Here is a 144179-nt window from a genome sequence, read left to right on the forward strand (position 1 = left end):
CGGAATTAAATAGAAAAGGCAAAATGCCGACTTAAGTACAAGAAAACTGACTCTTCTCACTCTCTTTGATTTGAACCATTCCTGTGACACTAGTTATGGATTTCGATGCTTCACTTAAGGTTTACTGTATCCCTCTGACCATCTTATTGACGATGAAACACAGAAATTGCATCAACATTAAATACAAAAGGCACAATGCCGAATTAAGTACAAGAAGACTGACTCCTCTTACTGTCTATGTTCTGAACCATTCCTGTGACACTAATTATAGATTCCGATGTTTTACTTCATGTTTACTGTATCGCTCTGACTATCTTATTGACGATGAAACACAGAAATTGCATCGGAAATAAATACAAAAGGCACAATGCCGACTTAAATACAATAAATCGAACTCTTCTTACAGTCTGTGTTTTGAACTGTCCCTGTGACATTAGTTATCGATTCCGATGCTTCACTTCAGGTTTACTGTATCTCTCTGACCATCGTATTGACGATGAAACACAGAAATTGCTTCGGAATTAAATACAAAAGGCACAATGCCGAATTAAGTACAAGAAGACTGACTCTTCTTACTGTCTATATTTTGAACCATTCCTGTGACACTAATTATAGATTCCGATGCTTTACTTCTGGTTTACTGTATCCCTCTGACCTTCTTATTGACGACGAAACAGAGAAATTGCATCGGAATTAAATACAAAAGGCACAATGCCGACTTAAGTACAATACGACTTACTCTTCTTACTGTCTATGTTTTGAACCTTTTCTGAGACACTAGTTATAGATTCCGATGCTTTACTTCAGGTTTACTGTAACCCTTGGACCTTCTCATTGACGACGAAACACAGAAATTGCATCGGAATTAAATAGAAAAGGCACAATGCCGACTTAAGTACAAGAAGACTGACTCTTACGTGTCTATGTTTTAAACCATTCCTGTGACACTAGATACAGATTCCGATGCTTCACTTCAGGTTTACTGTATCCCTCTGACCTTGTTATTGACGATGAAGCACAGTAATTGCATCGGAATTAAATACAAAAGGCACAATGCCGACTTAAATACAATAAATCGAACTCTTTTTACAGTCTGTGTTTTGAACCATCCCTGTGACATTAGTTATCGATTCCGATGCTTCACTTCAGGTTTACTGTATCGCTCTGACCTTCTTATTGACGATGAAACACAGAAATTGCATCGGAATTAAATACAAAAGGCACAATGCCGAATTAAGTACAAGAAAACTGACTCTTCTTACAGTCTATGTTTTGAACCATTCCTGTGACACTAGTTATAGATTCCGATGCTTCACTTCAGGTTTGCTGTATCTCTCTGACCATCGTATTGACGAAGAAACACAGAAATTGCTTCGGAATTAAATAGAAAAGGCACAATGCCGACTTAAGTACAAGAAGACTGACTCTTCCTACTGTCTATGTTTTGAACCATTCCTGTGACTCTAGTTATAGATTCCGATGCTTCGCTTCAGGTTTACTGTATCCCTTGGACTTTCTTATTGACGATGAAACACAGAAAATGGATCGGAATTAAATAGGAAAGGCACAATGCCGACTTAAGTACAATACGACTTACTCTTCTTACTGTCTATGTTTTGAACCTTTTCTGAGACACTAGTTATAGATTCCGATGCTTCACTTCAGGTTTACTGTAACCCTTGGACCTTCTCATTGACGACGAAGCACAGAAATTGCATCGGAATTAAATAGAAAAAGCACAATGCCGACTTAAGTACAAGAAGACTGACTCTTCCGTGTCTATGTTTTAAACCATTCCTGTGACACTAGATACAGATTCCGATGCTTCACTTCAGGTTTACTGTATCCCTCGGACCTTCTTATTGACGATGAAGCACAGTAATTGCATCGGAATTAAATACAAATGGCACAATGCCGACTCATGTCCAAGAAGACTGACTCTTTTACTGTCTATGTTTTGAACCTTTCCTGTGACACTAGATATAGATTCCGATGCTTCACTTCAGGTTTACTGTATCCCTCTGACCTTCGTATTGACGACGAAACACATAAATTGCAGTTGAATTAAACAGAGAAGGCACAATGCCGACTTAAGTACAAGAAGACTGAATCTTCCTGCTGTCTATGTTTTGATCCATTCCTGTGACACTTGTTATAGATTCCGATGCTTCGCTTCAGGTTTACTGTATCCCTCTGACATTCTTATTGACGATGAAACACAGAAACTGCATCGGAATTAAGTACAAACGGCACAATGCCGACTTAAGTACATGAAGACTGACTCTTCTTACTGACTATGTTGTGAACATTTCCTGTGAGACCAGTTTTAGATTCCGATGCTTCACTATATGTTTACTGTATCCCTTGGACCTTCTTATTGACGATGAAACACAGAAATTGCATCGGAATTAAATAAAAAAGGCACAATGCCGACTTAAGTACAAGAAGACTGACTCTTCCTACTGTCTATGTTTTGAACCATTCCTGTGACTCTAGTTATAGATTGCGATGCTTCACTTCAGGTTTACTGTATCCCTTGGACCTTCTTATTGACGAAGAAAGACAGAAATTGCATCGGAATTAAATAGAAAAGTCACAATGCCTACTCAAGTACAAGTGGACTGTCTCTTCTTGCTGTCTAGGTTATAAAGCTTTCCTGTGAGACCGGTTTCAGATTCCGATGCTTCACATTAGGTTTACTGTATCCCTTGGATCTTCTTACTGACGACGAAACACAGAAATTGAATCAGAATTAAATAGAAAATACACAATGCTGACTTAAGTACAAGGATCCTAACTCTTCTTACTCTCTATGTTTTGAACCTTTCCTGTGAGACCAGTTTTACATTCCGATGCTTCATTTCAGTTTTACTGTATCCCGTGGACCTTCCATATTGACGATGAAACACAGAAATTGCATCGGAATTAAATATAAAAGGCACAATGCCGACTTAAGTACAAGAAGACTGACTCTTCTTACTGACTATGTTTTGAACATTTCCTGTGTGACCAGTTTTAGATTCTGATGCTCCACTATATGTTCACTGTATCCCTTGGACCTTCTTATTGACGATGAAACACAGAAATTGCATCGGAATTAAATACAAAAGGCACAATGCCGACTTAAGTACAATACGACTGACTCTTCTTACTGTCTATGTTTTGAACCTTTTCTGAGACACTAGTTATAGATTCCGATGCTTCACTTCAGGTTTACTGTAACTCTTGGACCTTCTCATTGACGACGAAACACAGAAATTGCATCGGAATTAAATAGAAAAGGCAAAATGCCGACTTAAGTACAAGAAGACTGACTCTCCCGTGTCTATGTTTTAAACCATTCCTGTGACACTAGATACAGATTCCGATGTTTCACTTCAGGTTTACTGTATCCCTCTGACCTTCTTATTGAGGATGAAGCACAGTAATTGCATCGGAATTAAATACAAATGGCACAATGCCGACTCATGTCCAAGAAGACTGACTCTTCTTTCTGTCTATGTTTTGAACCTTTCCTGTGACACTAGAAATAGATTCCGATGCTTCACTTCAGGTTTACTATATCCCTCTGACCTTCGTATTGACGACGAAACACAGAAATTGCATTTGAATTGAATAGAAAAGGCACAATGCCGACTTAAGTACAAGAAGACTGAATCTTCCTACTGTCTATGTCTTGAACCATTCCTGTGACACTTGTTATAGATTCCGATGCTTCGCTTCAGGTTTACTGTATCCCTCTGACATTCTTATTAACGATGAAACACAGAAACTGCATCGGAATTAAGTACAAACGGCACAATGCCGACTTAAGTGCATGAAGACTGACTCTTCTTACTGACTATGTTGTGAACATTTCCTGTGAGACCAGATTTAGATTCCGATGCTTCACTATATGTTTACTGTATCCCTTGGACCGTCTTATTGACGATGAAACACAGATATTGCATCGGAATTAAATAGAAAAGGCACAATGCCGACTTAAGTACAAGAAAACTGACTCTTCTTACTGACTATGTTTTGAACCTTTCCTGTGAGACCGGTTTTAGATTCCGATGCTTCACTTCAGGTTTACTGTATTCCATGGACCTTCTTATTGACGATGAAACACAGAAATTGCATCGGAATTAAATACAAAAGGCACAATGCCGACTTAAGTACAACAAGACCGACTCTTCTTACTGACCATCTTTTGAACACTTCCTGTGAGACCAGTTTTAGATTCCGATGCTTCACTATATGCTTACTGTATACCTTGGAGCTTCTCATTGACGATGAAACACAGATATTGCATCGGAATTAAATACAAAACGCACAATGCCGACTTAAGCACAAGAAGACTGAGTCTTCTTACTGATTATGTTTTGAACATTTTCTGTGAGACCAGTTTTAGATTCCGATGCTTCACTATATGTTTGCTGTATCCCTTGGACCTTCTTATTGAAGATGAAACACAGAAATTGCATCAGAACTAAATACAAAAGGAACAATGTCGACTTAAGTACATGAAGACTGACTCCTCCTACTGACTATGATTTCAACATTTCCTGTGAGACCAGTTTTACATTCCGATGCTTCACTATATGTTTACTGTATACCTTGGACCTTCTTATCGACGATGAAACACAGAAATTGCATCGGAATTAAATAGAAAAGGCACATGCCGACTTAAGTACAAGAAAACTGACTCTTCTTACTGTCTATGTTTTGAACCATTCCTGAGATACTAGTTACACATTCCGATGCTTCACTTCAGGTTTACTGTATCCCTCTGACCATCGTATTGACGATGAAACACAGAAATTGTATCGGAATTAAATACAAAAGGCAAAATGCCGACTTAAGTACAAGAAAACTGACTCTTCTTACTCTTTTTGATTTGAACCATTCCTGTGACACTGGTTAAGGATTTCGATGCTTCACTTAAGGTTTACTGTATCCCTCTGACCATCTTATCGACGATGAAACACAGAAATTGCATCGGAATTAAATACAAAAGGCACAATGCTGACTTAAATACAAGATATCGAACTCTTCTTACAGTCTGTGTTTTGAACCATTCCTGTGACATTAGTTATCGATTCCGATGCTTCACTTCAGGTTTACTGTATCGCTCTGACCTTCTTTTTGACGATGAAACACAGAAATTGCATCGGAAATAAATACAAAAGGCACAATGCCGACTCAAATACAAGATGACTGACTCTTCTTACTCTCTATGTTTTGAACCTTTCCTGTGAGTCCGGTTTTAGATTCCGATGCTTCACTACAGGTTTACTCTATCCCTTGGGCCTTCTTATTGACGACGAAACACATAAATTGCATCGAAATTAAATAGAAAAGGCACAATGCCGACTTAAGTACAATACGACTGACTCTTCTTACTGTCTATGTTCTGAACCTTTTCTGAGACACTAGATATAGATTACGATGCTTCACTTCAGGTTTACTGTATCCCTTGGCCTTCTCATTGACGACGAAACACAGAAATTGCATCGGAATTAAATAGAAAATGCAAAATGAAGACTTAAGTACAAGAAGACTGACTCTTCTCACTGACTATGTTTTGAACATTTCCTGTGAGACCAGTTTTAGATTCTGATGCTTCACTATATGTTTACTGTATCCCTTGGACCTTCTTATTGACGATGAAACACAGAAATTGCATCGGAATTAAATACAAAAGGCAGAATGCCGACTTAAGTACAACAAGACTGACTCTTCTTACAGACCATCTTTTGAACACTTCCTGTGAGACCAGTTTTAGATTCCGATGCTTCATTATATGTTTACTGTATACCTTTGAGCTTCTTATTGACGATGAAACACAGAAATTGCATCGGAATTAAATACAAAACGCACAATGCTGACTTAAGTAAGGGAAGACTGAGTCTTCTTACTGATTATGATTTGAACAATTTCTGTGAGACCAGTTTTAGATTGCGATACTTCACTATATGTTTACTGTATCCCTTGGACCTTCTTATTGACGATGAAAAACAGTAATTGCATCAGAAATAAATACAAAAGGCACAATGCCGACTTAAGTACATGAAGACTGACTCCTCCAACTGACTATGATTTCAACATTTCCTGTGAGTCCAGTTTTACATTCCGATGCTTCACTATATGTTTACTGTATCCCTTGGACCTTCTTATCGACGATGAAACACAGAAATTGCATCGGAATTAAATAGAAAAGGCACAATGCCGACTTAAGTACAAGAAAACTGACTCTTCTTACTGTCTATGTTTTGAACCATTCCTGAGATACTAGTTACACATTCCGATACTTCACTTCAGGTTTACTGTATCCCTCTGACCTTCATATTGACGATGAAACACAGAAATTGCATCGGAATTTAATACAAAAGGCAAAATGCCGACTTAAGTACAAGAAAATTAACTCTTCTCACTGTCTTTGTTTTGAACCATTCCTGTGACACTAGTTATGGATTTCGAAGCTTCACTTAAGGTTTACTGTATCCCTCTGACCATCTTATTGACGATGAAACACAGAAATTGCATCAAAATTAAATACAAAAGGCACATTGCCGACTTAAGTACAATACGACTGACTCTTCTTACTGTCTATGTTTTGCACCTTTTCTGAGACACTAGTTATAGTTTCCGATGCTTCACTTCAGGTTTACTGTATCCCTTGGACCTTCTTATTGACGACGCTACACAGAAATAGCATCGGAATTAAATAGAAAAGGCAAAATGCCGACTTAAGTACAAGAAGACTGACTCTTCCGTGTCTATGTTTTATACCATTCCTGTGACACTAGATATAGATTCCGATGCTTCACTTTAGGTTTACTGTATCCCTTTGACCTTCTTGTTGACGACGAAACACTGAAATTGCATCGGGATTAAATACAAAAGACACAATGCCGACTTAAGTACAAAACGACTGACTCTTCCGACTGTCTATGTTTTAACCATTCCTGTGACACTAGTTATAAATTCTTATGCTTCACTTCAGGTTTACTCTATCCCTCTGACCTTCTTTTTGACGATGAAACACAGAAATTGCACCGGAATTAAATACAAAAGGCACAATGCCGACATAAGTACAAGAAGACTGACTCTTCTTACTGACTATGATTTGAACATTTCCTGTGAGACCAGTTTTAGATTCTGATGCTTCACTATATGTTTACTGTATCCCTTGGACCTTCTTGTTGACGATGAAACACAGAAATTGCATCGGAATTAAATACAAAAGGCACAATGCCGACTTAAGTACAAGAAGACTGACTCTTCATGCTGTGTATGATTTGAACCATTCCTGTGACACTAGTTATAGATTCCGATGCTTCACTTTAGGTTTACTGTATCCCTCTGTCCTTCTTATTGACGATGAAGCACAGTAGTTGCATCGGAGCTAAATACAAATAGCACAATGCTGACTCATGTCCAAGAAGTCAGACTCTTCTTACTGTCCATGTTTTGAACCTTTCCTGTGACACTAGATATAGATTCCGAAGCTTCACTTCAGGTTTACTGTATCCCTCTGACCTTCTTATTGACGACGAAACACAGAAATTGCATTTGAATTAATTAGAAAAGGCAGAATGCCGACTTAAGTACAAGATGACTGAATCTTCCTACTGTCTATGTTTTGAACCATTCCTGTGACACTAGTTATAGATTCCGATGCTTCACTTCAGGTTTACTGAAACCCTCTGACATTCTTATTGACGATGAAACACAGAAATTGCATCGGAATTAAATACAAACGGCAGAATGCCGACTTAAGTAAAAGAAGACTGACTCTTCTTACTGACTATGTTGTGAACATTTCCTGTGAGACCAGTTTTAGATTCCGATGCTGCACTATATGTTTACTGTATCTCTTGGACCTTCTTATTGACGATGAAACACAGAAACTGCATCGGAATTAAATACAAAAGGCATAATGCTGACTTAAGTACAAGAAGACTGACTCTTCCTACTGTCTATGTTTTAACCATTCCAGTGAAACTGGTTATAGACTCCGAAGCTTCACTTCAGGTTTACTGTATCCCTGTAAACTTCTTATTGCCGATTAAACACAGAAATTGCATCGGAATTAAATACAAAATCGCAATGCCGACTCAAATACAAGATGACTCTCTCTTCTTACTCTCTATGTTTTGAGCTTTTCCTGTGAGACCGGTTTTGGATTCCGATGCTTCACTATATGTTTACTGTATCCCTTGGACCTTCTTATTGACGATGAAACACAGAAATTGCATCGGAATTAAATACAAAAGGCACAATGCTGACTTAAGCACAAGATGACTGAATCTTCCTACTGTCTATGTTTTGAACCATTCCTGTGACACTAGTTATAGATTCCGATGCTTCACTTCAGGTTTACTGAAACCCTCTGACATTCTTATTGACGATGAAACACAGAAATTGCATCGGAATTAAATACAAACGGCAGAATGCCGACTTAAGTACAAGAAGACTGACTCTTCTTACTGACTATGTTGTGAACATTTCCTGTGAGACCAGTTTTAGATTCCGATGCTGCACTATATGTTTACTGTATCTCTTGGACCTTCTTATTGACGATGAAACACAGAAATTGCATCGGAATTAAATACATAAGGCACAATGCCGACTTAAGTACAATTAGACTGACTGTTCTTACTGTCTATGTTTTGAACCTTTTCTGTGACACTTCTTATAGATTCCGATGCTTCACTTCAGGTTTAGTGTATCCCTTGGACCTTCTTATTGACGACGATACACAGAAATAGCATCGGAATTAAAAAGAAAAGCGAAAAGGCCGACTTAAGTACAAGAAGACTGACTCTTCCGTGTCTATGTTTTATACCATTCCTGTGACATTAGATATAGATTCAGATGCTTCACTTCAGGTTTACTGTATCCCTTAGACCTTCTTATTGACGACGAAACACAGAAATTGCATCGGGATTAAATACAAAAGACACAATGCCGACTTAAGTACAAAACGACTGACTCTTCCTACTGTCTATGTTTTAACCATTCCTGTGACACTAGTTATAGATTCTGATGCTTCACTTCAGGTTTACTGTATCCCTCTGACCTTCTTTTTGACGATGAAACACAGAAATTGCATCGGAATTAAATACAAAAGGCACAATGCCGACTCAAATACAAGATGACTGACTCTTCTTACTCTCTATGTTTTGAACCTTTCCTGTGAGTCCGGTTTTAGATTCCGATGCTTCACTTCAGGTTTACTCTATCCCTTGGACCTTCTTATTGACGACGAAACACAGAAATTGCATCGGAATTAAATAGAAAAGGCACAATGCCGACATAAGTACAAGAAGATTGACTCTTCTTACTCACTATGATTTGAACATTTCCTGTGAGACCAGTTTTAGATTCTGATGCTTCACTATATGTTTACTGTATCCCTTGGACCTTCTTGTTGACTATGAAACACAGAAATTGCATCGGAATTAAATACAAAAGGCACAATGCCGACTTAAGTACAAGAACACTGACTCTTCTTACTGTCTGTAAATTGAACTTTTCCTGTGACACTAGCTATAGATTCCGAACCTTCAATTCAGATTTACTGCATCCCTTGGACCTTCTTATTGACGACGAAACACAGAAATTGCATCGGAATTAAATAGAAAAGGCACAATGCCCACTTACGTAAAGAAGACTGACTCTTTCTACTGTATATGTTTTGAACCACTCCTGAGGCACTAGTTATAGATTCCGATGCTTCACTTCAGGTTTACTGTACCCCTCTGACATTCTTATTGACGATGAAACACAGAAATTACATCGGAATTAAATAGAAAAGGCACATTTTCGACTTAAGTACAAGAAGACTGACTCTTCTTACTGTCTATGTTTTGAACCATTCCTGTGACACTAGTTATAGATTCCGATGCTTCACTTCATGTTTACTGTATCCCCTGGACCTTCTTATTGACGTTGAAACACAGAAATTGCATCGGAATTAAATAGAAAAGGCACAATGCCGACTTAAGTACAAGAAGACTGACTCTTCTTACTGACTATGATTTGAACATTTCCTGTGAGAGCAGTTTTAGATTCCGATGCTTCACTTCAGGTTTACTCTATCCCTTGGACCTTCTTATTGACGACGAAACACAGAAATTGCATCGGGATTAAATACAAAAGACAGAATGCCGATTTAAGTACAAAACGACTGACTCTTCCTACTGTCTATGTTTTAACCATTCCTGTGACAGTAGTTATACATTCCGATGCTTCACTTCAGGTTTACTGTATCCCTCTGACCTTCTTATTGCCGATGAAACACAGAAATTGCATCGGAATTAAATACAAAAGGCACAATGCCGACTGTAATACAAGATGACTGACTCTTCTTACTCTCTATGTTTTGAGCCTTTCCTGTGAGACCGGTTTTAGGTTCCGTTGCCTCACTTCAGGTTTACTGTAGCCCTTGGACCTTCTTGGTGACGACGAAACACAGAAATTGCACCGGAATTAAATAGAAAAGGCACATTGCCGACTTAAGTACAAGAAGACTGTCTCTTCTTACTGACTATGATTTGAACATTTCCTGTGAGACCAGTTTTAGATTCCGATGCTTCACTATATGTTTACTGTATCCCTTGGACCTTCTTATTGACGATGAAACAAAGAAATTGCATCGGAATTAAATACAAAAGGCACAATGCCGACTTAAGTACAAGAAGACTGACTCTTCTTACTGCCTATGTTTTGAACCATTCCTGTGACACTAGTTATAGATTTCGATGCTTCACTTCAGGTTTACTGTATCCCTCTGACCCTCTTATTGACGACGAAACACGGAAATAGCATCGGAATTAAACAGAAAAGGCACAATGCAAATTAAGTACAATAAGACTGACTCTTCCTCCTGTCTATGTTTTGAACCATTCCTGTGACACTAGTTGTAAATTCCGATGTTACACTTCAGGTTTACTGTATCCCTCTGACCATCTTACTGACGATGAAACACATATATTGCATCGGAATGCAATACAAAAGGCACAATGCAGACTTAAGTACAAGAAGACTGACTCTTCTTACTGTCTGTGTTTTGAACTTTTCCTGTGACACTAGCTATGGATTCCGATGCTTCAATTCAGATTTACTGCATCCCTTGGACCTTCTTAATGACGACGAAACACAGAAATTGCATCGGAATTAAATAGAAAGGGCACAATGCCGACTTAAGTAAAGAAGACTGACTCTTCCTACTGTATATGTTTTGAACCATTCCTGAGACACTAGTTATAGGTTCCGATGCTTCACTTCAGGTTCACTGTATCCCTCTGACATTCTTATTGACGATGAAACACAGAAGTTGCATCGGAATTAAATATAAAAGGTACAATGCCGACTTAAGATCAAGAAAAATAACTCATCCTACTCTCTACGTTTTGAACCATTCCTGTGACACTAGTTATGGATTCCGATGCTTCACTTCAGGTTTACTGTATCCCTTGGACCTTCTTATTGACGACGAAACACAGAAATTGCATCGGAATTAAATAGAAAAAGCACAATGCCGACTTAAGTACATGAAGACTGACTCATCTTACAGACTGTGTTTTGAACAATTCCTGTGACACTAGTTATAGATTCCGATGTTACACTTTAGGTTTACTGTATCCCCCTGACCTTCTTATCCACGATGTAACGCTGAAATTGCATCGGAATTAAATAGAAAAGGCACAATGCCCACTTAAGTACAAGAAGACTGACTCTTCCGTGTCTATGTTTTAAATCATTCCTGTGACACTAGATACAGATTCCGATGCTTCACTTCAGGTTTACTGTATCCCTCTGACCTTCTTATTGACGATGAAGCACAGTAATTGCATCGGAATTGAATACAAAAGGCAAAATGCCGACTTAAGTACAAGAAAACTGACTCTTCTCACTCTCTTTGATTTGAACCATTCCTGTGACACTAGTTATGGATTTCGATGCTTCACTTAAGGTTTACTGTATCCCTCTGACCATCTTATTGACGATGAAACACAGAAATTGCATCAACATTAAATACAAAAGGCACAATGCCGAATTAAGTACAAGAAGACTGACTCCTCTTACTGTCTATGTTCTGAACCATTCCTGTGACACTAATTATAGATTCCGATGTTTTACTTCAGGTTTACCGTATCGCTCTGACTTTCTTATTGACGATGAAACACAGAAATTGCATCGGAATTAAATACAAAAGGCACAATGCCGACTTAAATACAATAAATCGAACTCTTCTTACAGTCTGTGTTTTGAAACATCCCTGTGACATTAGTTATCGATTCCGATGCTTCACTTCAGGTTTACTGTATCGCTCTGACCTTCTTATTGACGATGAAACACAGAAATTGCATCGGAATTAAATACAAAAGGCATAATGCCGAATTAAGTACAAGAAAACTGACTCTTCTTACAGTCTATGTTTTGAACCATTCCTGTGACACTAGTTATAGATTCCGATGCTTTACTTCAGGTTTACTGTATCTCTCTGACCATCGTATTGACGATAAAACACAGAAATTGCTTCGGAATTAAATAGAAAAGACACAATGCCGACTTAAGTACAAGAAGACTGACTCTTCCTACTGTCTATGTTTTGAACCATTCCTGTGACTCTAGTTATAGATTCCGATGCTTCGCTTCAGGTTTACTGTATCCCTTGGACATTCTTATTGACGATGAAACACAGAAATTGGATCGGAATTAAATACAAAAGGCACAATGTCGACTTAAGTACAATACGACTTACTCTTCTTACTGTCTATGTTTTGAACCTTTTCTGAGACACTAGTTATAGATTCCGATGCTTCACTTCAGGTTTACTGTAACCCTTGGACCTTCTCATTGACGACGAAACACAGAAATTGCATCGGAATTAAATCGAAAAGGCACAATGCCGACTTCAGTACAAGAAGACTGACTCTTCCGTGTCTATGTTTTAAACCATTCCTGTGACACTAGATACAGATTCCGATGCTTCACTTCAGGTTTACTGTATCCCTCTGACCTTCTTATTGACGATGAAGCACAGTAATTCCATCGGAATTAAATACAAGTGGCACAATGCCGACTCATGTCCAAGAAGACTGACTCTTCTTACTGTCTATGTTTTGAACCTTTCCTGTGACACTAGATATAGATTCCGATGCTTCACTTCAGGTTTACTGTATCCCTCTGACCTTCGTATTGACGACGAAACACAGAAATTGCATTTGAATTAAACAGAAAAGGCACAATGCCGACTTAAGTACAAGAAGACTGAATCTTCCTACTGTCTATGTTTTGATCCATTCCTGTGACACTTGTTATAGATTCCGATGCTTCACTTCAGGTTTACTGTATCCCTTGGACCTTCTTATTGATGACGACACACAGAAATTGCATCGGGATAAATACAAAAGACACAACGCCGACTTAAGTACAAAACGACCGACTCTTCCTACTGTCTATGTTTTAACCATTCCTGTGACACTAGTTATAGATTCTGATGCTTCACTTCAGGTTTACTGTATCCCTCTGACCTTCTTTTTGACGATGAAACACAGAAATTGCATCGGAAATAAATACAAAAGGCACAATGCCGACTCAAATACAAGATGACTGATTCTTCTTACTCTCTATGTTTTGAACCTTTCCTGAGAGTCCGGTTTGAGATTCCGATGCATCACTTCAGGTTTACTCTATCCCTTGGACCTTCTTATTGACGACGAAACACATAAATTGCATCGAAATTAAATAGAAAAGGCACAATGCCGACTTAAGTACAATACGACTGACTCTTCTTACTGTCTATGTTTTGAACCTTTTCTGAGACACTAGTTATAGATTCCGATGCTTCACTTCAGGTTTACTGTATCCCCTGGCCTTCTCATTGACGACGAAACACAGAAATTCCATCGGAATTAAATAGAAAATGCAAAATGAAAACTTAAGTACAAGAAGACTGACTCTTCTCACTGACTATCTTTTGAACAATTCCTGTGAGACCAGTTTTAGATTCTGATGCTTCACTATATGTTTACTGTATCCCTTGGACCTTCTTATTGACGATGAAACACAGAAATTGCATCGGAATTAAATACAAAAGGCACAATGCCGACTTAAGTACATGAAGACTGACTCCTCCAACTGACTATGAGTTCAACATTTCCTGTGATACCAGTTTTACATTCCGATGCTTCACTATATGTTTACTGTATCCCTTGGACCTTCTTATCGACGATGAAACACAGAAATTGCATCGGAATTAAATAGAAAAGGCACAATGCCGACTTAAGTACAAGAAAACTGACTCTTCTTACTGTCTATGTTTTGAACCATTCCTGAGATACTAGTCACACATTCCGATACTTCACTTCAGGTTTACTGTATCCCTCTGACCTTCATATTGACGATGAAACACAGAAATTGCATCGGAATTTAATACAAAAGGCAAAATGCCGACTTAAGTACAAGAAAACTAACTCTTCTCAATGTCTTTGTTTTGAACCATTCCTGTGACACTAGTTATGGATTTCGATGCTTCACTTAAGGTTTACTGTATCCCTCTGACCATCTTATTGACGATGAAACACAGAAATTGCATCAAAATTAAATACAAAAGGCACAATGCCGAATTAAGTACAAGAAGACTGACTCTTCTTACTGTCTATGTTTTGAACTATTCCTGTGACACTAATTATAGATTCCGATGCTTTACTTCAGGTTTACTGTATCGCTCTGACCTTCTTATTGACGATGAAACACAGAAATTGCATCGGAATTAAATACAAAAGGCACAATGCCGACTTAAGTACAAGAAATCGAACTCTTCTTACTGTCTGTGTTTTGAACTATTCCTGTGACATTAGTTATCGATTCCGATGCTTCACTTCAGGTTTACTGTATCGCTCTGACCTTCTTATTGACGATGAAATACAGAAATTGCATCGGATTTAATACAAAAGGCAAAATGCCGAATTAAGTACAAGAAAACTCACTCTTCTTACAGTCTATGTTTTGAACCATTCCTGTGACACTAGTTATAGACTCCGATGCTTCACTTCAGGTTTACTGTATCTCTCTGACCATCGTATTGACGATGAAACACAGAAATTGCTTCGGAATTAAATACAAAAGGCACAATGCCGAATTAAGTACAAGAAGACTGACTCTTCTTACTGTCTATGTTTTGAACCATTCCTGTGACACTAATTATAGATTCCGATGCTTTACTTCAGGTTTACTGTATCCCTCTGACCTTCTTATTGACGACGAAACACAGAAATTGCATCGGAATTAAATAGAAAAGGCACAATGCCGACTTAAGTACAAGAAGACTGACTCTGCCTACTGTCTATGTTTTGAACCATTCCTGTGACTCTAGTTATAGATTCCGATGGTTCACTTCAGGTTTACTGTATCCCTTGGACCTTATTATTGACGACGAAACACAGAAATTCCATCGGAATTAAATAGAAAAGGCACAATGCCAACTTAAGTACAAGAAGACTGACTCTTCTTACTGACAATGTTTTGAACCTTTCCTGTGAGACCGATTTTAGATTCCGATGCTTCACTTCAGTTTTTCTGTATCCCATGGACCTTCTTTTTGACGTCGAAGCAAAGAAATTGCATCGGAATTAAATAGAAAATTCACAATGCCGACTTAAGTACAAGAAGACTGACTCTTCTTACTGTCTATGTTTTGAACCATTCCTGTGACACCAGTTATAGATTCCGGTGCTTCACTTCGGGTTTTCTGTATCCCTCTGACCTTCTTATTGACGAAGAAAGACAGAAATTGCATCGGAATTAAATAGAAAAGTCACAATGCCTACTCAAGTACAAGTAGACTGTCTCTTCTTACTGTCTATGTTATAAAGCTTTCCTGTGAGACCGGTTTCAGATTCCGATGCTTCACATTAGGTTTACTGTATCCCTTGGATCTTCTTACTGACGACGAAACACAGAAATTGAATCAGAATTAAATAGAAAATACACAATGCTGACTTAAGTACAAGAAACCTAACTCTTCTTACTCTCTATGTTTTGAACCTTTCCTGTGAGACCAGTTTTACATTCCGATGCTTGATTTCAGTTTTACTGTATCCCGTGGACCTTCCATATTGACGATGAAACACAGAAATTGCTTCGGAATTAAATACAAAAGGCACAATGCCGAATTAAGTACAAGAAGACTGACTCTTCTTACTGTCTATGTTTTGAACCATTCCTGTGACACTAATTATAGATTCCGATGCTTTACTTCAGGTTTACTGTATCCCTCTGACCTTCTTATTGACGACGAAACACAGAAATTGCATCGGAATTAAATAGAAAAGGCACAATGCCGACTTAAGTACAAGAAGACTGACTCTTCTTACTGACTATGTTTTAACATTTCCTGTGTGACCAGTTTTAGATTCTGATGCTCCACTATATGTTCACTGTATCCCTTGGACCTTCTTATTGACGATGAAACACAGAAATTGCATCGGAATTAAATACAAAAGGCACAATGCCGACTTAAGTACAACAAGACCGACTCGTCTTACTGACCATCTTTTGAACACTTCCTGTGAGACCAGTTTTAGATTCCGATGCTTCACTATATGTTTACTGTATACCTTGGAGCTTCTTATTGACGATGAAACACATAAAGTGCATCGGAATTAAATACAAAACGCACAATGCCGACTTAAGTACAAGGAGACTGAGTCTTCTTACTGATTATGTTTTGAACATTTTCTGTGAGACCAGTTTTAGATTCCGATGCTTCGCTATATGTTTACTGTATCCCTTGGACCTTCTTATTGACGATGAAACACAGAAATTGCATCAGAATTAAATACAAAAGGAACAATGTCGACTTAAGTACATGAAGACTGACTCCTCCTACTGACTATGATTTAAACATTTCCTGTGAGACCAGTTTTCCATTCCGATGCTTCACTATATGTTTACTGTATCCCTTGGACCTTCTTATCGACGATGAAACACAGAAATTGCACCGGAATTAAATACAAAAGGCAAAATGCCGACTTAAGTACAAGAAAACTGACTCTTCTCACCCTCTTTGTTTTTAACCATTCCTGTGACACTAGTTATGGCTTTCGATGCTTCACTTAAGGTTTACTGTATCCCTCTGACCATCTTATTGACGATGAAACACAGAAATTGCATCAACATTAAATACAAAAGGCACAATGCCGAATTAAGTACAAGAAGACTGACTCCTCTTACTGTCTATGTTTTGAACCATTCCTGTGACACTAATTATAGATTCCGATGTTTTACTTCAGGTTTACTGTATCGCTCTGACCTTCTTATTGACGATGAAACACAGAAATTGCATCGGAATTAAATACAAAAGGCACAATGCCGACTTAAATACAAGAAATCGAACTCTTCTTACAGTCTGTGTTTTGAACCATTCCTGTGACATTAGTTATCGATTCCGATGCTTCACTTCAGGTTTACTGTATCGCTCTGACCTTCTTATTGACGATGAAACACAGAAATTGCTTCGGAATTAAATACAAAAGGCACAATGCCGAATTAAGTACAAGAAGACTGACTCTTCTTACTGTCTACGTTTTGAACCATTCCTGTGACACTAATTATAGATTCCGATGCTTTACTTCAGGTTTACTGTATCCCTCTGACGTTCTTATTGACGACGAAACAGAGAAATTGCATCGGAATTAAGTAGAAAAGGCACAATGCCGATTTAAGTACAAGAAGACTGACTCTTCCTACTGTCTATGTTTTGAACCATTCCTGTGACTCTAGTTATAGATTCCGATGCTTCACTTCAGGTTTACTGTAGCCCTTGGACATTCTTATTCACGATGAAACACAGAAATTGGATCGGAATTAAATACAAAAGGCACAATGCCGACTTAATTACAATACGACTGACTCTTCTTACTGTCTATGTTTTGAACCTTTTCTGAGACACTAGTTATAGATTCCGATGCTTCACTTCAGGTTTACTGTAACCCTTGGACCTTCTCATTGACGACGAAACACAGAAATTGCATCGGAATTAAATAGAAAAGGCAAAATGCCGACTTAAGTACAAGAAGACTGACTCTCCCGTGTCTATGTTTTAAACCATTCCTGTGACACTAGATACAGATTCCGATGGTTCACTTCACGTTTACTGTATCCCTCTGACCTTCTTATTGACGATGAAGCACTGTAATTGCATCGGAATTAAATACAAATGGCACAATGCCGACAAATGTCCAAGAAGACTGACTCTTCTTACTGTCTATGTTTTGAACCTTTCCTGTGACACTAGATATAGATTCCGATGCTTCACTTCAGGTTTACTATATCCCTCTGACCTTCGTATTGACGACGAAACACAGAAATTGCATTTGAATTGAATAGAAAAGGCACAATGCCGACTTAAGTACAAGAAGACTGAATCTTCCTACTGTCTATATTTTGAACCATTCCTGTGACACTTGTTATAGATTCCGATGCTTCGCTTCAGGTTTACTGTATCCCTCTGACATTCTTATTGACGATGAAACACAGAAACTGCATCGGAATTAAGTACAAACGGCACAATGCCGACTTACGTACATGAAGACTGACTCTTCTTACTGACTATGTTGTGAACATTTCCTGTGAGACCAGTTTTAGATTCCGATGCTTCACTATATGTTTACTGTATCCCTTGGACCGTCTTATTGACGATGAAACACAGAAATTGCATCGGAATTAAATAGAAAAGGCACAATGCCGACTTAAGTACAAGAAAACTGACTCTTCTTACTGACTATGGTTTGAACCTTTCCTGTGAGACCGGTTTAGATTCCGATGCTTCACTTCAGGTTAACTGTATTCCATGGACCTTCTTTTTGACGTCTAAACAAAGAAATTGCATCGGTATTAAATAGAAAATTCACAATGCCGACTTAAGTACAAGAAGACTGACTCTTCTTACTGTCTATGTTTTGAACCATTCCTGTGACACTAGTTATAGATTCCGGTGCTTCACTTCAGGTTTTCTGTACCCCTCTGACCTTCTTATTGACGAAGAAAGACAGAAATTGCATCGGAATTAAATGGAAAAGTCACAATGCCTACTCAAGTACAATTATACTGTCTCTTCTTACTGTCTATGTTATAAAGCTTTCCTGTGAGACCGGTTTCAGATTCCGATGCTTCACATTAGGTTTACTGTATCCCTTGGACCTTCTTACTGACGACGAAACACAGAAATTGAATCAGAATTAAATAGAAAATACACAATGCTGACTTAAGTACAAGAAACCTAACTCTTCTTACTCTCTATGTTTTGAACCTTTCCTGTGAGACCAGTTTTACATTCCGATGCTTGATTTCAGTTTTACTGTATCCCGTGGACCTTCCATATTGACGATGAAACACAGAAATTGCATCGGAATTAAATATAAAAGGCACAATGCCGACGTAAGTACAAGAAGACTGACTCTTCTTACTGACTATGTTTTAACATTTCCTGTGTGACCAGTTTTAGATTCTGATGCTCCACTATATGTTCACTGTATCCCTTGGACCTTCTTATCGACGATGAAACACAGAAATTGCACCGGAATTAAATACAAAAGGCAAAATGCCGACTTAAGTACAAGAAAACTAACTCTTCTCACCCTCTTTGTTTTGAACCATTCCTGTGACACTAGTTATGGCTTTCGATGCTTCACTTAAGGTTAACTGTATCCCTCTGACCATCTTATTGACGATGAAACACAGAAATTGCATCAACATTAAATACAAAAGGCACAATGCCGAATTAAGTACAAGAAGACTGACTCCTCTTACTGTCTATGTTTTGAACCATTCCTGTGACACTAATTATAGATTCCGATGTTTTACTTCAGGTTTACTGTATCGCTCTGACCTTCTTATTGACGATGAAACACAGAAATTGCTTCGGAATTAAATACAAAAGGCACAATGCCGACTTAAGTACAACAAGACCGACTCTTCTTACTGACCATCTTTTGAACACTTCCAGTGAGACCAGTTTTAGATTCCGATGCTTCACTATATGCTTACTGTATACCTTGGAGCTTCTCATTGACGATGAAACACAGAAATTGCATCGGAATTAAATACAAAAGGCAGAATGCCGACTTAAGTACAACAAGACTGCCTCTTCTTACTGACCATCTTTTGAACACTTCCTGTAAGACCAGTTTTAGATTCCGATGCTTCATTATATGTTTACTGTATACCTTTGAGCTTCTTATTGACGATGAAACACAGAAATTGCATCGGAACTAAATACAAAACGCACAATGCTGACTTAAGTACAAGAAGACTAAGTCTTCTTACTGATTATGATTAGAACATTTTCTGTGAGACCAGTTTTAGATTGCGATACTTCACTATATGTTTACTGTATCCCTTGGACCTTCTTATTGACGATGAAACACAGTAATTGCATCAGAATTAAATACAAAAGGCACAATGCCGACTTAAGTACATGAAGACTGACTCCTCCAACTGACTATGATTTCAACATTTCCTGTGAGTCCAGTTTCACATTCCGATGCTTCACTATATGTTTAGTGTATCCCTTGGACCTTCTTATCGACGATGAAACACAGAAATTGCATCGGAATTAAAGAGAAAAGGCACAATGCCGACTTAAGTACAGAAAAACTGACTCTTCTTACTGTCTATGTTTTGAACCATTCCTGAGATACTAGTTACACATTCCGATACTTCACTTCAGGTTTACTGTATCCCTCTGACCTTCATATTGTTGATGAAACACAGAAATTGCATCGGAATTTAATACAATAGGCAAAATGCCGACTTAAGTACAAGAAAATTAACTCTTCTCACTGTCTTTGTTTTGAACCATTCCTGTGATACTAGTTATGGATTTCGATGCTTCACTTAAGGTTTACTGTATCCCTCTGACCATCTTATTGACGATGAAACACAGAAATTGCATCAAAATTAAATACAAAAGGCACAATGCCGACTTAAGTACAATACGACTGACTCATCTTACTGTCCATGTTTTGCACCTTTTCTGAGACACTAGTTATAGTTTCCGATGCTTCACTTCAGTTTTACTGTATCCCTTGGACCTTCTTATTGACGACGCTACACAGAAATAGCATCGGAATTAAATAGAAAAGGCAAAATGCCGACTTAAGTACAAGAAGACTGACTCTTCCGTGTCTATGTTTTATACCATTCCTGTGACACTAGATATAGATTCCGATGCTTCACTTCAGGTTCACTCTATCCCATGGACCTTCTTATTGACGACGAAACACAGAAATTACATCGGAATTAAATAGAAAAGGCACAATGCCGACATAAGTACAAGAAGACTGACTCTTCTTACTGACTATGATTTGAACATTTCCTGTGAGACCAGTTTTAGATTCTGATGCTTCACTATATGTTTACTGTATCCCTTGGACCTTCTTGTTGACGATTAAACACAGAAATTGCATCGGAATTAAATACAAAAGGCACAATACCGACTTAAGTACAAGAAGACTGACTCTTCATGCTGTGTATGATTTGAACCATTCCTGTGACACTAGTTATAGATTCCGATGCTTCACTTCAGGTTTACTGTATCCCTCTGACCTTCTTATTGACGATGAAGCACAGTAATTGCATCGGAGCTAAATACAAATAGCACAATGCTGACTCATGTCCAAGAAGTCAGACTCTTCTTACTGTCTATGTTTTAAACCTTTCCTGTGACACTAGATATAGATTCCGATGCTTCACTTCAGGTTTACTGTATCCCTCTGACCTTCTTATTGACGACGAAACACAGAAATTGCATTTGAATTAATTAGAAAAGGCAGAATGCCGACTTAAGTACAAGATGACTGAATCTTCCTACTGTCTATGTTTTGAACCATTCCTGTGACACTAGTTATAGATTCCGATGCTTCACTTCAGGTTTACTGAAACCCTCTGACATTCTTATTGACGATGAAACACAGAAATTGCATCGGAATTAAATACAAACGGCAGAATGCCGACTTAAGTACAAGAAGACTGACTCTTCTTACTGACTATGTTGTGAACATTTCCTGTGAGACCAGTTTTAGATTCCGATGCTGCACTATATGTTTACTGTATCTCTTGCACCTTCTTATTGACGATGAAACACAGAAATTGCATCGGAATTAAATACAAAAGGCACAATGCCGACTGAAGTACAGGAAGACTGACTCTTCCTACTGTCTATGTTTTAACCATTCCAGTGAAACTGGTTATAGACTCCGAAGCTTCACTTCAGGTTTACTGTATCCCTGTAAACTTCTTATTGCCGATTAAACACAGAAATTGCATCGGAATTAAATACAAAATCACAATGCCGACTCAAATACAAGATGACTCTCTCTTCTTACTCTCTATGTTTTGAGCTTTTCCTGTGAGACCGGTTTTGGATTCCGTTGCTTGACTTCAGGTTTACTGTATCCCTTGGACCTTCTTATTGACGACGAAACACAGAAATTGCAACGGAATTAAATACAAAAGGCACATTGCCGACTTAAGTACAAGAAGACTGACTCTTCTTACTGACTATGTTTTGAACATTTCCTGTGAGACCAGTTTAGATTCCGATGCTTCACTATATGTTTACTGTATCCCTTGGACCTTCTTATTGACGATGAAACACAGAAATTGCATCGGAATTAAATACGTAAGGCACAATGCCGACTTAAGTTCAATAAGACTGACTCTTCTTACTGTCTATGTTTTGAACCTTTTCTGTGACACTTCTTATAGATTCCGATGCTTCACATTAGGTATCCCTTGGATCTTCTTACTGACGACGAAACACAGAAATTGAATCAGAATTAAATAGAAAATACACAATGCTGACTTAAGTACAAGAAACCTAACTCTTCTTACTCTCTATGTTTTGAACCTTTCCTGTGAGACCAGTTTTACATTCCGATGCTTGATTTCAGTTTTACTGTATCCCGTGGACCTTCCATATTGACGATGAAACACAGAAATTGCATCGGAATTAAATATAAAAGGCACAATGCCGACTTAAGTACAAAAAGACTGACTCTTCTTACTGACTATGTTTGAACATTTCCTGTGTGACCAGTTTTAGATTCTGATGCTCCACTATATGTTCACTGTATCCCTTGGACCTTCTTATTGACGATGAAACACAGAAATTGCATCGGAATTAAATACAAAAGGCACAATGCCGACTTAAGTACAACAAGACCGACTCTTCTTACTGACCATCTTTTGAACACTTCCTGTGAGACCAGTTTTAGATTCCGATGCTTCACTATATGTTTACTGTATACCTTGGAGCTTCTTATTGACGATGAAACACATTAAGTGCATCGGAATTAAATACAAAACGCACAATGCCGACTTAAGTACAAGAAGACTGAGTCTTCTTACTGATTATGTTTTGAACATTTTCTGTGAGACCAGTTTTAGATTCCGATGCTTCACTATATGTTTACTGTATCCCTTGGACTTTCTTATTGACGATGAAACACAGAAATTGCATCAGAATTAAATACAAAAGGAACAATGTCGACTTAAGTACATGAAGACTGACTCCTCCTACTGACTATGATTTCAACATTTCCTGTGAGACCAGTTTTCCATTCCGATGCTTCACTATATGTTTACTGTATCCCTTGGACCTTCTTATCGACGATGAAACACAGAAATTCCATCGGAATTAAATACAAAAGGCACAATGCCGACTTAAGTACAAGAAAACTGACTCTTCTTACTGTCTATGTTTTGAACCATTCCTGAGAGACTAGTTACACATTCCGATGCTTCACTTCACGTTTACTGTATCCCTCTGACCTTCTTATTGACGATGAAACACAGAAATTGCACCGGAATTAAATACAAAAGGCAAAATGCCGACTTAAGTACAAGAAAACTGACTCTTCTCACCCTCTTTGTTTTGAACCATTCCTGTGACACTAGTTATGGCTTTCGATGCTTCACTTAAGGTTTACTGTATCCCTCTGACCATCTTATTGACGATGAAACACAGAAATTGCATCAACATTAAATACAAAAGGCACAATGCCGAATTAAGTACAAGAAGACTGACTCCTCTTACTGTCTATGTTTTGAACCATTCCTGTGACACTAATTATAGATTCCGATGTTTTACTTCAGGTTTACTGTATCGCTCTGACCTTCTTATTGACGATGAAACACAGAAATTGCATCGGAATTAAATACAAAAGGCACAATGCCGACTTAAATACAAGAAATCGAACTCTTCTTACAGTCTGTGTTTTGAACCATTCCTGTGACATTAGTTATCGATTCCGATGCTTCACTTCAGGTTTACTGTATCGCTCTGACCTTCTTATTGACGATGAAACACAGAAATTGCTTCGGATTTAAATACAAAAGGCACAATGCCGAATTAAGTACAAGAAGACTGACTCTTCTTACTGTCTATGTTATGAACCATTCCTGTGACACTAATTATAGATTCCGATGCTTTACTTCAGGTTTACTGTATCTCTCTGACGTTCTTATTGACGACGAAACAGAGAAATTGCATCGGAATTAAGTAGAAAAGGCACAATGCCGACTTAAGTACAAGAAGACTGACTCTTCCTACTGTCTATGTTTTGAACCATTCCTGTGACTCTAGTTATAGATTCCGATGCTTCACTTCAGGTTTACTGTAGCCCTTGGACATTCTTATTCACGATGAAACACAGAAATTGGATCGGAATTAAATACAAAAAGCACAATGCCGACTTAAGTACAAGAAGACTGACTCTTCCTACTGTCTATGTTTTGAACCTTTTCTGAGACACTAGTTATAGATTCCGATGCTTCACTTCAGGTTTACTATATCCCTCTGACCTTCGTATTGACGACGAAACACAGAAATTGCATTTGAATTGAATAGAAAAGGCACAATGCCGACTTAAGTACAAGAAGACTGAATCTTCCTACTGTCTATATTTTGAACCACTCCTGTGACACTTGTTATAGATTCCGATTCTTCGCTTCAGGTTTACTGTATCCCTCTGACATTCTTATTGACGATGAAACACAGAAACTGCATCGGAATTAAGTACAAACGGCACAATGCCGACTTACGTACATGAAGACTGACTCTTCTTACTGACTATGTTGTGAACATTTCCTGTGAGACCAGTTTTAGATTCCGATGCTTCACTATATGTTTACTGTATCCCTTGGACCGTCTTATTGACGATGAAACACAGAAATTGCATCGGAATTAAATAGAAAAGGCACAATGCCGACTTAAGTACAAGAAAACTGACTCTTCTTACTGACTATGGTTTGAACCTTTCCTGTGAGACCGGTTTAGATTCCGATGCTTCACTTCAGGTTTACTGTATTCCATGGACCTTCTTTTTGACGTCTAAACAAAGAAATTGCATCGGTATTAAATAGAAAATTCACAATGCCGACTTAAGTACAAGAAGACTGACTCTTCTTACTGTCTATGTTTTGAACCATTCCTGTGACACTAGTTATAGATTCCGGTGCTTCACTTCAGGTTTTCTGTATCCCTCTGACCTTCTTATTGACGAAGAAAGACAGAAATTGCATCGGAATTAAATAGAAAAGTCACAATGCCTACTCAAGTACAAGTATACTGTCTCTTCTTACTGTCTATGTTATAAAGCTTTCCTGTGAGACCGGTTTCAGATTCCGATGCTTCACATTAGGTTTACTGTATCCCTTGGACCTTCTTACTGACGACGAAACACAGAAATTGAATCAGAATTAATTAGAAAATACACAATGCTGACATAAGTACAAGAAACCTAACTCTTCTTACTCTCTATGTTTTGAACCTTTCCTGTGAGACCAGTTTTACATTCTGATGCTTCATTTCAGATTTACTGTATCCCGTGGACCTTCCATATTGACGATGCAACACAGAAATTGCATCGGAATTAAATATAAGAGGCACAATGCCGACTTAAGTACAAGAAGACTGACTCTTCTTACTGACTATGTTTTGAAAATTTCCTGTGTGACCTGTTAAAGATTCTGATGCTTCACTATATGTTCACTGCATCCCTTGGACCTTCTTATTCACGATGAAACAGAGAAATTGCATCGGAATTAAATACAAAAGGCACAATGCCGACTTAAGTACAACAAGACCGACTCTTCTTACTGACCATCTTTTGAACACTTCCAGTGAGACCAGTTTTAGATTCCGATGCTTCACTATATGCTTACTGTATACCTTGGAGCTTCTTATTGGCGATGAAACACAGAAATTGCATCGGAATTAAATACAAAACGCACAATGCCGACTTAAGCACAAGAAGACTGAGTCTTCTTACTGATTATGTTTTGAACATTTTCTGTGAGACCAGTTTTAGATTCCGATGCTTCACTATATGTTTGCTGTATCCCTTGGACCTTCTTATTGACGATGAAACACAGAAATTGCATCAGAACTAAATACAAAAAGAACAATGTCGACTTAAGTACATGAAGACTGACTCCTCCTACTGACTATGATTTCAACATTTCCTGTGAGACCAGTTTTACATTCCGATGCTTCACTATATGTTTACTGTATACCTTGGACCTTCTTATCGACGATGAAACACAGAAATTGCATCGGAAATAAATACAAAAGGCACAATGCCGACTCAAATTTAAGATGACTGACTCTTCTTACTCTCTATGTTTTGAACCCTTCCTGTGAGTCCGGTTTTAGATTCCAATGCTTCACTTCAGGTTTACTCTATCCCTTGGACCATCTTATTGACGACGAAACACATAAATTGCATCTAAATTAAATAGAAAAGGCACAATGCCGACTTAAGTACAATACGACTCACTCTTCTTACTGTCTATGTTTTGAACCTTTTCTGAGACACTAGTTATAGATTCCGATGCTTCACTTCAGGTTTACTGTATCCCTTGGCCTTCTCATTGACGACGAAACACAGAAATTGCATCGGAATCAAATAGAAAATGCAAAATGAAGACTTAAGTACAAGAAGACTGACTCTTCTCACTGACTATGTTTTGAACATTTCCTGTGAGACCAGTTTTACATTCCGATGCTTCACTATATGTTTACTGTATACCTTGGACCTTCTTATCGACGATGAAACACAGAAATTGCATCGGAAATAAATACAAAAGGCACAATGCCGACTCAAATACAAGATGACTGACTCTTCTTACTCTCTATGTTTTGAACCCTTCCTGTGAGTCCGGTTTTAGATTCCGATGCTTCACTTCAGGTTTACTCTATCCCTTGGACCTTCTTATTGACGACGAAACACATAAATTGCATCTAAATTAAATAGAAAAGGCACAATGCCGACTTAAGTACAATACGACTCACTCTTCTTACTGTCTATGTTTTGAACCTTTTCTGAGACACTAGTTATAGATTCCGATGCTTCACTTCAGGTTTACTGTATCCCTTGGCCTTCTCATTGACGATGAAACACAGAAATTGCATCGGAATTAAATACAAAAGGCAGAATGCCGACTTAAGTACAACAAGACTGACTCTTCTTACTGACCATCTTTTGAACACTTCCTGTGAGACCAGTTTTAGATTCCGATGCTTCATTATATGTTTACTGTATACCTTTGAGCTTCTTATTGACGATGAAACACAGAAATTGCATCGGAATTAAATACAAAACGCACAATGCTGACTTAAGTACAAGAAGACTAAGTCTTCTTACTGATTATGATTAGAACATTTTCTGTGAGACCAGTTTTAGATTGCGATACTTCACTATATGTTTACTGTATCCCTTGGACCTTCTTATTGACGATGAAACACAGTAATTGCATCAGAATTAAATACAAAAGGCACAATGCCGACTTAAGTACATGAAGACTGACTCCTCCAACTGACTATGATTTCAACATTTCCTGTGAGTCCAGTTTCACATTCCGATGCTTCACTATATGTTTAGTGTATCCCTTGGACCTTCTTATCGACGATGAAACACAGAAATTGCATCGGAATTAAATAGAAAAGGCACAATGCCGACTTAAGTACAAGAAAACTGACTCTTCTTACTGTCTATGTTTTGAACCGTTCCTGAGATACTAGTTACACATTCCGATACTTTACTTCAGGTTTACTGTATCCCTCTGACCTTCATATTGACGATGAAACACAGAAATTGCATCGGAATTTAATACAATAGGCAAAATGCCGACTTAAGTACAAGAAAATTAACTCTTCTCACTGTCTTTGTTTTGAACCATTCCTGTGATACTAGTTATGGATTTCGATGCTTCACTTAAGGTTTACTGTATCCCTCTGACCATCTTATTGACGATGAAACACAGAAATTGCATCAAAATTAAATACAAAAGGCACAATGCCGACTTAAGTACAATACGACTGACTCATCTTACTGTCCATGTTTTGCACCTTTTCTGAGACACTAGTTATAGTTTCCGATGCTTCACTTCAGGTTTACTGTATCCCTTGGACCTTCTTATTGACGACGCTACACAGAAATAGCACCGGAATTAAATAGAAAAGGCAAAATGCCGACTGAAGTACAAGAAGACTGATTCTTCCGTGTCTATGTTTTATACCATTCCTGTGACACTAGATATAGATTCCGATGCTTCACTTCAGGTTCACTCTATCCCATGGACCTTCTTATTGACGACGAAACACAGAAATTACATCGGAATTAAATAGAAAAGGCACAATGCCGACATAAGTACAAGAAGACTGACTCTTCTTACTGACTATGATTTGAACATTTCCTGTGAGACCAGTTTTAGATTCTGATGCTTCACTATATGTTTACTGTATCCCTTGGACCTTCTTGTTGACGATTAAACACAGAAATTGCATCGGAATTAAATACAAAAGGCACAATACCGACTTAAGTACAAGAAGACTGACTCTTCATGCTGTGTATGATTTGAACCATTCCTGTGACACTAGTTATAGATTCCGATGCTTCACTTCAGGTTTACTGTATCCCTCTGACCTTCTTATTGACGATGAAGCACAGTAATTGCATCGGAGCTAAATACAAATAGCACAATGCTGACTCATGTCCAAGAAGTCAGACTCTTCTTACTGTCTATGTTTTAAACCTTCCCTGTGACACTAGATATAGATTCCGATGCTTCACTTCAGGTTTACTGTATCCCGCTGACCTTCTTATTGACGACGAAACACAGAAATTGCATTTGAATTAATTAGAAAAGGCAGAATGCCGACTTAAGTACAAGATGACTGAATCTTCCTACTGTCTATGTTTTGAACCATTCCTGTGACACTAGTTATAGATTCCGATGCTTCACTTCAGGTTTACTGGAACCCTCTGACATTCTTATTGACGATGAAACACAGAAATTGCATCGGAATTAAATACAAACGGCAGAATGCCGACTTAAGTACAAGAAGACTGACTCTTCTTACTGACTATGTTGTGAACATTTCCTGTGAGACCAGTTTTAGATTCCGATGCTGCACTATATGTTTACTGTATCTCTTGGACCTTCTTATTGACGATGAAACACAGAAATTGCATCGGAATTAAATACAAAAGGCACAATGCCGACTGAAGTACAGGAAGACTGACTCTTCCTACTGTCTATGTTTTAACCATTCCAGTGAAACTGGTTATAGACTCCGAAGCTTCACTTCAGGTTTACTGTATCCCTGTAAACTTCTTATTGCCGATTAAACACAGAAATTGCATCGGAATTAAATACAAAATCACAATGCCGACTCAAATACAAGATGACTCTCTCTTCTTACTCTCTATGTTTTGAGCTTTTCCTGTGAGACCGGTTTTGGATTCCGTTGCTTGACTTCAGGTTTACTGTATCCCTTGGACCTTCTTATTGACGACGAAACACAGAAATTGCAACGGAATTAAATACAAAAGGCACATTGCCGACTTAAGTACAAGAAGACTGACTCTTCTTACTGACTATGTTTTGAACATTTCCTGTGAGACCAGTTTAGATTCCGATGCTTCACTATATGTTTACTGTATCCCTTGGACCTTCTTATTGACGATGAAACACAGAAATTGCATCGGAATTAAATACGTAAGGCACAATGCCGACTTAAGTTCAATAAGACTGACTCTTCTTACTGTCTATGTTTTGAACCTTTTCTGTGACACTTCTTATAGATTCCGATGCTTCACTTCAGGTTTAGTGTATCCCTTGGACCTTCTTATTGACGACGATACACAGAAATAGCATCGGAATTAAATAGAAAAGCCAAAAGGCCGACTTAAGTACAAGAAGACTGACTCTTCCGTGTCTATGTTTTATACCGTTCCTGTGACACTAGATATAGATTCCGATGCTTCACTTCAGGTTTACTGTATCCCTTAGACCTTCTTATTGACGACGAAACACAGAAATTGCATCGGGATTAAATACAAAAGACACAATGCCGACATAAGAACAAAACGACTGACTCTTCCTACTGTCTATGTTTTAACCATTCCTGTGACACTAGTTATAGATTCTGATGCTTCACTTCAGGTTTACTGTATCCCTCTGACCTTCTTTTTGACGATGAAACACAGAAATTGCATCGGAATTAAATACAAAAGGCACAATGCCGACTCAAATACAAGATGACTGACTCTTCTTACTCTCTATGTTTTGAACCTTTCCTGTGAGTCCGGTTTTAGATTCCGATGCTTCACTTCAGGTTTACTCTATCCCTTGGACCTTCTTATTGACGACGAAACACAGAAATTGCATCGGAATTAAATAGAAAAGGCACAATGCCGACATAAGTACAAGAAGATTGACTCTTCTTACTCACTATGATTTGAACTTTTCCTGTGAGACCAGTTTTAGATTCTGATGCTTCACTATATGTTTACTGTATCCCTTGGACCTTCTTGTTGACGATGAAACACAGAAATTGCATCGGAATTAAATACAAAAGGCAAAATGCCGACTTAAGTACAAGAAGACTGACTCTTCTTACTGTCTGTAAATTGAACTTTTCCTGTGACACTAGCTATAGATTCCGAACCTTCAATTCAGATTTACTGCATCCCTTGGACCTTCGTATTGACGACGAAACACAGAAATTGCATCGGAATTAAATAGAAAAGGCACAATGCCCACTTACGTAAAGAAGACTGACTCTTTCTACTGAATATGTTTTGTACCATTCCTGAGACACTAGTTATAGATTCCGATGCTTCACTTCAGGTTTACTGTATCCCTCTGACATTCTTATTGACGATGAAACACAGAAATTACATCGGAATTAAATAGAAAAGGCACAATTTCGACTTAAGTACAAGAAGACTGACTCTTCTTACTGTCTATGTTTTGAACAATTCCTGTGACACTAGTTATAGATTCCGATGCTTCACTTCATGTTTACTGTATCCCCTGGACCTTCTTATTGACGTCGAAACACAGAAATTGCATCGGAATCAAATAGAAAAAGCACAATGCCGACTTAAGTACAAGAAGACTGACTCTTCTTAGTGACTATGATTTGAACATTTCCTGTGAGGCCAGTTTTAGATTCCGATGCTTCACTATATGTTTACTGTATCCCTTGGACCTTCTTATTGTCAATGAAAGAAAGAAATTGCATCGGAATTAAATACAAAAGGCACAATGCCGACTTAAGTACAAGAAGACTGACTCTTCTTACTGCCTATGTTTTGAACCATTCCTGTGACACTAGTTATAGATTCCGTTGCTTCACTTCAGGTTCACTGTATCCCTCTGACATTCTTATTGACGATGAAATACAGAAGTTGCATCGGAATTAAATAGAAAAGGCACAATGCCGACTTAAGATCGAGAAAACTAACTCATCCTACTCTCTATGTTTTGAACCATTCCTGTGACACTAGTTATAGATTCCAATGCTTCACTTCAGGTTTACTGTATCCCTTGGACCTTGTTATTGACGACGAAACACAGAAATTGCATCGGAATTAAATAGAAAAAGCACAATGCCGACTTAAGTACATGAAGACTGACTCATCTTACAGACTGTGTTTTGAACCATTCCTGTGACACTAGTTATAGATTCCGATGCTTCACTTTAGGTTTACTGATCCCTCTGACCTTCTTATTGACGATGTAACGCTGAAATTGCATCGGAATTAAATAGAAAAGGCACAATGCCCACTTAAGTAAAGAAGACTGACTCTTCCTACTATATATGTTTTGAACCATTCCTGAGACACTAGTTATAGATTCCGATGCTTCACTTCAGGTTTCCTGTATCCCTCTGACATTCTTATTGACGATGAAACACAGAAATTGCATCGGAATTAAATAGAAAAGGCACAATGCCGACATAAGTACAAGACGACTGACTCTTCTTACTGTCTAAATTTTGAACCTTTCCGGTGACACTAGTTATAGATTCCGATGCTTCACTTCAGGTTTACTGTATCCCCTGGACCTTCTTATGGACGTCGAAACACAGAAATTGCATCGGTATTAAATTGAAAAGACACAATGCCGACTTAAGTACAAGAAGACTGACTCTTCTTACTGACTATGTTTTGAACATATCCTGTGAGACCCGTTTTAGGTTCCCATGCTTCACTATATGTTTACTGTATCCCATGGACCTTCTTATTGACGACGAAACACAGAAATTGCATCTGAATTAAATACAAAAGGCACAATGTCGACTTAAGTACAAGAAAACTGACTCTTCTTACTGTCTATGTTTTGAACCATTCCTGTGACACTAGTTATAGATTCCGATGCTTCAATTCAGGTTCACTGTATCCCTTGGAACTTCTTATTGACGACGAAACACAGAAATTGCATCGGAATTAAATACAAAAGACAGAATGCCGACTTACGTACAATTAGACTGACTCTTCTTACTGTCTATGTTTTGAACCTTTTCTGTGACACTAGTTATAGATTCCGATGCTTCACTTCAGGTTTACTGTATCCCTTGGACCTTCTTATTGACGACGAAACACAGAAATTGCATCGGATTTAATTAAAAAAGGCAAAATGCCGACTTAAGTACAAGAAGACTGACTCTTCCGTGTCGATGTTATAAACCATTCCTGTGACACTAGATATAGATTCCGATGGTTCACTTCAGGTTTACTGTATCCCTTGGACCTTCTTATTGACGATGAAACACAGAAATTGCATCGGAATTAAATACAAAAGGCACAATGCCGACTTAAGTACAAGAAGACTGACTCTTCTTACTGTCTATGTTTTGAACCATTCCTGTGACACTAGTTATAGATTCCGATGCTTCACTTCATGTTTACTGTATCCCCTGGCCCTTCTTATTGACGTCGAAACACAGAAATTGCATCGGAATTAAATAGAAAAGGCACAATACCGACTTAAGTACAAGGAGACTGACTCTTCGGACTGACTATGTTTTGAACATTTCCTGTGAGACCCGTTTTAGGTTCCCATGCTTCACTATATGTTTACTGTATCCCTTGGACCTTCTTATTGACGACGAAACACAGAAATTGCATCTGAATTAAATACAAAAGGCACAATGCCGACTTAATTACAAGAAAACTGGCTCTTCTTACTGTCTATGTTTTGAACCATTCCTGTGACACTAGTTATAGATCCGATGCTTCACTTCAGGTTCACTGTATCCCTTGGAACTTCTTATTGACGACGAAACACAGAAATTGCATCGGAATTAAATACAAAAGACACAATGCCGACTTACGTACAATAAGACTGACTCTTCTTACTGTCTATGTTTTGAACCTTTTCTGTGACACTAGTTATAGAATCCGATGCTTCACTTCAGGTTTACTGTATCCCTTGGACCTTCTTATTGACGGCGAAACACAGAAATTGCATCGGAATTACATAGAAAAGACAAAATTGCCGACTTAAGTTCAAGAAGACTGACTCTTCCGTGTCTAAGTTATAAACCATTCCTGTGACACTAGATATAGATTCCGATGCTTCACTTCAGGTTTACTGTATCCCTTGGACCTCCTTATTGACGACGAAACACAGAAATTGCATCGGGATTAAATACAAAAGACAGAATGCCGATTTAAGTACAATAAGACTGACTCTTCTTACTGTCTATGTTTTGAACCTTTTCTGTGACACTAGTTATAGATACCGATGCTTCACTTCAGGTTTACTGTATCCCTTGGACCTTCTTATTGACGGCGAAACACAGAAATTGCATCGGAATTACATAGAAAAGACAAAATTGCCGACTTAAGTTCAAGAAGACTGACTCTTCCGTGTCTAAGTTATAAACCATTCCTGTGACACTAGATATAGATTCCGATGCTTCACTTCAGGTTTACTGTATCCCTTGGACCTTCTTATTGACGACCAAACACAGAAATTGCATCGGGATTAAATACAAAAGACAGAATGCCGATTTAAGTACAAAACGACTGACTCTTCCTACTGTCTATGTTTTAACCATTCCTGTGACAGTAGTTATACATTCCGATGCTTCACTTCAGGTTTACTGTATCCCTCTGACCTTCTTATTGACGATGAAACACAGAAATTGCATCGGAATTAAATACAAAAGGCACAATGCCGACTGAAATTCAAGATGACTGACTCTTCTTACTCTCTATGTTTTGAGCCTTTCCTGTGAGACCGGTTTTAGGTTCCGTTGCCTCACTTCAGGTTTACTGTAGCCCTTGGACCTTCTTGTTGACGACGAAACACAGAAATTGCATCGGAATTAAATAGAAAAGGCACATTGCCGACTTAAGTACAAGAATACTGACCCTTCTTACTGACTATGATTTGAACATTTCCTGTGAGACCAGTTTTAGATTCCGATGCTTCACTATATGTTTACTGTATCCCTTGGACCTTCTTATTGACGATGAAACAAAGAAATTGCATCGGAATTAAATACAAAAGGCACAATGCCGACTTAAGTACAAGAAGACTGACTCTTCTTACTGCCTATGTATTGATCCATTCCTGTGACACTAGTTATAGATTTCGATGCTTCACTTCAGGTTTACTGTATCCCTCTGACCCTCTTATTGACGACGAAACACAGAAATAGCATCGGAATTAAATAGAAAAGGCACAATGCAAATTAAGTATAATAAGACTGACTCTTCCTCCTGTCTATGATTTGAACCATTCCTGTGACACTAGTTGTAAATTCCGATGTTACACTTCAGGTTTACTGTATCCCTCTGACCATCTTATTGACGATGAAACACATATATTGCATCGAAATGAAATACAAAAGGCACAATGCAGACTTAAGTACAAGAAGACTGACTCTTCTTACTGTCTGTGTTTTGAACTTTTCCTGTGACACTAGCTATAGATTCCGATGCTTCAATTCAGATTTACTGCATCCCTTGGACCGTCTTAATGACGACGAGACACAGATATTGCGTCGGAATTAAATAGAAAAGGCACAATGCCGACTTAAGTAAAGAAGACTGACTCTTCCTACTGTATATGTTTTGAACCATTCCTGAGACACTAGTTATAGGTTCCGATGCTTCACTTCAGGTTCACTGTATCCCTCTGACATTCTTATTGACGATGAAACACAGAAGTTGCATCGGAATTAAATATAAAAGGTACAATGCCGACTTAAGATCAAGAAAAATAACTCATCCTACTCTCTATGTTTTGAACCATTCCTGTGACACTAGTTATAGATTCCGATGCTTCACTTCAGGTTTACTGTATCCCTTGGACCTTCTTATTGACGACGAAACACAGAAATTGCATCGGAATTAAATAGAAAAAGCACAATACCTACTTAAGTACATGAAGACTGACTCATCTTACAGACTGTGTTTTGAACCATTCCTGTGACACTAGTTATAGATTGCGATGCTTCACTTTAGGTTTACTGTATCCCCCTGACCTTCTTATTCACGATGTAACGCAGAAATTGCATCGGAATTAAATAGAAAAGGCACAATGCCCACTTAAGTAAAGAAGACTGACTCTTCCTACTGTATATGTTTTGAACTATTCCTGAGACACTAGTTATAGATTCCGATGCTTCACTTCAGGTTTACTGTATCCCTCTGACATTCTTATTGACGATGAAACACAGAAATTGCATCGGAATTAAATAGAAAAGGCACAATGCCGACTTAAGTACAAGAAGACTGACTCTTCTTACTGTCTAAATTTTGAACCACTCCTGTGACACTAGTTATAGATTCCGATGCTTCACTTCAGGTTTACTGTATCCCCTGGACCTTCTTATTGACGTCGAAACACAGAAATTGCATCGGAATTAAATAGAAAAGGCACAATGCCCACTTAAGTAAAGAAGACTGACTCTTCCTACTGTATATGTTTTGAACCATTCCTGAGACACTAGTTATAGGTTCCGATGCTTCACTTCAGGTTCACTGTATCCCTCTGACATTCTTATTGACGATGAAACACAGAAGTTGCATCGGAATTAAATATAAAAGGTACAATGCCGACTTAAGATCAAGAAAAATAACACATCCTACTCTCTATGTTTTGAACCATTCCTGTGACACTAGTTATAGATTCCGATGCTTCACTTCAGGTTTACTGTATCCCTTGGACCTTCTTATTGACGACGAAACACAGAAATTGCATCGGAATTAAATAGAAAAAGCACAATACCGACTTAAGTACATGAAGACTGACTCATCTTACAGACTGTGTTTTGAACCGTTCCTGTGACACTAGTTATAGATTGCGATGCTTCACTTTAGGTTTACTGTATCCCCCTGACCTTCTTATTCACGATGTAACGCAGAAATTGCATCGGAATTAAATAGAAAAGGCACAATTCCCACTTAAGTAAAGAAGACTGACTCTTCCTACTGTATATGTTTTGAACTATTCCTGAGACACTAGTTATAGATTCCGATGCTTCACTTCAGGTTTACTGTATCCCTCTGACATTCTTATTGACGATGAAACACAGAAATTGCATCGGAATTAAATAGAAAAGGCACAATGCCGACTTAAGTACAAGAAAACTGACTCTTCTTACTGTCTATGTTTTGAACCATTCCTGTGACACTAGTTATAGATTCCGATGCTTCACTTCAGGTTCACTGTATCCCTTGGAACTTCTTATTGACAACGAAACACAGAAATTGCATCGGAATTAAATACAAAAGACAGAATGCCGACTTACGTACAATTAGACTGACTCTTCTTACTGTCTATGTTTTGAACCTTTTCTGTGACACTAGTTAAAGATTCCGATGCTTCACTTAGGGTTTACTGTATCCCTTGGACCTTCTTATTGACGACGAAACACAGAAATTGCATCGGAATTAAATACAAAAGGCAGAATGCCGACTTAAGTACAAGAAGACTGACTCTTCCGTGTCTGTGTTATAAACCATTCCTGTGACACTAGTTATAGATTCCGATGCTTCACTTCAGGTTTACTGTATCCCTTGGACCTTCTTATTGACGACGAAACACAGAAATTGCATCGGGATTAAATACAAAAGACAGAATGCCGATTTAAGTACAAAACGACTGACTCTTCCTACTGTCTATGTTTTAACCATTCCTGTGACAGTAGTTATACATTCCGATGCTTCACTTCAGGTTTACTGTATCCCTCTGACCTTCTTATTGATGATGAAACACAGAAATTGCATCGGAATTAAATACAAAAGGCACAATGCCGACTGAAATACAAGATGACTGACTCTTCTTACTCGCTATGTTTTGAGCCTTTCCTGTGAGACCGGTTTTAGGTTCCGTTGCCTCACTTCAGGTTTACTGTAGCCCTTGGACCTTGTTGTTGACGACGAAACACAGAAATTGCATCGGAATTAAATAGAAAAGGCACATTGCCGACTTAAGTACAAGAAGACTGACTCTTCTTACTGACTATGATTTGAACATTTCCTGTGAGACCAGTTATAGATTCCGATGCTTCACTATATGTTTACTGTATGCCTTGGACCTCCTTATTGACGATGAAACACAGAAATTGCATCGGAATTAAATACAAAAGGCACAATGCCGACTTAAGTACAAGAAGACTGACTCTTCTTACTGCCTATGGTTTGAACCATGCCTGTGACACTAGTTATAGATTTCGATGCTTCACTTCAGGTTTACTGTATCCCTCTGACCCTCTTATTGACGAAGAAACACAGAAATAGCATCGGAATTAAATGGAAAAGGCACAATGCAAATTAAGTACAATAAGACTGACTCTTCCTCCTGTCTATGTTTTGAACCATTTCTGTGACACTAGTTGTAAATTCCGATGCTACACTTCAGGTTTACTGTATCCCTCTTACCATCTTATTGACGATGAAACACATATATTGCATCGGAATGAAATACAAAAGCACAATGCAGACTTAAGTACAAGAAGAATGACTCTTCTTACTGTCTGTGTTTTGAACTTTTCCTGTGACACTAGCTATAGATTCCGATGCTTCAATTCAGATTTACTGCATCCCTTTGACCTTCTTAATGACGACGAAACACAGAAATTGCATCGGAATTAAATAGAAAAGGCACAATGCCGACTTAAGTAAAGAAGACTGACTCTTCCTACTGTATATGTTTTGAACCATTCCTGAGACACTAGTTATAGATTCCGATGCTTCACTTCAGGTTCACTGTATCCCTCTGACCTTCTTATTGATGATGAAACACAGAAATTGCATCGGAATTAAATACAAAAGGCACAATGCCGACTCAAATACAAGATTACTGACTCTTCTTACTCTCTATGTTTTGAACCTTTCCTGTGAGTCCGGTTTTAGATTCCGATGCTTCACTTCAGGTTTACTCTATCCCTTGGACCTTCTTATTGACGACGAAACACAGAAATTGCATCGGAATTAAATAGAAAAGGCACAATGCCGACTTAAGTACAAGAAGACTGACTCTTCTTGCTGTGTATGATTTGAACCATTCCTGTGACACTAGTTATAGATTCCGATGCTTCACTTCAGGTTTACTGTATCCCTCTGACCTTCTTATTGACGATGAAGCACAGTAATTGCATCGGAATTAAATACAAATGGCACAATACTGACTCATGTCCAAGAAGACTGACTCTTCTTACTGTCTATGTTTTGAACCTTTTCTGTGACACTAGTTAAAGATTCCGATGCTTCACTTCAGGTTTACTGTATCCCTTGGACCTTCTTATTGACGACGAAACACAGAAATTGCATCGGAATTAAATACAAAAGGCAGAATGCCGACTTAAGTACAAGAAGACTGACTCTTCCGTGTCTGTGTTATAAACCATTCCTGTGACACTAGTTATAGATTCCGATGCTTCACTTCAGGTTTACTGTATCCCTTGGACCTTCTTATTGACGACGAAACACAGAAATTGCATCGGGATTAAATACAAAAGACAGAATGCCGATTTAAGTACAAAACGACTGACTCTTCCTACTGTCTATGTTTTAACCATTCCTGTGACAGTAGTTATACATTCCGATGCTTCACTTCAGGTTTACTGTATCCCTCTGACCTTCTTATTGATGATGAAACACAGAAATTGCATCGGAATTAAATACAAAAGGCACAATGCCGACTGAAATACAAGATGACTGACTCTTCTTACTCGCTATGTTTTGAGCCTTTCCTGTGAGACCGGTTTTAGGTTCCGTTGCCTCACTTCAGGTTTACTGTAGCCCTTGGACCTTGTTGTTGACGACGAAACACAGAAATTGCATCGGAATTAAATAGAAAAGACACATTGCCGACTTAAGTACAAGAAGACTGACTCTTCTTACTGACTATGATTTGAACATTTCCTGTGAGACCAGTTATAGATTCCGATGCTTCACTATATGTTTACTGTATGCCTTGGACCTCCTTATTGACGATGAAACACAGAAATTGCATCGGAATTAAATACAAAAGGCACAATGCCGACTTAAGTACAAGAAGACTGACTCTTCTTACTGCCTATGGTTTGAACCATTCCTGTGACACTAGTTATAGATTTCGATGCTTCACTTCAGGTTTACTGTATCCCTCTGACCCTCTTATTGACGAAGAAACACAGAAATAGCATCGGAATTAAATGGAAAAGGCACAATGCAAATTAAGTACAATAAGACTGACTCTTCCTCCTGTCTATGTTTTGAACCATTTCTGTGACACTAGTTGTAAATTCCGATGCTACACTTCAGGTTTACTGTATCCCTCTTACCATCTTATTGACGATGAAACACATATATTGCATCGGAATGAAATACAAAAGCACAATGCAGACTTAAGTACAAGAAGACTGACTCTTCTTACTGTCTGTGTTTTGAATTTTTCCTGTGACACTAGCTATAGATTCCGATGCTTTAATTCAGATTTACTGCATCCCTTTGACCTTCTTAATGACGACGAAACACAGAAATTGCATCGGAATTAAATAGAAAAGGCACAATGCCGACTTAAGTAAAGAAGACTGACTCTTCCTACTGTATATGTTTTGAACCATTCCTGAGACACTAGTTATAGATTCCGATGCTTCACTTCAGGTACACTGTATCCCTCTGACATTCTTATTGACGATGAAACACAGAAGTTCCATCGGAATTAAATAGAAAAGGTACAATGCCGACTTAAGATCAAGAAAAATAACTCATCCTACTCTCTATGTTTTGAACCACTCCTGTGACACTAGTTATAGATTCCAATGCTTCACTTCAGGTTTACTGTATCCCTTGGACCTTCTTAGTGACGATGAAACACAGAAATTGCATCGGAATTAAATACAAACGGCACAATGCCGACTTAAGTACAATAAGACTGACTCTTCGTACTGTCTATGTTTTGAACCTTTTCAGTGACACTACTTATAGATTCCGATGCTTCACTTCAGGTTTAATGTATCCCTTGGACCTTCATATTGACGACGAAACACAGAAATAGCATCGGAATTAAATAGCAAAGTCAAAACGCCGACTTATGTACAAGAAGACTGACTCTTCCGTGTCTATTTTTTAAACCATTCCTGTGACACTAGATATAGATTCCGATGCTTCACTTCAGGTTTACTGTATCCCTTGGACCTTCTTATTGACGACGAAACACAGAAATTGCATCGGTATTAAATACAAAAGACACAATGCCGACTTAAGTACAAAACGACTGACTCTTCCTACTGTCTGTGTTTTAACCATTCCTGTGACACTAGTTATAAATTCCGATGCTTCACTTCAGGTTTACTGTATCCCTCTGGCCTTCTTATTGACGATGAAACACAGAAATTGCATCGGAATTAAATACAAAAGGCACAATGCCGACTCAAATACAAGATTACTGACTCTTCTTATTCTCTATGTTTTGAACCTTTCCTGTGAGTCCGGTTTTAGATTCCGATGCTTCACTTCAGGTTTACTCTATCCCTTGGACCTTCTTATTGACGACGAAACACAGAAATTGCATCGGAATTAAATAGAAAAGGCACAATGCCGACTTAAGTACAAGAAGACTGACTCTTCTTGCTGTGTATGATTTGAACCATTCCTGTGACACTAGTTATAGATTCCGATGCTTCACTTCAGGTTTACTGTATCCCTCTGACCTTCTTATTGACGATGAAGCACAGTAATTGCATCGGAATTAAATACAAATGGCACAATACTGACTCATGTCCAAGAAGACTGACTCTTCTTACTGTCTATGTTTTGAACCTTTCCTGTGACACTAGATATAGCTTCCGATGCTTCACTTCAGGTTTACTGTATCCCTTGGACCTTCTTAATGACGACGAAACACAGAAATTGCAACGGAATTAAATAGAAAAGGCACAATGCCGACTTAAGTACAGGAAGACTGACTCTTCTGACTGTCTGTGTTTTGTACTTTTCCTGTGACACTAGCATTAGATTCCGATGCTTCAATTCAGACTTACTGCATCCCTTGGAACTTCTTAATTACGACAAAACACAGAAATTGCATCGGAATTAAATAGAAAAGGCACAATGCCGACTTAAGTAAAGAAGACTGACTCTTCCTAATGTATATGTTTTGAACCATTCCTGAGACACAAGTTATTGATTCCAATGCTTCACTTCAGGTTCACTGTATGCCTCTGACATTCTTATTGACGATGAAAGACAGAAGTTGCATCGGAATTAAAAAGAAAAGGCACAATGCCGACTTAAGATCAAGAAGAATAACTATTCCTACTCTCTATGTTTTGAACCATTCCTGTGACACTAGTTATAGATTCCGATGCTTCACTTCAGGTTTACTGTATCCCTTGGACCTTCGTATTGATGACGAAACACAGAAATTGCATCGGATTTAAATAGAAAAAGCACAATGCCGACTTAAGTACATGAAGACTGACTCATCTTACAGACTGTGCTTTGAACCATTCCTGTGACACTAGTTATAGATTCCGATGCTTCACTTTACGTTTACAGTATCCCTCTGACCTTCTTATTGACGATGTAACGCAGAAATTGCATCGGAATTAAATACAAAAGGCACAATGGCGACTTAAGTACAAGAAGACTGACTCTTCTTACTGTCTATGGTTTGAACCCTTCCTGTGACACTAGTTATATATTCCTATGTTCCACTTCAGGTTTGCTGTATCCCTTGGACCTTCATCTTGGCGACGAAACACAAAAATTGCATCGGAATTAAATAGAGAAGGCACAATGCCAACTTAAGTACAAGAAGACTGACTCTTCTTACTGACTATGTTTTGAACATTTCCTGTGAGACCAGTTTTAGATTCCGATGCTTCAATGTATGTTTACTGTATCCCTTGGACCTCCTTATTGACGACGAAACACAGAAATTGCATCGGATTTTAATAGAAGAGGCACAATGCCGGCTTAAGTTCAAGAAGACTGACTCCTCCTTCTGTCTATGTTTTGAACCCTCCCTTTGACACTACTTATAGATTCCGATGCCTCACTTCAGGTTTACTGTATCCCTTGGACCTTCTTATTGACGACGAAACACAGAAATTGCATCGGAATTAAATAGAAAAGGCACAATGCCGACGTAAGTACAAGAAGACTGACTCTTCTGACTGACTATGATTTGAACATTTCCTGTGAGACCAGTTTTAGATTCCGATGCTTCACTATATGTTTACTGTATCCCTTGGACCTTCTTATTGACGACGAAACACAGAAATTGCATCGGATTTAAATACAAAATGCACAATGCCGACTTAAGTACAAGAAGACTGACTCTTCTTGCTGTGTATGATTTGAACCGTTCCTGTGACACTAGTTATAGATTCCGATGCTTCACTTCAGGTTTACTACATCCCTCTGACCTTCTTATTGACGATGAAGCACAGTATTGCGTCGGAATTAAATACAAATGGCACAATGCTGACTCATGTCCAAGAAGACTGACTCTTCTTACTGTCTATGTTTTGAACCTTTCCTGTGACACTAGATATAGCTTCCGATGCTTCACTTCAGGTTTACTGTATCCCTTGGACCTTATTAATGACGACGAAACACAGAAATTGCATCGGAATTAAATAGAGAAGGCACAATGTCAACTTAAGTACAAGAAGACTTACTCTTCTTACTGACTATGCTTTGAACATTTCCTGTGAGACCAGTTTTAGATTCCGATGCTTCACTGTATGTTTACTGTATCCCTTGGACCTTCTTATTGACGACGAAACACAGAAATTGCATCGGATTTCAATAGAAGAGGCACAATGCCGACTTAAGTTCAAGAAGACTGACCCTTCCTTCTGTCTATGTTTTGAGCCTTTACTTTGACACTAGTTATAGATTCCGATGCCTCACTTCAGGTTTACTGTATCCCTTGGACCTTCTTATTGACGATGAAACCAGAAATTGCATCGGAATTAAGTAGAAAATTCACAATGCCGACTTAAGTACAAGAAGACTGCCTCTTCTTACTGTCTATGTTTTGAACCTTATCTGTGACACTAGATATAGATTCCGATGCTTCACTTCAGGTTTACTGTATCCCTTGGACCTTCTTATTGACGACGAAACACAGAAATTGCATCGGAATTAAATAGAAAAGGCACAATGCCGACTTAAGTACAAGAAGACTGACACTTCCTACTGAATAATGTTTTGAACCATTCCTGTGACACTAGTTATAGATTCCGATGCTTCACTTCAGGTTTACTGTATCCCTCTGACCTTCTTATTGACGATGAAGCACAGTAATTGCATCGGAATTAAATACAAATGGCACAATGCAGACTCATGTCCAAGAAGACTGACTCTTCTTACTGTCTATGTTTTGAACCTTTCCTATGACACTAGATATAGCTTCCGATGCTTCACTTCAGGTTTACTGTATCCCTTGGACCTTCTTAATGACGACGAAACACAGAAATTGCAACGGAATTAAATAGAAAAGGCACAATGCCGACTTAAGTACAGGAAGACTGACTCTTCTTACTGTCTGTGTTTTGAACTTTTCCTGTGACACTAGCTATAGATTCCGATGCTTCAATTCAGACTTACTGCATCCCTTGGACCTTCTTAATGACGACAAAACACAGAAATTTCATCGGAATTAAATAGAAAAGGCACAATGCCGACTTAAGTAAAGAAGACTGACTCTTCCTAATGTATATGTTTTGAACCATTCCTGAGACACAAGTTATAGATTCCAATGTTTCACTTCAGGTTCACTATATCCCTCTGACATTCTTATTGACGATGAAAGACAGAAGTTGCATCGGAATTAAATAGAAAAGGCACAATGCTGACTTAAGATCAAGAAGACTAACTCTTCCTACTCTCTATGTTTTGAACCATTCCTGTGACACTAGTTATAGATTCCGATGCTTCACTTCAGGTTTACTGTATCCCTTGGACCTTCTTAATGACGACAAAACACAGAAATTGCATCGGAATTAAATAGAAAAGGCACAATGCCGACTTAAGTAAAGAAGACTGACTCTTCCTACTGTATATGTTTTGAACCATTCCTGAGGCACTACTTATAGATTCCGATGCTTCACTTCAGGTTCACTGTATCCCTCTGACATTCTTATTGACGATGAAACATAGGAGTTGCATCGGAATTAAATAGAAAAGGCACAATGCCTACTTAAGATCAAGAAGACTAACTCTTCCTACTCTCTATGTTTTGAACCATTCCTGTGACATTAGTTATAGATTCCCATGCTTCACTTCAGGTTTACTGTATCCCTTGGACCTTCATATTGACGACGAAACACAGAAATTGCATCGGAATTAAATAGAAAAATCACAATGCCGACTTAAGTACATGAAGACTGACTCATCTTACAGACTGTGCTTTGAACCATTCCTGTGACACTAGTTATAGATTCCGAAGCTTCACTTTAGCTTTACAGTATCCCTCTGACCTTCTTATTGACGATGTAACGCAGAAATTGCATTGGAATTAAATACAAAAGGCACAATGGGGACTTAAGTACAAGAAGACTGTCTCTTCTTACTGTCTATGTTTTGAACCTTTCCTGTGACACTAGTTATATATTCCTATGTTCCATTTCAGGTTTGCTGTATCCATTGGACCTTCTTATTGGCGACGAAACACAGAAATTGCATCGGAATTAAATAGAGAAGGCACAATGTCAACTTAAGTACAAGAAGACTTACTCTTCTTACTGACTATGCTTTGAACATTTCCTGTGAGACCAGTTTTAGATTCCGATGCTTCACTGTATGTTTACTGTATTCCTTGGAGCTTCTTATTGACGACGAAACACAGAAATTGCATCGGATTTAAATAGAAGAGGCACAATGCCGACTTAAGTTCAAGAAGACTGACCGTTCCTTCTGTCTATGTTTTGAACTTTTCCTTTGACACTAGTTATAGATTCCGATGCTTCACTTCATGTTTACTGTATCCCTTGGACCTTCTTATTGACGATGAAACCAGAAATTGCATCGGAATTAAGTAGAAAAGGCACAATGCCGACTTAAGTACAAGAAGACTGCCACTTCTTACTGTCTATTTTTTGAACCTTATCTGTGACACTAGATATAGATTCCGATGCTTCACTTCAGGTTTACTGTATCCCTTGGACCTTCTTATTGACGACGAAACACAGAAATTGTATCGGAATTAAATAGAAAAGGCACAATGCCGACTTAAGTACAAGAAGACTGACTCTTCCTACTGAATAATGTTTTGAACCATTCCTGTGACACTAGTTATAGATTTCGATGCTTCACTTCAGGTTTACTGTATCCCTTGGACCTTCTTATTGACGATGAAACACAGAAATTGCCTCGGAATTAAATACAAAAGGCACAATGCCGACTTACGTACAATAAGACTGACTCTTCTTACTGTCTATGTTTTGAACCTTTTCAGTGACACTACTTATAGATTCCGATGCTTCACGTCAGGTTTAATGTATCCGTTGGACCTTCTTATTGACGACGAAACACAGAAATAGCATCGGAATTAAATAGCAAAGGCAAAATGCCGACTTAAGTACAAGAAGACTGACTCTTCCGTGTCTATGTTTTAAACCATTCCTGTGACACTAGATATAGATTCCGATGCTTCACTTCAGGTTTACTGTATCCCTTGGACCTTCTTATTGACGACGAAACACAGAAATTGCATCGGTATTAAATGCAAAAGACACAATGCCGACTTAAGAACAAAACGACTGACTCTTCCTACTGTCTATGTTTTAACCATTCCTGTGACACTAGTTATAGATTCCGATGCTTCACTTCAGGTTTACTGTATCCCTCTGGCCTTCTTATTTACGATGAAACACAGAAATTGCATCGGAATTAAATACAAAAGGCACAATGCCGACTCAAATACAAGATGACTGACACTTCTTACTCTCTACGTTTTGAACCTTTCCTGTGAGTCCGGTTTTAGATTCCGATGCTTCACTTCAGGTTTACTCTATCCCTTGGACCTTCTTATTGACGATGAAACACAGAAATTGCATCGGAATTAATTACAAAAGGCACAATGCCGACTTAAGTACAATAGGACTGACTCTTCTTACTGTCTATGTTTTGAACCTTTTCAGTGACACTACTTATAGATTCCGATGCTTCACTTCAGGTTTAATGTATCCCTTGGAACTTCTTATTGACGACGAAACACAGAAATAGCATCGGAATTAAATAGCAAAGGCAAAATGCCGACTTATGTACAAGAAGACTGACTCTTCCGTGTCTTTGCTTTAAACCATTCCTGTGACACTAGATATAGATTCCGATGCTTCACTTCAGGTTTACTGTATCCCTTGGACCTTCTTATTGACGACGAAACACAGAAATTGCATCGGTATTAAATACAAAAGACACAATGCCGACTTACGTACAAAACGACTGACTCTTCCTACTATCTATGTTTTAACCATTCCTGTGACACTAGTTATAGATTCCGATGCTTCACTTCAAGTATACTGTATCCCTCTGGCCTTCTTATTGACGATGAAACACAGAAATTGCATCGGAATTAAATACAAAAGGCACAATGCCGACTCAAATACAAGACTACTGACTCTTCTAAATCTCTATGTTTTGAACCTTTCCTGTGAGTCCGGTTTTAGATTCCGATGCTTCACTTCAGGTTTACTCTATCCCTTGGACCTTCTTATTGACGACGAAACACAGAAATTGCATCGGAATTAAATAGAAAAGGCACAATGCCAACATAAGTACAAGAAGAGTGACTCTTCTTACTGACTATGATTTGAACATTTCCTGTGAGACCAGTTTTAGATTCCGATGCTTCACTATATGTTTACTGTATCCCTTGGACCTTCTTATTGACGATGAAACACAGAAATTGCATCGGAATTAAATACAAAATGCACAATGCCGACTTAAGCACAAGAAGACTGACTCTTCTTGCTGTGTATGATTTGAACCATTCCTGTGACACTAGTTATAGATTCCGATGCTTCACTTCAGGTTTACTGTATCCCTTGGACCTTCTTATTGGCGACGAAACACAGAAATTGCATCGAAATTAAATAGAGAAGGCACAATGCCAACTTAAGTACAAGCAGACTGACTCTTCTTACTGACTATGTTTTGAACATTTCCTGTGAGACCAGTTTTAGATTCCGATGCTTCACTGTATGTTTACTGTATCCCTTGGACCTTCTTATTGACGACGAAACACAGAAATTGCATCGAATTTAAATAGAAGAGGCACAATGCCGGCTTAAGTTCAAGAAGACTGACTCTTCCTTCTGTCTATGTTTTGAACCTTTCCTTTGACACTAGCTATAGATTCCGATGCTTCAATTCAGATTTACTGCATCCCTTGGACCTTCTTAATGACGACAAAACACAGAAATTGCATCGGAATTAAATAGAAAAGGCACAATGCCGACTTAAGTAAAGAAGACTGACTCTTCCTACTGAATATGTTTTGAACCATTCCTGAGGCACTAGTTATAGATTCCGATGCTTCACTTCAGGTTCACTGTATCCCTCTGACATTCTTATTGACGATGAAACACAGGAGTTGCATCGGAATTAAATAGAAAAGGCACAATGCCTACTTAAGATCAAGAAGACTAACTCTTCCTACTCTCTATGTTTTGAACCATTCCTGTGACATTAGTTATAGATTCCCATGCTTCACTTCAGGTTTACTGTATCCCTTGGACCTTCATATTGACGACGAAACACAGAAATTGCATCGGAATTAAATAGAAAAATCACAATGCCGACTTAAGTACATGAAGACTGACTCATCTTACAGACTGTGCTTTGAACCATTCCTGTGACACTAGTTATAGATTCCGAAGCTTCACTTTAGCTTTACAGTATCCCTCTGACCTTCTTATTGACGATGTAACGCAGAAATTGCATCGGAATTAAATACAAAAGGCACAATGGGGACTTAAGTACAAGAAGACTGACTCTTCTTACTGTCTATGTTTTGAACCTTTCCTGTGACACTAGTTATATATTCCTATGTTCCACTTCAGGTTTGCTGTATCCCTTGGACCTTCTTATTGGCGACGAAACACAGAAATTGCATCGGAATTAAATAGAGAAGGCACAATGTCAACTTAAGTACAAGAAGACTTACTCTTCTTACTGACTATGCTTTGAACATTTCCAGTGAGACCAGTTTTAGATTCCGATGCTTCACTGTATGTTTACTGTATTCCTTGGAGCTTCTTATTGACGACGAACCACAGAAATTGCATCGGATTTAAATAGAAGAGGCACAATGCCGACTTAAGTTCAAGAAGACTGACCGTTCCTTCTGTCTATGTTTTGAACTTTTCCTTTGACACTAGTTATAGATTCCGATGCTTCACTTCAGGTTTACTGTATCCCTTGGACCTTCTTATTGACGACGAAACCAGAAATCGCATCGGAATTAAGTAGAAAAGGCACAATGCCGACTTAAGTACAAGAAGACTGCCACTTCTTACTGTCTATGTTTTGAACCTTATCTGTGACACTAGATATAGATTCCGATGCTTCACTTCAGGTTTACTGTATCCCTTGGACCTTCTTATTGACGACGAAACACAGAAATTGTATCGGAATTAAATAGAAAAGTCACAATGCCGACTTAAGTACAAGAAGACTGACTCTTCCTACTGAATAATGTTTTGAACCATTCCTGTGACACTAGTTATAGATTTCGATGCTTCACTTCAGGTTTACTGTATCCCTTGGACCTTCTTATTGACGATGAAACACAGAAATTGCCTCGGGATTAAATACAAATGGCACAATGCCGACTTACGTACAATAAGACTGACTCTTCTTACTGTCTATGTTTTGAACCTTTTCAGTGACACTACTTATAGATTCCGATGCTTCACTTCAGGTTTAATGTATCCGTTGGACCTTCTTATTGACGACGAAACACAGAAATAGCATCGGAATTAAATAGCAAAGGCAAAATGCCGACTTAAGTACAAGAAGACTGTCTCTTTCGTGTCTATGTTTTAAACCATTCCTGTGACACTAGATATAGATTCCGATGCTTCACTTCAGGTTTACTGTATCCCTTGGACCTTCTTATTGACGACGAAACACAGAAATTGCATCGGTATTAAATACAAAAGACACAATGCCGACTTAAGAACAAAACGACTGACTCTTCCTACTGTCTATGTTTTAACCATTCCTGTGACACTAGTTATAGATTCCGATGCTTCACTTCAGGTTTACTGTATCCCTCTGGCCTTCTTATTTACGATGAAACACAGAAATTGCATCGGAATTAAATACAAAAGGCACAATGCCGACTCAAATACAAGATGACTGACACTTCTTACTCTCTACGTTTTGAACCTTTCCTGTGAGTCCGGTTTTAGATTCCGATACTTCACTACAGGTTTACTATATCCCTTGGACCTTCTTATTGACGACGAAACACAGAAATTGCATCGGAATTAAATAGAAAAGGCACAATGCCGACATAAGTACAAGAAGACTGACTCTTCTTACTGACTATGATTTGAACTTTCCTGTGAGACCAGTTTTAGGTTCCGATGCTTCACTATATGTTTTCTGTATCCCTTGGACCTTCTTATTGACGACGAAACACAGAAATTGCATCGGAATTAAATACAAAATGCACAATGCCGACTTAAGTACAAAAAGACTGACTCTTCTTGCTGTGTATGATTTGAACCATTCCTGTGACACTAGTTATAGATTCCGATGCTTCACTTCAGGTTTACTGTATCCCTCTGACCTGCTTATTGACGATGAAGCACAGTAATTGCATCGGAATTAAATACAAATGGCACAATGCTGACTCATGTCCAAGAAGACTGACTCTTCTTACTGTCTATGTTTTGAACCTTTCCTGTGACACTAGATATAGCTTCCGATGCTTCAATTCAGATTTACTGCATCCCTTGGACCTTCTTAATGACGACAAAACACAGAAATTGCATCGGAATTAAATAGCAAAGGCAAAATGTCGACTTAAGTACAAGAAGACTGACTCTTCCGTGTCTATGTTTTAAACCATTCCTGTGACACTAGATATAGATTCCGATGCTTCACTTCAGGTTTACTGTATCCCTTGGACCTTCTTATTGACGACGAAACACAGAAATTGCATCGGTATTAAATACAAAAGACACAATGCCGACTTAAGAACAAAACGACTGACTCTTCCTACTGTCTATGTTTTAACCATTCCTGTGACACTAGTTATAGATTCCGATGCTTCACTTCAGGTTTACTGTATCCCTCTGGCCTTCTTATTTACGATGAAACACAGAAATTGCATCGGAATTAAATACAAAAGGCACAATGCCGACTCAAATACAAGATGACTGACACTTCTTACTCTCTACGTTTTGAACCTTTCCTGTGAGTCCGGTTTTAGATTCCGATGCTTCACTTCAGGTTTACTCTATCCCTTGGACCTTCTTATTGACGACGAAACACAGAAATTGCATCGGAATTAAATAGAAAAGGCACAATGCCGACATAAGTACAAGAAGACTGACTCTTCTTACTGACTATGATTTGAACATTTCCTGTGAGACCAGTTTTAGGTTCCGATGTTTCACTATATGTTTTCTGTATCCCTTGGACCTTCTTATTGACGACGAAACACAGAAATTGCATCGGAATTAAATACAAAATGCACAATGCCGACTTAAGTACAAGAAGACTGACTCTTCCTACTGTCTATGTTTTAACCATTCCTGTGACACTAGTTATAGATTCCGATGCTTCACTTCAGGTTTACTGTATCCCTCTGGCCTTCTTATTTACGATGAAACACAGAAATTGCATAGGAATTAAATACAAAAGGCACAATGCCGACTCAAATACAAGATGACTGACACTTCTTACTCTCTACGTTTTGAACCTTTCCTGTGAGTCCGGTTTTAGATTCCCATGCTTCACTTCAGGTTTACTGTATCCCTAGGACCTTCTTATTGACGACGAAACACAGAAATTGCATCGGAATTAAATAGAAAAAGCACAATGCCGACTTAAGTACATGAAGACTGACTCATCTTACAGACTGTGCTTTGAACCATTCCTGTGACACTAGTTATAGATTCCGATACTTCACTTCAGGTTTACTGTATCCCTCTGACCTTCTTAATGACGATGAAACACAGAAATTGCATCGGAATTAAATAGAAAAGGCACAATGCCGACTCAAATACAAGATGACTGACTCTTCTTACTCTCTATGTTTTGAACCTTTCCTGTGAGTACGGTTTTAGATTCCGATGCTTCACTTCAGGTTTACGCTATCCCTTGGACCTTCTTATTGACGACGAAACACTGAAATTGCATCGGAATTAAATAGAAAAGGCACAATGCCGACATAAGTACAAGAAGGCTGACGCTTCTTACTGACTATGATTTGAACATTTCCTGTGGGACCAGTTTTAGATTCCGATGCTTCACTATATGTTTACTGCATCCCTTGGACCTTCTTAATGACGACAAAACACAGAAATTGCATCGGAATTAAATAGAAAAGGCACAATGCCGACTTAAGTAAAGAAGACTGACTCTTCCTACTGTATATGTTTTGAACCATTCCTGAGACACTAGTTATAGATTCCGATGCTTCACTTCAGGTTCACTGTATCCCTCTGACATTCTTATTGACGATGAAACACAGGAGTTGCATCGGAATTAAATATAAAAGGCACAATGCCGACTTAAGATCAAGAAGACTAACTCTTCCTACTCTCTATATTTTGAACCATTCCTGTGACACTAGTTATAGATTCCCATGCTTCACTTCAGGTTTACTGTATCCCTTGGACCTTCTTATTGACGACGAAACACAGAAATTGCATCGGAATTAAATAGAAAAATCACAATGCCGACTTAAGTACATGAAGACTTACTCATCTTACAGACTGTGCTTTGAACCATTCCTGTGACACTAGTTATAGATTCCGATGCTTCACTTTAGCTTTACAGTATCCCTCTGACCTTCTTATTGACGATGTAACGCAGAAATTGCATCGGAATTAAATAAAAAAGGCACAATGGCGACTTAAGTACAAGAAGACTGACTCTTCTTACTGTCTATGTTTTGAACCTTTCCTGTGACACTAGTTATATATTCCTATGTTCCACTTCAGGTTTTCTGTATCCCTTGGACCTTCTTATTGGCGACGAAACACAGAAATTGCATCGGAATTAAAGAGAGAAGGCACAATGTCAACTTAAGTACAAGAAGACTTACTCTTCTTACTGACTATGCTTTGAACATTTCCTGTGAGACCAGTTTTAGATTCCGATGCTTCACTGTACGTTTACTGTATCCCTTGGACCTTCTTATTGACGACGAAACACAGAAATTGCATCGGATTTAAATAGAAGAGGCACAATGCCGACTTAAGTTCAAGAAGACTGACCCTTCCTTCTGTCTATGTTTTGAACTTTTCCTTTGACACTAGTTATAGATTCCGATGCTTCACTTCAGGTTTACTGTATCCCTTGGACCTTCTTATTGACGATGAAACCAGAAATTGCATCGGAATTAAGTAGAAAAGGCACAATGCCGACTTAAGTACAAGAAGACTGCCACTTCTTACAGTCTATGTTTTTAACCTTATCTGTGACACTAGATATAGATTCCGATGCTTCACTTCAGGTTTACTGTATCCCTTGGACCTTCTTATTGACGACGAAACACAGAAATTGCATCGGAATTAAATAGAAAAGGCACAATGCCGACTTAAGTACAAGAAGACTGACACTTCCTACTGAATACTGTTTTGAACCATTCCTGTGACACTAGTTATAGATTCCGATGCTTCACTTCAGGTTTACTGTATCCCTCTGACCTTCTTATTGACGATGAAACACAGAAATTGCATCGGAATTAAATAAAAAAGGCACAATGCCGACTTAAGTACAAGAAGAATGACTCTTCCCACTGTCTATGTTTTGAACCATTCCTGTGGCTCTAATTATAGATTTCGATGCTTCACTTCAGGTTTACTGTATCCCTTGGACCTTCTTATTGACGATGAAACACAGAAATTGCCTCGGAATTAAATACAAAAGGCACAATGCCGACTTAAGTACAATAAGACTGACTCTTCTTACTGTCTATGTTTTGAACCTTTTCAGTGACACTACTTACAGATTCCGATGCTTCACTTCAGGTTTACTGTATCCCTTGGACCTTCTTATTGACGACGAAACACAGAAATTTCATCGGTATTAAATACAAAAGACACAATGCCGACTTAAGTACAAAACGACTGACTCTTCCTACTGTCTATGTTTTAACCATTCCTGTGACACTAGTTATAGATTCCGATGCTTCACTTCAGGTTTACTGTATCCCTCTGGCCTTCTTATTTACGATGAAACACAGAAATTGCATCGGAATTAAATACAAAAGGCACAATGCCGACTCAAATACAAGATGACTGACACTTCTTACTCTCTACGTTTTGAACCTTTCCTGTGAGTCCGGTTCTAGATTCCGATGCTTTACTTCAGGTTTACTCTATCCCTTGGACCTTCTTATTGACGACGAAACACAGAAATTGCATCGGAATTAAATAGAAAAGGCACAATGCCGACATAAGTACAAGAAGACTGACTCTTCTTACTGACTATGATTTGAACATTTCCTGTGAGACCAGTTTTAGATTCCGATGCTTCACTATATGTTTACTGTATCCCTTGGACCTTCTTATTGACGACGAAACACAGAAATTGCATCGGAATTAAATACAAAATGCACAATGCCGACTTAAGTACAAGAAGACTGACTCTTCTTGCTGTGTATGATTTGAACCATTCCTGTGACACTAGTTATAGATTCCGATGCTTCACTTCAGGTTTACTGTATCCCTCTGACCTGCTTATTGACGATGAAGCACAGTAATTGCATCGGAATTAAATACAAATGGCACAATGCTGACTCATGTCCAAGAAGACTGACTCTTCTTAATGTCTATGTTTTGAACCTTTCCTGTGACACTAGATATAGCTTCCGATGCTTCACTTCAGGTTTACTGTATCCCTTGGACCTTCTTAATGACGACGAAACACAGAAATTGCATCAGAATTAAATAGAAAAGGCACAATGCCGACTTAAGTACAAGAAGACTGACTCTTCTTACTGTCTGTGTTTTGAACTTTTCCTGTGACACTGGCTATAGAATCCGATGCTTCAATTCAGATTTACTGCATCCCTTGGACCTTCTTAATGACGACAAAACACAGAAATTGCATCGGAATTAAATAGAAAAGGCACAATGCCGACATAAGTAAAGAAGACTGACTCTTCCTACTGTATATGTTTTGAACCATTCCTGAGACACTAGTTATAGATTCCGATGCTTCACTTCAGGTTCACTGTATCCCTCTGACATTCTTATTGACGATGAAACACAGGAGATGCATCGGAATTAAATACAAAAGGCACAATGCCGACTTAAGATCAAGAAGACTAACTTTTCCTACTCTCTATGTATTGAACCATTCCTGTGACACTAGTTATAGATTCCCATGCTTCACTTCAGGTTTACTGTATCCCTAGGACCTTCTTATTGACGACGAAACACAGAAATTGCATCGGAATTAAATAGAAAAAGCACAATGCCGACTTAAGTACATGAAGACTGACTCATCTTACAGACTGTGCTTTGAACCATTCGTGTGACACTAGTTATAGATTCCGATGCTTCACTTTAGCTTTACAGTATCCCTCTGACCTTCTTGTTGACGATGTAACGCAGAAATTGCATCGGAATTAAATACAAAAGGCACAATGGCGACTTAAGTACAAGAAGACTGACTCTTCTTACTGTCTATGTTTTGAACCTTATCTGTGACACTAGATATAGATTCCGATGCTTCACTTCAGGTTTACTGTATCCCTTGGACCTTCTTATTGACGACGAAACACAGAAATTGCATCGGAATTAAATACAAAATGCACAATGCCGACTTAAGTACAAGAAGACTGACTCTTCTTGCTGTGTATGATTTGAACCATTCCTGTGACACTAGTTATAGATTCCGATGCTTCACTTCAGGTTTACTGTATCCCTCTGACCTGCTTATTGACGATGAAGCACAGTAATTGCATCGGAATTAAATACAAATGGCACAATGCTGACTCATGTCCAAGAAGACTGACTCTTCTTACTGTCTATGTTTTGAACCTTTCCTGTGACACTAGATATAGCTTCCGATGCTTCAATTCAGATTTACTGCATCCCTTGGACCTTCTTAATGACGACAAAACACAGAAATTGCATCGGAATTAAATAGCAAAGGCAAAATGTCGACTTAAGTACAAGAAGACTGACTCTTCCGTGTCTATGTTTTAAACCATTCCTGTGACACTAGATATAGATTCCGATGCTTCACTTCAGGTTTACTGTATCCCTTGGACCTTCTTATGGACGTCGAAACACAGAAATTGCATCGGTATTAAATACAAAAGACACAATGCGGACTTAAGTACAAAACGACTGACTCTTCCTACTGTCTATGTTTTAACCATTATTGTGACACTAGTTATAGATTCCGATGCTTCACTTCAGGTTTACTGTATCTCTCTGGCCTTCTTATTTACGATGAAACACAGAAATTGCATCGGAATTAAATACAAAAGGCACAATGCCGACTCAAATACAAGATGACTGACACTTCTTACTCTCTACGTTTTGAACCTTTCCTGTGAGTCCGGTTTTAGATTCCGATGCTTCACTTCAGGTTTACTCTATCCCTTGGACCTTCTTATTGACGACGAAACACAGAAATTGCATCGGAATTAAATAGAAAAGGCACAATGCCGACATAAGTACAAGAAGACTGACTCTTCTTACTGACTATGATTTGAACATTTCCTGTGAGGCCAGTTTTAGGTTCCGATGCTTCACTATATGCTTTCTGTATCCCTTGGACCTTCTTATTGACGACGAAACACAGAAATTGCATCGGAATTAAATACAAAATGCACAATGCCGACTTAAGTACAAGAAGACTGACTCTTCCTACTGTATATGTTTTGAACCATTCCTGAGACACTAGTTATAGATTCCGATGCTTCACTTCAGGTTCACTGTATCCCTCTGACATTCGTATTGACGATGAAACACAGGAGATGCATCGGAATTAAATACAAAAGGCACAATGCCGACTTAAGATCAAGAAGACTAACTCTTCCTACTCTCTATGTTTTGAACCATTCCTGTGACACTAGTTATAGATTCCCATGCTTCACGTCAGGTTTACTGTATCCCTAGGACCTTCTTATTGACGACGAAACACAGAAATTGCATCGGAATTAAATACAAAAAGCACAATGCCGACTTAAGTACATGAAGACTGACTCATCTTACAGACTGTGCTTTAAACCATTCCTGTGACACTAGTTATAGATTCCGATGTTTCACTTTAGCTTTACAGTATCCCTCTGACCTTCTTGTTGACGATGTAGCGCAGAAATTGCATCGGAATTAAATACAAAAGGCACAATGGCGACTTAAGTTCAAGAAGACTGACTCTTCTTACTGTCTATGTTTTGAACCTTTCCTGAGGCACTAGTTATATATTCCTATGTTCCACTTCAGGTTTGCTGTATTCCTTGGACCTTCTTATTGGCGACGAAACACAGAAATTGCATCGGAATTAAATAGAGAAGGCACAATGCCAACTTCAGTACAAGAAGACTTACTCTTCTTACTGACTATGTTTTGAACATCTCCTGTGAGACCAGTTTTAGATTCCGATGCTTCACTGTATGTTTACTGTATCCCTTGGACCTTCTTATTGACGACGAAATACAGAAATTGCATCGGATTTAAATAGAAGAGGCACAATGCCGACTTAAGTTCAAGAAGACTGACCCTTCCATCTGTCTATGTTTTGAACCTTTCCTTTGACACTAGTTATAGATTCCGATGCTTCACTTCAGGTTTACTGAATCCCTTGGACCTTCTTATTGACGATGAAACCAGAAATTGCATCGGAATTAAGTAGAAAAGGCACAATGCCGACTTAAGTACAAGAAGACTGCCTCTTCTTACTGTCTATGTTTTGAACCTTATCTGTGACACTAGTTATAGATTCCGATGCTTCACTTCAGGTGTACTGTATCCCTTGGACCTTCTTATTGACGACGAAACACAGAAATTGCATCGGAATTAAATAGAAAAGGCACAATGCCGACTTAAGTACAAGAAGACTGACACTTCCTACTGAATAATGTTTTGAACCATTCCTGTGACACTAGTTATAGATTCCCATGCTTCACTTCAGGATTACTGTATCCCTCTGACCTTCTTATTGACGATGAAACACAGAAATTGCATCGGAATTAAATAAAAAATACACAATGCCGACTTAAGTACAAGAAGACTGACTCTTCCTACTGTCTATGTTTTGAACCATTCCTGTGACTCTAGTTATAGATTCCGATGCTTCACTTCAGTTTTAATGTATCCCTTGGACCTTCTTGTTGACGACGAAACACAGAAATAGCATCGGAATTAAATAGCAAAGGCAAAATGCCGACTTAAGTACAAGAAGACTGACTCTTCCGTGTCTATGTTTTAAACCATTCCTGTGACACCAGATATAGATTCCGATGCTTCACTTCAGGTTTACTGTATCCCTTGGACCTTCTTATTGACGACGAAACACAGAAATTGCATCGGTATTATATACAAAAGACACAATGCCGACTTAAGTACAAAACGACTGACTCTTCCTACTGTCTATGTTTTAACCATTCCTGTGACACTAGTTATAGATTCCGATACTTCACTTCAGGTTTACTGTATCCCTCTGACCTTCTTAATGACGATGAAACACAGAAATTGCATCGGAATTAAATAGAAAAGGCACAATGCCGACTCAAATACAAGATGACTGACTCTTCTTACTCTCTATGTTTTGAACCTTTCCTGTGAGTACGGTTTTAGATTCCGATGCCTCACTTCAGGTTTACGCTATCCCTTGGACCTTCTTATTGACGACGAAACACTGAAATTGCATCGGAATTAAATAGAAAAGGCACAATGCCGACATAAGTACAAGAAGACTGACGCTTCTTACTGACTATGATTTGAACATTTCCTGTGAGACCAGTTTTAGATTCCGATGCTTCACTATATGTTTACTGCATCCCTTGGACCTTCTTAATGACGACAAAACACAGAAATTGCATCGGAATTAAATAGAAAAGGCACAATGCCGACTTAAGTAAAGAAGACTGACTCTTCCTACTGTATATGTTTTGAACCATTCCTGAGACACTAGTTATAGATTCCGATGCTTCACTTCAGGTTCACTGTATCCATCTGACATTCTTATTGACGATGAAACACAGGAGTTGCATCGGAATTAGATATAAAAGGCACAATGCCGACTTAAGATCAAGAAGACTAACTCTTCCTACTCTCTATATTTTGAACCATTCCTGTGACACTAGTTATAGATTCCCATGCTTCACTTCAGGTTTACTGTATCCCTTGGACCTTCTTATTGACGACGAAACACAGAAATTGCATCGGAATTAAATAGAAAAATCACAATGCCGACTTAAGTACATGAAGACTGACTCATCTTACAGACTGTGCTTTGAACCATTCCTGTGACACTAGTTATAGATTCCGATGCTTCACTTTAGCTTTACAGTATCCCTCTGACCTTCTTATTGACGATGTAACGCAGAAATTGCATCGGAATTAAATAAAAAAGGCACAATGGCGACTTAAGTACAAGAAGACTTACTCTTCTTACTGACTATGCTTTGAACATTTCCTGTGAGACCAGTTTTAGATTCCGATGCTTCACTGTATGTTTACTGTATCCCTTGGATCTTCTTATTGACGACGAAACACAGAAATTGCATCGGATATAAATAGAAGAGGCACAATGCCGACTTAAGTTCAAGAAGACTGACCCTTCCTTCTGTCAATGTTTTGAACTTTTCCTTTGACACTAGTTATAGCTTCCGATGCTTCACTTCAGGTTTACTGTATCCCTTGGACCTTCTTATTGACGATGAAACCAGAAATTGCATCGGAATTAAGTAGAAAAGGCACAATGCCGACTTAAGTACAAGAAGACTGCCACTTCTTACTGTCTATGTTTTGAACCTTATCTGTGACACTAGATATAGATTCCGATGCTTCACTTCAGGTTTACTGTATCCCTTGGACCTTCTTATTGACGACGAAACACAGAAATTGCATCGGAATTAAATAGAAAAGGCACAATGCCGACTTAAGTACAAGAAGACTGACACTTCCTACTGAATACTGTTTTGAACCATTCCTGTGACACTAGTTATAGATTCCGATGCTTCACTTCAGGTTTACTGTATCCCTCTGACCTTCTTATTGACGATGAAACACAGAAATTGCATCGGAATTAAATAAAAAAGGCACAATGCCGACTTAAGTACAAGAAGAATGACTCTTCCCACTGTCTATGTTTTGAACCATTCCTGTGACTCTAATTATAGATTTCGATGCTTCACTTCAGGTTTACTGTATCCCTTGGACCTTCTTATTGACGATGAAACACAGAAATTGCCTCGGAATTAAATACAAAAGGCACAATGCCGACTTAAGTACAATAAGACTGACTCTTCTTACTGTCTATCGTTTGTACCTTTTCAGTGACACTACTTACAGATACCGATGCTTCACTTCAGGTTTACTGTATCCCTTGGACCTTCTTATTGACGACGAAACACAGAAATTGCATCGGTATTAAATACAAAAGACACAATGCCGACTTAAGTACAAAACGACTGACTCTTCCTACTGTCTATGTTTTAACCATTCCTGTGACACTAGTTATAGATTCCGATGCTTCACTTCAGGTTTAGTGTATCCCTCTGGCCTTCTTATTTACGATGAAACACAGAAATTGCATCGGAATTAAATACAAAAGCACAATGCCGACTCAAATACAAGATGACTGACACTTCTTACTCTCTACGTTTTGAACCTTTCCTGTGAGTCCGGTTTTAGATTCCGATGCTTCACTTCAGGTTTACTCTATCCCTTGGACCTTCTTATTGACGACGAAACACAGAAATTGCATCGGAATTAAATAGAAAAGGCACAATGCCGACATAAGTACAAGAAGACTGACTCTTCTTACTGACTATGATTTGAACATTTCCTGTGAGACCAGTTTTAGGTTCCGATGCTTCACTATATGTTTACTGTATCCCTTGGACCTTCTTATTGACGACGAAACACAGAAATTGCATCGGAATTAAATACAAAATGAACAATGCCGACTTAAGTACAAGAAGACTGACTCTTCTTGCTGTGTATGATTTGAACCATCCCTGTGACACTAGTTATAGATTCCGATGCTTCACTTCAGGTTTACTGTATCCCTTGACCTTCTTAATGACGACGAAACACAGAAATTGCATCAGAATTAAATAGAAAAGGCACAATGCCGACTTAAGTACAAGAAGACTGACTCTTCTTATTGTCTGTGCTTTGAACTTTTCCTGTGACACTGGCTATAGATTCCGATGCTTCAATTCAGATTTACTGCATCCCTTGGACCTTCTTAATGACGACAAAACACAGAAATTGCATCGGAATTAAATAGAAAAGGCACAATGCCGACTTAAGTAAAGAAGACTGACTCTTCCTACTGTATATGTTTTGAACCATTCCTGAGACACTAGTTATAGATTCCGATGCTTCACTTCAGGTTCACTGTATCCCTCTGACATTCTTATTGACGATGAAACACAGGAGATGCATCGGAATTAAATACAAAAGGCACAATGCCGACTTAAGATCAAGAAGACTAACTCTTCCTACTCTCTACGTATTGAACCATTCCTGTGACACTAGTTATAGATTCCCATGCTTCACTTCAGGTTTACTGTATCCCTAGGACCTTCTTATTGACGACGAAACACAGATATTGCATCGGAATTAAATAGAAAAAGCACAATGCCGACTTAAGTACATGAAGACTGACTCATCTTACAGACTGTGCTTTGAACCATTCCTGTGACACTAGTTATAGATTCCGATGCTTCACTTTAGCTTTACAGTATCCCTCTGACCTTCTTGTTGACGATGTAACGCAGAAATTGCATCGGAATTAAATACAAAAGGCACAATGGCGACTTAAGTACAAGAAGACTGACTCTTCTTACTGTCTATGTTTTGAACCTTTCCTGAGACACTTGTTACATATTCCTATGTTCCACTTCAGGTTTGCTGTATTCCTTGGACCTTCTTATTGGCGACGAAACACAGAAATTGCATCGGAATTAAATAGAGAAGGCACAATGCCAACTTAAGTACAAGAAGACTTACTCTTCTTACTGACTATGTTTTGAACATCTCCTGTGAGACCAGTTTTAGATTCCGATGCTTCACTGTATGTTTACTGTATCCCTTGGACCTTCTTATTGACGACGAAACACAGAAATTGCATCGGATTTAAATAGAAGAGGCACAATGCCGACTTAAGTTCAAGAAGACTGACCCTTCCTTCTGTCTATGTTTTGAACCTTTCCTTTGACACTAGTTATAGATTCCGATGCTTCACTTCAGGTTTACTGTATCCCTTGGACCTTCTTATTGACGATGAAACCAGAAATTGCATCGGAATTAAGTAGAAAAGGCACAATGCCGACTTAAGTACAAGAAGACTGCCTCTTCTTACTGTCTATGTTTTGAACCTTATCTGTGACACTAGTTATAGATTCCGATGCTTCACTTCAGGTGTACTGTATCCCTTGGACCTTCTTATTGACGACGAAACACAGAACTTGCATCGGAATTAAATAGAAAAGGCACAATGCCGACTTAAGTACAAGAAGACTGACACTTCCTACTGAATAATGTTTTGAACCATTCCTGTGACACTAGTTATAGATTCCGATGCTTCACTTCAGGTTTACTGTTTCCGTCTGACCTTCTTATTGACGATGAAACAAAGAAATTGCATCGGAATTATATAAAAAATGCACAATGCCGACTTAAGTACAAGAAGACTGACTCTTCCTACTGTCTATACTTTGAACCATTCCTTTGACTCTAGTTATAGATTCCGATGCTTCACTTCAGGTTTACTGTATCCCTTGGACCTTCTTATTGACGATGAAACACAGAAATTGCATCGGAATTAAATACAAAAGGCACAATGCCGACTTAAGTACAATAAGACTGACTCTTCTTACTGTCTATGTTTTGAACCTTTTCAGTGACACTACTTATAGATTCCGATGCTTCACTTCAGTTTTAATGTATCCCTTGGACCTTCTTGTTGACGACGAAACACAGAAATAGCATCGGAATTAAATAGCAAAGGCAAAATGCCGACTTAAGTACAAGAAGACTGACTCTTCCGTGTCTATGTTTTAAACCATTAATGTGACACTAGATATAGATTCCGATGCTTCACTTCAGGTTTACTGTATCCCTTGGACCTTCTTATCGACGACGAAACACAGAAATTGCATCGGTATTATATACAAAAGACACAATGCCGACTTAAGTACAAAACGACTGACTCTTCCTACTGTCTATGTTTTAACCATTCCTGTGACACTAGTTATAGATTCCGATACTTCACTTCAGGTTTACTGTGTCCCTCTGACCTTCTTAATGACGATGAAACACAGAAATTGCATCGGAATTAAATAGAAAAGGCACAATGCTGACATAAGTACAAGAAGACTGACGCTTCTTACTGACTATGATTTGAACATTTCCTGTGAGTACGGTTTTAGATTCCGATGCTTCACTTCAGGTTTACGCTATCCCTTGGACCTTCTTATTGACGACGAAACACAGAAATTGCATCGGAATTAAATTGAAAAGGCACAATGCCGACATAAGTACAAGAAGACTGACGCTTCTTACTGACTATGATTTGAACATTTCCTGTGAGACCAGTTTTAGATTCCGATGCTTCACTATATGTTTACTGTATCCCTTGGACCTTTTATTGACGACGAAACATAGAAATTGCATCGGAATTTAATACAAAAGGCACAATGCCGACTTAAGTACAAGAAGACTGACTCTTCTTGCTGTGTATGATTTGAACCATTCCTGTGACACTAGTTATAGATTCCGATGCTTCACTTCAGGTTTACTGTATCCCTCTGACCTTCTTATTGACGATGAATCACAGTAATTGCATCGGAATTAAATACAAATGGCACAATGCTGACTCATGTCCAAGATGACTGACTCTTCTTGCTGTCTATGTTTTGAACCTTTCCCGTGACACTAGATATGGCTTCCGATGCTTCACTTCAGGTTTACTGTATCCCTCTGACCTTCTTATTGACGACGAAACACTGAAATTGCATTTGAATTAAATAGAAAAGGCACAATGCCGACATAAATACAAGAAGACTGAATCTTCCTATTGTCTATGTTTTGAACCATTCCTGTGACACTAGTTATAGATTCCGATGCTTCTCTTCAGGTTTACTGTATCCCTCTGACATTCTTATTGACGATGAAACACAGAAATTGCATCGGAATTAAATACACTCCTGGAAATTGAAATAAGAACACCGTGAATTCATTGTCCCAGGAAGGGGAAACTTTATTGACACATTCCTGGGGTCAGATACATCACATGATCACACTGACAGAACCACAGGCACATAGACACAGGCTACAGAGCATGCACAATGTCGGCACTAGTACAGTGTATATCCACCTTTCGCAGCAATGCAGGCTGCTATTCTCCCATGGAGACGATCGTAGAGATGCTGGATGTAGTCCTGTGGAACGGCTAGCCATGCCATTTCCACCTGGCGGCTCATTTGGACCAGCGTTCGTGCTGGACGTGCAGACCGCGTGAGAAGACGCTTCATCCAGTCCCAAACATGCTGAATGGGGGACAGATCCGGAGATCTTGCTGGCCAGGGTAGTTGACTTACACCTTCTAGAGCACGTTGGGTGGCACGGGATACATGCGGACGTGCATTGTCCTGTTGGAACAGCAAGTTCCCTTGCCGGTCGAGGAATGGTAGAACGATGGGTTCGATGACGGTTTAGATGTACCGTGCACTATTCAGTGTCCCCTCGACGATCACGAGTGGTGTACAGCCAGTGTAGGAGATCGCTCCCCACACCATGAAGCCGGGTGTTGGCCCTGTGTGCCTCGGTCGTATCCAGTCCTGATTGTGGCGCTCACCTGCACGGCGCCAAACACGCATACGACCATCATTGGCACCAAGGCAGAAGCGACTCTCATCGCTGAAGACGACACGTCTCCATTCGTCCCTCCATTCACGCCTGTCGCGACACCACTGGAGGCGGGCTGCACGATGTTGGGACGTGAGCGGAAGACGGCCTAACGGTGTGCCGGACCGTAGCCCAGCTTCATGGAGCCGGTTGCGAATGGTCCTCGCCGATACCCCAGGAGCAACAGTGTCCCTAATTTGCTGGGAAGTGGCGGTGCGGTCCCCTACGGCACTGCGTAGGATCCTACGGTCTTGGCGTGCATCCGTGCGTCGCTGCGGTCCGGTCCCAGGTCGACGGGCGCGTGCACCTTCCGCCGACCACTGGCGACAACATCGGTGTACTGTGGAGACCTCACGCCCCACGTGTTGAGCAATTCGCCGGTACGTCCACCCGGCCTCCCGCATGCCCACTATACGCCCTCGCTCAAAGTCCGTCAACTGCACATACGGTTCACGTCCACGCTGTCGCGGCATGCTACCAGTGTTAAAGACTGCGATGGAGCCCCGTATGCCACGGCAAACTGGCTGACACTGACGGCGGCGGTGCACAAATGCTGCGCAGCTAGCGCCATTCGACGGCCAACACCGCGGTTCCTGGTGTGTCCGCTGTGCCGTGCTTGTGATCATTGCTTGTACAGCCCTCTCGCAGTGTCTGGAGCAAGTATGGTGGGTCTGACACACCGGTGTCAATGTGTTCTTTTTTCCATTTCCAGGAGTGTACAAACGGCACAATGCCGACTTAAGTACAAGAAGACTGACTCTTCTTACTGACTATGTTGTGAACATTTCCTGTGAGACCAGTTTTGGTTTCCGATGCTTCACTATATGTTTACTGTATCCCTTGGACCTTCTTATTGGCGATGAAACACAGAAACTGCATCGGAATTAAATACAAGAGGCACAATGCCGACTTAAGTACAAGAAGACTGACACTTCTTACTGCCTATGTTTTGAACCATTCCTGTGACACTAGTTATTCATTTCGATGCTTCACTTCAGGTGTACTGTTTCCCTCTGACCCTCTTATTGACGACGAAACACAGAAATTGCATCGGAATTAAATAGAAAAGGCACAATGCCGAATTAAGTACAATAATACTGACTCTTCCTACTATCTATGTTTTGAACCAATCCTGCGGCACTAGTTATTAATTCCGATGCTACACTTCAGGTTTACTGTATCCCTCTGACCTTCTTATTGACGATGAAACACAGAAATTGCATCGGAATGAAATACATAAGGCACAATGCCGACTTAAGTACAAGAAGACTGACTCTTCTTACTGTCTATGTTTTGAACTTTTCCTGTGACACTAGCTATAGATTCCGATCCTTCAATACAGATTTACTGCATCCCTTGGACCTTCTTATTGACGACGAAACACAGAAATTGCATCGGAATTAAACAGAAAAGGCACAATGCCGACTTACGTAAAGAAGACTGACTCTTACTACTGTATTTGCTTTGAACCATTCCTGAGACACTAGTTATAGATTCCGATGCTTCACTTCAGGTTTACTGTATCCCTCTGACATTCTTATTGACGATGAAACACAGAAATTGCATCGGAAATAAATAGAAAAGGCACTATGCCGACTTAAGTACAAGAAGACTGACTCTTCTTACTGTCTATGTTTTGAACCATTCCTGTGACACTAGTTATAGATTCCGATGCTTCACTTCAGGTTCACTGTATCCCTTGGAACTTCTTATTGACGACGAAACACAGATATTGCATCGGAATTAAATACAAAAAACACAATGCCGACTTAAGTACAATAAGACTGACTCTTCTTACTGTCTATGTTTTGAACCTTTTCTGTGACACTAGTTATAGATTCCGATGCTTCACTTCAGGTTGACTGTATCCCTTGGACCTTCTTATTGACGACGAAACACAGATATTGCATCGGATTTAAATAGAAAATGCACAATGCCGACAAAAGTACAAGAAGACTGACTCTTCTTACTGACTATGATTTGAACATTTCCTGTGAGACCAGTTTTAGATTCCGATGCTTCACTATATGTTTACTGTATCCCTTGGACCTTCTTGTTGACGATGAAACACAGAAATTGCATCGGAAATAAATACAAAAGGCACAATGCCGACTTAAGTACATGAAGACTGACTCTTCTTGCTGTGTATGTTTTGAACCATTCCTGTGACACTAGTTATAGATTCCGATGCTTCACTTCAGGTTTACTGTATCCCTCTGACCTTCGTATTGACGATGAAGCACAGTAATTGCATCGGAATTAAATACAAATGGCACAATGCCGACTCATGTCCAACCAGACTGACTCTTCTTACTGCCTATGTTTTGAACCTTTCATGTGACACTAGATATAGATTCCGATGCTTCACTTCAGGTTTACTGTATCCCTCTGACCTTATTGACGACGAGCACAGAAATTGCATTTGAATTAAATTGAAAAGGCACAATGCCGACTTAAGTACAAGAAGACTGAATCTTCCTACTGTCTATGTTTTGAACCATTCCTGTGACACTAGTTATAGATTCCGATGCTTCACTACAGGATTTCTGTATCCCTCTGACTTTCTTATTGACGATGAAACACAGAAATTGCATCTGAATGAAATACAAACGGCACAATGCCGACTTAAGTACAAGAAGACTGACTCTTCTTACTGTCTATGTTTTGAACTTTTCCTGTGACACAAGCTATAGATTCCGATCCTTCAATTCAGATTTACTGCATCCCTTGGACCTTCTTAATGACGATGAAACACAGAAATTGCATCGGAATTAAATACTAAAGGCACAATGCCGACTCAAATACAAGATGACTGACTCTTCTTACTGTCTATGTTTTGAACCTTTCCTGTGAGTACGGTTTTAGATTCCGATGCTTCACTTCATGTTTACGCTATCCCTTGGACCTTCTTATTGACGACGAAACACAGAAATTGCATCGGAATTAAATAGAAAAGGCACAATGCCGACATAAGTACAAGAAGACTGACGCTTCTTACTGACTATGATTTGAACATTTCCTGTGAGACCAGTTTTAGATTCCGATGCTTCACTATATGTTTACTGTATCCCTAGGACATACTTATTGACGATGAAACACAGAAATTGCATCGGAATTAATTACAAAAGGCACAATGCAGAGTTAAGTACAAGAAGACTGACTCTTCTTGCTGCCTATGTTTTGAACCATTCCTGTGACACTATTTATTGATTTTGATGCTTCACTTCAGGCTTACTGTATCCCTCTGACCCTCTTATTGACGACGAAACACAGAAATAGCATCGGAATTAAATAGAAAAGGCACAATGCAAATGAAGTACAATAAGACTGACTCTTCCTACTGTCTATGTTTTGAATCATTCCTGTGACACTAGTTATAAATTCCGATGCTACACTTCAGGTTAACTGTATCCCTCTGACCTTCTTATTAACGATGAAACACAGATATTGCATCGGAATGAAATACAAAAGGCACAATGCCGACCAAAGTACAAGAAGACTGTATCTTCTTACTGTCTATGTTTTGAACTTTTCCTGTGACACTAGCTATAGATTCCGATGCTTCAATTCAGATTTAATGCATCCCTTGGACCTTCTTATTGACGACGAAACACAGAAATTGCATCGGCATTAAATAGAAAAGGCACAATGCCGACTTAAGTAAAGAAGATTGACTCTTCCTACTGTATATGTTTTGAACCATTCCTGAGACACTAGTTATAGATTCCGATGCTTCACTTCAGGTTCACTGTATCCCTCTGACATTCTTATTGACGAGGAAACACAGAAGTTGCATCGGAATTAAATAGAAAAGGCACAATGCCGACTTAAGTTCAAGAAAACTAACTCTTCCTGCTCTCTATGTTCTGAAACATTCCTGTGACACTAGTTATAGATTCTGATGCTTCACTTCAGGTTTACTGTATCCTTTGGACCTTCTTATTGACGACGAAACACAGAAATTGCATCGGAATTAAATAGAAAAAGCACAATGCCGACTTAAGTACATGAAGACTGACTCATCTTACAGACAGTGTTTTGAACCATTCCTGTGACACTAGTTATAGATTCCGATGCTTCACTTTAGGTTTACTGTATCCCTCTGACCTTCTTATTGACGATGTAACGCAGAAATTGCATCGGAATTAAATTCCAACGGCACAATGGCGACTTAAGTACAAGAAGACCGACTCTTGTTACAGTCTATGTTTTGAACCTTTCCTGTGACACTAGTTATATATTCCTATGTTTCACTTCAGGTTTGCTGTATCCCTTGGACCTTCTTATTGATGACGAAACACAGAAATTGCATCGGAATTAAATAGAAAAGGCACAATGCCAACTTAAGTACAAGAAGACTTGCTCTTCTTCCTGACTATGTTTTGAACATTTCCTGTGACACTAGCTATAGATTCCAATGCTTCAATTCAGATTTACTGCATCCCTTGGACCTTCTTATTGACGACGAAACACAGAACTTGCATCGGATTTAAATAGAAGAGGCACAATGCCGACTTAAGTTCAAGAAGACTGACTCTTCCTTCTGTCTATGTTTTGAACCTTTCCTTTGACACTAGTTATAGATTCCGGTGCTTCACTTCAGGTTTACTGTATCCCTTGGACCTTCTTATTGACGATGAAACACAGAAATTGCATCGGAATTAAGTAGAAAAGGCACAATGCCGAAATAAGTACAATAAGACTGACTCTTATTACGGTCTATGTTTTGAACCGTTCCTGTGACACTAATAATAAATTCCGATGCTACACTTCAGGTTTACTGTATTCCTCTGACCTTATTGACGATGAAACACAGAAATTGCATCGAAATTAAATACAAAAGGCACAATGCCGACTTAAGTACAAGAAGACTGACTCTTCTTACTGTCTATGATTTGAACTTTTCCTGTGACACTAGTTATAGATTCCGATGCTTCAATTCAGTTTTACTGCATCCCTTAGACCTTCTTATTGACGACGAATAACAGAAATTGCATCGGAATTAAATAGAAAAGGCACAATGCCGACTTAAGTAAAGAAGACTGACTCTTCCTACTGTATATGTTTTGATCCATTCCTGAGACACTAGTTATAGATTCCGATGCTTCACTTCAGGTTTACTGTATCCCTCCGACATTCTTATTGACGATGAAACACAGAAATTGAATCGGAATTAAATAGAAAAGGCACAATGCCGACTTAAGTACTAGAAGACAGACTCTTCTTACTGTCTATATTTTGAACCTTTCCTGTGACACCAGTTAGAGATTCCGATGCTTCACTTCAGGTTTACTGTATCCCCTGGTGCTTCTTATTGACGTCAAAACACAGAAATTGCATCGGAATTAAACAGAAAGGCCACAATGCAGACTTAAGTACAAGAAGACTGACTCTTCTCACTGCCTATGTTTTGAACCATTCCTGTGACACTAGTTATAGATTTCGATGCTTCACTTCAGGTTTACTGTATCCCTCTGACATTCTTATTGACGATGAAACACAGAAATTGAATCGGAATGAAATAGAAAAGGCACAATGCCGACTTAAGTACAAGAAGACTGACTCTTCTTACTGTCTATATTTTGAACCATTCCTGTGACACTAGTTATCGATTCCGATGCTTGACTTCATGTTTACTGTATCCCCAGGACCTTCTTATTGACGACGAAACACAGAAATTGCATCGAATTAAATAGAAAAGGCACAATGCCGACTCATGTCCAAGAAGACTGACTCTTCTTATTGACTATGTTTCGAACATTTCCTGTGAGACCAGTTTTAGATTCCGATGCTTCACTATATGTTCACAGTATCCCTTGGACCTTCTTATTGACGATGAAACACAGAAATTGCCTCGAAATTAAATAGAAAAGACACAATGCCGAAATAAGTACAATAAGACTGACTCTTCCTACGGTCTATGTTATGAACCATTCCTGTGACACTAGTAATAAATTCCGATGCTACACTTCAGGTTTACTGTATCCCTCTGATCTTCTTATTGAAGATGAAACACAGAAATTGCATCGAAATTAAATACAAAAGGCACAATGCCGATTTAAGTACAAGAAGACTGACTCTTTTTACTGTCTATGATTTGAACTTTTCCTGTGACACTAGTTATAGATTCCGATGCTTCAATTCAGTTTCACTGCATCCCTTAGACCTTCTTATTGACGACGAAACACAGAAATTGCATTGGAATCAAATAGAAAAGGTTCAATGCCGACTTAAGTAAAGAAGACTGACTCTTCCTACTGTATATGTTTTGAACCATTCCTGAGACACTAGTTATAGATTCCGATGCTTCACTTCAGGTTTACTGTATCCCTCTGACATTCTTATTGACGATGAAACACAGAAATTGAATCGGAATTAAATAGAAAAGGCACAATGCCGACTTAAGTACTAGAAGACTGACTCTTCTTACTGTCTATATTTTGAAAGATTCCTGTGACACCAGTTAGGGATTCCGATGCTTCACTTCAGGTTTACTGTATCTCCTGGACCTTCTTATTGACGTCGAAGCACAGAAATTGCATCGGAATTAAATAGAAAAGGCACAATGCAGACTTAAGTACAAGAAGACTAACTCTTCCTACTCTCTATGTTTTGAAACAATCCTGTGACACTAGTTATAGATTCCGATGCTTCACTTCAGGTTTACTGCATCCCTAGGACCTTGTTATTGACGACGAAACACAGAAATTGCATCGGAATTAAATAGAAAAAGCACAATGCCGACTTAAGTACAAGAAGAATGACTCATCCTACAGACTGTGTATTGAACCATTCCTGTGCCACTAGTTATAGATTCCGATGCTTCACTTTAGGTTTACTGTATCCCTCTGACTTTTTATTGACGATGTAATACTGAAATTGCATCAGAATTAAATACAATAGGCACAATGGCGACTTATGTACAAAAAGACTGACTCTTCTTACTGCCTATGTTTTGAACCTTTCCTGTGACACTGGTTATATATTCCTATGTTTCACTTCCGGTTTGCTGTATCCCTTGGACCTTCTTATTGACGACGAAACACCGAAATTGCATCGGAATTAAATAGAAAAGGCACAATGCCTACTTAAGTCCAAGAAGACTTACTCTTCTTACTGACTATGTTTTGAAAATTTCCTGCGAGACCAGTTTTAGATTCCGATGCTTCACTTTATGTTTAATGTATCCCTCTGACCTTCATATTGACGATGTAACACACAAATTGAAACGGAATTAAATACAATAGGCACAATGGCGACTTAAGTAGAAGAAGACTGACTCTTCTTACTGTCTATGTTTTGAACCTTTCCTTTGACACTAGTTATATTTTCCTATGTTTCACTTCAGGTTTGCTGTATCCCTTGGACCTTTTTATTGACGACGAAACACAAAAATTGCATGGGAATTAAATAGAAAAGGCGGAATGCCAACTTAAGTACAAGAAGACTTACTCTTCTTACTGACTATGCTTTGAACATTTCCTGTGAGACCAGTTTTAGTTTCTGATGTTTCACTATATGTTTACTGTATCACTTGGACCTTCTTATTGACGATGAAACACAGAAATTGCATCGGATTTAAATAGAAGAGGCACAATGCCGACTTAAGTTCAAGAAGACTGACTCTTCCTTCTGTCTATGTTTTGAACCATTCCTTTGATACTAGTTATAGATTCCGATGCTTCACTTCAGGTTTACTGTATCCCTTGGACCTTCTTATTGACGACGAAACACAGAAATTGCATCAGAATTAAATAGAAAAGGCACAATGCCGACTTAAGTACAAGAAGACTGACTCTTCCTACTGTCTTCTGGTTTGAACTATTCCTGTGACACTAGTTATAGGTTTCGATGCTTCACTTCAGGTTTACTGTATCCCGCTGACATTCTTATTCACAATGAAACACAGAAATTGCATCGGAGTTAAATAGAAATGGCACAATGCCGACTTAAGTACAAAAAGACTGACTCTTCTTACTGTCTATATTTTGAACCATTCCTGTGCCACTAGTTATCGATTTCGATACTTGACTTCAGGTTTACCGTATCCCCTGGACCTTCTTATTGACGAGGAAACACAGAAATTGCATCGGAATTAAATAGAAAAGGCACAATGCCGACTTAAGTACAAGAAGACTGGTTCTTCTTACTGTCTATGTTTTGCAGCTTTCCTGTGAGCCCGGTTTTAGATTCCGATGCTTCACTTCAGGTTTACTGTATCCCTTGGATCTTCTTATTGTCGACGAAACACAGAAATTGCACCGGAATTAAATAGAAAAGGCACAATGCCGACTTAAGTACAAGAAGACTGACTCTTCCTACTGTCTTCTGGTTTGAACCATTCCTGTGACACTAGTTATAGGTTTCGATGCTTCACTTCAGGTTTACTGTATCCCGCTGACATTCTTATTCACAATGAAACACAGAAATTGCATCGGAATTAAATAGAAATGGCACAATGCCGACTTAAGTACAAAAAGACTGACTCTTCTTACTGTCTATATTTTGAACCATTCCTGTGACACTAGTTATCGATTTCGATACTTGACTTCAGGTTTACCGTATCCCCTGGACCTTCTTATTGACGAGGAAACACAGAAATTGCATCGGAATTAAATAGAAAAGGCACAATGCCGACTTAAGTACAAGAAGACTGGTTCTTCTTACTGTCTATGTTTTGCAGCTTTCCTGTGAGCCCGGTTTTAGATTCCGATGCTTCACTTCAGGTTTACTGTATCCCTTGGATCTTCTTATTGTCGACGAAACACAGAAATTGCACCGGAATTAAATAGAAAAGGCACAATGCCGACTTAAGTACAAGAAAACTCGCTCTTCTTACTGTCTATGCTTTGAGCCATTCCTGTGTCACTAGTTACACAATCCGATGCTTCACTTCATGTTTACTGTATCCCTCTGACCTTCTTATAGACGATGAAACACAGAGATTGCGATGGAATTAAATACAAAAGGCACAATGCCGACTTAAGTACGAGAAAACTGACTCTTCTGACTGTCTATGTTTTGAACCATTATGTGGCGCTAGTTATAGATTCCGATGCTTCACTTCAGGTTTACTGTATCCCTCTGACCTTCTTATTGACGATGAAACACTGAAATTCCTTCGGAATTAAATACAAAAGGCACAATGCCGACTTAAGTACTAGAAAACTGACTCTTCTTACTGTCCATGTTTTGAACCATTCGTGTGCCACTAGTTATAGATTCCGATGCTTCACTTCAGGTTCACTGTATCCCTCTGACCTTCTTATTGACGATGAAACATTGAAATTCCATCGGAATTAAATACAAAGGCACAATGCCGACTTAAGTACAAGGAAACTGACTCTTCTTACTGTCTATGATTTGAACCATTCCTGTGACACTAGTTATGGATTCCGATGCTTCACTTCAGGGTTACTGTATCCCTCTGACCTTCTTATTAACGATGAAACACAGAAATTGAATCAGAATTAAATAGAAAAGGCACAATGCTGACTTAAGTACAAGAAATCTAACTCTTCTTACTGTCTATTTTTTGAACCTTTCCTGTGAGACCAGTTTTAGGGTCCGATGCTTCACTTCAGGTTTACTGTATCCCTTGGACCTTCTTATTGACGATGAAACACAGAAATTGCACCGGAATTAAATACAAAAGGCACAACGCCGACTTAAGTACAAGAAGACTGACTCTCCTTACTGACAATGTTTTGAACATTTCCTGTGAGACCAGTTTTAGACTCTAATGCTTCACTATATGTTTACTGTATCCCTTGGACCTTCTTGTTGTCGATGAAACACAGAAATTGCATCGGAATTAAATACAAAAGGCACAACGCCGACTTAAGTACAAGAAGACTGACTCTTCTTACTGACTATCTTTGAACATTTCCTCTTGTACCAGTTTTAGATTCCGATGCCTCACTATATGTTTACTGTATCCCTTGGACCTTCTTACTGACGATTAAACACAGAAATTGCATCGGAATTATATACAAAGAACACAATGCCTACTTAAGTACAAGAAGACTGACTCTTCTTACTGACTATCTTTTGAACATTTCCTGTGTGACCAGTTTTAGATTCCGATGCTTCACTACATGTTTACTGTATCCCTTGGACTTTCTTATTGACGATGAAACACAGAAATTGCATCAGAATTATATACAAAAGGCACGATGCTGACTTAAGTACAAGAAGACTGATTATTCCTACTGACTATGATTTCAACATTTCCTGTGAGACCAGTTTTATATTCCGATGCTTCACTATATGTTTAATGTATCCCTTGGACCATCTTATTGACGATGGAACGCAGAAATTGCATAGGAAATAAATAGATAATCCACAATGCGGACATAAGTACAAGAAAACTGACTCTTCGTACTGCGTATGTTTTGAACTATTCCTGTGTCACTAGTTATAGATTCCGATGCTTCACTTCAGGTATACTATATCTCTCTGACCTTCTTATTGACGATGAAACACACAAATTGCATCGGAATTAAAGACAAAAGACACAATGCCGACTCAAGTACAAGAAGACTGGCTCTTCTTACTATCTATGATTTGAAACTTTCCTGTGAGACCGGTTTTAGATTCCGATGCTTCACTTCAGGTTTACTGTATCCCTTGGATCTTCTTATTGACGATGAAACACAGAAACTGCACCGGAATTAAATAGAATAGTCACAATGCCGACTTAAGTACAAGAAAACTGACTCTTCTTACTGTCTATGTTTTGAACCATTCCTGTGACCCTAGTTACACATTCGGATGCTTCACTTCAGTTTTACTGTATCCCTCTGACCTTCTTATTGACGATGAAACACAGAAATTGCAGCGGAATCAAATTAAAAAATGCAAAATGCCGTCTTAAGGACAGGAAATCTTACTCTTCTTACTGTCTTTGTTTTGAACCATTCCTGTGACACTAGTTATAGATTTCGATGCTTCACTTCAGGTTTACTGTATACCTCTGACCTTCTTATTGACGCTGAAACACAGAATTTGCATCGGAATTAAATACAAAAGGCACAATGCCGACTTAAGTACAAGAAATCTGACTCTTCTTACTGTCTATGTTTTGAACATTTCCTGTGACAGTAGTTATCCATGCCGATGCTTCACTTCAGGTTTACTGTATCGCTCTGACCTTCTTATTGACGATGAAAGACAGAATTTGCATCGGAATTAAATACAAAAGGCACAATCCCGACTTAAGTACAAGAAAACTGACTCTTCTTACTGTCTATGCTTTGAACCATTCCTGTGACACTAGTGATAGATTCCGATGCTTCACTTCAGGGTTCCTGTATCCCTCTGACCTTCTTATTGACGATGAAACACAGAAATTGAATCGGAATTAAATAGAAAAGGCACAATGCTCACTTAAGTACAAGTAATCTAACTCTTCTTACTGTCTATGTTTTGAACCTTTCCTGTGACACCAGTTTTAGGGTCCGATGCTTCACTTCAGGTTTACTGTTTCCCTTGGACCTTCTTGCTGACGATGAAACACAGAAATTGCGTCGGAATTAACTACAAAAGGCACAACGCCGACTTAAGTACAAGAAGACAGACTCTTCTTACTGACTATCTTTTGAACATTTCCTGTTGTATCAGTTTTAGATTCCGATGCCTCACTATATGTTTACTGTATCCCTTGGACCTTCTTACTGACGATTAAACACAGAAATTGCATCGGAATTATATACAAAGGGCACAATGCCTACTTAAGTACAAGAAGACTGACTCTTGTTACTGACTATTTTTTGAACATTTCCTGTGAGACCAGTTTTAGATTCCAATGCTTCCCTCTATGTTTACTGTAACCCTTGAACCTTCTTATTGACGATGAAACACAGAAATTGCATCAGAATTATATACAAAAGGCACAATGCTGACTTAAGTACAAGAAGACTGATTATTCCTACTGACTATGATTTCAACATTTCCTGTGAGTCCAGTTTTATATTTTGATGCTTCACTATATGTTTACTGTATCCCTTGGACCATCTGATAGACGATGGAACACAGAAGTTGCATCGGAAATAAATAGATAATATACAATGCGGACATAAGTACAAGAAAACTGACTCTTCTTACTGTCTAAGTTTTGAACCATTCCTGTGACACTAGTTATAGATTCCGATGCTTCACTTCAGGATCACTGTATCCCTCTGACCCTCTTATTGACGATGAAACACTGAAATTCCTTCGGAATTAAATACAAAAGTCACAATGCAGACTTAAGTACTAGAAATTGACTCTTCTTACTGTCTATGTTTTGAACCATTCCTGTGACACTAGTTATAGATTCCGATGGTTCACTTCAGGTTTACTGTATCCCTCTGACCTTCTTATTGACGATGAAACACAGAAATTGCATCGGAATTAAATACAAAAGGCACAATGCCGACTCAAGTACAAGAAGACTGGTTCTTCTTACTGTCTATGTTTTGCAACTTTCCTGTGAGACCGGTTTTAGATTCCGATGCTTCACTTCAGGGTTACTGTATCCCTTGGATCTCCTTATTGACGACGAAACACAGAAATTGCATCGGAATTAAATAGAAAAGGCACAATCCCGACTTAAGTACAAGAAAACTGACTCTTCTTACTGTCTATGCTTTGAACCATTCCTGTGTCACTTGTTACACATTCCGTTGCTTCACTTCAGGTTTACTGTATCCCTCTGACTTTCTTATTGACGATTAAACACAGAAATTGCATCGGAATTAAATAGAAAAGGCACAATGCCGACCTAAGTACAAGAAAACTAACTCTTCTGACTGTCTATGTTTTGAACCATTATGTGGCCCTAGTTATAGTTTCCGATGCTTCAGTTCAGGTTTACTGTATCCCTCTGACCTTCTTATTGACGATGAAACACAGAAATTGCATCGGAGTTAAATACAAAAGGCACAATGCCAACTTAAGTACAAGAAAACTGACTCTTCTTACTGTCTAAGTTTTGAACCATTCCTGTGACACTAGTTGTAGATTCCGATGCTTTACTTCAGGATCACTGTATCCCTCTGACCTTCTTATTGACGATGAAACACTGAAATTCCTTCGGAATTAAATACAAAAGGCACAATGCCGACTTACGTACAAGAAGACTGACTCTTATTACTGTCTATGTTTTGAACCATTCCTGTGACACTAGTTATAGATTCCGATGCTTCACTTCAGATTCATTGTATCCTTCTGACCCTCTTATTGACGATGAAACACAGAAATTGAATCAGAATTAAATAGAAAAGGCACAATGCTGACTTAAGTATAAGAAAACTAACTTATCTCACTGTCTATGCTTTGAACCTTTCCTGTGAGACCAATTTTAGGGTCCGATGCTTCACTTCAGGTTTACTGTATCCCTTGGACCTTCTTATTGACGATGAAACACAGAAATTGCATCGGAATTAAATACAAAAGGCGCAATGCCGACTTAAGTACAAGAAGACTGACTCTCCTTACCTACTATGTTTTGAACATTTCCTGTGAGACCAGTTTTAGATTCTAATGCTTCACTATATATTTACTGTATCCCTCTGACCTTCTTATTGACGATGAAACACAGAAATTGAATCAGAATTAAATAGAAAAGGCACAATGCTGACTTAAGTATAAGAAAACTAACTTATCTCACTGTCTATGTTTTGAACCTTTCCTGTGAGACCAGTTTTAGGGTCCGATGCTTCACTTCAGGTTTACTGTATCCCTCTGACCTTCTTATTGACGATGAAACACAGAAATTGCATCGGAATTCAGTACAAAAAGCACAATGCCGACTTAAGTACAAGAAATCTGACTCTTCCTACTCTCTATGTTTTGAACCATTCCTGTGACACTAGTTATCGATTCCGATGCCTCACTTCAGGTTTACTGTATCGCTCTGACCTTCTTCTTGACGATGAAACACAGAAATTGCATCCGAATTAAATACAAAAGGCAGAATGCCGAATTAAGTACAAGAAAACTGACTCTGCTTACTGTCTATGTTTTGAACCAATCCTGTGACACTAGTTATAGATTCCGATGCTTCACTTTAGGTTTACTGCATCCCTCTGACCTTCTTATTGACGATGAAACACAGAAATTGCATCGGAATTAAATACAAAAGGCACAATGCCGACTTAAGTACAAGAAGACTGACTCTTCTTACTGTCTATGTTTTGAACCATTCATGTGGCACTAGTTATACATTCCGATGCTTCACTTTAGGTATACTGCATCCCTCTGACGTTCTTATTGACGATGAAACACAGAAATTGCATCGGAATTAAATACAAAAGGCACAATGCCGACTTAAGCACCAGAAAACTGACTCTTCTGACTGTCTATGTTCTGAACCATTATGTGACACTAGTTATAGATTCCGATGCCTCACTTCAGGTTTACTGTATACCTTTGACCTTCTTATTGACGATGAAACACAGAAATTGCATCGGAGTTAAATACAAAAGGCACAATGCCAACATAAGTACAAGAAAACTGACTCTTCTTACTGTCTAAGTTTTGAACCATTCCGGTGACACTAGTTATAAATTCCGATGCTTCACTTCAGGATCACTGTATCCCGCTGACCTTCTTATTGACGATGAAACACTGATATTCCTTCGGATTTAAATACAAAAGGCACAATGCCGACTTAAGTTCAAGAAAACTGACTCTTCTTACTGTCTATGCTTTGAAACTTTCCTGTGAGACCAGTTTTAGGGCCCGATGCTTCACTTCAGGTTTACTGTATCCCTTGGACCTTCTTATTGACGATGAAACACAGATATTGCATCGGAATTAAATACAAAAGGCACAATGCCGACTTAAGTACAAGAAAACTGACTCTTCTGACTGTCTATGTTTTGAACCATTATGTGACACTAGTTATAGATTCCGATGCTACACTTCAGGTTTACTGTATCCCTCTGACCTTCTTATTCACGATCAAACACAGAAATTGCATCGGAGTTAAATACAAAAGGCACAATGCCAACTTAAGTACAAGAAAACTGACTCTTCTTTCTGTCTATGTTTTGAACCATTATGTGACACTAGTTATAGATTCCGATGCTTTACTTCAGGTTTACTGTATCCCTTGGACCTTCTTATTGACGATGAAACACAGAAATTGCATCTGAGTTAAATACAAAAGGCACAATGCCACTTTAAGTACAAGAAAAATGACTCTTCTTACTGTCTATGTTTTGAACCATTCCTGTGACACTAGTTATAGATTTCGATGCTTCACTTCAGGTTTACTGAATGCCACTGACCTTCTTATTGACGATGAAACAAAGAATTTGCATCGGAATTAAATACAAAAGCCACAGTGCCGACTTAAGTACAAGAACACTCACTCTTATTACTGTCTATGTTTTGAACCATTCCTGTGACACTAGTTATAGATTCCGATGCTTCACTTCAGAATCACTGTATCCCTCTGACCTTCTTATTGACGATGACACACTGAAATTCCGTTGGAATTAAATACAAAGGCACAATGCCGACTTAAGTACAAGGAAACTGACTCTTCTTACTGTCTATGATTTGAACCATTCCTGTGACACTAGTTACAGAATCCGATGCTTCACTTCAGGTTTACTGTATCCCTCTGACCTTCTTATTGACGATGAAACACAGAAATTGAATCAGAGTTAAATAGAAAAGGCACAATGCTGACTTAAGTACAAGAAAACTGACTCTTCTGACTGTCTATGTTTTGAACCATTATGTGACACTAGTTATAGATTCCGATGCTTCACTTCAGGTTTACTGTATCCCTCTGACCTTCTTATTGACGATTAAACACAGTAATATCATCGGAGTTAAATACAAAAGGAACAATGCCAACTGAAGTACAAGAAAACTGACTCTTCTTACTGTCTAAGTTGTGAACCATTCCTGTGACACTAGTTATAGATTCCGATGCTTCTCTTCAGGATCACTGCATCCCTCTGACCTTCTTATTGACGATGAAACACTGATATTCCTTAGGAATTAAATACAAAAGGCACAATGCCGACTTAAGTTCAAGAAAACTGACTCTTCTTACTGTCTATGCTTTGAACCATTCCTGTGACACTAGTTATAGATTCCGATGCTTCACTTCAGGTTCACTGTATCCCTTTGACCTTCTTATTGACGATGACACAGTGAAATTCCATCGGAATTAAATACAAAGGCACAATGCCGACTTAAGTTCAAGGTAACTGACTCTTCTTACTGTCTATGATTTGAACCATTCCAGTGACACTAGTTATAGAATCCGATGCTTCACTTCAGGTTTACTGTATCCCTCTGACCTTCTTATTGGCGATGAAACGCAGAAATTGAATCAGAATTAAATAGAAAAGGCACAATGCTGACTTATGTACAAGAAAACTAACTCTTCTTACTGTCTATGTTTTGAAATTTTCCTGTGAGACCAGTTTTAGGGTCCGATGCTTCACTTCGGGTTTACTGTATCCCTTGGACCTTCTTATTGACGATGAAATACAGAAATTGCATCGGAACAAAATACCAAAGGCACAATGCCGACTTAAGTACAGTATTACTGACTCTCCTTACTGACTATGTTCTGAACATTTCCTGTGAGACCAGTTTTAGATTCTGATGCTTCACTATATGTTTACTGTATCCCTTGGACCTTCTTATTGACGATGAAACACAGAAATTGCATCAGAATTAAATACGAAAGGCACAATGCCGACTTAAGTATAACAAGACTGACTATTCCTACTGACTATGATTTCTACATTTCCTGTGAGACCGGTTTTATAATCCGATGCTTCACTATATGTTTACTGTATCCCTTGGACCTTCTTATTGACGATGGAACACAGAAATTGCATCGGAAATAAATAGAAAAAGCACAATGCGGACTTAAGTAAGAAGAAAATTGACTCTACTGCGTATGTTTTGAACCATTCCTGTGACACTAGTTATGGATTCCGATGCTTCACTTCAGGTAAACTATATCTCTCTGACCTTCTTATTGACGATGAAACACAGAAATTGCATACAAATTAAATAGAAAAGGCACAATGCCGACTCAAGTACAAGAAGACTGATTCTTCTTACTGTCTATGTTTTGAAACTTTCCTGTGAGACCGGTTTTAGATTCCGATGCGTCACTTCAGGTTTACTGTATCCCTTGGATCTTCTTATTGACGACGAAACACAGAAATTGCATCGGAATTAAATAGAATAGTCACAATGCCGACTTAAGTACAAGAAAACTGACTCTTCTTACTGTCTATGATTTGAACCATTCCTGTGACACTAGTTACACATTCCGATGCTTCACTTCAGGTTTACTGTATCCCTCTGACCTTCTTATTGACGATGAAACGCAGAAATTGCAGCGGAATAAAATGCAAAAGGGAAAATGCCGACTTAAGTACAAGAAATCCGACTCTTCTTACTGTCTTTGTTTTGAACCATTCCTGTGCACTAGTTACAGATTTCGATGCTTCACTTCAGGTTCACTGTATCCCTCTGACCTTCTTATTGACGATGAATCACAGATATTGCATCGGAATTAAATACGAAAGGCACAATGCCGACTTATGTACAAGAAATCTGACTCTTCTTACTGTCTATGTTTCTAACCATTCCTGTGACAATAGTTATCGTTTCCGATGCTTCACTTCGGGTTTACTGTATCGCTCTGACCTTCTTCTTGACGATGAAACACAGAAATTGCATCGGAATTAAATGCAAAAGGCACAATGCCGAATTAAGTGCAAGAAAACTGACTCTTCTTACTGTCTATGTTTTGAACCAATCCTGTGACACTAGTTATAAATTCCGATGCTTCACTTCAGGTTTACTGTTTCGCTCTGACCTTCTTATTGTCGATGAAACACAGAAATTGCATCGGAATTAAATAGAAAAGGCACAATGCCGATTAAGTACATGAAAACTGATTTTTCTTACTTTCTATGTTTTGAACCATTTCTATGACACTCGTTATAGATTCCGATGATTCACTTCAGGTTTACTGTATCCCTCTGACCTTCTTATTGACGACTGAAACACAGAAATTGCATCGGAATTAAATACAAAAGGCACAATGCCGACTTAAGTACAAGAAAGCTGACCCTTCTTACTGTCTATGGTTTGATCCATTCCTGTGACACTAGTTATTGATTCCGATGCTTCACCTCAGGTTTACTCTATCCCTGTGACCTTCTTATTGACGATGAAACACAGAAATAGCATCGGAATTAAATACAAAAGGCATAATGCCGACTTAAGTAGAAGAAAACTGACTCTTCTTACTGTCTACGTTTTGAACCATTCATGTGACACTAATTATAGATTACGATGCTTCACTTCAGGTTTACTGTATCCCTCTGACCATCTTATTGACGATGAAACACAGAAATTGCATCGGAATTATATATAAAAGGCACAATGCCGATTTAAGTACAAGAAAAGCTGACTCTTCTTACTCTCTATGTTTTCAACCATTCCTGTGACACTAGTTATAGATTCCGATGCTTCACTTCAGCTTTACTGTATCCCTCTGACCTTCTTATTGACGATGAAACACAGAAATTGCATGGGAATTAAATAGAAAAGGCACAATGCCGACTTAAGTACAAGAAAAGCTGACTCTTCTTACTCTCTATGTTTTCAACCATTCCTGTGACACTAGTTATAGATTCCGATGCTTCACTTCAGCTTTACTGTATCCCTCTGCCCTTCTTATTGTCGATGAGACACTGATATTCCTTCGGAATTAAATACAAAAGGCGCAATGCCGACTTAAGTTCAAGAAAACTGACTCTTCTTACTGTCTATGTTTTGAACCATTCCTGTGACACTAGTTATAGATTTCGATGCTTCACTTCAGGTTTACTGAATGCCTCTGACCTTCTTATTGACGATGAAAAAAAGAATTTGCAACGGAAATAAATACAAAAGGTACAGTGCCGACTTAAGTACAAGAAGACTGACTCTTATTACTGTCTATGCTTTGAGCCATTCCTGTGACACTAGTTATAGTTTCCGATGCTTCACTTCAGGTTTACTGTATCCCTCTGACCGTCTTATTGACGATGAAACGAAGAAATTGCATCGGAATTAATTACATAGGCACAATGCCGACTCAAGTACAAGAAGACTGACTCTTATTACTGTCTATGCTTTGAGCCATTCCTGTGACACTAGTTATAGATTCCGATGCTTCACTTCAGATTCACTGTATCCCTCTGACCTTCTTATTGACGATGAAACACAGAAATTGAATCAGAATTAAATAGAAAAGGCACAATGCTGACTTAAGTATAAGAAAACTAACTTATCTCACTGTCTATGTTTTGAACCTTTCCTGTGAGACCACTTTTAGGGTCCGATGCTTCACTTCAGGTTTACTGTATCCCTTGGACCTTCTTATTGACGATGAAACACAGAAATTGCATCGGAATTAAATACAAAAGGCACAATGCCGACTTAAGTACAAGAAGACTGACTCACCTTACCTACTATGTTTTGAACATTTCCTGTGAGACCAGTTTTAGATTCTAATGCTTCACTATATATTTACTGTATCCCTTGGACCTTCTTATTGACGATGAAACACAGAAATTGCATCGGAATTAAATACAAAAGGCACAATGCCTACTTAAGTACAAGAAGACTGACTCTTCTTGCTGTCTATCTTTGAACATTTCCTGTGAGACCAGTTTTAGATTCCGATGCTTCACTATATGTTTACTGTTTCCCTTGGACCTTCTTATTGACGATGAAACACAGAAATTGCATCAGAATTAAATACAAAAGGCACAATGCTGACTTAAGTACAAGAAGATTGACTATTCCTACTGACTATGATTTTAACATTTCCTGTGAGACCAGTTTTATATTCCGATGCTTCACTATATGTTTACTGTATCCCTTGGACCTTCTTATTGACGATGGAACACAGAAATTGCATCGGAAATAAATAGAAAAGGCACAATGCGGACTTAAGTACAAGAAAACTGACTCCTCGTACTGCGTATGATTTGAACCATTCCTGTGACACTAGTTATAGATTCCGATGCTTCACTTCATATATACTATATCTCTCTGACCTTCTTATTGACGATGAAACACAGAAATTGCATTGGAATTAAATACAAAAGACACAATGCCGACTCAAGTTCAAGACGACTGGCTCTTCTTATTGTCTATGTTTTGCAACTTTCCTGTGAGACCGGTTTTAGATTCCGATGCTTCACTTCAGGTTTACTGTATCCCTTGGATCTTCTTATTGACGACGAAACACAGAAATTGCATCGGAATTAAATAGAATAGACAAAATGCCGACATAATTACAAGAAAACTGACTCTTCTTACTGTCTATGTTTTGAACCATTAATGTGACACTAGTTACACATTCCGATGCTTCACTTCAGGTTTACTGTATCCCTCTGACCTTCGTATTTACGATGAAACACAGACATTGCAGCGGAATTAAATACAAAAGGCTAAATGCCGACTTAAGTACAAGAAGTCCGACTCTTCTTACTGTCTTTGTTTTGAACCATTCCTGTTACACTAGTTATAGATTTCGATGCTTCACTTCAGGTTTACTGTATCCCTCTGACCTTCTTATTGACGATGAAACACAGAAATTGCATCGGAATTAAGTACAAAAAGCACAATGCCGACTTAAGTACAAGAAATCTGACTCTTCCTACTCTCTATGTTTTGAACCATTCCTGTGACACTAGTTATCGATTCCGATGCCTCACTTCAGGTTTACTGTACGCTCTGACCTTCTTCTTGACGATGAAACACAGAAATTGCGTCGGAGTTAAATACAAAAGGCACAATGCCAACATAAGTACAAGAAAACTGACTCTTCTTACTGTCTAAGTTTTGAACCATTCCGGTGACACTAGTTATAAATTCCGATGCTTCACTTCAGGATCACTGTATCCCTCTGACCTTCTTATTGACGATGAAACACTGATATTCCTTCGGAATTAAATACAAAAGGCACAATGCCGACTTAAGTTCAAGAAAACTGACTCTTCTTACTGTTATGCTTTGAAACTTTCCTGTGAGACCAGTTTTAGGGTCCGATGCTTCACTTCAGGTTTACTGTATCCCTTGGACCTTCTTATTGACGATGAAACACAGATATTGCATCGGAATTAAATACAAAAGGCACAATGCCGACTTAAGTACAAGAAAACTGACTCTTCTGACTGTCTATGTTTTGAACCATTATGTGACACTAGTCATAGATTCCGATGCTACACTTCAGGTTTACTGTATCCCTCTGACCTTCTTATTCACGATGAAACACAGAAATTGCATCGGAGTTAAATACAAAAGGCTCAATGCCAACTTAAGTACAAGAAAAATGACTCTTCTTACTGTCTATGTTTTGAACCATCCCTGTGACACTAGTTATAGATTTCGATGCTCACTTCAGGTTTACTGAATGCCTCTGACCTTCTTATTGACGATGAAACAAAGAATTTGCATCGGAATTAAATACAAAAGGCACAGTGCCGACTTAAGTACAAGAACACTCACTCTTATTACTGTCTATGTTTTGAACCATTCCTGTGACACTAGTTATAGATTCCGATGCTTCACTTCAGAATCACTGTATCCCTCTGACCTTCTTATTGACGATGACACACTGAAATTCCGTCGGAATTAAATACAAAGGCACAATGCCGACTTAAGTACAAGGAAACTGACTCTTCTTACTGTCTATGATTTGAACCATTCCTGTGACACTAGTTATAGAATCCGATGCTTCACTTCAGGTTTACTGTATCCCTCTGACCTTCTTATTGACGATGAAACACAGAAATTGAATCAGAATTAAATAGAAAAGGCACAATGCCGACTTAAGTTCAAGAAAACTGACTCTTCTTACTGTCTATGCTTTGAAACTTTCCTGTGAGACCAGTTTTAGGGTCCGATGCTTCACTTCGGGTTTACTGTATCCCATGGACCTTCTTATTGACGATGAAATACAGAAATTGCATCGGAACAAAATACCAAAGGCACAATGCCGACTTTAGTACAATAATACTGACTCTCCTTACTGACTATGTTTTGAACATTTCCTGTGAGACCAGTTTTAGATTCTGATGCTTCACTATATGTTTACTGTATCCCTTGGACCTTCTTATTGACGATGATACACAGAAATTGCAACGGAATTAAATACAAAAGGCACAACGCCGACTTAAGTACAAGAAGACTGACTCTTCTTACTGACCATCTTTTGAACATTTCCTGTTGTACCAGTTTTAGATTCCGATGCCTTACTATATGTTTACTGTATCCCTTGGACCTTCTTACTGACGATTAAACACAGAAATTGCATCGGAATTATATACAAAAGGCTCTATGCCTACTTAACAACAAGAAGACTGACTCTTCTTACTGACTATCTTTTGAACATTTCCTGTGAGACCAGTTTTAGATTCCGATGCTTCACTATATGTTTACTGTATCCCTTGGACCTTCTTATTGACGATGAAACACAGATATTGCATCAGAATTAAATACGAAAGGCACAATGCCGACTTAAGTGTAAGAAGACTGACTATTCCTACTGACTATGATGTCTACATTTCCTGTGAGACCAGTTTTATAATCCGATGCTTCACTATATGTTTACTGTATCCCTTGGACCTTCTTATTGACGATGGAACACAGAAATTGCATCGGAATTAAATACAAAAGGCAGAATGCCGAATTAAGTACAAGAAAATTGACTCTGCTTACTGTCTATGTTTTGAACCAATCCTGTGACACTAGTTATAGATTCCGATGCTTCACTTTAGGTTTACTGCATCCCTCTGACCTTCTTATTGACGATGAAACACAGAAATTGCATCGGAATTAAATACAAAAGGCACAATGCCGACTTAAGTACAAGAAGAATGACTCTTCTGACTGTCTACGTTTTGAACCATTATGTGACACTAGTTATAGATTCCGATGCCTCACTTCAGGTTTACTGTATACCTTTGACCTTCTTATTGACGATGAAACACAGAAATTGCGTCGGAGTTAAATACAAAAGGCACAATGCCAACATAAGTACAAGAAAACTGACTCTTCTTACCGTCTAAGTTCTGAACCATTCCGGTGACACTAGTTATAAATTCCGATGCTTCACTTCAGGATCACTGTATCCCTCTGACCTTCTTATTGACGATGAAACACTGATATTCCTTCGGAATTAAATACAAAAGGCACAATGCCGACTTAAGTTCAAGAAAACTGACTCTTCTTACTGTTATGCTTTGAAACTTTCCTGTGAGACCAGTTTTAGGGTCCGATGCTTCACTTCAGGTTTACTGTATCCCTTGGACCTTCTTATTGACGATGAAACACAGATATTGCATCGGAATTAAATACAAAAGGCACAATGCCGACTTAAGTACAAGAAAACTGACTCTTCTGACTGTCTATGTTTTGAACCATTATGTGACACTAGTTATAGATTCCGATGCTACACTTCAGGTTTACTGTATCCCTCTGACCTTCTTATTCACGATGAAACACAGAAATTGCATCGGAGTTAAATACAAAAGGCTCAATGCCAACTTAAGTACAAGAAAAATGACTCTTCTTACTGTCTATGTTTTGAACCATTCCTGTGACACTAGTTATAGATTTCGATGCTCACTTCAGGTTTACTGAATGCCTCTGACCTTCTTATTGACGATGAAACAAAGAATTTGCATCGGAATTAAATACAAAAGGCACAGTGCCGACTTAAGTACAAGAACACTCACTCTTATTACTGTCTATGTTTTGAACCATTCCTGTGACACTAGTTATAGATTCCGATGCTTCACTTCAGAATCACTGTATCCCTCTGACCTTCTTATTGACGATGACACACTGAAATTCCGTCGGAATTAAATGCAAAGGCACAATGCCGACTTAAGTACAAGGAAACTGACTCTTCTTACTGTCTATGATTTGAACCATTCCTGTGACACTAGTTATAGAATCCGATGCTTCACTTCAGGTTTACTGTATCTACATCTACATCTATACTCCGCGAGCCACCTTACGGTGTGTGGCGGAGGGTACTTATTGTACCACTATCTGATCCCCCCTTCCCTGTTCCATTCACGAATTGTGCGTGGAAACAACGACTGCTTGTAAGTCTCCGTATTTGCTCTAATTTCTCGGATCTTTTCGTTGTGATCATTACGCGAGATATATGTGGGCGGTAGTAATATGTTGCCCATCTCTTCCCGGAATGTGCTCTCTCGTAATTTCGATAATAAACCTCTCCGTATTGCGTAACGCCTTTCTTGAAGTGTCCGCCACTGGAGCTTGTTCAGCATCTCCGTAACGCTCTCGCGCTGACTAAATGTCCCTATGACGAATCGCGCTGCTTTTCGCTGGATCATGTCTATCTCTTCTATTAATCCAACCTGGTAAGGGTCCCATACTGATGAGCAATACTCAAGAATCGGACGAACAAGCGTTTTGTAAGCTACTTCTTTCGTCGATGAGTCACATTTTCTTAGAATTCTTCCTATGAATCTCAACCTGGCGCCTGCTTTTCCCACTATTTGTTTTATGTGATCATTCCACTTCAGATCGCTCCGGATAGTAACTCCTAAGTATTTTACGGTCGTTACCGCTTCCAATGATTTACCACCTATGGCATAATCGTACTGGAATGGATTTCTGCCCCTATGTATGCGCATTATATTACATTTATCTACGTTTAGGGAAAGCTGCCAGCTGTCGCACCATGCATTAATCCTCTGCAGGTCCACCTGGAGTACGTACGAGTCTTCTGATGTTGCTACTTTCTTGTAGACAACCGTGTCATCTGCAAATAGCCTCACGGAGCTACCGATGTTGTCAACTAAGTCATTTATGTATATTGTAAACAATAAAGGTCCTATCACGCTTCCCTGCGGTACTCCCGAAATTACCTCTACATCTGCAGATTTTGAACCGTTAAGAATGACATGTTGTGTTCTTTCTTCTAGGAAATCCTGAATCCAGTCACAAACCTGGTCCGATACTCCGTAGGCTCGTATTTTTTTCACTAAACGTAAGTGCGGAACCGTATCAAATGCCTTCCTGAAGTCCAGGAATACGGCATCAATCTGCTCGCCAGTGTCTACGGCACTGTGAATTTCTTGGGCAAATAGGGCGAGCTGAGTTTCCCTCTGACCTTCTTATTGACGATGAAACACAGAAATTGAATCAGAATTAAATAGAAAAGGCACAATGCCGACTTAAGTTCAAGAAAACTGACTCTTCTTACTGTCTATGCTTTGAAACTTTCCTGTGAGACCAGTTTTAGGGTCCGATGCTTCACTTCGCCTTTACTGTATCCCATGGACCTTCTTATTGACGATGAAATACAGAAATTGCATCGGAACAAAATACCAAAGGCACAATGCCGACTTAAGTACAATAATACTGACTCTCCTTACTGACTATGTTTTGAACATTTCCTGTGAGACCAGTTTTAGATTCTGATGCTTCACTATATGTTTACTGTATCCCTTGGACCTTCTTATTGACGATGATACACAGAAATTGCAACGGAATTAAATACAAAAGGCACAACGCCGACTTAAGTACAAGAAGACTGACTCTTCTTACTGACCATCTTTTGAACATTTCCTGTTGTACCAGTTTTAGATTCCGATGCCTTACTATATGTTTACTGTATCCCTTGGACCTTCTTACTGACGATTAAACACAGAAATTGCATCGGAATTATATACAAAAGGCTCTATGCCTACTTAACAACAAGAAGACTGACTCTTCTTACTGACTATCTTTTGAACATTTCCTGTGAGACCAGTTTTAGATTCCGATGCTTCACTATATGTTTACTGTATCCCTTGGACCTTCGTATTGACGATGAAACACAGATATTGCATCAGAATTAAATACGAAAGGCACAATGCCGACTTAAGTGTAAGAAGACTGACTATTCCTACTGACTATGATGTCTACATTTCCTGTGAGACCAGTTTTATAATCCGATGCTTCACTATATGTTTACTGTATCCCTTGGACCTTCTTATTGACGATGGAACACAGAAATTGCATCGGAATTAAATACAAAAGGCAGAATGCCGAATTAAGTACAAGAAAATTGACTCTGCTTACTGTCTATGTTTTGAACCAATCCTGTGACACTAGTTATAGATTCCGATGCTTCACTTTAGGTTTACTGCATCCCTCTGACCTTCTTATTGACGATGAAACACAGAAATTGCATCGGAATTAAATACAAAAGGCACAATGCCGACTTAAGTACAAGAAGAATGACTCTTCTGACTGTCTACGTTTTGAACCATTATGTGACACTAGTTATAGATTCCGATGCCTCACTTCAGGTTTACTGTATACCTTTGACCTTCTTATTGACGATGAAACACAGAAATTGCGTCGGAGTTAAATACAAAAGGCACAATGCCAACATAAGTACAAGAAAACTGACTCTTCTTACCGTCTAAGTTTTGAACCATTCCGGTGACACTAGTTATAAATTCCGATGCTTCACTTCAGGATCACTGTATCCCTCTGACCTTCTTATTGACGATGAAACACTGATATTCCTTCGGAATTAAATACAAAAGGCACAATGCCGACTCAAGTTCAAGAAAACTGACTCTTCTTACTGTTATGCTTTGAAACTTTCCTGTGAGACCAGTTTTAGGGTCCGATGCTTCACTTCAGGTTTACTGTATCCCTTGGACCTTCTTATTGACGATGAAACACAGATATTGCATCGGAATTAAATACAAAAGGCACAATGCCGACTTAAGTACAAGAAAACTGACTCTTCTGACTGTCTATGTTTTGAACCATTATGTGACACTAGTTATAGATTCCGATGCTACACTTCAGGTTTACTGTATCCCTCTGACCTTCTTATTCACGATGAAACACAGAAATTGCATCGGAGTTAAATACAAAAGGCTCAATGCCAACTTAAGTACAAGAAAAATGACTCTTCTTACTGTCTATGTTTTGAACCATTCCTGTGACACTAGTTATAGATTTCGATGCTCACTTCAGGTTTACTGAATGCCTCTGACCTTCTTATTGACGATGAAACAAAGAATTTGCATCGGAATTAAATACAAAAGGCACAGTGCCGACTTAAGTACAAGAACACTCACTCTTATTACTGTCTATGTTTTGAACCATTCCTGTGACACTAGTTATAGATTCCGATGCTTCACTTCAGAATCACTGTATCCCTCTGACCTTCTTATTGACGATGACACACTGAAATTCCGTCGGAATTAAATACAAAGGCACAATGCCGACTTAAGTACAAGGAAACTGACTCTTCTTACTGTCTATGATTTGAACCATTCCTGTGACACTAGTTATAGAATCCGATGCTTCACTTCAGGTTTACTGTATCCCTCTGACCTTCTTATTGACGATGAAACACAGAAATTGAATCAGAATTAAATAGAAAAGGCACAATGCCGACTTAAGTTCAAGAAAACTGACTCTTCTTACTGTCTATGCTTTGAAACTTTCCTGTGAGACCAGTTTTAGGGTCCGATGCTTCACTTCGGGTTTACTGTATCCCATGGACCTTCTTATTGACGATGAAATACAGAAATTGCATCGGAACAAAATACCAAAGGCACAATGCCGACTTAAGTACAATAATACTGACTCTCCTTACTGACTATGTTTTGAACATTTCCTGTGAGACCAGTTTTAGATTCTGATGCTTCACTATATGTTTACTGTATCCCTTGGACCTTCTTATTGACGATGATACACAGAAATTGCAACGGAATTAAATACAAAAGGCACAACGCCGACTTAAGTACAAGAAGACTGACTCTTCTTACTGACCATCTTTTGAACATTTCCTGTTGTACCAGTTTTAGATTCCGATGCCTTACTATATGTTTACTGTATCCCTTGGACCTTCTTACTGACGATTAAACACAGAAATTGCATCGGAATTATATACAAAAGGCTCTATGCCTACTTAACAACAAGAAGACTGACTCTTCTTACTGACTATCTTTTGAACATTTCCTGTGAGACCAGTTTTAGATTCCGATGCTTCACTATATGTTTACTGTATCCCTTGGACCTTCGTATTGACGATGAAACACAGATATTGCATCAGAATTAAATACGAAAGGCACAATGCCGACTTAAGTGTAAGAAGACTGACTATTCCTACTGACTATGATGTCTACATTTCCTGTGAGACCAGTTTTATAATCCGATGCTTCACTATATGTTTACTGTATCCCTTGGACCTTCTTATTGACGATGGAACACAGAAATTGCATCGGAATTAAATACAAAAGGCAGAATGCCGAATTAAGTACAAGAAAATTGACTCTGCTTACTGTCTATGTTTTGAACCAATCCTGTGACACTAGTTATAGATTCCGATGCTTCACTTTAGGTTTACTGCATCCCTCTGACCTTCTTATTGACGATGAAACACAGAAATTGCATAGAAATTAAATACAAAAGGCACAATGCCGACTCAAGTACAAGGAGACTGATTCTTCTTACTGTCTATGTTTTGAAACTTTCCTGTGAGACCGGTTTTAGATTCCGATGCGTCACTTCAGGTTTACTGTATCCCTTGGATCTTCTTATTGACGACGAAACACAGAAATTGCATCGGAATTAAATAGAATAGGCACAATGCCGACTTAAGTACAAGAAAACTGACTCTTCTTACTGTCTATGATTTGAACCATTCCTGTGACACTAGTTACACATTCCGATGCTTCACTTCAGGTTTACTGTATCCCTCTGACCTTCTTATTGACGATGAAACGCAGAAATTGCAGCGGAATAAAATGCAAAAGGGAAAATGCCGACTTAAGTACAAGAAATCCGACTCTTCTTACTGTCTTTGTTTCGAACCATTCCTGTGCACTAGTTATAGATTTCGATGCTTCACTTCAGGTTTACTGTATCCCCCTGACCTTCTTATTGACGATGAATCACAGATATTGCATCGGAATTAAATACGAAAGGCACAATGCCGACTTATGTACAAGAAATCTGACTCTTCTTACTGTCTATGTTTCTAACCATTCCTGTGACACTAGTTATCGTTTCCGATGCTTCACTTCGGGTTTACTGTATCGCTCTGACCTTCTTCTTGACGATGAAACACAGAAATTGCATTGGAATTAAATGCAAAAGGGACAATGCCGAATTAAGTGCAAGAAAACTGACTCTTCTTACTGTCTATGTTTTGAACCAATCCTGTGACACTAGTTATAGATTCCGATGCTTCACTTCAGGTTTACTGTTTCGCTCTGACCTTCTTATTGTCGATGAAACACAGAAATTGCATCGGAATTAAATAGAAAAGGCACAATGCCGATTAAGTACATGAAAACTGATTTTTCTTACTATCTATGTTTTGAACCATTTCTGTGACACTCGTTATAGATTCCGATGATTCACTTCAGGTTTACTGTATCCCTCTGACCTTCTTATTGACGATGAAACACAGATATTGCATCGGAATTAAATACAAAAGGCACAATGCCGACTTAAGTACAAGAAAACTGGCTCTTCTTACTGTCAATGTTTGAACCATTCCTGTGACACTAGTTATAGATTCCGATGCTTCACTTCCGGTTTACTGTATCCCTCTGTCCTTATTATTGACGATGGAAGACAGAAATTGCATCGGAATAAAATACAAAAGGCACAATGCCGACTTAAGTACAAGAAAACTGACTCTTCTTACTGTCTAACTTTTGAACCATTCCTGTGACACTAGTTATAGATATCGATGCTTCACTTCAGGTTTACTGTATCCCTCTGACATTCTTATTGACGATGAAACATAGAAATTGTATATGAATTATATACAAAAGGCACAATGCCGACTTAAGTACAAGAAAACTGGCTCTTCTTACTGTCTATGTTTGAACCATTCCTCTGACACTAGTTATAGATTGCGATGCTTCACCTCCGGTTTACTGTATCCCTCTGACCTTATTATTGACGATGAAACACAGAAATTGCATCGGAATTAAATACAAGAGGCACAATGCCGACTTAAGTACAAGAAAACTGACTCTTCTTACTTCCTATGATTTGAACCATTCCTGTGACACTAGTTGTATATCCCGATGCTACACTTCAGGTTTACTGTAGCCCTCTGACCTTCTTATTGACGATGAAACACAGAAATTGCATCGGAACTAAATAGAAAAGGAACAATGCCGACTTAAGTACAAGAAAACTGACTCTTCTTACTGTCTATGTTTTGAACCACTTATTTTCACTAGTTATAGATTCCGATGCTTCACTTCAGGTTTACTGTATCCCTCTGACCTTCTTATTGACGACTGAAACACAGAAATTGCATCGGAATTAAATACAAAAGGCACAATGCCGACTTAAGTACAAGAAAGCTGACCCTTCTTACTGTCTATATTTTGATCCATTCCTGTGACACTAGTTATTGATTCCGATGCTTCACCTCAGGTTTACTCTATCCCTGTGATCTTCTTATTGACGATGAAACACAGAAATTGCATCGGAATTAAATACAAAAGGCAATATGCCGACTTAAGTACAAGAAAACTGACTCTTCTTACTGTCTACGTTTTGAACCATTCATGTGACACTAATTATAGATTACGATGCTTCACTTCAGGTTTACTGTATCCCTCTGACCATCTTATTGACGATAAAACACAGAAATTGCATCGGAATTATATATAAAAGGCACAATGCCGACTTAAGTACAAGAAAAGCTGACTCTTCTTACTCTCTATGTTTTCAACCATTCCTGTGACACTAGTTATAGATTCCGATGCTTCACTTCAGCTTTACTGTATCCCTCTGACCTTCTTATTGACGATGAAACACAGAAATTGCATGGGAATTAAATAGAAAAGGCACAATGCCGCCTTAAGTAGAAGAAAACTGACTCTTCTTACTGTCTATGTTTTGAACCATTCCTGTGACACCAGTTATAGATTCCGATGCTTCACTTCAGGTTTACTGTATCCCTCTGACCTTTTTATTGACGATGAAACACAGATATTGCATCGGATTTAAATACAAAAGGCACAATGTCGACTAAAGTACAAGAAAACTGAATCTTCTTACTGACTATGTTTTGAACCATACCTGTGACACTAGTTATAGATTCCGATGCTTCACTTCAGGTTTACTGTATACCTCTGACCTTCTTATTGACGATGAAACACAGAAAGTGCATCGGAATTAAATAGAAAAGGCACAATGCCGACTTAAGTACAAGAAAACTGACTCTTCTTACTGTCTATGTTTTGAACCATTCCTGTGACACTAGTTATAGATCCCGATGCTTCACTTCAGGTTTACTGTATCAATCTGACCTTCTTATTGACGATGAAACACAGAAATTCTATCGGAATTAAATACAAAAGGCACAATGCCGACATAAGTACAAGAAAACTGGCTCTTCCTACTGTCTATGTTTGAACCATTCCTGTGACACCAGTTATAGATTCCGATGCTTCACCTCCGGGTTACTGTATCCCTCTGACCTTATTATTGACGATGAAACACAGAAATTGCATCGGAATAAAATACAAAAGGCACAATGCCGACTTAAGTACAAGAAAACTGACTCTTCTTACTGTCTATGTTTTGAATCATTCCTGTGACACTAGTTATGGATTCCGTTGCTACACTTCAGGTATACTGTATCCCTCTGACCTTGTTATTGACGATGAAACACAGAAATTGCAACGGAATTAAACACAAAAGGTACAATGCCGACTTAAGTACAAGAAAACTGACTCTTCTTACTGTCTGTGTTTTGAACCATTCATGTGACACTAGTTATAGATTGCGATGCTTCACTTCAGGTTTACTGTATCCCTCTGACCTTCTTATTCACGATGAAACACAGAAATTGGATCGGAATTAAATACAAGAGGCACAATGCCGACATAAGTACAAGAAAACTGACTCTTCTTACTTTCTATGTTTTGAACCATTCCTGTGGCACTAGTTGTATATCCCGATGCTACACTTCAGGTTTACTGTATCCCTCTGACCTTCTTATTGACGATGAAACACAGAAATTGCATCGGAATCAAATAGAAAAGGCACAATGCCGACTTATGTACAAGAAAACTGGCCCTTCTGACTGTCTATGTTTTGAACCATTATGTGACACTAGTTATAGATTCCGATGCTTCACTTCAGGTTTACTGTATCCCTCTGACCTTCTTATTGACAATTAAACACAGAAATATCATTGGAGTTAAATACAAAAGGCACAATGCCAATTTAAGTACAAGATAACTGAGTCTTATTACTGTTTAAGTTTTGAACCATTCCTGTGACACTAGTTATAGATTCCGATGCTTCACTTCATGATCACTGTATCCCTCTGTCCTTCTTATTGTCGATGAGACACTGATATTCCTTCGGAATTAAATACAAAAGGCACAATGCCGACTTAAGTACAAGAAAGCTGACCCTTCTTACTGTCTATATTTTGATCCATTCCTGTGACTCTAGTTATTGATTCCGATGCTTCACCTCAGGTTTACTCTATCCCTGTGACCTTCTTATTGACGATGAAACATAGAAATTGCATCGGAATTAAATACAAAAGGCATAATGCCGACTTAAGTACAAGAAAACTGACTCTTCTTACTGTCTAGGTTTTGAACCATTCATGTGACACTAATTATAGATTACGATGTTTCACTTCAGGTTTACTGTATCCCTCTGACCATCTTATTGACGATGAAACACAGAAATTGCATCGGAATTATATATAAAAGGCACAATGCCGACTTAAGTACAAGAAAAGCTGACTCTTCTTACTCTCTATGTTTTCAACCATTCCTGTGACACTAGTTATAGATTCCGATGCTTCACTTCAGCTTTACTGTATCCCTCTAACCTTCTTATTGACGATGAAACACAGAAATTGCATGGGAATTAAATAGAAAAGGCACAATGCCGCCTTAAGTAGAAGAAAACTGACTCTTCTTACTGACTATCTTTTGAACATTTTCTGTTGTACCAGTTTTAGATTCCGATGCCTTACTATATGTTTACTGTATCCCTTGGACCTTCTTACTGACGATTAAACACAGAAATTGCATCGGAATTATATACAAAAGGCTCAATGCCTACTTAACAACAAGAAGACTGACTCTTCTTACTGACTATCTTTTGAACATTTCCTGTGAGACCAGTTTTAGATTCCGATGCTTCACTATATGTTTACTGTATCCCTTGGACCTTCTTATTGACGATGAAACACAGATATTGCATCAGAATTAAATACGAAAGGCACAATGCCGACTTAAGTATAAGAAGACTGACTATTCCTACTGACTATGATGTCTACATTTCCTGTGAGACCAGTTTTATAATCCGATGCTTCACTATATGTTTACTGTATCCCTTGGACCTTCTTATTGACGATGGAACACAGAAATTGCATCGGAAATAAATAGAAAAAGCACAATGCGGACTTAAGTAAGAAGAAAACTGACTCTACTGCGTATGTTTTGAACCATTCCTTTGACACTAGTTTTGGATTCCGATGCTTCACTTCAGGTAAACTATATCTCTCTGACCTTCTTATTGACGATGAAACACAGAAATTGCATAGAAATTAAATACAAAAGGCACAATGCCGACTCAAGTACAAGGAGACTGATTCTTCTTACTGTCTATGTTTTGAAACTTTCCTGTGAGACCGGTTTTAGATTCCGATGCGTCACTTCAGGTTTACTGTATCCTTTGGATCTTCTTATTGACGACGAAACACAGAAATTGCATCGGAATTAAATAGAATAGGCACAATTCCGACTTAAGTACAAGAAAACTGACTCTTCTTACTGTCTATGATTTGAACCATTCCTGTGACACTAGTTACACATTCCGATGCTTCACTTCAGGTTTACTGTATCCCTCTGACCTTCTTATTGACGATGAAACGCAGAAATTGCAGCGGAATAAAATGCAAAAGGGAAAATGCCGACTTAAGTACAAGAAATCCGACTCTTCTTACTGTCTTTGTTTCGAACCATTCCTGTGCACTAGTTATAGATTTCGATGCTTCACTTCAGGTTTACTGTATCCCTCTGACCTTCTTATTGACGATGAATCACAGATATTGCATCGGAATTAAATACGAAAGGCACAATGCCGACTTACGTACAAGAAATCTGACTCTTCTTACTGTCTATGTTTCTAACCATTCCTGTGACACTAGTTATCGTTTCCGATGCTTCACTTCGGGTTTACTGTATCACTCTGACCTTCTTCTTGACGATGAAACACAGAAATTGCATCGGAATTAAATGCAAAAGGCACAATGCCGAATTAAGTGCAAGAAAACTGACTCTTCTTACTGTCTATGTTTTGAACCAATCCTGTGACACTAGTTATAGATTCCGATGCTTCACTTCAGGTTTACTGTTTCGCTCTGACCTTCTTATTGTCGATGAAACACAGAAATTGCATCGGGATTAAATAGAAAAGGCACAATGCCGATTAAGTACATGAAAACTGATTTTTCTTACTATCTATGTTTTGAACCATTTCTGTGACACTCGTTATAGATTCCGATGATTCACTTCAGGTTTACTGTATCCCTCTGACCTTCTTATTGACGATGAAACACAGATATTGCATCGGAATTAAATACAAAAGGCACAATGCCGACTTAAGTACAAGAAAACTGGCTCTTCTTACTATCAATGTTTGAACCATTCCTGTGACACTAGTTATAGATTCCGATGCTTCACTTCCGGTTTACTGTATCCCTCTGTCCTTATTATTGACGATGGAAGACAGAAATTGCATCGGAATAAAATACAAAAGGCACAATGCCGACTTAAGTACAAGAAAACTGACTCTTCTTACTGTCTAACTTTTGAACCATTCCTGTGACACTAGTTATAGATTGCGATGCTTCACCTCCGGTTTACTGTATCCCTCTGACCTTATTATTGACGATGAAACACAGAAATTGCATCGGAACTAAATACAAGAGGCACGATGCCGACTTAAGTACAAGAAAACTGACTCTTCTTACTTCCTATGATTTGAACCATTCCTGTGACACTAGTTGTATATCCCGATGCTACACTTCAGGTTTACTGTAGCCCTCTGACCTTCTTATTGACGATGAAACACAGAAATTGCATCGGAATTAAATAGAAAAGGAACAATGCCGACTTAAGTACAAGAAAACTGACTCTTCTTACTGTCTATGTTTTGAACCATTTATTTCCACTAGTTATAGATTCCGATGCTTCACTTCAGGTTTACTGTATCCCTCTGACCTTCTTATTGACGACTGAAACACAGAAATTGCATCGGAATTAAATACAAAAGGCACAATGCCGACTTAAGTACAAGAAAGCTGACCCTTCTTACTGTCTATATTTTGATCCATTCCTGTGACACTAGTTATTGATTCCGATGCTTCACCTCAGGTTTACTCTGTCCCTGTGACCTTCTTATTGACGATGAAACACAGAAATTGCATCGGAATTAAATACAAAAGGCATAATGCCGACTTAAGTACAAGAAAACTGACTCTTCTTACTGTCTACGTTTTGAACCATTCATGTGACACTAATTATAGATTACGATGCTTCACCCAGGTTTACTATATCCCTCTGACCATCTTATTGACGATGAAACACAGAAATTGCATCGGAATTATATATAAAAGGCACAATGCCGACTTAAGTACAAGAAAAGCTGACTCTTCTTACTCTCTATGTTTCCAACCATTCCTGTGACACTAGTTATAGATTCCGATGCTTCACTTCAGCTTTACTGTATCCCTCTGACCTTCTTATTGACGATGAAACACAGAAATTGCATGGGAATTAAATAGAAAAGGCACAATGCCGCCTTAAGTAGAAGAAAACTGACTCTTCTTACTGTCTATGTTTTGAACCATTCCTGTGACACCAGTTATAGATTCCGATGCTTCACTTCAGGTTTACTGTATCCCTCTGACCTTTTTATTGACGATGAAACACAGATATTGCATCGGATTTAAATACAAAAGGCACAATGTCGACTTAAGTACAAGAAAACTGAATCTTCTTACTGACTATGTTTTGAACCATACCTGTGACACTAGTTATAGATTCCGATGCTTCACTTCAGGTTTACTGTATACCTCTGACCTTCTTATTGACGATGAAACACAGAAATTGCATCGGAATTAAATAGAAAAGGCACAATGCCGACTTAAGTACAAGAAAACTGACTCTTCTTACTGTCTATGTTTTGAACCATTCCTGTGACACTAGTTATAGATCCCGATGCTTCACTTCAGGTTTACTGTATCAATCTGACCTTCTTATTGACGATGAAACACAGAAATTCTATCGGAATTAAATACAAAAGGCACAATGCCGACATAAGTACAAGAAAACTGGCTCTTCCTACTGTCTATGTTTGAACCATTCCTGTGACACCAGTTATAGATTCCGATGCTTCACCTCCGGGTTACTGTATCCCTCTGACCTTATTATTGACGATGAAACACAGAAATTGCATCGGAATAAAATACAAAAGGCACAATGCCGACTTAAGTACAAGAAAACTGACTCTTCTTACTGTCTATGTTTTGAATCATTCCTGTGACACTAGTTATAGATTCCGTTGCTACACTTCAGGTATACTGTATCCCTCTGACCTTGTTATTGACGATGAAACACAGAAATTGCAACGGAATTAAACACAAAAGGTACAATGCCGACTTAAGTACAAGAAAACTGACTCTTCTTACTGTCTGTGTTTTGAACCATTCATGTGACACTAGATATAGATTGCGATGCTTCACTTCAGGTTTACTGTATCCCTCTGACCTTCTTATTCAGGATGAAACACAGAAATTGGATCGGAATTAAATACAAGAGGCACAATGCCGACTTAAGTACAAGAAAACTGACTCTTCTTACTTTCTAAGTTTTGAACCATTCCTGTGGCACTAGTTGTATATCCCGATGCTACACTTCAGGTTTACTGTACCCCTCTGACCTTCTTATTGACGATGAAACACAGAAATTGCAGCGGAATCAAATAGAAAAGGCACAATGCCGACTTAAGTACAAGAAAGCTGACCCTTCTTACTGTCTATATTTTGATCCATTCCTGTGACACTAGTTATTGATTCCGATGCTTCACCTCAGGTTTACTCTATCCCTGTGACCTTCTTATTGACGATGAAACACAGAAATTGCATCGGAATTAAATACAAAAGGCATAATGCCGACTTAAGTACAAGAAAACTGACCCTTCTTACTGTCTACGTTTTGAACCATTCATGTGACACTAATTATAGATTACGATGCTTCACTTCAGGTTTACTGGATCCCTCTGACCATCTTATTGACGATGAAACACAGAAATTGCATCGGAATTATATATAAAAGGCACAATGCCGACTTAAGTACAAGAAAAGCTGACTCTTCTTACTCTCTATGTTTTCAACCATTCCTGTGACACTAGTTATAGATTCCGATGCTTCACTTAAGCTTTACTGTATCCCTCTAACCTTCTTATTGACGATGAAACACAGAAATTGCATGGGAATTAAATAGAAAAGGCACAATGCCGCCTTAAGTAGAAGAAAACTGACTCTTCTTACTGTCTATGTTTTGAACCATTCCTGTGACACCAGTTATAGATTCCGATGCTTCACTTCAGGTTTACTGTATCCCTCTGACCTTTTTATTGACGATGAAACACAGAAATTGCATCGGATTTAAATACAAAAGGCACAATGTCGACTTAAGTACAAGAAAACTGGATCTTCTTACTGACTATGTTTTGAACCATACCTGTGACACTAGTTATAGATTCCGATGCTTCACTTCAGGTTTACTGTATATTTCTGACCTTCTTATTGACGATGAAACACAGAAATTGCATCGGAATTAAATAGAAAAGGCACAATGCCGACTTAAGTACAAGAAAACTGACTCTTCTTATTGTCTATGTTTTGAACCATTCCTGTGACACTAGTTATAGATCCCGATGCTTCACTTCAGGTTTACTGTATCAATGTGACCTTCTTATTGACGATGAAACACAGAAATTCTATCGGAATTAAATACAAAAGGCACAATGCCGACATAAGTACAAGAAAACTGGCTCTTCCTACTGTCTATGTTTGAACCATTCCTGTGACACCAGTTATAGATTCCGATGCTTCACCTCCGGGTTACTGTATCTCTCTGACCTTATTATTGACGATGAAACACAGAAATTGCATCGGAATAAAATACAAAAGGCACAATGCCGACTTAAGTACAAGGAAACTGACTCTTCTTACGGTCTATGTTTTGAATCATTCCTGTGACACTAGTTATAGATTCCGTTGCTACACTTCAGGTATACTGTATCCCTCTGACCTTGTTATTGACGATGAAACACAGATATTGCAAATGAATTAAACACAAAAGGTACAATGCCGACTTAAGTACAAGAAAACTGACTCTTCTTACTGTCTGTGTTTTGAACCATTCATGTGACACTAGTTATAGATTGCGATGCTTCACTTCAGGTTTACTGTATCCCTCTGACCTTCTTATTCACGATGAAACACAGAAATTGGATCGGAATTAAATACAAGAGGCACAATGCCGACTTAAGTACAAGAAAACTGACTCTTCTTACTTTCTATGTTTTGAACCATTCCTGTGGCACTAGTTGCATATCCCGATGCTACACTTCAGGTTTACTGTATCCCTCTGACCTTCTTATTGACGATGAAACACAGAAATTGCATCGGAATCAAATAGAAAAGGCACAATGCCGACTTAAGTACAAGAAAACTGACCCTTCTGACTGTCTATGTTTTGAACCATTATGTGACACTAGTTATAGATTCCGATGCTTCACTTCATGATCACTGTATCCCTCTGTCCTTCTTATTGTCGATGAGACACTGATATTCCTTCGGAATTAAATACAAAAGGCACAATGCCGACTTAAGTTCAAGAAAACTGACTCTTCTTACTGTCTATGTTTTGAACCATTCCTGTGACACTAGTTATAGATTTCGATGCTTCACTTCAGGTTTACTGAATGCCTCTGACCTTCTTATTGACGATGAAAAAAAGAATTTGCAACGGAATTAAATACAAAAGGCACAGTGCCGACTTAAGTACAAGAAGACTGACTCTTATTAGTGTCTATGCTTTGAGCCATTCCTGTGACACTAGTTATAGTTTCCGATGCTTCACTTCAGGTTTACTGTATCCCTCTGACCGTCTTATTGACGATGAAACGAAGAAATTGCATCCGAATTAATTACATAGGCACAATGCCGACTCAAGTACAAGAAGACTAGCTCTTCTTACTGTCTATGTTTTGAACCAATCCTGTGACACTAGTTATAGATTCCGACGCTTCTCTTCAGGTTTACTGTATCCCTCTGACCTTCTTATTGACGATGAAACACAGAAATTGCATCAGAATTAAATAGAAAAGACACAATGCCGACTTATCTACAAGAGAACTGCCTCTTCTTACTGTCTATGTTTTGAAGCATTCCCGTGACACTAGTTATAGATTCCGATGCTTCACTTCAGGTTTACTGTATCCCTCTGACCTTCTCATTGACGATGAAACACAGAAATTGCATCGGAATTAAATACAAAAGCACAAAGCCGACTTCAGTACAAGAGAACTGACTCTTCCTACTGTCTATGTTTTGAACCATTCCTGTGACACTAGTAATAGATTCCGATGCTACACTTCATGTTTACTGTATCCCTCTGACCTTCTTATTGAAGATGAAACACAGAAATTGCATCAGAAATAAACACAAAAGGCACAATGCCGACTTAAGTAGAAGAAGACTGTTTCTTCTTACTGTTATGTTTTGAAGTATTCCTGTGACACTAGTCATAGATTCCGATGCTTCACTTCAGGTTTACTGTATCCCTCTGACCTTCTTATTGACGATGAAACACAGAAATTGCATGGGAATTAAAAACAAAAGGCACAATGACGAATCAAGGACAAGAAGACTGGCTCTTCCTACTGTCTATGCTTTGAACCATTCCTGTGACACTAGTTATAGATCCCGATGCTTCACTTCAGGTTTACTGTATCCCTCTGACCTTATTGAAGTTGAAACACAGAAATTGCATCGGAATTAAATACAAGAGGCACAATGCCGACTTAAGTACAAGAAAACTGACTCTTCTTACTTCCTATGATTTGAACCATTCCTGTTACACTAGTTTTATATCCCGATGCTACACCTCAGGTTTACTGTATCCCTCTGACCTTCTTATTGACGATGAAACACAGAAATTGCATCGGAATTAAATAGAAAAGGCACAATGCCGACTTAAGTACAAGAAGACTGACTCTTCTTACTGTCTATGTTTTGAACCATACCTGTGACACTAGTTATAGATTCAGATGCTTCACCTCCGGTTTACCGTATCCCTCTGACCTTATTATTGACGACGAAACACAGAAATTGCATCGGAATTAAATACAAGAGGCACAATGCCGACTTAAGTACAAGAAAACTGACTCTTCTTACTTCCTATGATTTGAACCATTCCTGTGACACTAGTTTTATATCCCGATGCTACACCTCAGGTTTTCTGTATCCCTCTGACCATCTTATTGACGATGAAACACAGAAATTGCATCGGAATTATTTATAAAAGGCACAATGCCGACTTAAGTACAAGAAAAGCTGACTCTTCTTACTGTCTATGTTTTCAACCATTCCTGTGACACTAGTTATAGATTCCGATGCTTCACTTCAGCTTTACTGTATCCCTCTGACCTTCTTATTGACGATGAAACACAGAAATTGCACCGGAATTAAAAACAAAAAGCACAATGCCGGCTGAAGTACAAGAAAACTGACTCTTATTACTGTCTAAGTTTTGAACCATTCCTGTGACACTAGTTATAGATTCCGATGCTTCACTTCAGGTTTACTGTATCCCTCTGACCTTCTCATTGACGATGAAACACAGATATTGCATCGGAATTAAATACAGAAGCACAAAGCCGACTTCAGTACAAGAGAACTGACACTTCCTACTGTCTATGTTTTGAACCATTCCTGTCACACTAGTAATGGATTCCGATGCTACACTTCATGTTTAATGTATCCCTCTGACCTTCTTATTGAAGATGAAACACAGAAATTGCATCGGAATTAAATACAAAAGGCACAATGCCGACTTAAGTACAAGAAGACTGACTCTTCTTACTGTCTATGTTTTGAACTATTCCTGTGACACTAGTTATAGATTCCGATGCTTCACTTCAGCTTTACTGTATCCCTCTGACCTTCTTATTGACGATGAAACACAGAAATTGCATCGGAATTAAATACAAAAGGCAAAATGTCGAATCAAGGACAAGAGGACTGGCTCTTCCTACAGCCTATGTTTTGAACCATTCCTGTGACACTAGTTATAGATCCCGATGCTTCCCTTCAGGTTTACTGTACCCTTCTGACCGTCTTATGGACGATATAACACAGAAATTGCATCGGAATTAAATAGATAGGCACAATGCCGACTCAAGTACAAGAAGACTTGCTCTTCTTACTGTCTATGCTTTGAACCATTCCTGTGACACTAGTTATAGATTCTGATGCTTCACTTCAGGTTGACTGTATCCCTCTGACCTTCTTATTGACGATGAAACACAGTAATTGCATCAGAATTAAATTGAAAAGGCACAATGCCGACTTAAATACAAGAAAACTGACTCTTCTTACTGTCTATGTTTTGAAGCATTCCCGTGACACTAGTTATAGATTCCGATGCTTCACTTCTGGTTTACTGTATCCCTCTGACCTTCTTATTGACGATGAAAGACAGAAATTGCATCGGAATTAAAATCAAAAGGCACAATGCCGACCCAAGTACAAGATGACTGGCTCTTCTTACTGTCTATGCTTTGAAACTTTCCTGTGAGACCGGTTTTAGATTCCGATGCTTCCCTTCTGGTTTACTGTTTCCCTCTGACCTTCTTATTGACGATGAAACACAGAAATTGCATTGGAATTAAATAGAAAAGGCACAATGCCGATTAAGTACATGAAAACTGATTTTTCTTACTATCTATGTTTTGAACCATACCTGTGACACTAGTTATAGATTCCGACGCTTCACTTCAGGTTTACTGTATCCCTCTGATCTTCTTATTGACGATGAAACGCAGAAATTGCATCGGAATGAAATACAAAAGGCACAATGCTGACTTAAGTACAAGAAAACTGACGCTTCTTACTGTCTATGTTTTGAACCATTTATTTGACACTAGTTATAGATTCCGATGCTTCACTTCAGGTTTACTGTATCCCTCTGACCTTCTTATTGACGATGAAACACAGAAATTGCATCGGAATTAAGAACAAAAACACAATGCCGACTGAAGTACAAGAAAACTGACTCATCTTACTGTCTATGTTTTGAACCATTCCTGTGACACTAGTTATAGATTCCGATGCTTCACTTCAGGTTTACTGTATCCCTCTGACCTTCTTATTGACGATGAAACACAGAAATTGCATGGGAATTAAATAGAAAAGGCACAATGCCGCCTTAAGTAGAAGAAAACTGACTGTTCTTACTGTCTATGTTTTGAACCATTCCTGTGACACCAGTTATAGATTCCGATGCTTCACTTCAGGTTTACTGTATCCCTCTGACCTTTTTATTGACGATGAAACACAGAAATTGCATCGGAATTAAATACAAAAGGCACAATGTCGACTTAAGTACAAGAAAACTGAATGTTCTTACTGTCTATGTTTTGAACCATACCTGTGACACTAGTTATAGATTCCGATGCTTCACTTCTGGTTTACTGTATACCTCTGACCTTCTTATTGACGATGAAACACAGAAATTGCATCGGAATTAAATACAAAAGGCACAATGCCGACTTGAGTACAAGAAAACTGACTCTTCTTACTGTCTATGTTTTGAACCATTCCTGTGACACTAGTTATAGATCCCGATGCTTCACTTCAGGTTTACTGTATCAATCTGACCTTCTTATTGACGAAGAAACACAGAAATTCTATCGGAATTAACTACAAAAGGCACAATGCCGACATAAGTACAAGAAAACTGGCTCTTCTTACTGTCTATGTTTGAACCATTCCTGTGACACCAGTTATAGATTCCGATGCTTCACCTCCGGGTTACTGTATCCCTCTGTCCTTATTATTGACGATGAAACACAGAAATTGCATTGGAATAAAATACAAAAGGCACAAAGCCGACTTAAGTACAAGAAAACTGACTCTTCTTACTGTCTATGTTTTGAATCATTCCTGTGACACTAGTTATAGATTCCGTTGCTACACTTCAGGTATACTGTATCCCTCTGACCTTGTTATTGACGATGAAACACAGAAATTGCAACGGAATTAAACACAAAAGGTACAATGCCAACTTAAGTACAAGAAAACTGACTCTTCTTACTGTCTGTGTTTTGAACCTTTCATGTGACACTAGTTATAGATTGCGATGCTTCACTTCAGGTTTACTGTATCCCTCTGACCTTCTTATTCACGACGAAACACAGAAGTTGGATCGGAATTAAATACAAGAGGCACAATGCCGACTTAAGTACAAGAAAACTGACTCTTCTTACTTTCTATGTTTTGAACCATTCCTGTGGCACTAGTTGTATATCCCGATGCTACACTTCAGGTTTACTGTATCCCTCTGACCTTCTTATTGACGATGAAACACAGAAATTGCATCGGAATCAAATAGAAAAGGCACAATGCCGACTTAAGTACAAGAAAACTGACCCTTCTGACGGTCTATGTTTTGAACCATTATGTGACACTAGTTATAGATTCCGATGCTTCACTTCATGATCACTGTATCCCTCTGTCCTTCTTATTGTCGATGAAACACTGATATTCCTTCGGAATTAAATTCAAAAGGCACAATGCCGACTTAAGTTCAAGAAAAATGACTCTTCTTACTGTCTATGTTTTGAACCATCCCTGTGACACTAGTTATAGATTTCGATGCTTCACTTCAGGTTTACTGAGTGCCTCTGACCTTCTTATTGACGATGAAACAAAGTATTTGCAACGGAAATAAATACAAAAGCCACAGTGCCGACTTAAGTACAAGAAGACTGACTCTTATTACTGTCTATGCTTTGAACCATTCCTGTGACACTAGTTATAGTTTCCGATACTTCACTTCAGGTTTACTGTATCCCTCTGACCGTCTCATTGACGATGAAACGAAGAAATTGCATCGGAATTAATTACATAGGCACAATGCCGACTCAAGTACAAGAAGACTTGCTCTTCTTACTGTCTATGTTTTGAACCATTCCTGTGACACTAGTTATAGATTCCGATGCTTCACTTCCGGTTTACTGTATCCCTCTGACCTTCTCATTGACGATGAAACACAGAAATTGTATCGGAATTATATAGAAAAGGCACAATGCCGACTTAAGTACAAGAAAACTGGCTCTTCTTACTGTCTATGTTTGAACCATTCCTGTGACACTAGTCATAGATTCCGATGCTTCACCTCCGGTTTACTGTATCCCTCTGACCTTATTATTGACGATGAAACACAGAAATTGCATCGGAATAAAATACAAAAGGCACAATGCCGACTTAAGTACAAGAAAAATGACTCTTCTTACTGTCTATGTTTTGAACCATTCCTGTGACACTAGTTATAGATTCCGATGCTTCACTTCAGGTATACTTTATCCCTCTGACCTTGTTATTGACGATGAAACACAGAAATTGCAACGGAATTAAATACAAAAGGTACAATGCCGACTTAAGTACAAGGAAACTGACTCTTCTCACTGTCTGTGCTTTGAACCATTCATGTGACACTTGTTATAGATTCCGATGCTTCACTTCAGGTTTACTGTATCACGCTGACCTTCTTATTGACGATGAAACGCAGAAATTGCATCGGAATGAAATACAAAAGGCACAATGCTGACTTTAGTACAAGAAAACTGACTCTTCTTACTGTCTATGTTTTGAACCATTTATGTGACACTAGTTATAGATTCCGATGCTTCACTTCAGGTTTACTGTATCCCTCTGACCTTCTTATTGACGACTGAAACACAGAAATTGCATCGGAATTAAATACATAGGCACAATGCCGACTCAAGTTTAAGAAGACTTGCTCTTCTTACTGTCTATGTTTTGAACCATTCCTGTGACACTAGTTATAGATTCTGATGCTTCACTTCAGGTTTACTGTATCCCTGTGACCTTCTTATTGACGATGAAACACAGAAATTGCATCAGAATTAAATTGAAAAGGCAAAATGCCGACTTAAATACAAGAAAACTGACTCTTCTTACTGTCTATGCTTTTAAGCATTCCCGTGACACTAGTTATAGATTCCGATGCTTCACTTCTGGTTTACTGTATCCCTCTGACCTTCTTATTGACGATGAAAGACAGAAAATGCATCGGAATTAAAATCAAAAGGCAGAATGCCGACTCAAGTACAAGACGACTGGCTCTTCTTACTGTCTATGCTTTGAAACTTTCCTGTGAGATCGGTTTTAGATTCCGATGCTTCACTTCAGGTTTACTGTTTCCCTCTGACCTTCTTATTGACGATGAAACACAGAAATTGCATCGGAATTAAATAGAAAAGGCACAATGCCGATTAAGTACATGAAAACTGATTTTTCTTACTATCTAAGTTTTGAACCATTTCTGTGACACTAGTTATAGATTCCGATGCTTCACTTCAGGTTTACTGTATCTCTCTGACCTTCTTATTGGCGATGAAACACAGATATTGCATCGGAATTAAATACAAAAGGCACAATGCTGACTTAAGTACAAGAAACCTGGCTCTTCTTACTGTCAATGTTTGAACCATTCCTGTGACACTAGTTATAGATTCCGATGCTTCACTTCCGGTTTACTGTATCCCTCTGACCTTATTATTGACGATGAAACACAGAAATTGCATCGTAATAAAATACAATAGGCACAATGCCGACTTAAGTACAAGAAAACTGACTCTTCTTACAGTCTATGTTTTGAACCATTCCTGTGACACTAGTTATAGATCCCGATGCTTCACTTCAGGTTTACTGTATCCCTCTGACATTCTTATTGACGATGAAACACAGAAATTGTATCGGAATTATATACAAAAGGCACAATGCCGACTTAAGTACAAGAAAACTGGCTCTTCTTACTGTCTATGTTTGAACCATTCCTGTGACACTAGTTATAGATTCCGATGCTTCACCTCCGGTTTACTGTATCCCTCTGATCTTATTATTGACGATGAAACACAGAAATTGCATCGGAATAAAATACAAAAGGCACAATGCCGACTTAAGTACAAGAAAACTGACTCGTCTTACTGTCTATGTTTTGAACCACTCCTGTGACACTAGTTATAGATTCCGATGCTTCACTTCAGGAATACTGTATCCCTCTGAGCTTGTTATTGACGATGAAACACAGAAATTGCAACGGAAATAGATACAAAAGGTACAACGCCGACTTAAGTACAAGCAAACTGACTCTTCTTACTGTCTGTGTTTTGAACCATTCATGTGACACTAGTTATAGATTCCGATGCTTCACTTCAGGTTTACTGTATCACTCTGACCTTCTTATTGACGATGAAACGCAGAAATTGCATCGGAATGAAATACAAAAGGCACAATGCTGACTTAAGTACAAGAAAACTGACTCTTCTTACTGTCTATGTTTTGAACTATTTATGTGACACTAGTTATAGATTCCGATGCTTCACTTCAGGTTTACTGTATACCTCTGACCTTCTTAATGACGATGAAACACAGAAATTGCATCAGAATTAAATACAAAAGGCACAATGCCGACTTAAGTACAAGAAAGCTGACTCTTCTTACTGTCTATGTTTGAACCATACCTGTGACACTAGTTAAAGATTCCGATGTTTCACTTCAGGTTTACTGTATACCTCTGACCTTCTTATTGACGATGAAACACAGAAATTGCATCGGAATTAAATACAAAAGTCACAATGCCGACTTAAGTACAAGAAAACTGACTCTTCTTACTGTCTATGTTTTGAACCATTCCTGTGACACTAATTATAGATCCCGATGCTTCACTTCAGGTTTACTGTATCCCTCTGACAATCTTATTGACGATGAAGCACAGAAATTGTATCGGAATTATATACAAAAGGCACAATGCCGACTTAAGTACAAGAAAACTGGCTCTTCTTACTGTCTATGTTTGAACCATTCCTGTGACACTAGTCATAGATTCCGATGCTTCACCTCCGGTTTACTGTATCCCTCTGACCTTATTATTGATGATGAAACACAGAAATTGCATCGGAATAAAATACAAAAGGCACAATGCTAACTTAAGTACAAGAAAACTGACTCTTCTTACTGTCTATGTTTTGAACCATTTATGTGACACTAGTATAGATTCTGTGGCTACACTTCAGGTATACTGTATCCCTCTGACCTTGTTATTGACGATGAAACACAGAAATTGCATCGGAATTAAACACAAAAGGTACAATGCCGACTTAAGTACAAGAAAACTGACTCTTCTTACTGTCTGTGTTTTGAACCATTCATGTGACACTAGTTATAGATTCCGATGCTTCACTTCAGGTTTACTGTATCCCTCTGACCTTCATATTCACGATGAAACACAGAAATTGCATCGGAATTAAATACAAGAGGCACAATGCCGACTTAAGTACAAGAAAACTGGCCCTTCTTACTTTCTATGTTTTGAACCATTCCTGTGGCACTAGTTGTATATCCCGATGCTACACTTCAGGTTTACTGTATCCCTCTGACCTTCTTATCGACGATGAAACACAGAAATTGCATCAGAATTAAATACAAAAGGCACAATGCCGACTTAAGTACAAGAAAGCTGACTCTTCTTACTGTCTATGTTTGAACCATACCTGTGATACTAGTTAAAGATTCCGATGTTTCACTTCAGGTTTACTGTATACCTCTGACCTTCTTATTGACGATGAAACACAGAAATTGCATCGGAATTAAATACAAAAGGCACAATGCCGACTTAAGTACAAGAAAACTGACTCTTCTTACTGTCTATGTTTTGAACCATTCCTGTGACACTAATTATAGATCCCGATGCTTCACTTCAGGTTTACTGTATCCCTCTGACAATCTTATTGACGATGAAGCACAGAAATTGTATCGGAATTAAATACAAAAGGCACAATGCCGACTTAACTACAAGAAAACTGACTCTTCTCACTGTCTATGTTTTGAACCATTCATGTGACACTAATTATAGAGTCCGATGCTTCACTTCAGGTTTACTGTATCCCTCTGACCATCTTATTGACGATGTAACACAGAAATTGCATCGGAATTATATATAAAAGGCTCAATGCCGACTTAAGTACAAGAAAACTGACTCTTCTCTCTGTCTATGTTTTCAACCATTCCTGTGACACTAGTTATAAATTCCGATGTTTCACTTCAGCTTTACTGTATCCCTCTGACCTTCGTATTGACGATGAAACACAGAAATTGCATCGGAATTAAAAACAAAAGGCACAATGCCGACTGTAGTACAAGAAAACTGACTCTTCTTACTGTCTATGATTTGAACCATTCCTGTGACACTAGTTATAGATTCCGATGCTACACTTCAGGTTTACTGTATCCATCTGACCTTTTTATTGACGATAAAACACAGAAATTGCATGGGAATTAAATAGAAAAGGCACAATGCCGCCTTAAGTAGAAGAGAACTGACTCTTCTAACTGTCTATGTTTTGATCCATTCCTGTGACACCAGTTACAGATTCCGATGCTTCACTTCAGGTTTACTGTATCCCTCTGACCTTCTTATTGACGATGAAACATAGAAATTGCATCGGAATTAAATACAAAAGGCACAATGTCGACTTAAGTACAAGAAAACTGACTTTTCTTACTGTCTATGTTTTGAACCATATCCGTGACACTACTTATAGATTCCGATGCTTCACTTCAGGTTTACTGTATCCCTCTGACCTTCTTATTGACGATGAAACACAGAAATTGCATCGGAATTAAATACAAAAGGCACAATGCCGAATTAAGTACAAGAAAACTGACTCTCCTTACTGTCTATGTTTTGAACCATTCATGTGGCACTAGTTATAGGTTCCGATGCTTCACTGCAGGATTACTGTATCCCTCTGACCTTCTTATTGACGATGAAACACAGAAGTTGCATCGGAATTAAATACGAAAGGCACAATGCCGACTTAAGTACAAGAAAACTGACTCTTCTTACTGTCTATGCTTTGAACCACTCCTGTGACACTAGTTATAGATTCCGATGCTTCACTTCAGGTTCACTGTATCCCTCTGACCGTCTTATTGACGATGAAACACTGAAATTGCATCGGACTTAAATACAAAAGGCAAAAAGCCGACTTAAGTATAAGAAAACTGACTCTTCTTACTGTCTACGTTTTGAACCATTCCTGTGCCACTAGTTATGGATTCCGATGGTTCACTTCAAGTTTACTGTATGCCTCTGACCTTCTTATTGACGATGAAACACAGAAATTGCATCGGAATTAAATACAAAAGGCACAATGCCGACTTAAGCACGAGAAAACAGACTCTTCTTACTGCCTATATTTTGAACCATTCCTGTGACCCTAGTTATAGATTCCGATGCTTCACTTCAGGTTTACTGTATCCCTCTAACCTTCTTATTGACGATGAAACACAGATATTGCATAGGAATTAAATAGAAAAGCCACAATGCCGACTTAAGTAGAAGAAAACTGACTCTTCTTACTGTCTATATTTTGAACCATTCCTGTGACACGAGTTATAGATTCCGATGCTTCACTTCAGGTTTACTGTATCCCTCTAACCTTCTTATTGACGATGAAACACAGATATTGCATAGGAATTAAATAGAAAAGCCACAATGCCGACTTAAGTAGAAGAAAACTGACTCTTCTTACTGTCTATATTTTGAACCATTCCTGTGACACGAGTTATAGATTCCGATGCTTCACTTCAGGTTTACTGTATCCCTCTGACCTCCTTATTGACGATGAAACACAGAAAATGCATCGGAATTAAATACAAAAGGCACAATGCCGACTAAAGGACAAGAAAACTGACTCTTCTTACTGTCTATGTTTTGAACCATTCATGTGACACTAGTTATAGATTCCGATGCTTCACTGCAGGTTTACTGTATCCCTCTGACCTTCTAATTGACGATGAAACACAGAAATTGCATCGGATTAAATACAAAAGGCACAATGCCGACTTAAGTACAAGCAAACTGATCTTCTTACTGTCTATGTTTTGAACCATTCCTGTGACACTAGTTATAGAATCCGATGTTTCACTTCAGGTTCACTATATCCCTCTGACCTTCTTATTGTCGACGAAACGCTGAAATTGCATCGGAATCAAATAGAAAAGGCACAATGCCGACTTAAGTACAGGAAAACTGACTCTTCTTACTGTCTATGTTTTGAACCATACCTGTGACACTAGTTATAGATTCCGATGTTTCACTTCAGGTTTACTGTATCCCTCTGACCTTCTTATTGACGATGAAACACAGAAATTGCATCGGAATTAAATACAAAAGCACAATGCCAACATAAGTACAAGAAAACTGACTTCTCTTACTGTCTTTGTTTTGAACCATACCTGTGACACTAGTTATAGATTCCGATGCTTCACTTCAGGTTTACTGTATACCTCTGACCTTCTTATTATCGATGAAACACAGAAATTGCATCGGAATTAAATACAAAATTCACAATGTCAACTTTAGTACAAGAAAACTGACTCTTTTTACTGTCTATGTTTTGAACCATTCATGTGCAACTAGTTATGGATTCCGATGCTTCACTGCAGGTTTACTGTATCCCTCTGACCTTTTTATTGTCGATGAAACACAGACATTGCATCGGAATTAAATAGAAAAGGCACAATGCCGACTTAAGTACAAGATAATTGACTCTTCTTACTGTCTATGTTTTGAACATGTCCTGTGACACTAGTTATAGATTCCGATGCTTCACTTCAGGTTACCGTATCCCTCCGACCTTCTTATTGTCGACGAAACACTGAAATTGCATCGGATTAAATACAAAAGGCACAATGCCGACTTAAGTACAAGAAAACTGATCCTCTTACTGTCTATGTTTTGAACCATTCCTGTGACACTAGTTATAGAATCCGATGCTTCACTTTAGGTTCACTAAATCCCTCTGACCTTCTTATTCACGATGAAATACTGAAATTGCATCGGAATTAAATACAAATGGCACAATGCCGACTTAAGTACAAGTAAACTGGCTCTTCTTACTGTCTATGTATTGAACCATTCCTGTGACACTAGTTATAGATTCCGGTGCTTCACTTCAGGTTTACTGTATCCCTCTGACCTTCTTATTGACGATGAAACACAGATATTGCATCGGAATTAAATACAAAAGGCACAATGCCGACTTAAGAACAAGAAAACTGACTCTTCTAACTGTCTATGTTTTGAACCATTCCTGTGACACTAGTTATAGATTCAGATGCTTCACTTCAGGTTTACTGTATCCCTCTGACCTTCTTATTGACGATGAAACACAGATATTGCATCGGAATTAAATACAAATAGCACAATTCCGACTAAAGTACAAGAAAACTGACTCTTCTTACTGTCTATGCTTTGAACCATTCCTGTGACACTAGGTATAGATTCCGATGCTTCACTTCAGGTTTACAGTATCCCTCTGACCTTCTTATTGACGATTAAACACAGAAATTGCATCGGAATTAAATTCAAAAGGTACAATGCCGACTTAAGTACAAGAAACCTGAATCTTCTTACTGTCTTTTGAACCATTCCTGTGACACTAGTTATAGATACCGATGCTTCACTTCAGGTTCGCTGTATCCCTCTGACCTTCATATTGACAATGAAACACTGAAATTGCATCGGAATTAAATACAAAAGGCACAATGCCGTCTTAAGTACAAGAAAACTGACTCTTCTTACTGTCTATGCTTTGAACCACTCCTGTGACACTAGTTATAGATTCCGATGCTTGACTTCAGGTTCACTGTATCCCTCTGACCTTCTTATTGACGATGAAACACTGAAATTGCATCGGAATTAAATACAAAAGTCACAAAGCCGACTTAAGTATAAGAAAACTGACTCTTCTTACTGTCTATGTTTTGAACCATTCCTATTACACTAGTTATAGATTCCGATGCTTCACTTCAGGTTTACTGGATGCCTCTGACCTTCTTATTGACGAGGAAACGAAGATATTGCATCGGAATTAGATACAAAAGGCACAATGCCGACTTAAGTACAAGAAAACAGACTCTTCTTGCTGTCTATGTTTTGAACCATTCCTGTGACACTAGTTATAGGTTCCGATGCTTCACTTCAGGTATACTGTATCCCTCTGACCTTCTTATTGACGATGAAACACAGAAATTGCATCGGAATTCAATACAAAAGGCACAATGCCGACTTAAGTACAAGAAAACAGACTCTTCTTACTGTCTATGTTTCGAACCATTCATGTGACACTCGTTATAGATTCCGATGCTTTACTTCAGGTTTACTGTATCCCTCCGACCTTCTTATTGTCGATGAAACATTAAAATTACTTCGGAATTAAATACATAATGCACAATACCGACTTAAGTACAAGGTAACTGACTCTTCTTCCTGTATATGCTTTGAACCACTCCTGCGACACTAGTAATAGATTCCGATGCTTCACTTCAGGTTTACTGTATCCCTCTGGCCTTCGTATTGACGATGAAACATAGAAATTGCATCGGAATTAAATATAAAAGGCACGATGCCGACTTAAGTACAAGAAAACTGACTCTTCTTACTGTCTATGTTTCGAACCATTCCTGTGTCACTAGTTATACATTCCGATGCTTCACTTCAGCTTTACTGTATTCCTCTGACCTTCTTATTGACGATGAAACACAGAAATTGCATCGAATTAAATACAAAATGCACAATGCCGACTTAAGTACAAGAAAACTGACTCTTCTTTCTGTCTATGTTTTGAACCATTCCTGTGACACTAGTTATAGATCCCGATGCTTTACTTCAGCTTTACTGTATCCCTCTGACATACTTATTGACGATGAAACACAGAAATTGCATCGGAATTACATACAAAAGGCACAATGCCGACTTAAGTACAAGAAAACTGACTCTTCTTACGGTCTATGTTTTGAACCATTCATGTGACCCTAGTTATAGATTCCGATGCTTCACTGCAGGTTTACTGTATCCCTCTGACCTTCTAATTGACGATGAAACACAGAAACTGCATCGGATTAAATACAAAAGGCACAATGCCGACCTAAGTACGAGAAAACTGATCTTCTTACAGTCTATGTTTTGAACCATTCCTGTGACACTAGTTATAGAATCCGATGTTTCACTTCAGGTTCACTATATCCCGCTGACCTTCTTATTGTCGACGAAACACTGAAATTGCATCGGAATTAAATACAAAATGCACAATGCCGACTTAAGTTCAAGAAAACTGACTCTTCTTACTGTCTATGTTTTGAACCATTCCTGTGACACTAGTTATAGATTCCGATGTTTCACTTCAGGTTTACTGTATCCCTCTGACCTTCTTATTGACGATGAAACACAGAAATTGCATCGGAATTAAATACAAAAGCACAATGCCGACATAAGTACAAGAAAACTGACTCTTCTTACGGTCTATGTTTTAAACCATACCTGTGACACTAGTTATAGATTCCGATGCTTCACTTCAGGTTTACTGTATACCTCTGACCTTCTTATTACCGATGATACACAGAAATTGCATCGGAATTAAATACAAAAGGCACAAAGTCAACTTTAGTACAAGAAAACTGACTCTTCTTACTGTCTATGTTTTGAACCATTCATGTGACACTAGTTATAGATTTCGATGCTTCACTGCAGGTTTACTGTATCCCTCTGACCTTCTTGTTGACGATGAAACACAGAAATTGCATCGGAATTAAATACAAAAGGCACAATGCCGACTTAAGTACAAGAAAACTGATCCTCATACTGTCTATGTTTTGAACCATTCCCGGGACACTAGTTATAGAATCCGATGCTTCACTTCAGGTTCACTGAATCCCTCTGACATTCGTATTGACGATGAAATACTGAATTTGCATCGGAATTAAATACAAAAGGCACAATGCCGACTTAAGAACAAGAAAACTGACTCTTCTAACTGTCTATGTTTTGAACCATTCCTGTGACACTAGTTATAGATTCAGATGCTTCACTTCAGGTTTACTGTATCCCTCTGACCTTCTTATTGACGATGAAACACAGATATTGCATCGGAATTAAATACAAAAGGCACAATGCCGACTTAAGTACAAGAAAACTGACTCTTCTTACTGTCTATGATTTGAACCATTCCTGTGACATTAGTTATAGATTCCGATGCTTCACTTCAGGTTTACTGTATCCCTCTGACCGTCTTTTCTACGATGAAACACGGAAACTGCATCGGAATTAAATACAAATAGCACAATTCCGACTAAAGTACAAGAAAACTGACTCTTCTTACTGTCTATGCTTTGAACCATTCCTGTGACACTAGGTATAGATTCCGATGCTTCACTTCAGGTTTACAGTATCCCTCTGACCTTCTTATTGACGATTAAACACAGAAATTGCATCGGAATTAAATTCAAAAGGTACAATGCCGACTTAAGTACAAGAAACCTGACTCTTCTTACTGTCTTTTGAACCATTCCTGTGACACTAGTTATAGATTCCGATGCTTCACTTCAGGTTCACTGTATCCCTCTGACCTTCATATTGACAATGAAACACTGAAATTGCATCGGAATTAAATACAAAAGGCACAATGCCGTCTTAAGTACAAGAAAACTGACTCTTCTTACTGTCTATGCTTTGAACCACTCCTGTGACACTAGTTATAGATTCCGATGCTTGACTTCAGGTTCACTGTATCCCTCTGACCTTCTTATTGACGATGAAACACTGAAATTGCATCGGAATTAAATACAAAAGTCACAAAGCCGACTTAAGTATAAGAAAACTGACTCTTCTTACTGTCTATGTTTTGAACCATTCCTATTACACTAGTTATAGATTCCGATGCTTCACTTCAGGTTTACTGGATGCCTCAGACCTTCTTATTGACGAGGAAACGCAGATATTGCATCGGAATTAGATACAAAAGGCATAATGCCGACTTAAGTACAAGAAAACAGACTCTTCTTGCTGTCTATGTTTTGAACCATTCCTGTGACACTAGTTATAGGTTCCGATGCTTCACCTCAGGTATACTGTATCCCTCTGACCTTCTTATTGACGATGAAACACAGAAATTGCATCGGAATTCAATACAAAAGGCACAATGCCGACTTAAGTACAAGAAAACAGACTCTTCTTACTGTCTATGTTTCGAACCATTCATGTGACACTCGTTATAGATTCCGATGCTTTACTTCAGGTTTACTGTATCCCTTCGACCTTCTTATTGTCGATGAAACATTAAAATTGCTTCGGAATTAAATACATAATGCACAATACCGACTTATGTACAAGGTAACTGACTCTTCTTCCTGTATATGCTTTGAACCACTCCTGCGACACTAGTAATAGATTCCGATGCTTCACTTCAGGTTTACTGTATTCCTCTGACCTTCTTATTGACGATGAAACACAGAAATTGCATCGAATTAAATACAAAATGCACAATGCCGACTTAAGTACAAGAAATTGACTCTTCTTTCTGTCTATGATTTGAACCATTCCTGTGACACTAGTTATAGATCCCGATGCTTTACTTCAGCTTTACTGTATCCCTCTGACATTCTTATTGACGATGAAACACAGAAATTGCATCGGAATTACATACAAAAGGCACAATGCCGACTTAAGTACAAGAAAACTGACTCTTCTTACGGTCTATGTTTTGAACCATTCATGTGACCCTAGTTATAGATTCCGATGCTTCACTGCAGGTTTACTGTATCCTTCTGACCTTCTAATTGACGATGAAACACAGAAACTGCATCGGATTAAATACAAAAGGCACAATGCCGACCTAAGTACGAGAAAACTGATCTTCTTACAGTCTATGTTTTGAACCATTCCTGTGACACTAGTTATAGAATCCGATGTTTCACTTCAGGTTCACTATATCCCGCTGACCTTCTTATTGTCGACGAAACACTGAAATTGCATCGGAATTAAATACAAAATGCACAATGCCGACTTAAGTTCAAGAAAACTGACTCTTCTTACTGTCTATGTTTTGAACCATTCCTGTGACACTAGTTATAGATTCCGATGTTTCACTTCAGGTTTACTGTATCCCTCTGAAATTCTTATTGACGATGATACACAGAAATTGCATCGGAATTAAATACAAAAGGCAAAAAGTCAACTTTAGTACAAGAAAACTGACTCTTCTTACTGTCTATGTTTTGAACCATTCATGTGACACTAGTTATAGATTTCGATGCTTCACTGCAGGTTTACTGTATCCCTCTGACCTTCTTATTGACGATGAAACACAGAAATTGCATCGGAATTAAATACAAAAGGCACAATGCCGACTTAAGTACAAGAAAACTGATCCTCATACTGTCTATGTTTTGAACCATTCCCGGGACACTAGTTATAGAATCCGATGCTTCACTTCAGGTTCACTGAATCCCTCTGACCTTCGTATTGACGATGAAATACTGAAATTGCATCGGAATTAAATACAAAAGGCACAATGCCGACTTAAGTACAAGTAAACTGACTCTTCTTACTGTCTATGTATTGAACCATTCCTGTGACACTAGCTATAGATTCCGATGCTTCACTACAGGTTTACTGTATGCCTCTGACCTTCTTATTGACGATGAAACACAGAAATTGCATCGGAATTAAATACAAAAGGCACAAAGCCGACTTAAGTACAAGAAAACTGACTCTTCATACTGTCTATGTTTTCAACCATTCCTGTGACACTAGTTATAGATTCCGACGCTTCACTTCAGGTTTATTGTATCCCTCTGACCTTCTTATTGACGATGAAACACAGAAATTGCATCGGAATTAAATACAAAAGGTACAATGCCGACTTAAGTACAAGAAAACTGACTCTTCTTACTGTCTATATTTTGAGCCATTCATGTGACACTCGTTATAGATTACGATGCTTTACTTCAGGTTTACTGTATCCCTCTGACCTTCTTCTTGACGTTGAAACACAGAAATTGCTTCGGAATTAAATACAAGAGGCACAATGCCGACCTAAGTACAAGATAACTGACTCTTCTTACTGCCTGTGTTTGAAACATTCCTGTGACACTAGTTAAATATTCCGATGCTTCACTTCATTTTTACTGAATCCCTCTGACCTTCTTATTGACGATGAAATAAAGCAATTGCATCAGAATTAAATATAAAAGGCACAATGCCGACTTAAGTGCAAGAAAACAGACTCTTCTTACTGTCTATGTTTTGAACCAATCCTGTGACACTAGTTATAGATTCCGATGCTTCACGTCAGGTTTACTGTACCCCTCTGACCTTCGTATTGACGATGAAACACAGATATTGCATCGGAATTAAATACAAAAGGCACAATGCCGACTTAAGTACAAGAAAACTGACTCTTCTTACTGTCTATGTTTTGAACCATTCCTGTGACACTAGTTATAGATTCCGATGCTTCACTTCAGGTTTACTGTATCCCTCTGACCTTCTTATTGACGATGAAACGCAGAAATTGCATCGGAATGAGATACAAAAGGCACAATGCTGACTTAAGTAATAGAAAACTGACTCTTCTTACTGTCTATGTTTTGAACTATTTATGTGACACTAGTTATAGATTCCGATGCTTCACTTCAGGTTTACTGTATACCTCTGACCTTCTTATTGACGATGAAACACAGAAATTGCATCGGAATTAAATACAAAAGGCACAATGCCGACTTAAGTACAAGAAAGCTGACTCTTCTTACTGTCTATGTTTGAACCATACCTGTGACACTAGTTAAAGATTCCGATGTTTCACTTCAGGTTTACTGTATACCTCTGACCTTCTTATTGACGATGAAACACAGAAATTGCATCGGAATTAAATACAAAAGGCACAATGCCGACTTAAGTACAAGAAAACTGACTCCTCTTACTGTCTATGTTTTGAACCATTCCTGTGACACTAATTATAGATCCCGATGCTTCACTTCAGGTTTACTGTATCCCTCAGACAATCTTATTGACGATGAAGCACAGAAATTGTATCGGAATTATATACAAAAGGCACAATGCCGACTTAAGTACAAGAAAACTGCCTCTTCTTACTGTCTATGTTTGAACCATTCCTGTGACACTAGTCGTAGATTCCGATGCTTCACCTCCGGTTTACTGTATCCCTCTGACCTTATTATTGATGATGAAACACAGAAATTGCATCGGAATAAAATACAAAAGGCATAATGCTGACTTAAGTACAAGAAAACTGACTCTCTTACTGTCTATGTTTTGAACCATTTATGTGACACTAGTTATAGATTCTGTTGCTACACTTCAGGTATACTGTATCCCTCTGACCTTGTTATTGACGATGAAACACAGAAATTGCAACGGAATTAAACACAAAAGGTACAATGCCGACTTAAGTACAAGAAAACTGACTCTTCTTACTGTCTGTGTTTTGAACCATTCATGTGACACTAGTTATAGATTCCGATGCTTCACTTCAGGTTTACTGTATCCCTCTGACCTTCATATTCACGATGAAACACAGAAATTGCATCGGAATTAAATACAAGAGGCACAATGCCGACTTAAGTACAAGAAAACTGGCCCTTCTTACTTTCTATGTTTTGAACCATTCCTGTGGCACTAGTTGTATATCCCGATGCTACACCTCAGGTTTACTGTATCCCTCTGACCTTCTTATTGACGATGAAACACAGAAATTGCATCGGAATTAAATAGAAAAGGCACAATGACGACTTAAGTACAAGAAAATTGACTCTACTTACTGTTTATGTTTTGAACCATTCCTGTGACACTTGTTATAGATTCCGATGCTTCACTTTAGGTTTACTGTATCCCTCTGACCTTCTTATTGACGATGAAACACAGAAATTGCATCGGAATTAAATACAAAAGGCACAATGCCGACTTAAGTAAAAGAATACTGACTCTTCTTACTGTCTATGTTTTGAACCATACCTGTGACAGTAGTTATAGATTCCGATGCTTCACTTCGGGTTTACTGTAGCCCTCTGACCTTCTTATTGACGATGAAACACAGAAATTGCATCAGAATGAAATACAAAAGGCACAATGCTGACTTAAGTACAAGAAAAGTGACTCTTCTTACTGTCTATGTTTTGAACCATTTATGTGACACTAGTTATAGATTCCGATTCTTCACTTCAGGTTTACTGTATCCCTCTGACCTTCTTATTGACGACTGAAACACAGAAATTGCATCGGAATTAAATACAAAAGGCACAATGCCGACTTAAGTACAAGAAAACTGTCTCCTCTTACTGTCTATGTTTTGAACCATTCCTGTGGCACTAGTTATAGATTCCGATGCTTCACTTCAGGCTTACTGTATCCCTCTGACCTTCGTAATGACGAAGAAACACAGAAATTGCATCGCAAATAAAATACAAACAGCACAATGCCGACTTAAGTACAAGAAAACTGACTCTCCTTAATTTCTATGTTTTGAACCATTCCTGTGACACTAGTTATAGATTCCGATGCTTCACTTAAGGTTCACTGTATCCCTCTGACCTTTTTGACGATGAAACACTGAAATTCCATCGAAAGTAAATACAAAAGGCACAATGCCGACTTAAGTACAATAAAACTAACTCTTCTTACTGTCTATGTTTTGAACCATTCCTGTGACACTAGTTATAAATTCCGATGCTTCGCTTCAGGTTTAGTGTATGCCTCCGACCTTCGTATTGACGATGAAGCACAGAATTTGCATCGGAATTAAATACAAAAGGCACAATGCCGAGTTAAGTACAAGAAAGCTAACCCTTCTTACTGTCTATGTTTTGATCCATTCCTGTGACACTAGTTATTGATTCCGATGCAACACCTCAGGTTTACTGTATCACTGTGACCTTCTTATTGACGATGAAACGCAGAAATTGCATCGGAATTAAATACAAAAGGCACAATGTCGACTTAAGTACAAGAAAACTGACTCTTCTCACTGTCTATGTTTTGAACCATTCATGTGACACTAATTATAGTTTCCGATGCTTCACTTCAGGTTTACTGTATGCCTCTGACCATCTTATTGACGATGTAACACAGAAATTGCATCGGAATTATATATAAAAGGCTCAATGCCGACTTAAGTACAAGAAAACTGACTCTTCTCTCTGTCTATGTTTTCAACCATTCCTGTGACACTAGTTATAACTTCCGATGTTTCACTTCAGCTTTACTGTATCCCTCTGACCTTCGTATTGACGATGAAACACAGAAATTGCATCGGAATTAAAAACAAAAGGCACAATGCCGACTGTAGTACAAGAAAACTGACTCTTCTTACTGTCTATGATTTGAACCATTCCTGTGACACTAGTTATAGATTCCGATGCTTCACTTCAGGTTTACTGTATCCATCTGACCTTCTTATTGACGATGAAACACAGAAATTGCATGGGAATTAAATAGAAAAGGCACATTGCCGCCTTAAGTAGAAGAGAACTGACTCTTCTAACTGTCTATGTTTTGATCCATTCCTGTGACACCAGTTACAGATTCCGATGCTTCACTTCAGGTTTACTGTATCCCTCTGACCTTCTTATTGACGATGAAACATAGAAATTGCATCGGAATTAAATACAAAAGGCACAATGTCGACTTAAGTACAAGAAAACTGACTTTTCTTACTGTCTATGTTTTGAACCATATCCGTGACACTAGTTATAGATTCCGATGCTTCACTTCAGGTTTACTGTATACCTCTGACCTTCTTATTGACGATGAAACACAGAAATTGCATCGGAATTAAATACAAAAGGCACAATGCCGAATTCAGTACAAGAAAACTGACTCTCCTTACTGTCTATGTTTTGAACCATTCATGTGGCACTAGTTATAGGTTCCGATGCTTCACTGCAGGATTACTGTATCCCTCTGACCTTCTTATTGACGATGAAACACAGAAGTTGCATCGGAATTAAATACGAAAGGCACAATGCCGACTTAAGTACAAGAAAACTGACTCTTCTTACTGTCTATGCTTTGAACCACTCCTGTGACACTAGTTATAGATTCCGATGCTTCACTTCAGGTTCACTGTATCCCTCTGACCGTCTTATTGACGATGAAACACTGAAATTGCATCGGAATTAAATACAAAAGGCGAAAAGCCGACTTAAGTATAAGAAAACTGACTCTTCTTACTGTCTACGTTTTGAACCATTCCTGTGCCACTAGTTATGGATTCTGATGGTTCACTTCAAGTTTACTATATGCCTCTGACCTTCTTATTGACGATGAAACACAGAAATTGCATCGGAATTAAATACAAAAGGCACAATGCCGACATAAGTACAAGAAAACAGACTCTTCTTACTGTCTATATTTTGAACCATTCCTGTGACCCTAGTTATAGATTCCGATGCTTCACTTCAGGTTTACTGTATCCCTCTAACCTTCTTATTGACGATGAAACACAGAAATTGCATAGGAATTAAATAGAAAAGCAACAATGCCGACTTAAGTAGAAGAAAACTGACTCTTCTTACTGTCTATGTTTTGAACCATTCCTATGACACGAGTTATAGATTCCGATGCTTCACTTCAGGTTTACTGTATCCCTCTGACCTCCTTATTGACGATGAAACACAGAAATTGCATCGGAATTAAATACAAAAGGCACAATGCCGACTAAAGGACAAGAAAACTGACACTTCTTACTGTCTATGTTTTGAACCATTCATGTGACACTAGTTATAGATTCCGATGCTTCACTGCAGGTTTACTGTATCCCTCTGACCTTCTAATTGACGATGAAACACAGAAATTGCATCGGAATTCAATACAAAAGGCACAATGCCGAGTTAAGTACAAGAAAACAGACTCTTCTTAGTGTCTATGTTTCGAACCATTCATGTGACACTCGTTATAGATTCCGATGCTTTACTTCAGGTTTACTCTATCCCATCGACCTTCTTATTGTCGATGAAACATTAAAATTGCTTCGGAATTAAATACATAATGCACAATACCGACTTAAGTACAAGGTAACTGACTCTTCTTCCTGTATATGCTTTGAACCACTCCTGCGACACTAGTAATAGATTCCGATGCTTCACTTCAGGTTTACTGTATCCCTCTGGCCTTCGTATTGACGATGAAACATAGAAATTGCATCGGAATTAAATATAAAAGGCACGATGCCGACTTAAGTACAAGAAAACTGACTCTTCTTACTGTCTATGTTTCGAACCATTCCTGTGTCACTAGTTATACATTCCGATGCTTCACTTCAGCTTTACTGTATCCCTCTGACCTTCTTATTGACGATGAAACACAGAAATTGCATCGAATTAAATACAAAAGGCACAATGCCGATTTAAGTACAAGCAAACTGATCTTCTTACTGTCTATGTTTTGAACCATTCCTGTGACACTAGTTATAGAATCCGATGTTTCACTTCAGGTTCACTATATCCCTCTGACCTTCTTATTGTCGACGAAACACAGAAATTGCATCGGAATTAAATACAAAAGCACAATGCCAACATAAGTACAAGAAAACTGACTTCTCTTACTGTCTTTGTTTTGAACCATACCTGTGACACTAGTTATAGATTCCGATGCTTCACTTCAGGTTTACTGTATACCTCTGACCTTCTTATTATCGATGAAACACAGAAATTGCATCGGAATTAAATACAAAATTCACAATGTCAACTTTAGTACAAGAAAACTGACTCTTTTTACTGTCTATGTTTTGAACCATTCATGTGAAACTAGTTATAGATTCCGATGCTTCACTTCAGGTTTACTGTATCCCTCTGACCGTCTTTTTGACGATGAAACACGGAAATTGCATCGGAATTAAATACAAATAGCACAATTCCGACTAAACTACAAGAAAACTGACTCTTCTTACTGTCTATGCTTTGAACCATTCCTGTGACACTAGGTATAGATTCCGATGCTTCACTTCAGGTTTACAGTATCCCTCTGACCTTCTTATTGACGATTAAACACAGAAATTGCATCGGAATTAAATTCAAAAGGTACAATGCCGACTTAAGTACAAGAAACCTGACTCTTCTTACTGTCTTTTGAACCATTCCTGTGACACTAGTTATAGATTCCGATGCTTCACTTCAGGTTCACTGTATCCCTCTGACCTTCATATTGACAATGAAACACTGAAATTGCATCGGAATTAAATACAAAAGGCACAATGCCGACATAAGTACAAGAAAACAGACTGTTCTTACTGTCTATGTTTTGAACCATTCCTGTGACACTAGTTATAGGTTCCGATGCTTCACTTCAGGTATACTGTATCCCTCTGACCTTCTTATTGACGATGAAACACAGAAATTGCATCGGAATTCAATACAAAAGGCACAATGCCGAGTTAAGTACAAGAAAACAGACTCTTCTTACTGTCTATGTTTCGAACCATTCATGTGACACTCGTTATAGATTCCGATGCTTTACTTCAGGTTTACTCTATCCCATCGACCTTCTTATTGTCGATGAAACATTAAAATTGCTTCGGAATTAAATACATAATGCACAATACCGACTTAAGTACAAGGTAACTGACTCTTCTTCCTGTATATGCTTTGAACCACTCCTGCGACACTAGTAATAGATTCCGATGCTTCACTTCAGGTTTACTGTATCCCTCTGGCCTTCGTATTGACGATGAAACATAGAAATTGCATCGGAATTAAATATAAAAGGCACGATGCCGACTTAAGTACAAGAAAACTGACTCTTCTTACTGTCTATGTTTCGAACCATTCCTGTGTCACTAGTTATACATTCCGATGCTTCACTTCAGCTTTACTGTATCCCTCTGACCTTCTTATTGACGATGAAACACAGAAATTGCATCGAATTAAATACAAAATGCACAATGCCGACTTAAGTACAAGAAAACTGACTCTTCTTTCTGTCTATGTTTTGAACCATTCCTGTGACACTAGTTATAGATCCCGATGCTTTACTTCAGCTTTACTGTATCCCTCTGACATTCTTATTGACGATGAAACACAGAAATTGCATCGGAATTACATACAAAAGGCACAATGCCGACTTAAGTACAAGAAAACTGACTCTTCTTACGGTCTATGTTTTGAACCACTCATGTGACCCTAGTTATAGATTCCGATGCTTCACTGCAGGTTTACTGTATCCCTCTGACCTTCTAATTGACGATGAAACACAGAAATTGCATCGGATTAAATACAAAAGGCACAATGCCGACCTAAGTACGAGAAAACTGATCTTCTTACAGTCTATGTTTTGAACCATTCCTGTGACACTAGTTATAGAATCGATGTTTCACTTCAGGTTCACTATATCCCGCTGACCTTCTTATTGTCGACGAAACACTGAAATTGCATCGGAATTAAATACAAAAGGCACAAAGTCAACTTTAGTACAAGAAAACTGACTCTTCTTACTGTCTATGTTTTGAAACATTCATGTGACACTAGTTATAGATTTCGATGCTTCACTGCAGGTTTACTGTATCCCTCTGACCTTCTTATTGACGATGAAACACAGAAATTGCATCGGAATTAAATACAAAAGGCACAATGCCGACTTAAGTACAAGAAAACTGATCCTCATACTGTCTATGTTTTGCACGATTCCCGGGACACTAGTTATAGAATCCGATGCTTCACTTCAGGTTCACTGAATCCCTCTGACCTTCGTATTGACGATGGAATACTGAAATTGCATCGGAATTAAATACAAAAGGCACAATGCCGACTTAAGTACAAGTAAACTGACTCTTCTTACTGTCTATGTATTGAACCATTCCTGTGACACTAGCTATAGATTCCGATGCTTCACTACAGGTTTACTGTATGCCTCTGACCTTCTTATTGACGATGAAACACAGAAATTGCATCGGAATTAAATACAAAAGGCACAAAGCCGACTTAAGTACAAGAAAACTGACTCTTCATACTGTCTATGTTTTCAACCATTCCTGTGACACTAGTTATAGATTCCGACGCTTCACTTCAGGTTTATTGTATCCCTCTGACCTTCTTATTGACGATGAAACACAGAAATTGCATCGGAATTAAATACAAAAGGTACAATGCCGACTTAAGTACAAGAAAACTGACTCTTCTTACTGTCTATATTTTGAGCCATTCATGTGACACTCGTTATAGATTACGATGCTTTACTTCAGGTTTACTGTATCCCTCTGACCTTCTTCTTGACGATGAAACACAGAAATTGCTTCGGAATTAAATACAAGAGGCACAATGCCGACTTAAGTACAAGATAACTGACTCTTCTTACTGCCTGTGTTTGAAACATTCCTGTGACACTAGTTAAATATTCCGATGCTTCACTTCATTTTTACTGAATCCCTCTGACCTTCTTATTGACGATGAAACAAAGCAATTGCATCGGAATTAAATATAAAAGGCACAATGCCGACTTAAGTGCAAGAAAACAGACTCTTCTTACTGTCTATGTTTTGAACCAATCCTGTGACACTAGTTATAGATTCCGATGCTTCACTTCAGGTTTACTGTACCCCTCTGACCTTCGTATTGACGATGAAACACAGATATTGCATCGGAATTAAATACAAAAGGCACAATGCCGACTTAAGTACAAGAAAACTGACTCTTCTTACTGTCTATGTTTTGAACCATTCCTGTGACACTAGTTATAGATTCCGATGCTTCACTTCAGGTTTACTGTATCCCTCTGACCTTCTTATTGACGATGAAACACGGAAATTGCATCGGAATTAAATACAAAAGGCACAATGCCATCTTAAGTACAAGAAAACTAACTCTTCTTACTGTCTTAGTTTTGAACCATTCCTGTGACACTAGTTATGGATTCCGATGCTTCACTTCAGGTTTACTGTATGCCTCAGACCTTCTTATTGACGATGAAACACAGAAATTGCATCGGAATTAAATACAAAAGGCACAACGCCGACTTAAGTACAAGAAAACTGACTCTTCTTACTGTCTATGTTTTGAACCATTCCTGTGACACTAGTTATAGATTCCGATGCTTCACTTCATGTTTACTGTATCCCTCTGACCCTCTTATTCACGATGAAACACAGAAATTGCATTGGAATTTAATACAAAAGGCACAATGCCGACTTAAGTACAAGAAAACTGACTCTTCTTACTGTCTATGTTTTCAACCATTCCTGTGACACTAGTTAGAGATTCCGATGCTTTACTCCAGGTTTACTGTATCCCTCTGACCTCCTTATTGACGATGATACAAAGAAATTGCTTCGGAATTAAATACAAAAGGCACAATGCCGACTTAAGTACAAGAAAACTGACTCTTCTTACTGTCTATATTTTGAGCCATTCATGTGACACTCGTTATAGATTACGATGCTTTACTTCAGGTTTACTGTTTCCCTCTGACCTTCTTCTTGACGATGAAACACAGAAATTGCTTCGGAATTAAATACAAGAGGCACAATGCCGACTTAAGTACAAGATAACTGACTCTTCTTACTGCCTGTGTTTGAAACATTCCTGTGACACTAGTTAAATATTCCGATGCTTCACTTCATTTTTACTGAATCCCTCTGACCTTCTTATTGACGATGAAACAAAGCAATTGCATCGGAATTAAATATAAAAGGCACAATGGCGACTTAAGTGCAAGAAAACAGACTCTTCTTACTGTCTATGTTTTGAACCATTCCTGTGACACTAGTTATAGATTCCGATGCTTCACTTCAGGTTTACTGTACCCCTCTGACCTTCGTATTGACGATGAAACACAGATATTGCATCGGAATTAAATACAAAAGGCACAATGTCGACTTAAGTACAGGAAAACTGACTCTTCTTACTGTCTATGTTTTGAACCATTCCTGTGACACTAGTTATAGATTCCGATGCTTCACTTCAGGTTTACTGTATCCCTCTGACCTTCTTATTGACGATGAAACACGGAAATTGCATCGGAATTAAATACAAAAGGCACAATGCCGTCTTAAGTACAAGAAAACTAACTCTTCTTACTGTCTTAGTTTTGAACCATTCCTGTGACACTAGTTATAGATTCCGATGCTTCACTTCAGGTTTACTGTATGCCTCAGACCTTCTTATTGACGATGAAACACAGAAATTGCATCGGAATTAAATACAAAAGGCACAACGCCGACTTAAGTACAAGAAAACTGACTCTTCTTACTGTCTATGTTTTGAACCATTCCTGTGACACTAGTTATAGATTCCGATGCTTCACTTCATGTTTACTGTATCCCTCTGACCCTCTTATTCACGATGAAACACAGAAATTGCATCGGAATTTAATACAAAATGCACAATGCCGACTTAAGTACAAGAAAACTGACTCTTCTTACTGTCTATGTTTTGAACCATTCCTGTGACACTAGATATAGATTCCGATGTATCACTTTAATTTTACTGTATCCCTCTGACCTTCTTATTGACGATGAAACACAGATAATGCATCGGAATTAAATACAAAAAGCACAATGCAGACTTCAGTACAAGAAACCTGACTCCTCTTACTGTCTATGTTTTGAACCATTCCTGTGACATTAGTTATAGATTCCGATGCTTCACTTTAGGTTTACTGTATCCCTCTGACCTTCTTATTGACGATGAACACAGAAATTGCATCGGAATTAAGTACAAAAGGCACAATGCCGACTTAAGTACAAGAAAACTGACTCCTCTTACTGTCTAAAGTTGAACCATTCCTGTGACACTAGTTATAGATTCCGATGCTTCACTTCAGGTTTACTGTATCCCTCTGACCTTCTTATTGACGATAAAACACAGAAATTGCATCGGAATTAAATACAAAAGGCACAATGCCGACTTAAGTACAAGAAAACTGACTCTTCTTACTGTCTATGATTTGAACCATTCCTGTGACACTAGTTATAGAATCTGCTGCTTCACTTCAGGTTTACTGTATCCCTCTGACCTTCTTATTGACGATGAAACACAGAAATCGCATCGGAGTTAAATACAAAAAGCACAATGCCGACTTAAGTACAAGAAAACTGACTCTTCTTACTGTCTATGTATTGAACCATTCCTGTGACACTAGTTATAGATTCCGATGCTTCACTTCAGAATTACTGTATCCCTCTGACCTTCGTATTGACGATGAAACACAGATATTGCATTGGAATTAAATACAAAAGGCACAATGCCGATTTAAGTACAAGAAAACTGACTCTTCTTACTGTCTATGTTTTGTACCATTCCTGTGACAGTAGTTATTCATTCCGATGCTTCACTTCAGGTTTACTGTATCCCTCTGACCTTCTTATTGACGATGAAACACAGATATTGCTTCGAAATTAAATACAAAAGGCACAACGCCGACTTAATTACAAGAAAACTGACTCTTCTTACTGTCTATGTCTTGAACCATTCCTGTGACACTAGTTATAGATTCCGATGCTTCACTTCAGGTTTACTGTATCCCTCTGACCTTCTTATTGACGATGAAACACAGAAATTGCATCGGAATTAAATACAAAAGGCACAATACCGACTTAAGCAAAAGAAAACTGACTCTTCTAACTGTCTATGTTTTGAATCATTCCTGTGACACTAGTTATAGATTCCGATGCTTCACTTCAGGGTTACTGTATCCCTCTGACCTTCTTATTGACGACGAAATACAGATATTGCATCGGAATTAAATACTAAAGGCACAATGCCGACTTAAGTACAAGAAAACTGACTCTCCTTACTGTCTATGTTTTGAACCATTCCTGTGACACTAGTTATAGATTCCGATGCTTCACTTCAGGTTTACTGTATCCCTCTGACCTTCTTATTGACGATGAAACACAGAAATTGCATCGGAATTAAATACAAAAGGCACAATACCGACTTAAGCAAAAGAAAACTGACTCTTCTAACTGTCTATGTTTTGAATCATTCCTGTGACACTAGTTATAGATTCCGATGCTTCACTTCAGGGTTACTGTATCCCTCTGACCTTCTTATTGACGACGAAATACAGATATTGCATCGGAATTAAATACAAAAGGCACAATGCCGACTTAAGTACAAGAAAACTGACTCTTCTTACTGTCAATGCTTTGAACCATTCCTGTGACACTAGGAATAGATTCCTATGCTTCACTTCAGGCTTACTGTATCCCTCTGACCTTGTTATTGACGATGAAACACAGAAATTGCATCGGAATTAAATACAAAAGGCACAATGCCGACTTAAGTACAAGAAAACTGACTCATCTTACTGTCTATGTTTGAACCATTCCTGTGACACTAGTTACTGATTCCGATGCTTCACTTCAGGTTTACTGTATCCCTCTCACCTTCTTATTGACGATAAAACACAGAAATTGCATCGGAATTAAATACAAAAGGCACAATGCCGACTTATGTACAAGAAAACTGACTCTTCTTACTGTCTATGAATTGAACCATTCCTGTGACACTAGTTATAGAATCTGCTGCTTCACTTCAGGTTTACTGTATCCCTCTGACCTTCTTATTGACGATGAAACACAGAAATCGCATCGGAGTTAAATACAAAAAGCACAATGCCGACTTAAGTACAAGAAACTGACTCTTCTTACTGTCTATGTATTGAACCATTCCTGTGACACTAGTTATAGATTCCGATGCTTCACTTCAGGTTTACTCTATCCCTCTGACCTTCGTATTGACGATGAAACACAGATATTGCATTGGAATTAAAAACAAAAGGCACAATGCCGATTTAAGTACAACAAAACTGACTCTTCTTACTGTCTATGTTTTGAACCATTCCTGTGAAAGTAGTTATTCATTCCGATGCTTTACTTCAGGTTTACTGTATCCCTCTGACCTTCTTATTGACGATGAAACACAGATATTGCTTCGAAATTAAATACAAAAGGCACAATGCCGACTTAATTACAAGAAAACTGACTCTTCTTACTGTCTATGTCTTGAACCATTCCTGTGACACTAGTTATAGATTCCGATGCTTCACTTCAGGTTTACTGTGTCCCTCTGACCTTCTCATTGACGATGAAACACAGAAATTGCATCGGAATTAAATACAAAAGGCACAATACCGACTTAAGCAAAAGAAAACTGACTCTTCTAACTGTCTATGTTTTGAATCATTCCTGTGACACTAGTTATAGATTCCGATGCTTCACTTCAGGTTTACTGTATCGCTCTGACCTTCTTATTGACGACGAAATACAGATATTGCATCGGAATTAAATACTAAAGGCACAATGCCGACTTAAGTACAAGAAAACTGACTCTCCTTACTGTCTATGTTTTGAACCATTCCTGTGACACTAGTTATAGATTCCGATGCTTCACTTCAGATTTACTGTATCCCTCTGACCTTCTTATTGACGATGAAACACAGATATTGCATCGGAATTAAATACAAAAGGCACAATGAGGACTTAAGTACAAGAAAACTGACTCTTCTTACTGTCAATGCTTTGAACCATTCCTGTGACATTAGTTATAGATTCCGATGCTTCACTTTAGGTTTACTGTATCCCTCTGACCTTCTTATTGACGATGAACACAGAAATTGCATCGGAATTAAGTACAAAAGGCACAATGCCGACTTAAGTACAAGAAACCTGACTCCTCTTACTGTCTATGTTTTGAACCATTCCTGTGACATTAGTTATAGATTCCGATGCTTCACTTTAGGTTTACTGTATCCCTCTGACCTTCTTATTGACGATGAACACAGAAATTGCATCGGAATTAAGTACAAAAGTCACAATGCCGACTTAAGTACAAGAAAACTGACTCCTCTTACTGTCTAAAGTTGAACCATTCCTGTGACACTAGTTATAGATTCCGATGCTTCACTTCAGGTTTACTGTATCCCTCTGACCTTCTTATTGACGATAAAACACAGAAATTGCATCGGAATTAAATACAAAAGGCACAATGCCGACTTAAGTACAAGAAAACTGACTCTTCTTACTGTCTATGATTTGAACCATTCCTGTGACACTAGTTATAGAATCTGCTGCTTCACTTCAGGTTTACTGTATCCCTCTGACCTTCTTATTGACGATGAAACACAGAAATCGCATCGGAGTTAAATACAAAAAGCACAATGCCGACTTAAGTACAAGAAAACTGACTCTTCTTACTGTCTATGTATTGAACCATTCCTGTGACACTAGTTATAGATTCCGATGCTTCACTTCAGAATTACTGTATCCCTCTGACCTTCGTATTGACGATGAAACACAGATATTGCATTGGAATTAAATACAAAAGGCACAATGCCGATTTAAGTACAAGAAAACTGACTCTTCTTACTGTCTATGTTTTGAACCATTCCTGTGACAGTAGTTATTCATTCCGATGCTTCACTTCAGGTTTACTGTATCCCTCTGACCTTCTTATTGACGATGAAACACAGATATTGCTTCGAAATTAAATACAAAAGGCACAACGCCGACTTAATTACAAGAAAACTGACTCTTCTTACTGTCTATGTCTTGAACCATTCCTGTGACACTAGTTATAGATTCCGATGCTTCACTTCAGGTTTACTGTATCCCTCTGACCTTCTTATTGACGATGAAACACAGAAATTGCATCGGAATTAAATACAAAAGGCACAATACCGACTTAAGCAAAAGAAAACTGACTCTTCTAACTGTCTATGTTTTGAATCATTCCTGTGACACTAGTTATAGATTCCGATGCTTCACTTCAGGGTTACTGTATCCCTCTGACCTTCTTATTGACGACGAAATACAGATATTGCATCGGAATTAAATACTAAAGGCACAATGCCGACTTAAGTACAAGAAAACTGACTCTCCTTACTGTCTATGTTTTGAACCATTCCTGTGACACTAGTTATAGATTCCGATGCTTCACTTCAGGTTTACTGTATCCCTCTGACCTTCTTATTGACGATGAAACACAGAAATTGCATCGGAATTAAATACAAAAGGCACAATACCGACTTAAGCAAAAGAAAACTGAATCTTCTAACTGTCTATGTTTTGAATCATTCCTGTGACACTAGTTATAGATTCCGATGCTTCACTTCAGGGTTACTGTATCCCTCTGACCTTCTTATTGACGACGAAATACAGATATTGCATCGGAATTAAATACAAAAGGCACAATGCCGACTTAAGTACAAGAAAACTGACTCTTCTTACTGTCAATGCTTTGAACCATTCCTGTGACACTAGGAATAGATTCCTATGCTTCACTTCAGGCTTACTGTATCCCTCTGACCTTGTTATTGACGATGAAACACAGAAATTGCATCGGAATTAAATACAAAAGGCACAATGCCGACTTAAGTACAAGAAAACTGACTCATCTTACTGTCTATGTTTGAACCATTCCTGTGACACTAGTTACTGATTCCGATGCTTCACTTCAGGTTTACTGTATCCCTCTCACCTTCTTATTGACGATAAAACACAGAAATTGCATCGGAATTAAATACAAAAGGCACAATGCCGACTTATGTACAAGAAAACTGACTCTTCTTACTGTCTATGAATTGAACCATTCCTGTGACACTAGTTATAGAATCTGCTGCTTCACTTCAGGTTTACTGTATCCCTCTGACCTTCGTATTGACGATGAAACACAGAAATCGCATCGGAGTTAAATACAAAAAGCACAATGCCGACTTAAGTACAAGAAACTGACTCTTCTTACTGTCTATGTATTGAACCATTCCTGTGACACTAGTTATAGATTCCGATGCTTCACTTCAGGTTTACTCTATCCCTCTGACCTTCGTATTGACGATGAAACACAGATATTGCATTGGAATTAAAAACAAAAGGCACAATGCCGATTTAAGTACAACAAAACTGACTCTTCTTACTGTCTATGTTTTGAACCATTCCTGTGAAAGTAGTTATTCATTCCGATGCTTCACTTCAGGTTTACTGTATCCCTCTGACCTTCTTATTGACGATGAAACACAGATATTGCTTCGAAATTAAATACAAAAGGCACAATGCCGACTTAATTACAAGAAAACTGACTCTTCTTACTGACTATGTCTTGAACCATTCCTGTGACACTAGTTATAGATTCCGATTCTTCACTTCAGGTTTACTGTGTCCCTCTGACCTTCTCATTGACGATGAAACACAGAAATTGCATCGGAATTAAATACAAAAGGCACAATACCGACTTAAGCAAAAGAAAACTGACTCTTCTAACTGTCTATGTTTTGAATCATTCCTGTGACACTAGTTATAGATTCCGATGCTTCACTTCAGGTTTACTGTATCGCTCTGACCTTCTTATTGACGACGAAATACAGATATTGCATCGGAATTGAATACTAAAGGCACAATGCCGACTTAAGTACAAGAAAACTGACTCTCCTTACTGTCTATGTTTTGAACCATTCCTGTGACACTAGCTATAGATTCCGATGCTTCACTTCAGATTTACTGTATCCCTCTGACCTTCTTATTGACGATGAAACACAGATATTGCATCGGAATTAAATACAAAAGGCACAATGAGGACTTAAGTACAAGAAAACTGACTCTTCTTACTGTCAATGCTTTGAACCATTCCTGTGACACTAGGAATAGATTCCTATGCTTCACTTCAGGTTTACAGTATCCCTGTGACCTTCTTATTGACGATGAAACACAGAAATTGCATCGGAATTAAATACAAAAGCACAATGCCGACTTAAGTACAAGAAAACTGACTCTTCTTACTGTCTATGTTTGAACCATTCTTGTGACACTAGTTATAGATTCCGATGCTTCACTTCAGGTTTACTGTATACCTCTGACCTTCTTATTGACGATGAAACACAGAAATTGCATCGGAATTAAATACAAAAGGCACAATGCCGACTTAAGTACAAGAAAACTGACTCTTCTTACTGTCTATGTTTTGATCCATTCCTGTGACACTAGTTATAGATTCTGCTGCTTCACTTCAGGTTTACTGTATCCCTCTCACCTTCTTATTGACGATGAAACACAGAGATTGCATTGGAGTAAAATACAAATGGCACAATGCCGACTTAAGTACAAGAAAACGGACTCTTCTTACAGTCTATGTTTTGAACCATTCGTGTAACACTAGTTATAGATTCCGATGCTTCACTTCAGGTTTACTGTATAACTCTGACCTTCGTATTGACGATGAAACACAGATATTGCATCAGAATTAAATACAAAAGCACAATGCCGACTTAAGTACAAGAAAACTGACTCTTCCTACTGTCTATGTTTTGAACCATTCCTGTGACACTAGTTACAGATTCCGATGCTTCACTTCAGGTTTACTGTATCCCTCTGACCTTCGTATTGACGATAAAACACAGAAATTGCATCGGAATTAAATACAAAAGGCACAATGCCGACTTAAGTACAAGAAAACTGACTCTTCTTACTGTCTATGATTTGAACCATTCCTGTGACACTAGTTATAGAATCTGCTGCTTCACTTAAGGTTTACTGTATCCCTCTGACCTTCTTATTGACGATGAAACACAGAAATTGCATCGGAGTTAAATACAAAAAGCACAATGCCGACTTAAGTACAAGAAAACTGACTCTTCTTACTGTCTATGTATTGAACCATTCCTGTGACACTAGTTATAGATTCCGATGCTTCACTTCAGGTTTACTGTATCCCTCTGACCTTCTTATTGACGATGAAACACAGATATTGCATCGGAATTAAATACAAAAGGCACAATGCCGATTTAAGTACAAGAAAACTGACTCTTCTTACTGTCTATGTTTTGAACCATTCCTGTGACAGTAGTTATTCATTCCGATGCTTCACTTCAGGTTTACTGTATCCCTCTGACCTTCTTATTGACGATGAAACACAGATATTGCTTCGAAATTAAATACAAAAGGCACAATGCCGACTTAATTACAAGAAAACTGACTCTTCTTACTGTCTATGTCTTGAAGCATTCCTGTAACACTAGTTATAGATTCCGATGCTTCACTTCAGGTTTACTGTATCCCTCTACCCTTCTTATTGACGATGAAACACAGAAATTGCATCGGAATTAAATACAAAAGGCACAATACCGACTTAAGCACAAGAAAACTGACTCTTCTAACGGTCTATGTTTTGAATCATTCCTGTGACACTAGTTATAGATTCCGATGCCTCACTTCAGGTTTACTGTATCCCTCTGACCTTCTTATTGACGACGAAATACAGATATTGCATCGGAATTAAATACTAAAGGCACAATGCCGACTTAAGTACAAGAAAACTGACTCTCCTTACTGTCTATGTTTTGAACCATTCCTGTGACACTAGTTATAGATTCCGATGCTTCACTTCAGATTTACTGTATCCCTCTGACCTTCTTATTGACGATGAAACACAGATATTGCATCGGAATTAAATACAAAAGGCACAATGCCGACTTAAGTACAAGAAAACTGACTCTTCTTACTGTCAATGCTTTGAACCATTCCTGTGACATTAGGAATAGATTCCTATGCTTCACTTCAGTTTTACAGTATCCCTGTGACCTTCTTATTGACGATGAAACACAGAAATTCGATCGGAATTAAATACAAATGGCACAATGCCGACTTAAGTACAAGAAAACTGACTCTTCTTACTGTCTATGTTTTGAACCATTCCTGTGACACTAGTTATAGATTCTGCGGCTTCACTTCAGGTTTACTGTATCCCTCTCACCTTCTTATATACGATGAAACACAGAGATTGCATTGGAGTGAAATACAAATGGCACAATGCCGACTTAAGTACAAGAAAACGGACTCTTCATACAGTCTATGTTTTGAACCATTCGTGTAACACTAGTTATAGATTCTGATGCTTCACTTCAGGTTTACTGTATAACTCTGACCTTCGTATTGACGATGAAACACAGATATTGCATCAAAATTAAATACAAAAGCACAATGCCGACTTAAGTACAAGAAAACTGACTCTTCTTTCTGTCTATGTCTTGAACCATTCCTGTGACACTAGTTATAGATCCCGATGCTTTACTTCAGCTTTACTGTATCCCTCTGACATTCTTATTGACGATGAAACACAGAAATTGCATCGGAATTACATACAAAAGGCACAATGCCGACTTAAGTACAAGAAAACTGACTCTTCTTACGGTCTATGTTTTGAACCACTCATGTGACCCTAGTTATAGATTCCGATGCTTCACTGCAGGTTTACTGTATCCCTCTGACCTTCTAATTGACGATGAAACACAGAAATTGCATCGGATTAAATACAAAAGGCACAATGCCGACCTAAGTACGAGAAAACTGATCTTCTTACAGTCTATGTTTTGAACCATTCCTGTGACACTAGTTATAGAATCCGATGTTTCACTTCAGGTTCACTATATCCCGCTGACCTTCTTATTGTCGACGAAACACTGAAATTGCATCGGAATTAAATACAAAAGGCACAATGCCGACTTATGTGCAAGAAAACTGACTCTTCTTACTGTCTATGTTTTGAACCATTCCTGTGACACTAGTTATAGATTCCGATGTTTCACTTCAGGTTTACTGTATCCCTCTGACCTTCTTATTGACGATGAAACACAGAAATTGCATCGGAATTAAATACAAAAGCACAATGCCGACATAAGTACAAGAAAACTGACTCTTCTTACGGTCTATGTTTTAAACTATACCTGTGACACTAGTTATAGATTCCGATGCTTCACTTCAGGTTTACTGTATACCTCTGACCTTCTTATTACCGATGATACACAGAAATTGCATCGGAATTAAATACAAAAGGCACAAAGTCAACTTTAGTACAAGAAAACTGACTCTTCTTACTGTCTATGTTTTGAAACATTCATGTGACACTAGTTATAGATTTCGATGCTTCACTGCAGGTTTACTGTATCCCTCTGACCTTCTTATTGACGATGAAACACAGAAATTGCATCGAATTAAATACAAAATGCACAATGCCGACTTAAGTACAAGAAAACTGACTCTTCTTTCTGTCTATGTTTTGAACCATTCCTGTGACACTAGTTATAGATCCCGATGCTTTACTTCAGCTTTACTGTATCCCTCTGACATTCTTATTGACGATGAAACACAGAAATTGCATCGGAATTACATACAAAAGGCACAATGCCGACTTAAGTACAAGAAAACTGACTCTTCTTACGGTCTATGTTTTGAACCACTCATGTGACCCTAGTTATAGATTCCGATGCTTCACTGCAGGTTTACTGTATCCCTCTGACCTTCTAATTGACGATGAAACACAGAAATTGCATCGGATTAAATACAAAAGGCACAATGTCGACCTAAGTACGAGAAAACTGATCTTCTTACAGTCTATGTTTTGAACCATTCCTGTGACACTAGTTATAGAATCCGATGTTTCACTTCAGGTTCACTATATCCCGCTGACCTTCTTATTGTCGACGAAACACTGAAATTGCATCGGAATTAAATACAAAAGGCACAATGCCGACTTATGTGCAAGAAAACTGACTCTTCTTACTGTCTATGTTTTGAACCATTCCTGTGACACTAGTTATAGATTCCGATGTTTCACTTCAGGTTTACTGTATCCCTCTGACCTTCTTATTGACGATGAAACACAGAAATTGCATCGGAATTAAATACAAAAGCACAATGCCGACATAAGTACAAGAAAACTGACTCTTCTTACGGTCTATGTTTTAAACTATACCTGTGACACTAGTTACAGATTCCGATGCTTCACTTCAGGTTTACTGTATACCTCTGACCTTCTTATTACCGATGATACACAGAAATTGCATCGGAATTAAATACAAAAGGCACAAAGTCAACTTTAGTACAAGAAAACTGACTCTTCTTACTGTCTATGTTTTGAAACATTCATGTGACACTAGTTATAGATTTCGATGCTTCACTGCAGGTTTACTGTATCCCTCTGACCTTCTTATTGACGATGAAACACAGAAATTGCATCGGAATTAAATACAAAAGGCACAATGCCGACTTAAGTACAAGAAAACTGATCCTCATACTGTCTATGTTTTGCACCATTCCCGGGACACTAGTTATAGAATCCGATGCTTCACTTCAGGTTCACTGAATCCCTCTGACCTTCGTATTGACGATGAAATACTGAAATTGCATCGGAATTAAATACAAAAGGCACAATGCCGACTTAAGTACAAGTAAACTGACTCTTCTTACTGTCTATGTATTGAACCATTCCTGTGACACTAGCTATAGATTCCGATGCTTCACTACAGGTTTACTGTATGCCTCTGACCTTCTTATTGACGATGAAACACAGAAATTGCATCGGAATTAAATACAAAAGGCACAAAGCCGACTTAAGTACAAGAAAACTGACTCTTCATACTGTCTATGTTTTCAACCATTCCTGTGACACTAGTTATAGATTCCGACGCTTCACTTCAGGTTTATTGTATCCCTCTGACCTTCTTATTGACGATGAAACACAGAAATTGCATCGGAATTAAATACAAAAGGTACAATGCCGACTTAAGTACAAGAAAACTGACTCTTCTTACTGTCTATATTTTGAGCCATTCATGTGACACTCGTTATAGATTACGATGCTTTACTTCAGGTTTACTGTATCCCTCTGACCTTCTTCTTGACGATGAAACACAGAAATTGCTTCGGAATTAAATACAAGAGGCACAATGCCGACTTAAGTACAAGATAACTGACTCTTCTTACTGCCTGTGTTTGAAACATTCCTGTGACACTAGTTAAATATTCCGATGCTTCACTTCATTTTTACTGAATC

Source organism: Schistocerca americana, chromosome X (assembly GCF_021461395.2).
Source record: "Schistocerca americana isolate TAMUIC-IGC-003095 chromosome X, iqSchAmer2.1, whole genome shotgun sequence".
Lineage (NCBI taxonomy): Eukaryota > Metazoa > Arthropoda > Insecta > Orthoptera > Acrididae > Schistocerca > Schistocerca americana.